General features: G+C 39.4%; 8 protein-coding genes across 19 annotated transcripts; 3 read left to right on the top strand and 5 right to left on the bottom strand.

Moving 5' to 3' along the window:
* The first annotated feature begins 8,906 nt into the window (after nucleotides 1-8,906).
* On the top strand, nucleotides 8,907-13,607 carry LOC124416128 (DNA repair and recombination protein RAD54-like). 2 transcript variants are annotated; one of them, XM_046897019.1, is made up of 11 exons: nucleotides 8,907-9,018; nucleotides 9,704-9,886; nucleotides 10,040-10,230; nucleotides 10,572-10,774; nucleotides 10,855-11,038; nucleotides 11,247-11,505; nucleotides 11,708-11,969; nucleotides 12,125-12,290; nucleotides 12,383-12,788; nucleotides 12,879-13,042; nucleotides 13,215-13,607. In XM_046897019.1, exons 1-11 carry the CDS (start codon nucleotides 9,016-9,018, stop codon nucleotides 13,414-13,416), a joined length of 2,223 nt encoding a protein of 740 aa, XP_046752975.1. In that variant the 5' UTR covers nucleotides 8,907-9,015; the 3' UTR covers nucleotides 13,417-13,607. The 2 variants fall into 2 exon arrangements, with proteins under 2 accessions (XP_046752975.1, XP_046752976.1); XM_046897020.1 differs by having other exon boundaries at nucleotides 8,935-8,969.
* Nucleotides 13,608-14,980: 1,373 nt separating this feature from the next.
* On the top strand, nucleotides 14,981-19,041 carry LOC124412509 (chromatin assembly factor 1 p55 subunit). The gene is made up of 5 exons (XM_046892430.1): nucleotides 14,981-15,111; nucleotides 16,178-16,676; nucleotides 16,754-17,011; nucleotides 17,363-17,690; nucleotides 17,922-19,041. Exons 1-5 carry the CDS (start codon nucleotides 15,093-15,095, stop codon nucleotides 18,099-18,101), a joined length of 1,284 nt encoding a protein of 427 aa, XP_046748386.1. The 5' UTR covers nucleotides 14,981-15,092; the 3' UTR covers nucleotides 18,102-19,041.
* On the bottom strand, nucleotides 18,560-28,977 carry LOC124412455 (slowpoke-binding protein). 11 transcript variants are annotated; one of them, XM_046892400.1, is made up of 10 exons: nucleotides 28,770-28,977; nucleotides 24,714-25,078; nucleotides 22,005-22,177; nucleotides 21,635-21,900; nucleotides 20,837-21,131; nucleotides 20,629-20,720; nucleotides 20,344-20,469; nucleotides 20,056-20,129; nucleotides 19,723-19,773; nucleotides 19,529-19,660 (listed from the first exon to the last, which is right to left on the bottom strand). In XM_046892400.1, coding segments are annotated over exons 1-10 (1,446 nt in total). In that variant the 5' UTR covers nucleotides 28,773-28,977; the 3' UTR covers nucleotides 19,529-19,659. The 11 variants fall into 11 exon arrangements, with proteins under 11 accessions (XP_046748288.1, XP_046748297.1, XP_046748313.1 ...); XM_046892383.1 differs by having other exon boundaries at nucleotides 19,723-19,776; XM_046892418.1 differs by having other exon boundaries at nucleotides 20,350-20,469; nucleotides 28,770-28,976.
* A 413-nt stretch (nucleotides 28,978-29,390) lies between these two features.
* Nucleotides 29,391-31,855, bottom strand: LOC124413985 (non-structural maintenance of chromosomes element 3 homolog). Its single transcript, XM_046894821.1, has 6 exons — nucleotides 31,717-31,855; nucleotides 30,824-31,200; nucleotides 30,562-30,730; nucleotides 30,338-30,432; nucleotides 29,952-30,083; nucleotides 29,391-29,653 (listed from the first exon to the last, which is right to left on the bottom strand). Exons 2-6 carry the CDS (start codon nucleotides 31,196-31,198, stop codon nucleotides 29,558-29,560), a joined length of 867 nt encoding a protein of 288 aa, XP_046750777.1. The 5' UTR covers nucleotides 31,199-31,200; nucleotides 31,717-31,855; the 3' UTR covers nucleotides 29,391-29,557.
* Nucleotides 31,856-32,189: 334 nt separating this feature from the next.
* Nucleotides 32,190-33,900, top strand: LOC124413990 (peroxiredoxin 1-like). Its single transcript, XM_046894834.1, has 3 exons — nucleotides 32,190-32,476; nucleotides 32,757-32,965; nucleotides 33,172-33,900. Exons 1-3 carry the CDS (start codon nucleotides 32,432-32,434, stop codon nucleotides 33,626-33,628), a joined length of 711 nt encoding a protein of 236 aa, XP_046750790.1. The 5' UTR covers nucleotides 32,190-32,431; the 3' UTR covers nucleotides 33,629-33,900.
* Nucleotides 33,901-51,741: 17,841 nt separating this feature from the next.
* LOC124416070 (homeobox protein Hmx-like) lies at nucleotides 51,742-66,046 on the bottom strand. The gene is made up of 3 exons (XM_046896911.1): nucleotides 64,788-66,046; nucleotides 54,990-55,297; nucleotides 51,742-53,218 (listed from the first exon to the last, which is right to left on the bottom strand). Exons 1-3 carry the CDS (start codon nucleotides 65,279-65,281, stop codon nucleotides 52,497-52,499), a joined length of 1,524 nt encoding a protein of 507 aa, XP_046752867.1. The 5' UTR covers nucleotides 65,282-66,046; the 3' UTR covers nucleotides 51,742-52,496.
* On the bottom strand, nucleotides 62,844-63,726 carry LOC124416071. The gene is made up of 2 exons (XM_046896912.1): nucleotides 63,065-63,726; nucleotides 62,844-62,987 (listed from the first exon to the last, which is right to left on the bottom strand). Exons 1-2 carry the CDS (start codon nucleotides 63,249-63,251, stop codon nucleotides 62,857-62,859), a joined length of 318 nt encoding a protein of 105 aa, XP_046752868.1. The 5' UTR covers nucleotides 63,252-63,726; the 3' UTR covers nucleotides 62,844-62,856.
* A 29,116-nt stretch (nucleotides 66,047-95,162) lies between the features above and the next one.
* LOC124412672 lies at nucleotides 95,163-102,640 on the bottom strand. The gene is made up of 2 exons (XM_046892744.1): nucleotides 101,493-102,640; nucleotides 95,163-95,959 (listed from the first exon to the last, which is right to left on the bottom strand). Exons 1-2 carry the CDS (start codon nucleotides 102,448-102,450, stop codon nucleotides 95,334-95,336), a joined length of 1,584 nt encoding a protein of 527 aa, XP_046748700.1. The 5' UTR covers nucleotides 102,451-102,640; the 3' UTR covers nucleotides 95,163-95,333.
* Between the last annotated feature and the right edge of the window lie 41,539 nt (nucleotides 102,641-144,179).

A 144,179-nucleotide genomic window follows, 5' to 3' on the forward strand; every position in this document is an offset into this window, starting at 1 on the left:
TGCTCTCCTGATACCAGGAGTAATTTTTCGCTGAAATTTCTCCGATTTGATCAATTCTTAGTCTATTTATCATATAAGCAAGCGATCGCGGGCCCTCTTAAGCAAGCAGGCACGCATCTACACTCACAGCATCGACATCATAAGCAGTCAATCAAGCAGTCTCTGTTTTTGGTCGACCTCCTCGGCTCAGCTGCTCTCCTGATACCAGGAGTAATTTTTCGCTAAAATTTCTCCGATTTGGTCTATTCTTAGTCAAAGTATTATATAAGCAAGAGATCGCGGGCTCTCTTAAGCAAGCAGGCATGCATGGAGACTCACAGCATCGACATCATAAGCAGTCAATCAAGCAGTCTCTGTCTTTAGTCGACCTCCTCGGCTCAGCTGCTCTCCTGATACCAGGAGTAATTTTTCGCTGAAATTTCTCCGATTTGATCAATTCTTCGTCTATTTATCATATAAGCAAGCGATCGCGGGCCCTCTTAAGCAAGCAGGCATGCATGGAGACTCACAGCATCGACATCATAAGCAGTCAATCAAGCAGTCTCTGTTTTTAGTCGACCTCCTCGGCTCAGCTGCTCTCCTGATACCAGGAGTAATTTTTCGCTAAAATTTCTCCGATTTGATCTATTCTTAGTCAAAGTATTATATAAGCAAGAGATCGCGGGCTCTCTTAAGCAAGCAGGCATGCATGGAGACTCACAGCATCGACATCATAAGCAGTCAATCAAGCAGTCTCTGTTTTTGGTCGACCTCCTCGGCTGAGATGCTCTCCTGATACCAGGAGTAATTTTTCGCTGGAATTTCTCCGATATGATCAATTCTTAGTCGATTTAGCATATAAGCAAGCGATCGCGGGCCCTCTTAAGCAAGCAGGCATGCATCTACACTCACAGCATCGACATCATAAGCAGTCAATCAAGCAGTCTCTGTTTTTGGTCGACCTCCTCGGCTCAGCTGCTCTCCTGATACCAGGAGTAATTTTTCGCTGAAATTTCTCCGATTTGGTCTATTCTTAGTCAAAGTATTATATAAGCAAGCGATCGCGGGCCCTCTTAAGCAAGCAGGCATGCATCTAGACTCACAGCATCGACATCATAAGCAGTCAATCAAGCAGTCTCTGTTTTTAGTCGACCTCCTCGGCTCAGCTGCTCTCCTGATACCAGGAGTAATTTTTCGCCAAAATTTCTCCGATTTGATCAATTCTTAGTCGATTTATCATATAAACAAGCGATCGCGGGCCCTCTTAAGCAAGCAGGCATGCATGGAGACTCACAGCATCGACATCATAAGCAGTCAATCAAGCAGTCTCTGTTTTTGGTCGACCTCCTCGGCTGAGATGCTCTCCTGATACCAGGAGTAATTTTTCGCTGAAATTTCTCCGATTTGATCAATTCTTAGTCGATTTAGCATATAAGCAAGCGATCGCGGGCCCTCTTAAGCAAGCAGGCATGCATCTAGACTCACAGCATCGACATCATAAGCAGTCAATCAAGCAGTCTCTGTTTTTGGTCGACCTCCTCGGCTGAGATGCTCTCCTGATACCAGGAGTAATTTTTCGCTGAAATTTCTCCGATTTGATCAATTCTTCGTCTATTTATCATATAAGCAAGCGATCGCGGGCCCTCTTAAGCAAGCAGGCACGCATCTACACTCACAGCATCGACATCATAAGCAGTCAATCAAGCAGTCTCTGTTTTTAGTCGACCTCCTCGGCTCAGCTGCTCTCCTGATACCAGGAGTAATTTTTCGCTAAAATTTCTCCGATTTGATCAATTCTTAGTCGATTTATCATATAAACAAGCGATCGCGGGCTCTCTTAAGCAAGCAGGCATGCATGGAGACTCACAGCATCGACATCATAAGCAGTCAATCAAGCAGTCTCTGTTTTTGGTCGACCTCCTCGGCTGAGATGCTCTCCTGATACCAGGAGTAATTTTTCGCTGAAATTTCTCCGATTTGATCAATTCTTAGTCGATTTAGCATATAAGCAAGCGATCGCGGGCCCTCTTAAGCAAGCAGGCATGCATCTAGACTCACAGCATCGACATCATAAGCAGTCAATCAAGCAGTCTCTGTTTTTAGTCGACCTCCTCGGCTCAGCTGCTCTCCTGATACCAGGAGTAATTTTTCGCTAAAATTTCTCCGATTTGATCTATTCTTAGTCAAAGTATTATATAAGCAAGAGATCGCGGGCTCTCTTAAGCAAGCAGGCATGCATGGAGACTCACAGCATCGACATCATAAGCAGTCAATCAAGCAGTCTCTGTTTTTAGTCGACCTCCTCGGCTGAGATGCTCTCCTGATACCAGGAGTAATTTTTCGCTGAAATTTCTCCGATTTGATCAATTCTTAGTCGATTTAGCATATAAGCAAGCGATCGCGGGCCCTCTTAAGCAAGCAGGCATGCATCTAGACTCACAGCATCGACATCATAAGCAGTCAATCAAGCAGTCTCTGTTTTTGGTCGACCTCCTCGGCTGAGATGCTCTCCTGATACCAGGAGTAATTTTTCGCTGAAATTTCTCCGATTTGATCAATTCTTCGTCTATTTATCATATAAGCAAGCGATCGCGGGCCCTCTTAAGCAAGCAGGCACGCATCTACACTCACAGCATCGACATCATAAGCAGTCAATCAAGCAGTCTCTGTTTTTAGTCGACCTCCTCGGCTCAGCTGCTCTCCTGATACCAGGAGTAATTTTTTGCTAAAATTTCTCCGATTTGATCTATTCTTAGTCAAAGTATTATATAAGCAAGAGATCGCGGGCTCTCTTAAGCAAGCAGGCATGCATGGAGACTCACAGCATCGACATCATAAGCAGTCAATCAAGCAGTCTCTGTTTTTGGTCGACCTCCTCGGCTGAGATGCTCTCCTGATACCAGGAGTAATTTTTCGCTGAAATTTCTCCGATTTGATCAATTCCTAGTCGATTTAGCATATAAGCAAGCGATCGCGGGCCCTCTTAAGCAAGCAGGCATGCATCTAGACTCACAGCATCGACATCATAAGCAGTCAATCAAGCAGTCTCTGTTTTTGGTCGACCTCCTCGGCTGAGATGCTCTCCTGATACCAGGAGTAATTTTTCGCTGAAATTTCTCCGATTTGATCAATTCTTAGTCTATTTATCATATAAGCAAGCGATCGCGGGCCCTCTTAAGCAAGCAGGCATGCATGGAGACTCACAGCATCGACATCATAAGCAGTCAATCAAGCAGTCTCTGTCTTTAGTCGACCTCCTCGGCTCAGCTGCTCTCCTGATACCAGGAGTAATTTTTCGCTAAAATTTCTCCGATTTGGTCTATTCTTAGTCAAAGTATTATATAAGCAAGCGATCGCGGGCCCTCTTAAGCAAGCAGGCATGCATCTAGACTCACAGCATCGACATCATAAGCAGTCAATCAAGCAGTCTCTGTTTTTAGTCGACCTCCTCGGCTCAGCTGCTCTCCTGATACCAGGAGTAATTTTTCGCCAAAATTTCTCCGATTTGATCAATTCTTAGTCGATTTATCATATAAGCAAGCGATCGCGGGCCCTCTTAAGCAAGCAGGCATGCATCTAAACTCACAGCATCGACATCATAAGCAGTCAATCAAGCAGTCTCTGTTTTTGGTCGACCTCCTCGGCTGAGATGCTCTCCTGATACCAGGAGTAATTTTTCGCTGAAATTTCTCCGATTTGATCAATTCTTAGTCTATTTATCATATAAGCAAGCGATCGCGGGCCCTCTTAAGCAAGCAGGCACGCATCTACACTCACAGCATCGACATCATAAGCAGTCAATCAAGCAGTCTCTGTTTTTGGTCGACCTCCTCGGCTCAGCTGCTCTCCTGATACCAGGAGTAATTTTTCGCTAAAATTTCTCCGATTTGGTCTATTCTTAGTCAAAGTATTATATAAGCAAGAGATCGCGGGCTCTCTTAAGCAAGCAGGCATGCATGGAGACTCACAGCATCGACATCATAAGCAGTCAATCAAGCAGTCTCTGTCTTTAGTCGACCTCCTCGGCTCAGCTGCTCTCCTGATACCAGGAGTAATTTTTCGCTAAAATTTCTCCGATTTGGTCTATTCTTAGTCAAAGTATTATATAAGCAAGCGATCGCGGGCCCTCTTAAGCAAGCAGGCATGCATCTAGACTCACAGCATCGACATCATAAGCAGTCAATCAAGCAGTCTCTGTTTTTAGTCGACCTCCTCGGCTCAGCTGCTCTCCTGATACCAGGAGTAATTTTTCGCCAAAATTTCTCCGATTTGATCAATTCTTAGTCGATTTATCATATAAGCAAGCGATCGCGGGCCCTCTTAAGCAAGCAGGCATGCATCTAGACTCACAGCATCGACATCATGAGCAGTCAATCAAGCAGTCTCTGTTTTTGGTCGACCTCCTCGGCTGAGATGCTCTCCTGATACCAGGAGTAATTTTTCGCTGAAATTTCTCCGATTTGATCAATTCTTAGTCGATTTAGCATATAAGCAAGCGATCGCGGGCCCTCTTAAGCAAGCAGGCATGCATCTAGACTCACAGCATCGACATCATAAGCAGTCAATCAAGCAGCCTCTGTTTTTGGTCGACCTCCTCGGCTGAGATGCTCTCCTGATACCAGGAGTAATTTTTCGCTGAAATTTCTCCGATTTGATCAATTCTTCGTCTATTTATCATATAAGCAAGCGATCGCGGGCCCTCTTAAGCAAGCAGGCACGCATCTACACTCACAGCATCGACATCATAAGCAGTCAATCAAGCAGTCTCTGTTTTTAGTCGACCTCCTCGGCTCAGCTGCTCTCCTGATACCAGGAGTAATTTTTCGCTAAAATTTCTCCGATTTGATCTATTCTTAGTCAAAGTATTATATAAGCAAGAGATCGCGGGCTCTCTTAAGCAAGCAGGCATGCATGGAGACTCACAGCATCGACATCATAAGCAGTCAATCAAGCAGTCTCTGTTTTTGGTCGACCTCCTCGGCTGAGATGCTCTCCTGATACCAGGAGTAATTTTTCGCTGAAATTTCTCCGATTTGATCAATTCTTAGTCGATTTAGCATATAAGCAAGCGATCGCGGGCCCTCTTAAGCAAGCAGGCATGCATCTAGACTCACAGCATCGACATCATAAGCAGTCAATCAAGCAGTCTCTGTTTTTGGTCGACCTCCTCGGCTGAGATGCTCTCCTGATACCAGGAGTAATTTTTCGCTGAAATTTCTCCGATTTGATCAATTCTTAGTCTATTTATCATATAAGCAAGCGATCGCGGGCCCTCTTAAGCAAGCAGGCACGCATCTACACTCACAGCATCGACATCATAAGCAGTCAATCAAGCAGTCTCTGTTTTTGGTCGACCTCCTCGGCTCAGCTGCTCTCCTGATACCAGGAGTAATTTTTCGCTAAAATTTCTCCGATTTGGTCTATTCTTAGTCAAAGTATTATATAAGCAAGAGATCGCGGGCTCTCTTAAGCAAGCAGGCATGCATGGAGACTCACAGCATCGACATCATAAGCAGTCAATCAAGCAGTCTCTGTCTTTAGTCGACCTCCTCGGCTCAGCTGCTCTCCTGATACCAGGAGTAATTTTTCGCCAAAATTTCTCCGATTTGATCAATTCTTAGTCGATTTATCATATAAGCAAGCGATCGCGGGCCCTCTTAAGCAAGCAGGCATGCATCTAGACTCACAGCATCGACATCATGAGCAGTCAATCAAGCAGTCTCTGTTTTTGGTCGACCTCCTCGGCTGAGATGCTCTCCTGATACCAGGAGTAATTTTTCGCTGAAATTTCTCCGATTTGATCAATTCTGAGTCGATTTATCATATAAGCAAGCGATCGCGGGCCCCTTTTGAGCAAGCAGGCATGCATCGAGACTCACGGCATCGACATCATAAGCAGTCAATCAAGCAGTCTCTGTTTTTGGTTGACCTCCTCGGCTGAGATGCTCTCCTGATACCAGGAGTAATTTTTCGCTGAAATTTCTCCGATTCGCTAATTCTAATGTAAGTTGCTGTAACATGTAAGCAAGCGATCACATGCTTTCTTAAACAAGCAGGCATGCATCAAAGCACACAGTATTAACGTCGCAAGCAGTTAATCAATCAGTCCCTGTTTTTGGAAGATCTCCTCGGCTCAGATATTCTCCTGATACCAGGAGTAATTTTTCGCTGGAATTTCTCCGATTTGCTTAATTTTACATGAAATCAGCATTCCGGCAGGCTCATTCAAATTCGACAAAATTTACACCTCAACTCCAGAGTCAGTCTTACCTTTTTTCAAATGAGAATAGTTTTATCTCAGAACTGATTTATATGATCCTTCCCGGAAGAATTGGACGTTGAGCAACCAGAAAAAGACATAAAAGAACACAAAGGACCGACAGGTGAGGAAATATGAAGAAAACAGACAGAAGTTCATTTTTACATTTATTTTAATTCAGGTTACATAAAAGAATACAGTGATACACATATCATATCATATGGAGGTGCAGTGCACCTATACGCACTGCGGTTTTCAATATAAACTCAGGAACCACAATGATAACCATTTCATATACTACTCTTTACATTCAGCTTAGCGTATTTTATTCTTAAACCGTATTGCCATCGTCAGCATTGTTATGAAATAATAAATTATATTTGCGTACATTTGCTTCATCCAATTTTACTACATTCGGTAATTTTGTATCATACTATACACTTTCATCTGAACGCTTGTACTAGGATAAGGACGTATTGAGTAAACTGAAACTTAAAATAAACAGAACCTAACGTTGTAGTGGCTGTTATTTTCCTGACGCATCTTTTTGACAACCTGTTCGGAATTCCGTGTTTTGCTGCAGTTCTTTCCAGCCCGTTGTTTGCTGCGAGTGAAAACTGAAGACGATCGGTTCCTCCGCAAAAAACGTCAGACTGGTGCATCAGAGAATTGGTTGCAGCATCTCTCGAATTCCTCGGAATATTCACCAAAAAACCAAAGGGGTTAGCTTCCTTTTCTTTGAGTAAAGAATCTTCTGTCTCCTAATCAGTTTGTACGACCCTTTCCAGAAGAATTGATACCCCTGAAACTCAAAACATACAGCAATGACAGGGTATAATCAACGGCAGAGAAATTAGTTAGCGAAGACAAACACCAGAAGAATAAGAATACGAAGTAACTAGTTTTTCGGCCGTAACTTTTGATTCATCGCTCGCAGCGTCTTCGGACTGCGCTCAATCGATTTCTGTCACAAAATTACGTTGCAATAGTGCCTGACGGAATTAATTGTAGCACTTTCCAGAATCGTCGAAATTTTTGCCAAAAATCCAAAGGGGTTAGCCTTAGTTTTTTCTCGATTCTCAAAGCCGAAAATTTTCTGTTTCGGAATCGATTAGTATGACCCTTTTTAGAGTAACTGGACCACCAGGAACTCAGAAAACACATGAAAAAGAGCGTAGGACCAACGGCAGAGAAATAACGGTGAAAATCTCCAGTTTTCCGGCTGTAACTTTTCAGGCTTTGAGCGCAGCGTATCGGGACTGCGCTCAATCGATTTGTCTCGCAAAATTACGTCGGAATAGTGCCCTAAAGAATTAATTGCAGCACTTTCCAGAATCACCGAAATTTTTGCCAAAAATCCAAAGGGGTTAGCCTTAGTTTTTTCTCGATTCTTCGATCATTCGACACAAGCGACTCCAAGCTTTCAAAAGACTTTTCTATCAAATTCCAAAGCCAACCGTCTGTACCTTTTGAGTTGACACGCTTCACACTCAACAATAATCAATATTCCAAAAAGATATATTCATATGATAAGCCTGATTATGGTTTGTAACAAAGTGATCTGCACGTTTAATTGTCACCCTACAGGATTGCTTTCCATAAAAGGCAAGCTATAAGTTCAATGCAATAGGCAATAATCCTTCATAAATACGTGCAAAGAAATTCTCGAGTCCTCTTCTTGCTATACTAAATCCGATTACCGTTTTCAGTACTTTTCTTATTGCAGATAGCTACAAACCACACATCTCTTTTTGAACGGCCCCCTTAACTGTTTCAGTTCAACCTGTCGGACACGTAACAATGTAGTCAATTCTCACTTCTTAAAATCAAATAAGTGTGCAACAGTGCAAGTAGGTGTAGACATACTCGTTTCAACTTACCGCTTCCAAATTTTGGGAAAAACTCAGAAAATAGGCTCAGCCCTCTACATATCATCGACGTGATTCTAATATAGAAAAAAGCGTTTTAGAATTTTCGGATTTTCTCAAAACTTGAGGCATTGAATTAACTCAATTCAGAATTTTAGAAGTGCTTAACGAATCAAAAAAAATTCTCCACAACAACACTCTTGAAACGATTAAAACTGAGAATGAAACAGTTCAAAAAAATTTCAAAAATTTATTGCAGCTCAAAGTTGACTGTCAAAAACGTTGAAAAAATAAGTTGAGCATCTTAGATATGCTAATACTGTCGCCTATAAAAGATTTGACATATTCAGATAAATATAAACTACACACCTTCATGTATCTGATTGACTTTTAGTTCTCCGTTCTATAATTTCGGCGTACATATTTCTTGCGCGAGATTTTCTCAACTTGTCAATTTTACAATGACGACGATATGTTACCAACATTTGCACGCAACCGTTGTTAGTTATGAAAAACCTCTTTCACCGGCGCAGTCAGTTACTCGGTTGATAATACGTGAAACTGCTAATACCCTTAACTAAAATTAAGTTGGATGTCCCTGTGCTTCAACAATCCTCCATCTCTTTTGCGCTGCGGACTTCGTGACTGGGTCTGCCTCTGTCCTAGGGAGTTTGTAGCGCTGATAGGTAATTTCGGAACGCACCTTATAGGTATATTTTCAGCCTGAAGTAAGAATGCGAGGTCTATGTCTCGCGTTGACATTCTTAGGCTTTTATTTGTTTATGTTCGCGCCAATCTGTAGAAATTCAACTATGAACACATGTTCAAATTGCAGTTGTCCTTATAATTGTTATTGTATTTTCGTAAGATACTTTACGATACACGTATGATAAAAAAAAAAAAAAAAAAATGGTGAGTGACAGTAATAGTTTTATAATAAGTTTTTCACACGGATAACGATTTTTCACTTCGTTAAACGTACGATAATTTGTTTTACAAAAATCTAACCTAAATTAATTTATTTCATGCAAATTTTCGGAAATCTACAAATAAAAGTCCTTTGAATGCAAATATTTGTCAATATGTTTACAACTTTGGTTACATATAGGCGACAAATTCAAGTGTATAAGGTCGAAGGTAACTTAATAAGACACAAGACTTGAAAAAATCTCACAAAATCTAGTCTGTTTTCAACTTCTCATGAAAGAAATGAAATTGGAAATCGAATGTTTTTTATACGTAAGGAAAAATTCATAGAATACTCATAAATATTTTCTATCAGCTCTGTAAATATTATTGTGGGTATGCTGATTCTCTTTAAAGAAGAATTAACAAAATTCAAATGTGATCAATTGAGTGCATAAAGTGGAAAGTTGTGAAAATCTTTTTACTGACTGAGGATGTCAACACCGAAATTCTTATCATTATTTGACATGACTTTGCTTATTTTGTATCTGTTACTCTAGAGAATTATAACAATCATGCAATTTATACTTGCCATTTTTTTTAACAAGTAATTAATGTCTTCTGTGATTCAATTATACTGTATCACTATGTTCAAAGATGTAGTGAATCAAATGTAGGATTTATATTAAAGATGAGATCCAGCGCTCCGAGCCAAAAAGGCAAACGACCTGGAGAGTTTTCTCCTGTTCAGCCGAGCTCGACTTTATTGCAAAGAGAGAAACGGGTGAAGACCGAGTTGAAAGAAATCAAAATCTCACGTAAGCCACTTGTACAACTGTCAATCGCTGCTACTCCAGAATCATTATCCGAACATGTAAGCTAAATTCATTTAAGTTTTGAAACGAAACATATTCTAATCTGTAAATTCTTCCTCTGTTAAAGTTACCTTGATCATAATTGTGATTGATACTTGGAATTTATAATATTTGTATTCAGAGTGAAGGACCAGATACATTTTTACTTGCAGGAGGAGAGAATACGAAAGTTATTGAACCGGCCATTTAAAATTCCAATTCCTGGGTATCAACTCTCTCATAGATCTCTTGGTATGCGTATGTTGGGACCTCGAACACCGCTTCATGATCCTGATGAGGCTAATGCATTAGTTGTTTACACACCACCTGAGTTATCTGAACACGACAAACTGAAAATAGACACGTATGCCATTTGTTTTGCTTTTCTACAGTCTCATTCGTTACATTCATTCAATAACTCAGGTACAGAAGTATCGTTCAATTGAAATTATATCTGGTTTTTAAAACTGAAATTACATTGCCATATCTTTGGTCAATCTAAGCAGATACTAGTTGATGTATTATATCAAGTCAGTGATTAGCGAGATGAGCAAGTCAACGTGTGAGTTCATTTTGAACATACTCCGTTTTATTTTTATATGGATTATTGTTACTGTAATACTCCATATACATACTTCTTGGAAATAACTACCATATTCAAGTTGAGTTAGTAAAACCTAATTAATTTTCTGTTTTGCCACACAGGAGCAAACAACTTGTTCATGTAGTAGTTGACCCAGCTCTGTGTAATATATTGCGACCCCATCAAAGAGAAGGTGTTAAATTTATGTATGAGTGCGTAACTGGAAAAAGGATCGAAAATGCTCATGGCTGTATAATGGCCGATGAAATGGGTCTTGGTAAGACTCTACAGTGTATAACATTGTTGTGGACTTTGCTGAAACAAGGTATGACAATATCAATGAAAAAATGACCACTCTGGTAAATGTGAGCAATGTGAACTGCTTAAATATGTATATTTTTAAAGGACCAGAAGCTAAACCACTTATTGAAAAAGCTGTAATAGTGGCACCTAGTTCTCTAGTAAAAAATTGGTATAATGAAATACATAAGTGGCTTGGCAAACGAGTGAATCCTTTGGCCATTGATGGTGGAAGTAAAACAGACATCGACAACAAATTAAAAGGATTTATGAAGACCTATGGACGTAGGTATGTTTATATAAACTTTTCACATTCAATTGAAAAACGATATCAGATTATTGAATGAAGTTCGTATTGTAATAGTTAGAAGTATTTTTGTCCATGACTTAATGCTAACACATTTTAATTTTCTGTTTGGTCAACTAACTACCCCGAAATTCAACAAATTTTTTGTTATAACATTCTGAAATAAAAATTTTCAACTCACTCTATACAGATGTGCAAACCCGATTTTGATAATCAGCTATGAAACGTTTCGTTTGCACGCTCACGTTTTACATCAGGATGACGTTGGTTTGGTATTGTGTGACGAAGGCCATCGTTTGAAAAACAGTGAAAATCAAACTTATCAGGCACTAATGGGTTTAAAAGCGAAAAGACGAGTATTACTCAGTGGAACACCCATCCAAAATGACCTCCTTGAGTACTTCTCACTGGTTCATTTTGTGAATCAAGGGCTTCTTGGAACTGCCCAGGTACACCGATACTTTTTTTCATCTTAAATGTTCTCCTGACTTGAAACACGTCAATTTTATTCTCAGTTGATAAATCCAAGAGCTAATTTGTTAAAACTTGACACAGGCACACTATACTATTGTATATAGAGTATAAATTGACGACCCAATAGACTTGGCGAAGAAAGTTATTCCTTTACTAATGCCATGAACTTTTATTCAGGAATTCCGTCGGAAATTTGAAATCCCGATCTTAAAAGGTCAAGATGCTGGAGCAACTGATTCTGAACGCCAAAGAGCGCAAGAATGTCTTCAAGAGTTGGTAACAGTAGTAAACAAATGCTTGATAAGACGTACAAGTGCGCTATTGTCAAAGTATTTGCCTGTGAAACACGAGATGGTCATTTGCGTTAAACTTAACAAATTGCAAACTCAGTTGTATCAAAATTTCATCAAGAGCGACAGTATCAGAAAATCTATGCAAGGCAAGTAGAAGATGTAAATCATTATATCTACTCTCAGCCACTTTTCTACGTTTTATGTTTCTTTAACTGTTCAGCAACCTGTTCTTTTCTAATTGCACGGAATAATATTCTTTATTTTTTCTGAGTCTCTTTACTATAAAAATTTTATTACTTAGGTGACGAATTTGGCACTGGCAAAAAAGGTAGTCTTTCAGCATTGTCTGCTATTACATTACTTAAAAAACTTTGTAATCATCCTGATTTGGTGTACGAAAAAATCCAGGAAAAGTCTGAAGGATTCGAAAATGCTGCACAACTTCTACCTCCAAACTATAGTTTAAAGTAAATACTATTATGTTTCGTCATAAGTTTGCTAATTATTACTTGAGGCTCTCTTGTATCCCTGTGCATTATAATTTATGTTTAACTTTCAGAGATGTCTTGCCAGAACTGTCTGGCAAATTGATGGTCTTGGATTGTTTACTGGCTTTGGTAAAGTCGACCACAACGGATAAGGTTGTGTTGGTATCAAACTATACACAAACTTTGGACTTATTCGAAAAGTTATGTCGAAAGCGCACATATCGCTATGTTAGGCTTGACGGATCGATGACTATAAAAAAGAGATCTAAAGTCGTAGACAGTTTCAATGATCCAAACAGTGGCGATTTTATATTCATGCTGAGTTCTAAGGCAGGTGGATGTGGGCTTAATTTGATTGGCGCAAACCGACTGGTTATGTTTGATCCTGACTGGAATCCTGCCAATGATGACCAAGCTATGGCCAGAGTTTGGAGAGACGGACAAAAAAAGCCTTGCTTCATTTATCGCTTGCTTTGTGTAAATAATCATGCATTTCACAGTGATGGAATATTTTGGACCTTTTTAGTCTTGATTATCTTCCATTAAATATGGTATTCGAATTTTCAGACTGGTACAATAGAAGAAAAGATATTCCAAAGGCAGGCCCACAAGAAAGCTTTAAGTTCAACTGTAGTTGACCAAGAAGATGATGTGGCGAGGCATTTTACTTTAAGTGATTTGCGTGATTTGTTCACCTTGGAAGAAAACACTATATCTGATACCCATTCAAAGTTCGTATAAAACTTTTACCATCAACAACATTATCATTGACCATGTTCGATTTGTTCTGAACATTGTGTACATTCTAGGCTTCTATGTACCACTTCTTATAATCCCAAAGTATAACTACGAACACGGTTTTCTCGAAATTATGAATCATATTCATTTTTATTGTCGATGTAGATTCAAGTGCAAGAGGTGCGTGAATGGAGTGGAGGTTCGTGGCCCACCCGAAGGAACAGATTGCAATTCCGATTTGTCAGATTGGAGACATGCCCATAACCCTCGTCATTTACCGGATCTGCCACTTCGACAATGCTGGGCTAGTGGCATATCCTTTGTATTCCATCATCGGTCACACGAACTTGTTAAGACCAAAGAGTGAAACGTATACAGAGTTAAGACGAGTACGAAAATAATTGCAATCAACTTTGTTGCTAGTTGCAACTAGTTGCTGTTGCATTCATTGTTAATAATATATCTGTGATTCCTTTCTCATATCTTTTCCATTAATCGATTTTGTACTGGTATAAAACACATGCCTCAAGGTGGTCACAAAAACACCATTTTGTTTTTCTATAACACTTTTTTTGTGTATAAATAGTTTTCACTTAGCGAAAGATAATAATAATAATTCGAAATTCGGTTTATAGAAACGTTTTTTTTTTCATTCTTTGATATTAAATATCAAAAATAACTGTGATGTATTATAATAGAAGTTTAGGATAATTCGGAGCCCAAGTGTAAACGTGTAAATGATTCAACGGAACGATTGTTATCAATATTTTTACAGTAACACTGTCATTCAGTGGTAGCAAAGATTAAGAATAGTATTAAACATTAAGCAAAAACTCATACTTTATAGCTTTCATAAAACGTCCCACAAATTATAAGTTATACAAACATTTTTTTTACTAAAAATGAATAGGGCCAAAGTTTTTATTGCTGTAATGGCCTCATTTTGACCTTATCACCCCAGATACTTTTGATGAAACCTCATGGCTTACAGTATTTTGATCAACAAAGATTATATGCAAACCGGTATTATATTATTCTTGATGATCTGCTTCTCATAAACAAAACTCAAGTAAGCAACAATTAAATTACAATATATATATATATATATATATATATATATATATATATATATATATATATATATATATATATATATATATATACGCACTTTATCGGGTAGTATTGCGCAGAATGAATACAAAAATCGGAAAAATGCTGCCGCCGTGTTTTGCTACCGAGTTTTCGACCAATAAGAATGCCAATAAAGTACAGAAGAGCTACATGGTGTATGTACACTGAATGTGAATTACTTATTTTGTTGATATCAGTCAATAACTAGGTAGCAAAATACTGCAACAGCGTTTTGCTGCCCATGAAAATCCAAATTTTGGCGGTAAAATAACATGTCGACAAGCGTTTTGTTGGCGATATTGGGTTTTCAATCTTCGTCTAAGGAGTGGGTTAGAAAAGGATAAAAAATTAATGTCGGTACGTCAGTTAACGATGCCGGTATTGCAGCAAACATACCGACTGGCTACACTAACTAAAGATAAATAAATATTGCTAGTCCTGGGTTATTTTCTCAATAATTTTCAGGAACTGTGCAGTTTTAATCCAATGTGTTATTACCTGAACTAGCGACGAAATGCTAGCTTGGCTGGGATGGTTACTGAAGACGTTGGCTGAAGTTGCTAAAGATAGCCAGTTCAATGGGGCATTTCAATGGGGCTAGCCAACAACTACATATAATGAGAAAAGATTTGGTACAGAAAAACTGCTTGATAAATTCTGATAGCGTATTTAAGTGATTTCGACTAGCCTAGGGTCACGACGACAAACGTACTCGTTTGCCGTTTTGTCTAACACTCACAAAATGCTTCTAATTCATAGCGAGTATATCATCTATGTTCTGAACTATGTATGGTTGGGGCCTTCTGACGGTTCCCGGTTTCGGAGCATTCGCGTCTTTTTGGCGGGCGCAGTGTTTGGAGGTAGCCTAAAACTAGCTGGTTGTACAGAATATCTACTTCAAATCAAACACAAATGGGAGACAAAGACGGAGGTGAGCATGCTGAACGATACTCTCAAGTCACTATCGAGCATTATTTCTTGCATCTCTACGCATTTAAGTAATTTAAAGTTGTTATTGACACAAGTACAAAATCCGTTGAGAGAGACTTGTATTGTTACTGGCTTACGCGCTTCACATTCCGAATCGCATTCACAGCTCGCTTATTAAATTCATTCTCATATTACGATCACCGTGGATTTGAAAGATTATAATTTCGTAGCTCTTGGACAGTCGAATTTCGACGCGGCCATCCAAACGTAAACGTTCTTTCAGAACGTACACAGCATCTGCTTTCGCACGAAGTCGAGCGCCACTTTCGAGTCCCTCTTTGGCTAATTATTTGCACATACCGGCATTTTTTAACTGCTATATAACCCTACCAGATATTATCCGAGTGGTCGTACAATTTTATTTCAACTTAGAACGAATTGGCAATAGCCAAAGAGCACTGAGTTCGAGCTATGATGAATTATGCTATTCGTGCATTTTCCATTGTTTGTTCCATTACAGTTGATTTTTTATTTGAGACTTCAGCTTTGATATTTTATATGACAATTGTCTAGATCTTCAAATAAAAAATATCAGTATAATTGCAAATGCTTTCCCTATTGTGTATGTTAACAATTTGCAATGCAAAATATTTTATAAAGTTTATTACTTGTCTTAGCGCGAGACACTTTTTTTTCAAGAAACCGCTATCGATGCGTGAAAACTTACCTGCAACGCTACTGGCCGCTAGTGGTGTGAGAAAGTTTTCTGGCACTAGTGTTTAAGAGACTTTGTTAAGTGCCTGTGAATGGTGTATAGAAGAGCACTTTTGGTACAGGTGTTATAAGCGTTGACTAATTTAATTTGACTAATTTAATAATTCTAAGACTTTGGACAGTCGCTCTGCACTTGGCGCTACCCATATTTTTTACATCAACATTTACATCATCAACAAAAAAAATGAATAATCTAAACATGTGGTATTCTTGCGAGTCATTCGCGTTAGTAAAAAAATCATTTCTTCATATCGATTATGCGATCATTTGAGAAATGAAGAAATATTTTTCAGAAACTTTCGACGATGCGGTTGAGGAGCGTGTCATCAATGAAGAGTACAAAATATGGAAGAAAAATACTCCCTTTCTGTACGATCTTGTAATGACTCATGCCTTGGAGTGGCCCTCCCTTACAGCTCAATGGTTGCCTGATGTTACAAGACCAGAAGGGAAAGATTACTCCGTGCACCGTCTTATTTTGGGTACTCATACTTCCGATGAACAAAACCATTTGTTAATTGCCAGCGTACAGTTGCCGAATGAGGATGCGCAGTTCGATGCCTCTCATTACGACAATGAAAAGGGAGAGTTTGGAGGGTTTGGATCTGTCAGTGGAAAGATTGAAATCGAGATAAAAATCAATCACGAAGGTGAGGTCAACAGGGCACGTTACATGCCACAAAATCCATGCGTTATTGCTACAAAAACTCCCTCCAGTGATGTACTAGTATTTGACTATACCAAGCATCCCAGCAAACCTGATCCAAACGGTGAATGCCATCCAGATCTCAGGTAAAGAGTCTAAACAATAATTAAGTTCATTAACAAATTCCATGCATGATAATATGATATATATCATACTTTCACAGGTTGCGTGGACATCAAAAAGAAGGATACGGCTTGTCATGGAATCCCAATCTCAACGGCTACTTGTTGAGCGCATCCGACGATCATACTATATGCTTGTGGGACATCAATGCAACACCTAAAGAGCACAGAGTAATTGATGCCAAGACTATATTCACTGGTCACACAGCTGTCGTAGAAGATGTCGCCTGGCATTTGCTTCACGAGTCTTTGTTTGGATCAGTAGCCGACGACCAAAAACTTATGATTTGGGATACAAGGTATAATTCTGTGTTTCGAATCAAACTTTTCTCATGCTTTAATGCATGTAAAGGTTTTAAGCCATTTGATTATGCGTGCAAATTATTTTGTATTTTACTAGTATGGTCATTCAAGTGTGTACAGGTGTTCTATAAAGTTACCCAAAGTTATGTGTACCACTAATTTTTTTTTTTTAAAGAGTTACTGAGCCAATCTTTAATTTTATTTCTCATTATTTCCCATTAGAAAAATTTCACCAACACTGATCTAGTTCATAAAATTGCGACAGCAAGTAACCTTAATTTTTCTGTAAGATAAAAATGTATTGAATAGTCAAAGTTTTTCTAATGTGTTTTTATGCTTGCGGACAGATGTAATAACACGAGTAAACCGAGCCACACTGTGGATGCTCATACAGCAGAAGTAAACTGTCTGAGCTTCAACCCTTACTCAGAATTTATATTAGCCACAGGCAGTGCTGACAAGACGGTAGCTCTGTGGGATCTGAGAAATTTGAAGTTGAAGCTTCACTCATTCGAATCCCATAAAGACGAAATTTTCCAAGTACAATGGTCACCGCACAATGAAACAATCTTGGCTAGCAGTGGGACCGATAGACGCTTACATGTTTGGGACCTGAGTAAGATTGGAGAGGAACAGTCCACCGAAGATGCTGAAGATGGACCACCAGAATTACTGGTAATATACACTGAAGTCTACACTTTGAAGCCAACTTAGATTCGTTTCGTACTTGTTTTGTATATTCAGTATTATTTTAACACTGTTAAAAGGAATTTCATTTTTATTATTTTTATTTCCTTACCGTTTTTTGTGGTTGGAAAGAGTGAATAAAAGAAGTAAACACTTGGATTTATAAGAGGTAAATTTTTTTGATTACTATTGGAAAAATATGTAATATTTTTGTTTTAGTTCATTCACGGTGGACATACAGCCAAAATAAGTGACTTTTCCTGGAACCCCAATGAGCCGTGGGTGATTTGTTCTGTGTCGGAAGACAACATAATGCAAGTTTGGCAAATGGCTGAGAACATTTACAATGACGAAGAACCAGATACGCCTGCAAGTGAGCTTGAGGGTGGAGCGTCATAATTTGTTGCAAGTAATTTATTACTGATGGTTTTTACCTAATCTTCTTGTACCAAATAATAATGGTTCATCGTCATATTTCCCGTGTCAAGTTTTTTGCATAACGTCTTTATCATCTGTTTGAACGTTACTTACGAGGTTTCCAAAAAATCGCTTTGAGCTGAAAGAGCAGGGTATTTGTAGATATCCATGTTAAAGTCAGTTTATTCCACGTTTATCTTTACTTTTGTACAGCGTTCTTTTGATCACGCAAGTTGATCCCTTGGACACATGAAGCTGACCACAGTTAACAGTAACTTTTCTCGGGCATATACAGAAAATTTATTGGTATGTTATTAGTAAGATGAAAATATCTCTCGCTGAAGTTAACACATTTATGGTTAAATTGTTTTGATATACCTAAAAACCTCTTTGCAATAATGTAATACACATACCGAAATTGTTCATGTTTTCTTCTTCATCAGAGAGCAGAGAGTTGTGGTTTTAGTAGCATACTAAAATCTAGTTTTCGACAATTATGGATTAACAAGAATTTCTATGTGTGCCCACATATACGTAACGTCAAAAAACTTCTTGAAATTGTTGGTTATCGATAAATTCAAAAAAGTACAAAGATAGAATAATCACTTCATGCAATTTATGTGTTCAATGGGTCACCTATTACTTGATTATAAATATTATCACTGAGCGAATCGACATTATTACTTTTTCTACAAGTGAAAATATTCTTCTAAGACATTAAATAATGAATAAACATAGATAATTGTTGAAAACTTACAATCTATGTACCAGTGTCATATCATCTGTGTCAGAATCTAAATTGAACTGTTTTTTATACCAGATCTACTGTTTGTGTGTTTTCAAAGTTTTACAAGATATCCTGGCAACAAAAAGTGTGTAATAAGTTATGTTACTGTGTTGATTAAAAACTTTGATTACATGATTTATGATTATTGGTAGTTCATAATGATGTACGTAACCGTTGGCGGGAAGTTTAAATTTTAGATCTAGAAAATTTAAAATGAAATAATGACGTAATCATTTTGTGTTTCACTACCTATTCTAATATCGCGATTATATTATATTTGTATTATGTGTTTGATCTTACTCTCATCATAGTCTTTAGTACCTCAGAAATATCATCAGTTCAAAATTCGTTTCCAGGAAAATACTCGTACGAGTATTTTCTGAACATTAATTATTGTTTTCTTTACTAAAGCAATGAAGAGTTGATTGGAGTGTTGATGCATTTCCTGTTTATTTTTACGAGGTATACGTAGGTATACAGTATCGTATGAATGTCAAGCAAAAATATGCACTGGTTGTTTTCTCAAACGCAATAAAGAAAAGTTGCTTGATGCGAGAAAATTAAAATAAACACTGGTGAATAAAAAAAAAAAAAATTTATTAAACTAAATCGTTCCTGGTACGGATTTTAAATAGTTGTAGTCGAAAGCTCGTCGTATATCTCAGCAAGAAGAGAAGACTCTTCAATTTTTTCTCTATGTTCCGGTGCAGAACTGTCAAGCGATACGACGTCCTCACTATCAATACTCTCCAGTCTGTAGGGCAAATCAAATTGTACTGATAGTATTTGAGATTAGAATGTGAATAGTCACATTACCAGTAGAATCTTCTCGCGGCTGGCACATCGCCTGCGGAATGAGATCTGTGTCTGCTAGCATGCAAATGGAATTGGAATAATTCAAAAATCAATACTCAGCATCCAAAAATTGACTACAATTAAAAATCAATTCGTATTTATTCACACCACAATTAGTTTTTTCTGTTTTTCAATTGAAATATTCATTCACTTGAATTGAAGTGTTTAACTACGAATCTTGTATTTCTGCGCATCGTGATGTGAATAAGCGAAACTTAGGCAGGAAGTAACTACTAATTGTAAATCGCGATAATAATTGGTACAACGGTTACATTTTAAAAACAGGCAGGTTACCTCTTGTTGATATGTTTTCGCTTAATTCCATCTAGTAAGTTAACCACGGGTGGTGATAAAGTTGGACGGAACATCTGCAACAAATATAAATTGAGATCGTATTCCACTAGGTATATTCTAAGTAATTTTGCAAGTCTTTTCTACATTTCTAATTACTTCTTCTATAACCTGAATCTCGATCAATTTTTTAAGATCATAGGCAGAAAATTTACCAAATTGTGGTCCTACATCCATGTTACAGTTACAGATTTCTCTTTGTTTATAAATTATTTTAGAGCAAATTTTTACCGTTACCGGCGCACTTCGCATTTCGCGAAGATCAATATTGCGGAATAAATCGTGTAACAGCAGCTCCTCCACGCTGGGATAGCGAGCATCTGGCTGTTCGAATATAAGCTCTAAAATTTCAAGAATCTAAATGGATGAGAAATTAAGTTGATTAAAATATCACTATAAATAACTAACATGAATGGTGAATTGATTTATATTCTACCGTAGGAATTCGTTGCGAAGAGTTTTACCGCAATGTAGTCAATTATTTAGAGAATAATTAATATCGAGTAATCAACAAACCTGAGGGTACTTATTGATATCCGAGAGATGCGTTTCTGTCGGTTTAAATGAACACAATTCATAGCCTGCGCACATCTCGAACAATACATGGCCTGGAAATAAATGATGAAAATTTTATTCAGATGCCGTAAATTTTGAATCGGTATTATTTGAGATGGATTATTTCTGGTAGAGCGGAAAGATTCGATAAAATTGGCAGAGAACTTACCAAAACATATCGTATCGATAAAGTTTAAATGCGATGATCGGGAAGTGACAACGGGATAGATACGGCTTGTGAAACCGAGCAGAGTATTTTCTAAACCTGCTAAACGAGCGACTCCGTTTTGAACAATCACATTGCCAGAATGTAAGTGTGTCACCGTTGGGAAACCACGCTCTTTTAGAAATACCAGTGCTTCCAAAATTTGACGACCTAATCGCTGAACTTGTGGTAGCGGTAAACCCTTGCCACGAGTCACGTATTTTTGACTCCAATCTTCGTTCCAACAATTCCTTTCAATCTGAAGAAGAGTTTTTATTACTTTATATTCGTACAGTCTTTCAACATGCCCTATCCAAGTATTTAGAAAATCTATACTATTTTCAAACCTTTGAAACTAGTCCAGTATTAAGTTTTGGGAAATTAAGTTTTCCGTTAAATAAACATCAAAGCAAACGTCTAACAACAAGAACGTCAAATTTTTTGTACAGAGTCTTTGCAATAAAATGTTGACACGAAATTTCGTGATAAACACTTTTGAAATAAAAATAAGAATCATATGAAAGATGTTTAATAAACGGGTTATTTTCACCCATCGGACTGTTTTTTTTTTAATTGTGTTGAGCCATTACAATAATCGAGAGGTCCACACTTTTTCAGTAAAAAACAGTACCGCTTTTTTATTGAATATTCTGCCGTCATTGTTGACACAATATATTGTAGTTTTTTCTAACTTCATACAGTAACTCAAATTACAAGCTAAGGTCAATATATTCTTAGTAAATATAGTGATAAGAGCCGTACCCCATATATGAGGTCCTTCAAACTTCCTTGATTGATGGGTTGCACAAGAATCACATAATTCTGCCCCTTGAATTCTTTGAAGTCAAGATCAAGCATAGGGCAAATATATGGATGTTGCAATGCAAGAAATAAATGATTCAACGTCTCTCGTATGGACGAACAGATGTTTATAGGGCAGTTTCTGCTCAATGGTGCAAGCGTTAAGAGCCTGTCGGCTTTCAGCGTTGTATCCCTCACCGCAAACCAATGTTTGTCCACGCGAGATCCTGTCGATTTAATTTGAAAATAATACACATAGTATGTGACATTGCGTATAATTAGTGATGACTGCTGGAATTGTTTTCTGCAAGGGACTGCAGCTGCAACTTACCAACGTTGTTTAGTTGTTTGGTCAAACTGTACCGTGTAGATCCTTTAAGGTGAGATTGGCAAATTGTTAGTGCTTGAATCCTAGATCTTTTCTCCATCTCCATACATTCACCGACATCTTCACAAGCGGATGGTCCGTAGCAATCCAGAGCAGTGTATTGATGTCGGCCGTTTCTAAAACACGTAAACGAGATTCATTGAAAATTTATTTCAAACGCAAACATTCGAACTATGCCAAAATTAAAAAGTCTTTTCTCTGTGGAATCGAACATTTTTCCAGAAATGTAATTAGCGCAATTCCTGAAAGATAATCAAGGGTAAATGGACCCCATGGAATAGAAATGACTCTCAGAGCATGTAAGTATCGGACTGAGGCTTCATCTCGCATCATGGCTGTGTAGAAAGGCAAAACTTTTGTGTTATAACCCACATCAGAATTTATCCAGTTAAACATACTGGAGTTTCAGTCTATATCTATTTACTCGTCTGCTTGTTACATAGAATAATAATGTATGCAAATACAGTGCACAAAAATATACACATCATACCTTATATACGCAAGATTCGCAATCAAAAAGATTTATCTTACTGTTGGCTGATTATTGATTGCAGATCGAATTGAGTGTATTGCACTTGAGGTGTATGCGGAAGGTGTATATATGCTTATTGCGTAATTCGTACCTGATTTGACCTAAATAATTCATACGCATGTGTAAACCGCATACATTTCCCCTAATTAAATGATGATCAGTAGATCTGGAACGCCGAGTCCAACATCGGACCAGCCGCGAGAAGCAAGGATTACATTTCGTTGCCCGAAGATTATCGTCATTGTCATTGTTATTATGCCACAATTCCGGACGACTGCAAAGGTTTCATCCAATAAAAACAAATAAGAGTCATAATAATATTATTGCAATCTGGTTAACCATCGTATTCTTAACGAGCAAACGACATTCGACGGTAAATATTGCGCAAAATTTTCTGCATCTGCGTATTTTTACCAAACTGAAGACATATTCAAAGTAATGCCAGAAAATCATACTCGAATGTATTTTCATTGCTTACGGTCGGAACGCTGAATTCACTTCAAGAAACGGATTCTCAAAGCTGTGTAAAAATAATTATGCAAATTAAGAGAATATTGTAGAAGCCGCTGGCACGTCTCTTTGAAATTATTATTATCTCGAGCACCGTGGCGATAAAACGTGTCGTCGTTAGAATACAAAATATCTCAAAGACTTGAGCAGGGACGTACTCAATGCTCGCAAATAACATCTGTTTTTAGCAATTGAATGTGAATCCTCAACTCGGATTTATTATACCTTCGCGGTCGCCTGGTTCTAGGCCTAATTGCATTCATGTAAAAGAAAACTTTTTATTCGTTTCGTGCGTAAATTTGTTTAGCACGAATCCCTCGAGTTTAAATAACGACTCTGAACTCGTATAACTGCGCCTATAGATCAATACACGATTTAAAAATGATCGATGCGTAAATTCCCTGTTAAATTGGTATTTTTCTACATAATACGTCCAGCTTTCACGTTCACTTCACACCTACTGTGATACGGTATATACATGTACAGTTTATTCGCTATTCAGTTCAGCTTATTGCGGTTAGAGTTGGCAATACTCAAGCTGTAATTCGACGGGTATCAGCAGTTACGATTAACAATAACTCACAGATTAGCCTGTATTATACAATGCTCGTGAACTTTGCTCATTTCACCTTTCAGTGCCGATTTTGGTGATCAGTACACATAGAGATTGGATACAGCATTCGCATTGGAAGTATAATCGTTACATTTCTTTTATTACATACATTTTTAATTTAACGAAATGAATTTTTTCTACATGTTTATACGTGATATCGTTATCGAGTTATCTCATTTATATACTAGCATAAAATGAATCTAACACAATTATTTAATTATTTTAAACTCTTCAGTGTGTATTAAACTGATGAAAATTAGAATTACACGTATGCAATGAATGTTATTGAGCCACAAGGACTATATTACCGTTATGCAGTCTGTTGTTAATAATCATTACTTATCGCACAGTAGATATCTTACTACAGAATTTTAACCTGCTATTATATTTTTTGTGAAAATTGTTGTTCGCTTTTTTATTTCTCTAGTTCATTGAATAGATCGTTTTTAATCCAGAGTCCAAATTATTTGAATCCTGCCTCGAGCAATATTTTCCTTATAAATTATTGTGCCATCAAGTTGTCCCGTCGATTTTTTTTATTCAATACGATAAAGGTCGTGCTTCTCGCATCTTTTAAATATTTAGATACTGCAATGAAAATTCGTGAAGAAGGTCGTTGAATGAAGACGATATTTGTAGCATAACATTTCTCTGTCGCACATTAAAATGCTCGATTTCTCCAGCTCTCTTTCGTTTCTCTCAAGCTTACGGAATATATATACTTGAAACGGCCGTGATTTCCTTCCGAATGTATTACGCGGTTTTTCATCATCAAGTCACATTTCAATTCGACAACGCTCGTCTAATTGCTTAATATACAAGCTTATCACGTTTAGGTGTTATTACAGGAAGTTTTATCGGTCTCAAACTTCGCACCATTTTAATGAAAAACCCGAAACGTTAGATTTATATAGTCGATGAAAAATATATAAAAAATAAAAAAATAAACAATTCGATCAACAAGTGCGAATTAATGGATAGATAAAAAATAACTTACCTAATGTCGTTCTGTTCTCTGTTACGCGCTACTGTAACTCGGTTGAATAAAATCTTGGCAAGACTATCAATTTTGTTAGTCAGCTGGTAGCCCTTTTCTTCTTCACTTTCGTCGTCCTCGATGCTTGCGCTTCTTCCACGCCGATCGAGAATTCCTCTAGCAGAGAGCATCGCCTCAGTGTCCAACTCGATTGCACTTTGGGCACGTCGAGTTACCTGCCGTCGTTTACGCCGTGACTTTGGCCGTACTTGACAAAAACGATCGTGTCCGGTCATATCCGGTTCACGACGATTTTCGCCCTCTTCTCGCCGGTTCATATTTTGATATAAGTTGAACATTTTCACCCGGCGAATTTGGTCCCAAGTCTGTGAAAACACAGAAATATGTCTTTGTTAAGCATAGTAATGTAAAGCATAATGTCTTGTGCTCTCGACAAAATAACGATACTTGAATATCTGTGCTTAACTAAATTTGCTCAGCAGCAATTATATTCAATAGTATTATATAGAATAATAGAATCTCAGGCAACAACTAATTGTAAACCAAAAATCGTGTAAAGAACGACAATTAGTAGAAGTTATAGGCAGATAGAAATCTTTGGGCTTATGTAATTCTGTGATATTTAGAACGACTTCTAGTTTAATAAGTCATTTTCAAAGACATCAATTTTTCGACGTCAAATTTTCACCTGGACCATAAAAATGTCTGCAATAATAGAACAATATGCATCGACATGTAATTTCTTTATAAAGATGGTAATTAAAAACCGTACCAGACCACATAAGTTGTGACTATGACGATTTTTTCAGCCGTTGAGAGAAATATTTTTCTGCGTTGATGTAGGAAAATTAAATTTACAATCGTAAAAAATAGGTACTTAACGACAAAACAAACAACAATCTAAGCAATAAATAATGATGTTACTAAGAAGAGGTCATAATTACTATTTAAATACCGTGTTCATGCATATCAAAGCTGTTGAGAAGAACAAAATCAGCTGTTTATCAGAATTACGGATACTGTTCATTTTTTTCTGTATGCGCATACTTGTCAAAGCTATTATTCACAGCTATAAACTTAGACTACAATCATATCAAAATCGTCAAGCGATTTCCGAATGACATCTAAATATCACGAAGCTATACGTGAAGTTTCACATATATGTACCACAATTCAAAAGATCATTTTTTCACGATCTCTTATCAATTAACATAAGTTGATCTTTTTTGGCTTTAACCTTTGAAAAGCTAAGTTTTATTTTCAATTACCCTGCACTCTGGTGATTGAACAGTATGTCAAGAACTAAACAAAGAATTTTTATGGTATACCTCAAGATTTCATTTGTTATTTATATACAGTAATGACTTACATGAATATGAAGAAAGGTTACAAGTAAACTTGTTTAGTACGTTTTGGATTTCACCGAATAGCGCGTGGTGTGAAACAACTGTTTAGCTACTTATACAGAGTAAATTTATAAAATTGGAAAATTGAACGCAAGATTTGTCAAGCGAGTAGAAAAAGTATTAAGCATAGATGCAGATAAGAAAAATTTTACAGGCATAAAGAAAGTGGAGTTTCCCAATTCAGCAAGTCCGTACCTGATTTTATACTTGGAAAATACTTGATGCTACAAAAAAAAGTTCGTCGCGCTGGTTCAACACGTATTATTTACATGCAAGGGTGAGATAAAGTAAGAACATATCGATACATACTGACAAGAAAATGACTATAAAGTTGAAAAAATGATTCAAGCATTACGTATAAGTACACAATTCGGAAGAAAAGCGTACGTCCAAGCAACATCATACTTACTTGTTTACAAAAAATGGTAGAAATGATTGATGAAAAATTAAAAAATTCTACTTGTCAATGTAACGATTCGCGGCGAACGAAGGTGCAAGTTCGTGATTTATCTGCACTAGCGTTAACTTTCATCGCTGACGCGACTCGCGCCCTCGAGGACAAATCTTGGCGGGACAAGATGCTCGGAAGTAATGAGCGGAAGGCCGGGAGGGCGAGCCGGGCGGCAGCGGACTGCAAAGCTTGCAGAGCTTGCAGAGCGAGCGCGAGGGATGCACTGACTCTGACATAGATTCCCTTGGCGAGGGGCTCGCTGCCCCGGGGGTGGAGGGCAGAGCTGGGCGAGGCCGGGGGTGGAATGAGGGATGAAGGCGGCGTGTTACCAGCCGGTGGTTGCGGCCCGCAGCGCGGTATCCGGGACCAATCTGAATCAAACTGAAAGCTCAAAGCTGAACAAGTATATAAGGTACTTGGGTACAACTGCTGCAGCAGGCTCGTTAAACGCCAATTGCAAAGTGGAACAGTGAGCAACTGGCGGTACTGGACTAGCGACTAGCTGTCTCCTGGTCGGGATTAAGGGACTTTCCGAAGCCGTGTTAGGTCCTTTCTACCATATATGATCCCGCCTGAAAGTACGGTGACGATAGCGGCTTAAATACCCGAGGGGCTACAGACCTTTGACCTCACGCGGTTTAGAGACAAAGAAAATCGTTGGGTGGGGGTAAAAATATGGGTAGATCACTAGATAGAATTTTTAAAGTGAAAATTTAATTTCATAGAATTTGAAAATACAGAAAGTCGTGATATGGAAAAGTAGAAAAATAGCAAGGTCGGAGTATAGAATTGTTAGAATTCGTCTTGATAATATAGAACCGATGACAGATTCTGGATTCTGTCGTTCCACTTTTTAACCTTTCTATATTTTGTCCTTATGTACTTCTACTTTCTAGATTTTTAACTTTTTATACTTGGATTTCCTTTTTTTTCAATTCTTATCACACGTATGGGATAAGGTATTTTTGTACAAGATTGTTGATAAGCTGCGGAATGCGTGGCGGCAGTTTTCAGAAAATGTTGTGCGGAGATTTTTAAACTGTACCAAAATTACTTTGAAATATACATGAAGAACTTCGGTATATCGTCGCAGGTGATGATGATAATAACTTTAAAAGAAATTATGTTGCCACAAAGTACCGAATCGAAGAAGTTTTAGCATGTCGGAGGCTATTTATTCAGTTCAGTTTACGTCCATACTTGATTTTCGAATTTATAACATTCGTCAGTTTTTCTTAACGATTTTGATTGTTGGATTACTCTAACAATAAGCGGAGAAACCTACGTAAATTTATGTCACAAATCAGTTATTATCGACTTGCGTTGGTTGAAACTGCATCCCGATTAGCCGAAATAACATTCATGGTGTAATTTGAATTTCGAATAAGAAACGACAGTTTTCAAACTAAAATATGAGAATTTGAAATAAGAATTTCAGTTATTTTTATGGGATGAATTGCAGAATAAATCCACTGTAGGTTTCAAATCCAGGTATATAATACATTCGGGCTGCATTTGCTAAATCCACAGAATTTTTTTTTCCGTATCAAGTTTACATGCGGAAATCTAGCATTCCTTATTATTTCATTTCCATTTTGTTACTGTTGCGAGCTTACCCTTTAATTCAAGTACAGAAGTACGCATACAGGTATAATACGTATGTCTACGACTACTGCGAACAAATGTTATGTATGATTCATGGCACATGTATGTACAATGTACGTCGGTTGAAACCGGGGAATGGAGTCGACGCATTAATAATATAACTGGGGCATCCGCGTCGCCGTAGACTCCTCTCCTAGTTGTACCACTCCCGTACCTACGACCTCTGCGTGAACTTTGACCACATTTCTTTGTCCCGCGGCTAATCTCACCTGTCTGCAGGGATGCTTAATCCCACGGATTTTGCAAGTCACGTTGTCTTATTTTCCGAGATAGAAAAAGCGCAATGGATCTTACCAAAAAGGAAACATCAAATGGGGTGACGAGTATTTTGGATCTCTAACGATTGTTTCTTTCTTTCGTTTTTCGATCATTGTATGTAATTATTTCTACGGTGCTTAAAGAAATGAACAATTTTATGTACTAATATTTGATTATCAGGTATTTTTTTTTTTTACATAATATACCTTTATACGATTTGAAATTAAATTAGTACAGTTTTATCATAAATATGCATAAAAATTTCTAAATACATGCCATAAGAATTTCCTAATGAATTCCCGGATTCGTTTAATTTCCATACCATCCAACGGAAATTGGAATTTACGATGATCTTGATTTGATATTGATTTCTATCGCGGTAGCTGGGAATTTTCAATAATATCCTCACCAGTATCAAACTATTACGAAAGAGCAGCGTGTCAACATATTTCAGAACATTCGAATGTGATAAAACGTGGGTGGCGTTTTTGCTTGTTACTTAAGTCATGAATACGTACTGCTTCTGCGTCAAAAAATCTGTTGCGAAAAGTTAAATATAAAAATTATCAAGTTCTCTTTAAAACATAAATTTGGTCTCTATCTCAAGATGAATATTGTAAGGCACAAAGTATTCTATACGAGTATTAGAATTTTGTCTCTATTTTTTTTTTTTTTTTATTCTTACGTGTTAGAATCAGCTGCATGTATTCGTCTAAAAACTTTAAATATATTCTATTACCTGAGATTGAGTCCTGAAAGTGAAATGCTTTAGGTATTTTCAAAACATGCATTGGACCGATAATAATTTTCATCTATATTGAATCTTTTACTCAATACTTAAAATTGTGAATAGAATGATGCATGAAATTAATATTAGATGAAGTTTCAATAGAATTTTTATAAACAAAGTCCATAATACAAAAAATTTAGTACACTAATGTACGTAGTATAAGAGACAAAAATAATTAGACAGACACTGTTAAAACCTTTTGACGAAAATAGTAGTGCTTCCATATTTCTTAATTTTCGTAACAATTTGTTTAACTCTTTGCAATAGGTTCACCTTAGTTATCGTCTTCACTCTCTATGCTTCGGCGTTCGGACTCATTCAAGGCATTGCATTGTTTAGGCCAGGTCTTGATCGGGCGATCATTATACATCTAGAAATTGAAATTAAATATAAAATAATCTTAAGATTACTGAACGTAGTCTAATGTTAGAATGAAGTTTTCATGTTGCAACAAAGTGTCAATAAAGTAAAGCGAAAATTTAATTTTCTGACTTTTCCCTGAACATGTTCAATGTACTCAAGTCTAGTGCCTAAAGTCTAGTGTCAAAAAAGTGGAGGATTCCATGAATTTACCAGATCAAATTTAGCGAATGAAGCTTTAATGGACTTTTTACAAAAATTATAAATAAATCGTATATATTTGTAGTGTCTGGCATACATGAATTTACCTTTGAAACGAATTCCAACACATGGCGTTTCGAAACTTCTTCCTCAGCACGCACACCCCAATGAAACTCATATGCAGGTGGATCTGACGATCCTATTTTGGGCATTTCTAGATACTGTTGTTTTACAAAATCCTGAATAGAAATAATATTTACATCATATCAAAACCGACGGAAAATTGCTTAAAATACTATGATCTTTTGATAGAGATAATGGATACCATTACCGCTAATAAGTAACTAGATAAACGTTATTCAACAAGATTTTAATTAGATGAAACTTTACAAGGATATGCATATACATATCATGCACCTTTCAAATGAACTTTGGCATTTGTAGGAGAAGTCGAATAAAACTGTTTTTCATTATCTTTATTAATGATACTTACAACAGTGATTATTTTGTGTATATCACCAAACATCTGATTCTTATAACCGTCTCTCGGAATTATTGTTAATTTTCTTAAAAAGTCCCATAACAATTCTGAAACATCAATTACAGTACATACGCATATCATGTGAGATTATCAGACACAGATTGATCTATATTCGATTCGATCAAATTGCTCAATGAAAGTAAAGTTCACAAGCAAGTAAAAACAAAGGGACAAACCTTCCTTGCATATACCATCCAACATAAAAATATGAGTGAGAACCAAAATCAGTAAAATTCTTTGGGGTTTTTCGCTCTCCGGACAGGATAGATGCGGAGGATTCATAGTAATAGCATTTGTCAGAATGTATTTTCCAGTTTCAAATTCTACCAGGTTGAAACCAAAAACCTAGAAAAAAGAAAACAAATATAAAAAAATGTTCACCCAAACATATCTGAATTCTATATTCAATTACTTATTGAATTTTCTCTCCATTCTTACTTGAGTCAAAGTAGCTTTAACTATAGTCATAATCTTGCGATAATGTTTATTATATGTTCCAAAAACATTTTTAATCAATTGTGGTCTTTGTACGACATGCTTAGTTCTCTCAGCAGCTAATAAATATCTAATCACGCTTCCGACTAGCTGATTTTCTTCTTCAGGGGTCAGGCCTTTGCTTTGAGTTGCTTGAGACTGTGTCATGTATTCATCATCGTTCCACTGAGATTTCTGGCTGGCAGATGGAGAGTTTTTGGTATTTGTGTGACTGGCATGCGCGGCGTTTCTAGTAGATTGCTTAACTGGCGAGGTATTTCTAGTAGTACCCCGAGTGCTTTGTGTGCTACTGTGTGTAGCTTGCCTTCTTTGAGACATGGCTGAAAGGTATTCCCATTTTTATTAGACATTAGCTAAACTCAGAACGAACCAGATTTCTGCTTAGTATCGGCACTGTATATTTGTTTATAATGTTCAGCGAACAGCTGTGTTGTTTGAAAGTAACTGTATAGTATGCGTCAAAATACTTTGTGTGAAATATTAAATTTATGTACAAAATAAGAGATTGCGAAAAGTTGGGTGAATATTGACGCTTTATTTGGTCAAATTTTTTAGCTTATGTAGGCATAGTAAACTCTAACCCGATGGTTCGTAAATCAGACCACGGTTATGGGAAACTCTACATAAAATCCCCATTGAGAATCAAAGTTATAAAATTATTTACTGACTCACTATTTTATTCAATAAATTAAATGCAGCGTTATTCATACTGTAGCAGATCAGCGCTTCGATTCTAAGGTTATAAATTGTTTGGACTATTAACATCAACATTGAATTTCTCAAAAACACTAACAGTTTTGGACCATTGTTTTTAAAAAGAAAAATTCTTTACATACTCTCAACAATATGAAATCCTGAATGTAGATCAATTCCAAACGTAGAGGAATGATTTATTCTTTGAGTTTGTTTTCTATTTCAGGTTTGTTATAATGATGTTAGAAAACAAAACACTGATGCCTCTGCAGCGCTATCGTATGTAGCCCATAAGCAAATACTTAGTTCTTGAAGAGATACAGTTAAGTATTATACGTCGGTTCTTCGATTTGGGAAAAAAAACCGTCGGTAACATAGGGAACACTGCTTGGATGTCGATAATGCAGTGGCTGCCCTAGTTTTCTTCTTTACCTACAAACTAAAAATTATGCGTTAGCATTGTGATATCCGATTACCGTCCGTCCGGGAGGCACACCTCAACGATCGACCAGCCTCAAATCTCAGCGCGGCATGAAAATCTGAAATGCAACAAAACCGCAATCAAAGTTAAAAATCTGAAAAAGTATGAGAGATGTCGTGCTCTCCATACTGCCAAATTCATGACTAGTTTATAAGAAATTAAGTCATTTTTTACTATATAGATAAGCCGGCAGCCTAAGGAAGTAACACCGATCGTAATATGTGTATGAATTTGGTTACATAACCTCTTCGGTAACCGCTAACTCATCCCCACGGTCGTGCGATCAGTGAAATTAGTCAATCAGCTTATGCGTTACTTTTCAGTCTACAGTGCGGCAACGACGAAGTAGTTAATTTGGATCAAAGAACAATCTCACGATGTCTGGACTGATCAGAAATCTTTCACTTCAGGCTAAGCACTTGGTAAGAACCACCAAGGCTCAACTATTTATTGTACTATTATTAACAATTGTTTCAAATTTTTTTTCCACTTTCAAACGGTATTGGTACTGATTCGACATATTTCGAATTTTTCGTCATATTCCAGACAAATGCTGTGGATTTGTTCAAATTTATGAATTCACATAATATGAATACCTTCCTGTCACTGATAAATTTAAAATAAATAAGTTAGTTTAATGATTTTGCTTTCATGTGATCAATGATCAAAAGGTTTTGTTAAAACTAACTTTTCCTCTGGCAGGTAAAACAAGGACTCACACAATCCGCAGTAAACACAAGTATCCGTAACTTTACCGTTGGCGCCAGGCTGCTCAACGCATCAGGACCTCAGATCCAGAAGCCAGCCCCGTCATTTGCTGGTACCGCAGTAATCAATGGAGACTTCAAGGACATAAAACTAGAAGATTATCGAGGAAAATACGTCGTCTTATTTTTCTACCCATTGGACTTGTAAGTAGTTTATAATTTACGAGTAAATCGACATTATTGCTATAAATTAACAAAATGTGCCAAAAATTTCACCTATTAATATATTAATGACAACTAATTTTCATAATGCAAGTCTTTCTTGCATTACTTTTATCACACTGTGCAGTATTTGTATTTACATATTAAGAGAATATCTTTTATCTGCAAGTAGGACCGTAATTTTTCAGCACGTTTGTTTGCCCAACCGAAATAGTTGCGTTCAGCGACCGAATGAGTGAATTTGAATCGCTCAATACAGCAGTTATTGGAGTATCAACCGACTCTCACTTCAGTCATTTGGCCTGGATTAATACTCCTAGAAAGCAGGGGGGGCTGGGCGGACTTCGTTACCCTTTGCTGAGCGATTTCAGCAAGCAAATTTCAGCAAAATATAACGTTCTCATCGAAGATGCTGGGGTTGCCCTGCGAGGACTCTTCATCATCGACAAAGAAGGCATATTGCGTCAACTAAGTATAAATGATTTACCCGTTGGCAGAAGTGTTGATGAAACACTGCGGTTAATAAAAGCATTTCAGTTTGTTGAAAAACACGGAGAAGTTTGTCCTGCCAATTGGCAACCTGATTCGAAAACAATTAAGCCTAATCCTAAAGACAGCAAGCAGTACTTTGAATCCGTTAATTAATAAACTTTGTCATACTCACACAGACTATAGAACAGACTAATATGGCAAGAAACACTGTATAGTGGCTTCATCTGTTTTCTTCTTTGTCCATTTTCGCCTGAAGGACAGAGATTTTCTTTGTAAGTGTCGATCGTACGCTTTAGATAAATTACTGTGCATTACTATGCACTGATGCATTTACATACAACATGTTTTATGAGATATTGAGATTGTAAGAAGCATTATTTATGTATAAAAAATTAAATCAGAATTATGATAATCGATATAAAATGTAAGGAATACCCCCACATTTAAAAGAATTTCAAATTATTTTTTCATATCATTTGGTCTTTTAATGGCTGAGGTAATCTGACAATGAGTTCTGAAATTTCTTCTACATACTTATTTGTGCAACATGAATAAAGTATAACCATTATACAGCATTTCAATAGTTCTTTTTTCTCACCAATAGGTACATTTCCCTTTTCTTCTGTTTTCAAAGTTTAACGATGTTAGTTGGGCATATTTTTAATATCTGCCGAGGCTTCTGTTTACGTCAAGCTAATACTTTCGAAACAAAAACTACGAACACTTTGTAATCATGTGGATACCTGCCACAAAATGTTTCCTATCCTCAACATTCGCCTATTTTATGTTTAGCTTGTTAACAAGTAAGTTAGACGTCATCGACCGTTATTTGAATTTCATGCAAGTTTGTAGTTTTGTAATGCGCTTCATATCGGTTTCCGAATTAAAATAAAAAATATTAAGAATACTACACCAGATATTTAATGTTCTCACTTCCGGTTTTACTAACCTCCTTAATGAAGGGTTTAAGATGCCTGTCGAAAATCTATGTAGGAATTATTGTTCCCAATTGGGTCTCAACTCTTATTGGTTCGAATCGCGCTAATCGAATAGTTGTGTGTAAGAAACGACGAAGTTCAACAGAAATTTGCAAATTAAATAGATTCCGAATCCTGGAAGATACTGTTTGGAGATAATTTTGAAACGCCAGTAGTTCGAAGTTTTCACTTGCTATGCAAAAAATATAACTGGGTAATTTCACCATTTATCGACACGATTCTAAGCCAAAATCCAACAAGTTTCCGAGGTCTAGCTCATACGGTTTCGGAGAAATACGTTTATCAATTTTTGATCAGTAAACACATTAATTTTTAGATAAAATTTTTCATCATATCCTGATCAAAAAGTAAATATGGTCCAAGACATTTTCAAAGTAAAAAAAAGGATGAAATTTCCAATTAGATGATCCGTTTTCGGCTACATAACGAAGCATGAAATAACATGATTTTCTGCAAAAAGCAAACTTGTTCTTGATGCTCTCCAACTTTTATTTCAATTTAATCTTTTCATATGAAAGCTCGTCCTTTTCCAGAAGTTAGAAGGAGTGCTAAGAGGGTTTTAGGTGCTTAGAACGTGATCGCGCGGAAGCTGTAATTGATTTTATAAAGCATCAATTTTTTTTTATTCCCAGCGAAATATATTCATTTTATTCACGATTGTAGAAGTATACTATACTTTTGACACAATCGTGTATTTATTGACGTATCTGGTGCCACATTATGAAAAGTCTGAGTACCTTTCACCCCAGATGCTTTCGAGAATCTCGGCTCTAAAAATTTTTCGTATTTTTCACTGTCACTTTGAGTGCAATCTGGAGGTTGAAGGATCTGTTGTGTCCCTAACTGAACTCTTGGGGGTACGATTAAGCGGATAGTTAAACGCGGAAGTCTTCAGTCAGAGACACACTCGTGTGATCTTCTTAATCTAACAACTCTAATTGAAGAAATTAAATGAAATGTAAATAACTCCAAATTTCACACCGAGGTCAAGTGAACAGGGTTCGCGATTGAAACTTCGTGAAAATGTTTTTCTTTTAGATGCCAAACATTTTACTCCCACCTCAGACATAAAAGCTCTAGAGGTAATTTTGGCATACTCCGTTAAACCCTTTATCCAGATTCTAATTTCATTCTATATTTATAAATCATACTGTCTCATAATTATAATTGGAATAGGTAATATAAAATTAATAGAGCTTGTTTCAATAAATCCGCAGATCATCGATCCTCCAATTGAGACTTCAAACGATCGCAGCTCTTCATTAACCAACTGCAAATTGTTATCTACAACTCCAGGACCCCGAGCTTCATATTAGCAGAGATTTGAGTCGTTTAATTTCCCATTACGTCCGGAATCCCCGGGATGTCTGCAGGTCCATACAGAGTATACAGACCTACGTACGCATGCTTAGCTTAGGGGTTTCGCCGTGTTGGGACCACCTAGCGGGTTTGCGCGGGTGGAAGAAAAAGGGGCAGGGATGAGGGGAAGGATGCTGGGTGGGCGACCCGTTTGGTTCAATCAGGCGCAGGAGGGGCAAGGGGATGGGAATGGAGGGCGGGGAAGTATGGGTTGAATAGAGAGCAATCTCTCGCCGGTTGATTTGATTCTTTGTGGTGAATGGTGATGGGAGCGATAGAGGATTTAGTCACTGGAGTCCGGACTGGATTATCTGCACTCTTTCCACTTCGTAATTACATGTAACATGTCTATATGTTGTACGCTACCTGCCGGCTATATGCACGATTCTTTTAAATTAGGGAGACATTTTTTACTTTGCCGGAACAAGGTCTGAACATTAATTCTTAACGTACAAAAATTCCTCTCGAAATCCTCCACTCTAAGGCAAGTAAATTTTTCCTATTCATATAACATGTCAATCGGTTTCAGTTCACCACTTTCAATTGACAAAAGATGAAAGGCCTGATTTTGTTAATATCTGATTTCTGGTTGCTCCAATGGAAAAGAAAATCTTATCATATTGAAAGATAATTTGATTACCTACGGGATTATACCTATAACAAAGCGTAGTTACGATTATTTTGGGAAAATCTGCATAGAAAGGTAGATGAAGAGAATTTTTAATTCGGCAAAAATCAACGTTTAGACCTTGTTCCAGTGACAAAAAAGATTGTACTTATCTAAAACCGTCTAACATATATTTATTATCTAACCGTCACTTATTATCTTGATTGGACAGAACTTGATAAGTTGGGAAGAGATCAGAAGACGAAGAAAGTCGTAGAGATTAAAACGCTCAATATCAATTCAATATCTCCATCCAGATTTATTTGAATTGCAGTTTCGTCTTTTACTCGGTTGACGTTATGCAGCAGCTTCAACAGGACAACCGGTCCGTGAGCCGTCCTACGGATACGATAGATGAATGCACGGATGGATTGGATACACGTACATACGTATGTACTTCCGAGGATTTGGCATTTGCAGGACTTCATTTTTGATGCTTGGCATTTTTTGGCTTCGCAGCATTTGCTAGCCCATTTCTTCGCGTACGTCGTCATCGCGTATGCGTGTATGCAGGGTCGATTATTTTGCCGAGAGACACGCAGGGCGAGTAAGGTGGTCGTATCTCGCGATTTACTTCACGTAGGTAGAAGAGAATTTATTACTTATGAACATAAGTAATAATTTTATATTTCATCCATCGACTTCCGAAATGTATATCCCGAGCAGTATCCTCTTCCCTTCGAGCGAGATGAATGTCACACCAACTTCAAACTAACAAAGACAAATTTTCAAAATTTTTTACAGAAGGGACTACTTGCCCGTAAAGTACAACGAATGACTCTATCTTTTATACACCCAGCTACTTTCGTACCTTTTATATGGTCCGAAGGGCGGTGATGCTTAGATACATCTAGCTTTTTTTTACACCGATGCAAATTTACAGCCAACTCCGAACTGTTTATTCTTCATTCAAATTCCATTTGCTATTTATCCTGATAATGTTCTGGGCCGTTCCTGTGAATAGAAATCCCCTTTCTCAAATATTAAATGTGAACTTAAATTGTTTTTACCTGCGTTTCAGATAGTACTTTTCGTTAGTTATAGGTTTGATTACAGACATACAAAATTGCGTGAGGTAACTTTACGTAGTACCGAATCTTCACAGAGACAGCATAACCGTTAAACACGAAGTTAGCTTCACATTTCATAAATTAGCAATTTCAAAATTGTCCGTAGACTAAATAGATTGAGTTTTGTTTCACGGAGATTAAGATATGAAACCTAAATATAATTGTACATGATTTTTGTTGTTCCTAGTGTGAGATTCATACCACGTGGGATCGTCTCAGATTCTATGTAAGCGTGAAAAAAAGAAGGATATTAGCTCCAACCTTATTTCAAATTAGTTTGTAGAAGGTGCACTTTTAATGCTCTCGAGATTTACGTCGAACGGAATTTCGCCTTAAGCTACGTAATAAATTGCCCCACGTCGATACTCTCGCCAAGCTTACCAAGAGTATATAAGCTGTTTCCTGTACTCGAGTTTGAACTTATAGAGGTGGATACACCGGTGCTCCTGCAAATTGATCGATCGTAACTTAACATTGAAACTATTTCGCGTCTTCGCTGTCGAGAGTCAAAGCCTATATTTTGTGAAAGTTTCTTAATTCTGGCTGCATATTTTCCGTAGAAATGGACGTAAATTTGATTCTCGTAATATGCGAAGCGCGTAAAGTTATCAGTGTCGATTCTGTAACCACAAGATCAATACGACACGAGACTTTCCAGTCCTTGCCTGCAGGCATTGTCACCTAACTGTATACCAACGAATGTGTAGACATTTTGGGGCCGTACCTTAAACGCGAGATCCGTATAATAAACTTAAAAAACAAAGCCTATATAGGAATATATAGGTATACACATCGGAGAAAACGAGGGTAGTTGAAATGGGGTTGGCGGCTTGCTTGAGCTAAATAGAGAGGCGGTTTTCGTTCTCCGGTGGTAGTCTTGGTTTGATGGCCGGAGGATGAGGCGAGGACGGAAAAGCGACACCAGGGATAAACGGCTCATCTTATCCTTATATCCTTATCCTTGTAGCCCCCCTCGCGTCTCAGCTATTTCGAGTCTTATTCGACTTTTTACGTGGGGTCGCGGAGATGCGACTTTCTCAGCCGTTCTACATTCACCCGACCCCAAGATCCACGAAAGTAAAGTAGGAGTAGGTATCTACGGTTACTTCCTTCCAGATTCATCCAATCAGCTATAACAATTCGATCACCGCAACGGTGATACTTATAGCAAACTTCGACAAATCCTAACTATGCCAATAGCTATCTGACAGTACTATTCAGACGTATGAATAAATGTTTTCCTTTTTTTCACAGATCTTGAAAACCATTTCAAATTAGAACGAACGGATCCTTTTGTAATTTTCAAGCGCTGATATGATATGTAAACTTTCAAAACACTGTGCGAGGAGCTGGTAACGTACAACAAGCTCAACGAACCGTTTCAGCATATAGAATCGGTAGGTAGATATTATCATTTAAAATTGTTTTCCAGATTAAGGAAACAAAAAGTAAGAAATTAGTTCTCCACCTTCAATTATGACGTCTCAACCTACCCATTCTGAAAACCATATCAATCGAGAATTTTCCGTAAACACATTCTGTAGTAAAATCCAGTGCTCCATTGAAGTGACAACCTAATTATTGGCTAGGCGATAGCTGCTTAGACGATAAGGCTATTGACTGATCGAGCTCCCGTTTCCCCTCTCCCAGGGTTGGTGGCGCGTCGTCAACCGATTCTCGAGGTGGTTCATCCTATGCCGGGGTAGCAGGAAAGCAGCGAAAACGACGCGTATAATCTAGAAGGAGGGGCTGATGGGACGAGAGTGGGGATTCCCGAGGATGGGGAAAAGGGGGAAACGGGACGTACCAGAGCTTTGATTACTTGTTTTAATCTTCTGACTGCCGGGCGAGCATCTGTCCCTCAAAATCTGTAATTGCAGGCCACCCCTTCGCAGTCAATGCACCGGTAGTAGTGGTCTCTATTACTTTTCTATTTGTCAGTTTAGGCAACCTTGCTCAAGTTTAGACAAGCACTTCATTTATGTGGTCCGTGAGGGTATCAACACTTGTTGGCATGCACAATCAAAATGTGTTGAAATTTTATTACTTGATAATGTAACGCATTACATGTTACGAAATGATGAACGACGAGATGTTGCAGATATTCTTCTAAGTAAGATATTTGGTATGATAGGATAGATTGAGTGTGAATATTGTCATTTGTTGAGAGTTTACGTTCTTGGGAGGCTAACTTTAAAAATTGCAATATCAATTCAGATTTTCACTTTACATTATATATGTCAGGTAAACTTTATAGTTTACTGCCTTAACGTTCTGAAAATTCGTAAGTATTTATCGTGCAATAATAATTTCTTGGATTCAAATATACAACTTGACTTGACTAAAGATTAGGAAGTAAAATCTTTAACGGGTGCAAAAAATAATCTGGCTGCTGTTTACGCGCCTGGAATCTTGTTTCGCATGTATGATTATTTTCATAACTTGCTAAGCTATCCAGCTATATTTCAGTCTGCATAAAATAATCAAGGGTAGTTTGAAAAACTTGTCCTGTATCGTTTTCTCTCAATTAGTGCTAAAGTCCAAGCTCAATTCATCTGGATAAGATTCTTCATTGAGTTAAGAAATTGAATACATAACGATAAGACTGGTAGAAAAAAACTTCAGTTTGAAAAAACAGTTACAAAATATTTTCTGTTGCGAACGAGAATCGAATGTATAATTTAATCTCAATGATTCGCGCTCATTGGATATTCTATAGCTATTATACTGTCGTCATTTTTTGGGGGAATATTACCATTACACGGATGTGGCGTTGAAGACGTGATTGCATTACCAAATTTTATGGTTTTTGTATCAAAACGTATTCGAATGACTCCTTTAACCTTTCAGAGATATGAAAATTTTTTATAGCTTGCAGACATTGAATTTATGGATGAATTTTCAAGACAATTGCAAATTAGGTAAAAAATGAAAAGAGGTACAATGTCTGTACAGTAACCACAGCAAGAAACTCTTGATGAAGGTTTTACGCTACATACATTGGGATAAGTTTGTGGAGGGGGAAAATTTATTATCTTCCTTTGATCTGCGAGTCCTGCTGGTACCTATACACGTACGCGTTGTTAAGTGTACCCGATAGTTATTCGTCAGAGAAATTAGTGAGAGTGACTATCTATCCTATCGTGTTGTAGTACTTATCTATATTCCTTATGCGAGTATCCAGAGTATCCACGTGAACGTATACATACGAGGCGCACAAACACGTGAAAATTCGTATCTACAAGACGTGTGTATGTGTACAAGTATAAGCACACCGTGGAGCAGTAATCCTCTCCACCTTTCCGTAGGGGTGGTAAAACGCGAGTTCGAGTGGACAGAGGTCATTAGATTGATGAGAAGATTCGCGACACGCCATTGTGGGGCTGTAATTCTCAAACGCGGGAGGGCGACGAGGTCAGGGGTAAGAAGAAATGAACGTACCGGAGGGAAGAAGAGCGTTGAGCCGTCGTCATGCAATATGCATAATATGTTCATTTGCATCCCCGCGGCGCCCCGAAATGGTTAAATATGTTTGATTTAATGGGGACGCCACATTTGTGTTTAAAGATGACCCCACGGATCGTCGGTGAGTTGGGGAGGTTTAATTTTAAAAATCGTGCGGTAAAATGTAACGCGTGTATGTATAATATCGACGGCTACGTCGATATGCTATATTTTGTATGCTTTTTGAGACAGATAGTCATCTTTTATCTCTTTCATCGATCGTTTTGTATACGGTTACGGTTATTAATGACAACCCGGTGCCCTTAATTACATAGAATTTCGCTGAAATACTCAACCTCATTCATTAATTAAATTACATATAACATGGTAAGCGATTAATTTAATTTCCATTCCCTTCATTCAGGCTATTGTTGAAGGACGAAAAGGGTGAAATGGAAACGTTGATTTTACACCGTTTTATATTATACAATTTTATTTGTTTAGAAATTTCGGAGACTTTGTCATTTTAGTAGTAGCGGCCAGAACGAAAAAAATGACCATAATAGAGAGTGACTCAAAGAAAGGGATCATCCGAGGGAAGATGTGGCGAATTATGGAACGCGAACTAATGACGAACTAGTCCATGTTCGCTCGCTTCCGAAACTTATCTGATCTAATCGTGTGCGTTCGTCGTTATCACAAAGTTTCAGGTCTGCCCTCTCGTGTCGAGTACTAGAATTAAAAACTACTGGAATAGCGCTCGGCCTTAAAGGCTGTAGAGAGGAGTGGTGTACGGCAATTTGACGCACGGGGAAGATGGCACACAAGGTTAATATTTTGACTTCTGGCTCATTGGAACACACAAGGTTCGGTTACGGATCTGTGGCACACATCAATTATTATTATAACGTGCAAAAAATATAACTTTATTGCGCACTAGAATGATAGTACACCGCCAACAACATTGTATTACAAGTGCGAAAAGTAATCACACGATTTAGATATCGCCCATCCGCACGTGTGACACACACTATGCGAAGGACAGTTTGAATTGACAAGCGCACAGGTGCCATGGCACTTACAGCACGTAAAATCGAGGTTAGGTAATTTCAGCTCAATGAAAAAGTGCGTAAAATTGAGTTATTCGAAAGTGCAGATGTGCCAGTTAAGAAAGCCCTAGAGTGTAAAATACAGCATTCCAATTGCGCGCATGCGCCAACGTTGTTTTTCCTGACTGTTCGGACACTCCACAGGCTTTGAAAATCGAACATTTGAAACAGATGTCGTAAGATGCACTATTCCAATTGCCAAGGAGAACTCATTGCCAATGATATGTGTTTTATTCTATAAAAGTGTACATGTATTCATATTTTAACTGCGTAATTAGAGGTTTACGATTTTTGTTAAATTTATGGTTCACTAAACGTCAATTTGACGAAAAAGAAATTTGGTATATACACTATAATTATTTTTAACGATAAACATGAAAGCACCAGTGTGCCCTTTACTTATACTTAACGTGTATACCTATTGTATAATGTTTCCTCGTTTTATTTAGAAATTTTTGTCTATCGAAAAGAAATGCTAAACTTATTGTTCGATGACTGAGTACCGAATAATTAACAATAAAAGTTTGCCAAGTTTTTCCGAATCACTACGTGAACTATTTGAAATATGCTTAACCTAAACAATTCTCCTCACTTGCGCAACCTCCATAAGCCGCGGTCGACAGTTGAAATTTCAGGTGGTCAGCCTGAGTGAAATGACGATAAAGCTTGCGCATGCGCAATCTTCTAAATTACGGGTTTCTTCTCGCCGTTGTACGTAAAATTTATACGATGTAGTGATTGGCGGCGATAATGACTAAATGATTGCGCGGTTCACTTGTTTTGACTAGAAACGATTGACAGCGATTCGAAAACGTGGTCTCAGTGGACACAAGCGGCGTATGGCGACTTTCCTGAAGCAGCCACGATTTGAGGAGGGGGGACGTACAGCGAACAAACGAATGGGCGAACAGATGCAGGGGCGTCAGGGGAGTCCGCGAATTGTCTCTAGGGGTTATTTTCGGTCAATTATCATGCCAGGGATTGCGAGGGGAACCCCCCACAGCTTAGGCGGAGTGGGTTTAGAGCGGAGTTCATATGTCTATACGAGCAGGACGCGAGTCTATTAGGAGTCAGTCTGGTGCTTGGCCAAACGTCGCCTGGGTCACACCCTCCATCCCCATCTCGTACTTTTTCGTGGCTTACACAGGCATCAGCATCTACCCGTGTATCTATCAATCACGCTTACGAGTTACGACTCCCCATGGTCCTCCATGCCCGCAGCCTAGGATCGTCGCTCGCGCTTACTTACTTCCTTACCCTCTTCCTCTCGGCTATTTAATTCTCTCTCTCTGTCTCTTTCGGGGTTTTGCAGTCCATTTACTCCCCCCTGAATGCCGCCACAGTCAAGAGGGGTGTAACCCATTTTCGAGATTTCGTTTACTCTTCAGTTTGGACATAACGTATATGATGCTTGAAATAGGATTCTGCGGATATTCTTAATTTTTTTTTTTTTTTTTTTTCTTATTAATAATTAACCCTTTTAGTCACCCAATTCAGTTACCTGAAAATGCGAAAAAAATTCAGGACTTTGCATGGAATATAACAAAAATGATGAAAAGAAAAAAAGGGTGGCATTATAGTGGCTTCTGTAACTGAAAGGGTTGAGGAAATCAATGTTTCGTATGGTTCCCGATACGAAAGTCATTTCAAAAGTTTCGAAAGCTATTCAAAACCTGAAACTGTAATTCTCTCTTCAATTTGTTTTTAGCAATACCATGTGGCAACGCGGACAGGATTTTTAGTTTCTGTTACTACACATTGCAGTCTTTAACTAATTCCATTTTTTACTATAGCCGAGAAATGTAGTTCGACCTACAAAATAAATATTAGTTTTGTAGCTGCAGGTAACCAGAAAATCGAGTATTTGTTACTATTCTTTTTGATTATGATCAATGTTACTATATTTTCTTACAGTGTAACGAAAATTTAATGTTGGTGCACAATAAATTGATGTTAAGAACCTTACTTAACTGCAAAAAAGTACAGCTAACGAAGAAAACTAATTTTGCGTCGCAACTACCAGAAAATATAGTGTTTACAATCATAACCGTACAAAACAGTTACTCGCATCTTGTTTTCTTGTAATCCCACCAATATTTTTAAAAAAATGTTGTAATGATACCGATTTCATTACAAATTTTTGCCGAAACATATTTGCATCTGAATTCATGTCAAATAATCACAGTTGCCGTAAAAGGGGATGTGAATATCTCATTATCAGAACCGATGTAGAACCTTGTTTTCAGGTTCCTCACATTTGTACCCAAGTACCGATTAATTCGTATTTGACTTCGATAATTAATGATCAGAATTGATGATGTTACACTTTTAGGACAAACTCATGATAGTTTGATTTCATACTTGTTTAGGAACTTAAGTTATTAGTTTTATTGTGATTAGGTAGATCTCCGAAGACAAGCTGCAATCTTTCAGAACAAAATCTTTAAAATTCTGTGAAATATTTTACACTCTATGGTCATTTTCAACCGAAGAAAATCTATGCAATATGATCATTTTTAATTTCAATTCTTTGTTATTATACGTGTTCGCAAAAAGTTATAGTGCAGAAGGGAACGTTATGATAAAACTGAGAACATGGATGAAATAACAATAAGGCAGACTATTTTCTTAGTCGACATTGATTTAGCACAAAGCTTGAGCAGAAAAAATTCAGCGATTGATTTCAGATTAGATAACGTAATGTAAAGGGGTTTCCTCATTAGATTTATGTCGAAGCGATATGTGAAATTGTTTCTTACTATTTAGAGCATTACAAGGTTCATTAAAAAGCTGCCATACACTCTAGATATCAACTGACAGCAGCTAAAGAAATTCTATGGCCTCGATGTGTTCAAAGGAAAATAGGCTGCACCACATTCGAATTGGATTCGACTTTCTTCGGAAAAAAGTTAATCATATGTGGCCAATGAACGGTGATTTGTAAATTAGATTTTTAAATGATTTCACCAAGTCAGGGTAAAGTGTATATGTTTCGAGGAAACTGTAATGTTACGAACACATAAACGTACATCTTTCCATTGAAAGGGACAATAAATTGTATGCAGATGTCGAAAAGAGGGTGGATGGTTTTCTTTCATGCATTGTTTGCCGTTCACCGATATGAGCAGATTTTTATACGTAAATACGTGTCTGTACCAAAAAATAAATGTAAAAAAGAATCAGAATACGCGTCTCCATACCTTCGGTTAATCCTCTGACTTTCATTTTCCGTTTTAATATTCCTTTGTTGCGTGAATTATGGGGAACACTCAGTTGCGTCTTTGTCAATTCTACTTTTTCGCATGCTTGAACGTTACAAGTGAAGTCAAGGTATTCGAGAAATCAGACAAAAATCCACGACTCCAGACGCTTCAGCGATCTTCACCGTTCACCCTGCTTCTGTTCAAGTCAAAGTCAAAGCTTGCCAAATGACTGCGACAAAAAGCCGTTTTCATACGAAAATGAGAAATAAAATTACATCTGCCCGGCATCAAGTGATTGTTTATACTATGTAAAACCAAATTGTGGAAAATGTTTCAACCGACCCGACTTCGCAGCGAACGGTTTACAAGTTGTAATTTAGAATACAGGATAGCCGCCTAATTCAAGAGCACCTGCAACTTTTGTTGAGGAATAATTTGCGGCTTTTTAGCGAGACAGGATGGTTCGCGTTGCGATACCCAGAGGGTACGCGTATGTCGTATGTGTACATCCCACGTGGGCTAAATCAAATTCACAGGTATTGCTGTACAGTATATGGATTACTATGGAGTCGCAAATCCTTGCCATTCTCGCAGCCCCCAGGTGTGCACTGTGTTAATTAATCTGACAGCTATGAGCTAACTCGAACACCCTTTTTACCTCACGTCCACCACACCGTGTGCCGATATGTATCTGTATGATACGCGGTTACTCGAATGTGTACGTACGTCTGTGTAAGCGCCATACACGTGCATGTGGGGACGAATTCGCGCAAACAGAGCCCAGCACCTATTACGGATAATTCGCAACACCCAAACTCGTTCAATTAGAGAAAAAGCGAATCCAGCGAATGGGGAAGGGGCTCCTGTCCTCCAGTATAATTGATCGAGTGCTGTGATTTTTTTTCCGTTTTTACTCTTCTTTTTCCTCGGTTAGTTGAAAGTTACGTCCTCTGGACGGCTGTGCTAGATTCTTTTTCTCGCAGCAAGTAATGTGCGATGCTTGTGTATAGACGCAACGGCGCGGCGGCGAAGCGCGAGTGCCTGAATCCCTCTATTTATCACTCTGTGATGGCGCTCTGTATAAACTTGCGCATTTAGGGTATAGAATTACTCGTGTTTCTACGTAGCCTATGACCTGAAAAATTGATAGCATCAGTGTATCATTCGAGGATATTGAATTTAACGAGGCTGATTAGTAAGGATCGATTTCGAATTAACGTGGTCTATACTATACGGCTTAGATTTGGAATGAACAAAGTTTATAATAGCAAGAGTAATCTACTGTGGGAAACATTATGACATCCTATTCCTAAAATGAAGTATAGGAATTGACATGAAATAGGTATTTAGAATTTAGAAATTTTTCGTTACTATACCTTCGGAGTTATACATAATAAGACTCATTTTTTACATCTTACGAATTTTATCACGATCATTTTCCGCAAGGCACAATTACCTCAAGCATGAGATAAAATTCGCGAGGATTCAGAATTAACAAAATTTTAACATGAAAACCATGCAACGACCATTTGCCTTTCATCACGCGAATTAGCTCATAAACGGGGACTTTAGCTCCAGCCTCACCCTCGCCTTGATCTTCTTGAATCCTTAATAACATTTCTCTTGAAATTCACTTTCGTGTTGACTTAAGGTTTTCTATATACATATATACTGCACGTTGTATACCTAGGTATCTGACACATATATACCTACCATGTGCTATACTTTTGACTTTCCCCTCTTGGTTTTCAGTCATCCGATGAAAATGATTTCGCTTCCAAAGATTTTGCTAAATATTCAGACTTAGTCATCAGCAGAGGAGCCGATAGTGCAACTAAATTCAAATGCACACCTGCATTAATTATTGCAAAGTCTTCGGACTGGCTATCGGTGGTAATCGACGTGATCGTAGCCGAGAAGCCACAGTGCAGTGTATGGCAGGCATAAGCGGAGAGTGATGGCCGGATTAAAGTTGGTACTCACTCAATCGTCGGGTTGATATAGCTGCGGCGGGTGGTTGAATATATGGGGCATATGGGGGGTGCAAAATATACAAAAGAGCAAGCGAAAGGGAGCCTCTTTTTAATCTACCGATGATTCGCTACCCCATGGTTCCCTTTGTCAGAGAAATGCTCGATTCCTAGGCTCCACAGGCTGGGATGCATGGTTCTCGGTGCTTGCCGCTTTGGTCCCTGGTGCCTGGGTGCCTCCCTCATAGCCTGACGATCGTGCGGTATATACGCACTTCGAAATACGAGCGGATTTGCTGGGCGTGGCTCTGTCATCTGTGCATGATAGATTCAACGACGCTTTCCATTAAGGTAATTATTTAATTAAGAGGACCAACTTACAGGTAATAATCGGCACGATGTCGTTCGCCGATAACGACCCCGATAAATTAAGCAGTCCCAGCGTCATCTGCGGCGTCGAGACGCCTATTTTCACCCGCGTTCAAGTAGACCAATAGTCATTTTATATACCCAAACACAAGCGGCACCAGCTGGTGCAATTAACTTCGTATAATTTGATTAGGTATTTATTTTACCCAACGCAACGATTATACTCTCTTGTCGTATCTCAACCCCGTGCCGTTTTCTCTATTGCGTGTAAATATCCTATAATATACTATTTCACCGAAAACCCCTCGCTCGTCCGACTCTGCACTTTAATCGTGACTAAACCAAATGGTGTTTTTTACCTCCCATGGGCTCCCTGCAGACAAAATTGTTTCAACAAATTTCTAGCGTGTGGCGAGATCTTGTCTCGTACGTAGGTACTTATGCCTCGCATGCGGTTGGGGAGCACACTATGTATTGTCAGTGGAAGTGAGAAATTAGGGGTCTCTTGGTGTTCAAAAATTCTATGTTTACTAGTTTTCTATTTAACAAGTTCGGTCTCTTGTGGACTATTTTAAATATTGCTGATCCTTTATATTCATGAAATGCATACTCGACTGAAGTACCAAATCAATAGATCCTTTCTGCAGGATGAAAAATAATGTGCCTAAATTACTTAAGCGTTTAAACTGGATTAGAATAATCGTTTTTCCTGGCGATTGTATGGAAAATAAATCACTAAACATACCGTGTAATAAAATCGAAACGTGGAAAATCTTTGCGTTCAAAGGTTCACTGTTTTCATGCTTTTTCAACACTCACCTGATAGATACGATAAATTTTAATTTCACATAAGTTGATTCTGGATAGTTTCATGTTTATGGATCGATCGAGAAACTTCATAATTAACCCTGAATCAACGTTCGAATAAAGTAGATCATTTAGTTAAGGCATTTTTTTCAAAATATGATAAGCTCCAAGTTTTTAATAAAATACCCAAACTTTATCGATCGGTTTTTCACACTTCTTATATTAATTAAATATTATCAGAACGTGAAACGTATGTACACCAAGAAAAAAGAAGTTTCCATCTCTCAATGTCTACAGTATATATTACAGTTAATAATTTTTATAGTTATCATTCAGATTCGAAGAAGCAGTAAGATTTTTTTTCATTCAGTAACACTTTCGGTTTAGTTTATACTTGAGTATAAAAAAAGTGCGTGAAATAAGAAAATTAAAATAAGATCTGAATATTGATGTGTGCCTGAAGTTCCACTGGTCACTATGGTTATTAAGTACCGACGATAAAATTTTCGGAGGAGTGAAAAAACCTGATTATATATTCGAGGATAGGAAGTGGTGAGATTATATCCAAATATAGTATTGAACTATTCATACCTATGTTATTCAGATAATTTTCAATCAAGCTTGATCGATCGAAACTTCAATTAGGTATACCTGAAAATATTACGGAAATGGTCTACGGTACTCTGACCTGTTCCCATGCAGGCACTGAGATAGCCTGGAAGAAAAGTGATGCGTAGCACAGCACCTTGTAATTTCCTCCGGAAAATAGAGAACTAAGTTTTCCGCGCGGGCATCAGAAGAATATATGGTTTCTGGTTGCACCGTTCGTTGGGCGGTCGAATTGTTGGGGTCGTAAGGGTCGTCCCGTCTCAATGGTCCCGTACCATGAGTCGCCTCATAAACTTTAGACCCATCTACAATACAGGCAAGCATGTCCCTGCGAAGTCCGTTGAAGCTGTCGAGTTTCACAGCGGCTTCTCTGCACGTATGCATGTGTGTGTGTGTGTGTGTGTGTATTCATGTGGTCATACCAGCTCGTATCTAAAGACACGTATAAAAATGTCCACAGGCGTATAGACACAGTGATATGTATAGGTGTAGGTACGGCGAAGGTTGGTATGGTTGGTACCAAGGTAGGTATTTTTTCGATGGTGTATTATGGCAGGGTCTGTTATTATAATAATCGTAGCGAGGCATTACCTCGTTGGAGGCGCGTTAAATTACTGGATGCATTCACTGATTCGTACCTAAGGTTTTTCCCCGGGCGGGGTGTTAAGCAGAAAATAACATGGAGGCGGTGACTGCAATTCGACGCCGAGTGTCGCGGCACAATACACCGACAAACTTTCAATCTGTCGTCAATTCAATACCTGCCGCGCCCTTACAAATCGACTAAATCTTTTTAACGGGGCACTGCCCCCTCCCTTCACCCCCTCGGCGGGGCACGCGAATACATCCAGTCCACAAATGTATGGAGTAAATGTTTCGTGCGTGCGTTTCAACAATGCGCGTATCTGTGTACGTGTGTGTATTGTAACACGCGACAACGAAGAGGCTTTTCAGCTCTGCTACAGCGTAAGGCGAGAACTTGAAACTGGATGCTTCGGGCTTCGCCGTTTAAGCTGGGTTTAAAATTGGTTTCGATTTTTCATCGCTGTGCAGCCATTGCCTACCGACAATCATGTACAAAGTGTCTTGTAAAAGCTTCTTCAATGAGGGAATCTTTGTCTTGTGTAAAAATTTTCCTCAACTTGAATCGTTGAATTTTATAAAAATTGGAAATGTTAAACTGATCATGAATAACTAATAAATTCACTAATTATTGAAATCGTTTTTTCTTGCACTGTATTCGTCATATAAGACCAGCAAAGAATATGTTTAGATATGATTTTTAACTCGTCGGTTTGAATTCTACTCCGACGGGCCAGGTTTCAATCGCCGTAGATGACTTGACATAACATGTCATAGCTGTTGTTGGCCGTAATAGAAACTGTAGCACGGATTAGACTATGATAGTATCTTGTGTTTCTGCCTGTGTATAGGACCTTGAAAAAAAGCCAGCATTGATCAATGACGATGTTTCAAGGTAAAGAATATTTATGATTTCGAGTACCAACAGCTTCTGCAACCCGACTAGAGCACAAAAATAATTACCTTTTTTTGAATTCGTCACGTTTATTGGATGTGAGTAAACTAACGTTGAAATTCAATCCACTAGAGATCTGATCGGGAAATTCCTTTATACATATACACAAAATATTTTGTCACGTAAGCAGGTCTCTTTCAAACGCGGTGTAGATGACGAATGCTGATAGGCGTTAGCCATCAAGTTTACAGAAGACATCAAGCGTAAGATGGTTGTAGGTATTACACAGTCGCGGTTAGAGTACCTTCACAATGACACCCTTTGACAAGATCTTTTTTTAGTAGCAAAGGTATGAGCGAAATAATAAAACAGAAAAAAACAGAATGCAAGGGAGAACCGATCGATGATGAGTGAAGTAAAACAGGAGAACACCTGTTGTTCACCCGACTTGAGATGTCATCAGCGAAGTGGTTGCAGCCCATTCATACAACGTCACGTGGGACGTCGGTGATATACACCCACGTTTTTATACACCCAACAATAAACATCCAACACATTGAATCCCTGATGCCATTATTACGCCGGCATCACTTTACAGGATCTTGTATCTTGAATCCTAAATAATGATTTTGAACTTGTAGTCACATTGTGATTAGAAGTTATATTCTATCAAGGTTGTATCTCACGGATGCCGGATTTTCGTATAAATGTATTTTTGTATAAAAGATTAGGGAATGAGGCTGATTTTGAAAGTTTGAATATTCGGAAAGGGCAAATACTTTAGAACAGTGATTGTAAGTAGGATACTAGAAGAATGTCGAGAGTTTAATAAGTATATATTTATTCAATGACGGACTTGAACGATAAAAAACAGCCTGAAAGACGCGGTGGGAGAAGAAAGTGTATTTCTGGTTTCTGCAGCCACAGGGGACAACCTTTACGTGCTAAACCAGTCAGGTTCCCAAGGAATTTGACATTTGTGACTAAAACTTGGAGTATCTCAAAATGGGAGTGCAAAGTTGAGAAGTTGGTTTACACGGTGTCACGAATACCCAGATTTATACTCGGAGAAAATATGCGGTATACCATATATAAAGTATGAAAAAGAGCAGGCGATGGAGAGAAAAATATATGTATACATATACGTAGGAGAATAAAGCACTAGCAATAATACGCACATTCGTCGAGATCGAGCATCCAGGAAAAGGGCGGCGGAAAGATGTACTCCGCATACGATGTGGGAGATGAACCGCGAAGACGAATGGAATGGTGGAGTTCAGAGATCACACAGTTTACATAACGCACGCGTGTGTATGTGTGTCGAAAGTGTGATATGCAGAGGCTGAGAAGACAAGAGCAATACTTAAATGGAAGGTTGAGAGATCAGAGGGTCGAGTGAGATGATTGAAGTGCATCGCGTGTCCCGACTGCATCGCATTGTCACCAGGAGTCGAGTCCCACGTGGCCTCGAGTTCATAGCGAGCAGTTCCATTCCAGTCTAGATGTATGCAATTCACACCCGTATAGCATACGTATCTCACTTTAGTGCTCAGGTAGCAACGTGGGTGGATCACACCACAGATCCAGTATGTATACATATAAGGGTAAAGATGGAGAGTATCATCCGCTCTGGGCATCTTTGCTCATATGAATATATGCGGTAAGGAATAAAAAAAACCTCTGTTACATGTAGCATTTACAATGTAATATAGATATATTAGATTTTTTTTTATTCGTTAATAGTAATTTTTGTATGCGATAGACAATGAACGTTTTTGTGAGTAAATGATACCTACAGAGATGGGATTGTGTTTTCTTTTTCATTCCTGCTCGTTCGTTCGTTCGTTTTTCCGTTCTTTATTTTTCTCTCGCTTTCTCGGGACGGGGATAAGGAAAAGGATGCTTCATCGAAATATCTCTCCTTGCTATATTCAAGGTATTATTGCGTAGAGGGTTGCGGTGGCGGTGGTGGCGGATGAGGATTCGGCGGGGGCGGTGGTGGCGGTGGGGGTTGGGGGTGCACCTGGTGCGGCAGCAAAGCGTGCTGAACATGAGCAGGATGATGATGGTGGTGGTGATGGGCATAGAATATGGCCTGATTTTGGGGATGCGGTGGGTTGCAGGAAGCTGCCACAGAGTGGGAGAGGGATGGTTGTCCCGACGGATGTGCCGAGGACGACGAAGAAGCCACGGACGAGCTTGCGGAGGCTTCGTGATAGAGAATTGGCACGCGGACGAGCCTCTGTGCAGCGTGCGCCATGTTCGCAGCCTCGAGCTCAGCAGCCAGCTGTCTTTTCCACTTGTTTCTTCGATTTTGGAACCATATTTTCACCTGGGTTTCAGTTAAACGTAGAGACGCTGCTAGGCTGGCTCTTTCCGAGGACGATAGGTAGCGTTTCATGTCAAAGGTACTTTCCAGCTGAAAAACTTGCGACCGGGAGAAAACGGTCCGCGTCTTTTTCTTCCTCTTCATACTCCCGGAATCCCTCCCGTCGACACCGACCCCCATTTGACCACTACCTGACGAGTGTAACGTGGAATTAGCGTCACCGTCACCGTCGCCATCGCCGTCCCCGTCAACCGGATCGTCATGACCGTCGTCACCAGAGGATGGACTCCGTTCTCGAGCCATGGTCACTCCGTGCTCCTCCTCCTCGTCGTCTGTCAACCAATAAACCCGAGATAATGAAACAATGCGGCAAAGTTCAATATGCGAGATCAGTAAGTATTTTTCAAGTTGGGATCCTACTATACGTAAAGTGTCAAATCGGTATAAAATGTTACAAAAACATATAATCTTAAACTTTTGGGCGGTATTTTGGTTGAAACATATATTATTTTGCATAATTTACTGAAATTGTGGACACTTTTCTTTCATCATGTGCTAATATTTCGTTCAAATTAACTCGTCTGTGTAATTAATAAAGTATCGAGGCATGGCGTTGTAAAGCCCTCGGAATTTAACGATCCTGTCTCTTGGGGTCTCGTGGAAACTGTTGAATTGTAGGTACACATACAAAATTAGTTATTGGCGAGAGAAACGATTGACACTCCTAGAGAGTGTCATATTATTTGTTTCGGCCACGCGCAGTTTCAGTCAAATTATTAGCTCCTGACAGTTTATACGGGGTTTTGAATGTACACCGAAGATAACTACGCGTAATGACGATGTGATTTCTACACAATTTAGAACAGTTGCTGTTTATGTCGATGGAATCAAATTTTGTAAATCTTCTCAAACTCTTCTAGCGTTATATGTTTGAAAACAAGTTTGCGTAGGGTTACGTAGGGATGAATAACCACTTGCAATTTCATCAGATTCCAAAACCGAAAATTCGAAATAAGCCGTGCATAAATTTGAGGAATGGAGTATCTTTTTGTAAGGTCTTTGCGAAATCATTGACAGGTACACGGTATTTATTTTTTCAATAAGTGATTCCGTTTCACAAATGGTGTATATGATTGAAGTCAAATAAAAATTACGAACCGTAAAATTAATTTGAAGCATGTGAACTTGAACGGATGTATGTTAAGCTCGTTCACAATTCATATTATCGAAATATTCTCTCAAATACTTCTGATGCATAAAAATTGTTCGTTTTGTGGATATTTGACTAGATCTTCAGAGAGCAAAGTGAAGAAACGGAATCCAGCAGCCAAAATTTAATCGCAATGAGAAACTATCAGGTTAAAGTCTCTTCTAGAAAATGCAAAAAACTTTGGAGGATAAAGAAATGAATACAAATACAAGCCCAGAAGTTCGATACTACCCGGACTACGTGCCGAGTTGCATAGCTAACAACAAGCGAGTCTCGGAATCGATACGTAACACGTTTTATTGTAGACGTCTAAAGTTTCACACACAGGCGCAGGTAAAACCGCGAGTGGCGTAACGGCCAATTGTGACGCAAGTATGCTCGATGTCGCAGCAGCGCGGAGTCCGAGTCCCTTGAATAAAGTGGCATGGCCGATGAGAGCAAACAACAAGGCTCGGGGTAACTTGTTCTCAACTTAAGTAGACAACGGGCTACGGTATACACGCGGGTATATAGGTAAGCGATTGATAGCTAAGTCGATCGGCGCTGGCTTGTCACTGCGGAAGCCATGGAAGCCATAGCTTCGGTGGATGGTAGGGGTCATCCTCGAGTGCCCGGTTGCCTGATTGTCCCTTGCAGTTACCTTCGCCATCAACTTTCAACATGCCCGACGACTACCGTTACTTCAATTTCTTTTTAAACCCAGAAGTGGTTTGTCAACCCAACTGCAAATATTTATTCACTATCTTCCACCAGTCTGCAGGTTTGGGGCTGACGAAGTGCGATAAAAAAACTCCGCGTGCAGCTCTGAAATATCGGAGGTCGTTCCTCAGTGAGGAGTGGTGATGTCGGGGTGCGATAAATCTAATCGAGACTGCGTATTTCGAGGGGCTCACCTCTCTGCAAAAAGGTCGCCGAAGGACTTTGCCGATGGGAATTTCCATCGTTCGATGAGTGGTGGTTGAGGGCTTGCAGCGTGTGGCTTGGTCGCCAGTGAAAAGGCCAACCCCCGCTGGCGGGTAGCATTCTTTGAATGTTTTCAGCATCCGCGGCTTCCTGGCCACTACTAGTCACGTTTGTTCCCGTCGTGGTTAAACGTGGGTGATGCTGATGCTGATGGAGGTGTTGGAGCGGCGACGGGAAGAAAATACTCCCGATTCCAACGGGATAGCGGCCAGCTATCAACGAAGACATGATCCCCAGTCTGAAATGATAACGGTTTAATTATAGCATACCTTGACGCCAATTATTTCCACGATGCTTTCATTGCAGGCAACCAGTGCTGATCCGCATATTATATCACATATGCGTGGAGATACTCTTTTAAATTTCCTCACAGATGTAAGAACACGATTAAAATGGGGAAGTGTAGCCTTGCGTATCCTGATTTATTCCTTCTAATAGAGCGCGACGACGTCTGACGGGGCAGAAAAATTTACCTGATCTTTTAGACTGGTTTACATCGAGAGCAGAAATGCACAGGTATGATGAATTTCGGAAATACATGAAATATTGGATGCGAATCGTTAAGTGTATAGATTTTTTTTCTGTTGGTCCTAAATTACGTCATGGTATACTTGGAACGGACAGAACTACTTGAGTATCGTTGTCTCGATTATATAAGTGCTTCATGGTGTGAATTTCTCAATCCTAACCAAATAATTTTTGAATGCATCCGAACTACTGTTTGAAAACCTATCAACGAATTGCTAATTTGTTTAGAAAGTCCTTAGATTGGCATCACTTTGAGAATCATGACGGTAACCGGATCAGAGCGGCTTTGTTATTAGAAGAGATGGAGAAGATCAGACAAAAAAGAAACAACAATCAATGAGGAAACAATAGGAGGGAAAAAACGAAACACGATACTTCTTTTCCATCAGTTAACTCCAATACACTTTTTCAGGACATTCTACAGCCTTGTATTATTATCTTTTTAATTACCAGCTTTAAACTACTATTCAATGATAAAACTGTAATAAAATATCAAGCCATGCGATGCCCAAGTGTCATTATAAAAGAATTTTTTCAAGTTTAATCCAAGATCTCGATCGGTTTACCATGTGAACTACTCAACTATGGATAAAATTTTAAAACATTTATCAATGCAGTACGTATCCACCCTAAATGGCAGTGAAATGAATATGCAATCACAACGATAGATTGTAATATTTCGGGAGTCTAATGTGGTCGGCGTATGAAATATTCCTGGGTTTCTAGGGCCCTCACGATGGGTGAGAAAAAATTCTGAAAGCGACATGCTTAGCTTCTGCACGTCTATGGGTTCCAATTTAGGTGTCAGAAGCTACGCAGGCGAGAGCTGTCTTGTCTTCTTTGCGTTTCATTCCGAATTCAGAGTTGCCAACGGTCTGTAGCGGCGGCCATTTTGAGCGGTAGACGGCGTCTAATTTCACGCCTCAGGAATCCCGGAGTTATAACGAAAGACATCAAAGAGCAAACGATGCGGGGTGATGATTTCGACCGTTTTGCGCAGGTATGTATGTATATAAACATGGGGTGTACACCGTACAATTTGGAAACTTTTGTACGCCGAGTACAGAAGGGTAAGTAATTAATTTAATTATGTCCATTAGGGTAGCCGGGCCGTTTGCTCTGCGCGTATTAAATAAAGTTTCTTTAATCGTTAAAATGGCCCTCGCGTCCATGTTTCGGCAGCTTCGCTACGCGAAAACTCTCTCGGTTCTTTGAAACTCGGATTCTGGAGTGCGAGTCTCAAGAGGGAAATTGGAGACGCAGGTTTGGTCAGGCTCCTAATACTCCCTCTCTCAACCTCTTAGCCGAGTTTCGAATTCGAGGGGCGGCTTATGCCGTTGGTGGAGAAAAAGTTGGGATTAATACTTCCGTTTTTGCAGACTCCAACCCCCGCGGGGACGCTTCAAAGGCTGCAGTTTGAAAATTGAGTCGCAGGGAATGTCGGCGTTTGTTGGGGATATACATAAACCCAAAGTAGTGCACAAGCAGGTATAATAAACGCCTCCCTCGTACCTGCGATAATAATTACAAAGTTCTAGCGATTGCGAGCTCATCTAGCGAGGGTATAACACATTACAGCCGAAGGCACATCGATTGGCGTAAGTTCGCGGGTGCAGGTTTAATAACGCGTATTTTATCATTTGTAATTCTGAAATTCATTCGTGCAGACCCTGCGCACAAAGGGTCTCGGGAGAGTTGGCACCCCTGCAGGCAATTACCTCTTTGCACATTAGCAAAGCTGGCCCTGATAGCTCCCAAGGTGGGCGGGCCATTCACGATCGATATAAGGTAGCTAGCTGCACACATAGATATGTTACCACAAGCGTCCTCATAGCTTGCCTAGTTGTTAACGAATATTACATTCTTCCAGCTTCCTCTCCAAAGCCATTACGGGTGGCCGTTATATTTAATTATGACCCTCCTATTTGGACAACTTCAAGAAAAGGTTGGTCATATGGAAGAAATTGTTTAGAATTCGTGGTTTACAAGTTACAAGTCGATGCGAAATATTGCATTGCATGTTTATTCTTTCCATTGCTTTTGGGTTTGTTTGTACAAAATTGTGCATCATTTTTGTGAATTTTGGATTGAGATGAAACGTCTGGAGCTGATTTCTATATTGTCTAATTTAAGAGGGTTGAAATCTGTTTCGATGAGGGTTATACGCTATGCTACTATAGACAAATTAGTACAAGTCATTTACGATGTCTGTTTAATTAATATTAAGAGCATTGTTCAACTTTTGCATGTTTTGAATCTTCTAATTTTATCATTTTTTGTCGAGTGACAATAATTTTCTTATCTCAATATGCGATTATACTATTATCAAATTCTTTCAACTAATTCAAATTCACCAATTTTTAATTAGATCAGTACTTTCTAATTTTTTTGATGGCTTTAGTCTCAACAGTTAGTTCCAAACTCTTATCTGCATAAAATTAAAAAAAAAACAGACGATTCATCTGTGTAATATTGTTAATTAGCCATGGTTCAAATTGTTTAACATTCATCAGAATATCAAGAAATGGCATCTAGATTTGTTAAGTTTCAAACATCAACATTATTACAGGAAAATTTCAAGCTCCGATTCTATAATGATATAAAAAGTCTTCCAAGAAAAAATTCTAGAATGGAATCGAAGAAAACAGTTTGATTTGCGTATTGAAAGAATAAAATTGTGCCGCATTGATTAACGTTCTACATGCATATATACATGATAAACCTATGACCAAGACGTTAAAATTGCCATTTTTTTTGTCGAGTAAAAGTCTCAACTTACGAAATTAATAATGTTTCCAAAATCCTGCTTTATTTCTGGTTTTTATTTCACAGAGTTCCAATGTAAGAACAAGATTTTTCAATACTTTAATATAGAACTTGAATATGATTAGTTGTTAATGTTAAGATTAAAAACCTTTAGTTGTAACGAGTAAATACACGCCTACCGATTCATATAAATTAAAGGTAGTTCCATGGTCTTGATCGTCTATATATTGTTCCCAAATAAATGTTCAATTAATGTGTGAGAAATGTGAAAATTTAAATATGAAAACAGACTTTACGGTGTTGAATATTGAAATATGAAATAAAAAATGAGATGTTTTTTTTTCATATTTCTATGTAGTCACCCTAATGTCTCCGTTTACACATATAAAGATATTTGCCGAAAGTGGCAGGCGGTCGATCTAAGGTGACAATTGCTCAGAATTACTATCCTGCCTGGTAAGACGAAGATACTCAAACCAGGGCTTCGGAAGCCCTAAAACCTCCCCCGCCGACGGTGCTGCTCCATGTCCGCAGGTATACACGCACATATACGTATATATGTATATATATTTATATATATAGGAGCAGCTCGATTTCTCTCATAACGTCTGCACGCTCTCGGGATCGCGTTTGCGTTCGTTTCTTCAGCAGCGAGGACAAATACATACGGAAGTAAAAAACAGACACAGACGCGTAAAGGTATGAGTTCGAAAAGAAGAGGGATAGCGCCACAACGGTGAAAGAGGGAGGGAGTAAGGGCACGACACAACAAACAAATTAACAGCTTTATCCCGCTCCAAGCACTATATATAGGTGAGATTACGTACGATACATCTTGAACAAGCGGCTGACGACTAGCAGACGGCCGCAGATGCCCCGAAGAGATAAAAATGAAATCTGACGTTCACTGTTTGTAAGCATCGCTGCAACCCTCGCCCAGGTACAAACACCTATCATCTTTACCGCGCGCTGCAGTTGGTAACGTTCCTCTGCCCTTTTACAGCCCTAATTGTTTCCTTTAGATCCCAAAGTTTCCGCCTTGCTTCCCATGCATCCATCCCCGCAGCCTAGATCATGGTCCGCGCAGACACGCCGGTAAATCGGTAATGGTCACAAAAATCTTTTGCGTTTTTTCTTGATTTCTTGGGTCGGAATATACGTTCTCAAAGCGATGTTCACTTAACTTTCTTTTATACACGAAGGGTTTTTTGACATGTCAATTTTTTACGTCGAAAGCGGTTACAAAAATTTGTTTCATCGACAACTATATCGTTCTTGCGAACATGGCAATTTTTCATGTCCATTACTCGAATCCTTAAAGCCCTATAGATTAAAAATTTTTTTTTTTAACCAGCCCCTTTCGAGAACATTGCGAAAGTTATTAGAAAATTGAAATTTCGAATATGTTCCGACAAAAGCATCCGTTAAAAGAAACGTCACATGGCCATTTTTCATGCCAATTATACGAATGTAAGGTCTTGCAACAGCAGACGGACCGATTTTTGTTTAAAAACCAATTTTTTGGACACGAGAAATTGGAGAAACTGATTCTCGACCAAATTTCTCATAAGTCGCGTAGCTTTCAATGCTTGGAAAACTGCACACACTTCATTCTCACGACAGTACCTATGCGAAAAACATCGCTAGAATTTAGCGCACTAGTAAAAATATAGGCTGGCTCACAATAAATCGTTATAGTATCAAAAATTTTAGATCTTACAGAACTCGAAAACCTTAACCAGTACGACCTGATTAATGGAGACGAAATCTTTTGAAGGTAAATGTTTTCGTTAGTAGGTATTACTCGGTCTCTTCTTGGCCGCCCTAAATCCAGGCCCTTGGGCCTCACGCTAGGATCTAAAAGTGGTCAGGTACTTAGCGGTTGCAAGCTGCCTGAGGAACTGTGACGGAGGTACGTAGGCAGGTCGCTTGTGCCAACGTAAAACGCGCTCTCTTGACACCCCCTCGAGCGATTGTCGTGAGATGTTATTATGCAGCACCTCGGAGAGGTCTTAATTTGCGACAAGTAGCCCCAGCTCAGTTTAAGGAAACTCAACGGGGCTGCCGATCTTTGCTAACGAGGATGAGAAACCGGAGGACTTGAGAAGGGCCGGATGTATATACCTAACTTGAGTCTTAAAAGCCGAGATAATATAGACGGATTGCACAGCTTATCACGGCGGAGGTTTGATCAATAATAAATCAGATCGGGTACTTCCTTCCTGCAGGCAAAAGACGCGCCCCGAAGTGCAGGGAAGATATTCTCCGGGGATTCGCCGGCTTCTTACATCCCCGATATTCACGTTATATGCCTCTATACTCTCTAGGCTACTCTACCATCTGCATCTATTATGCAAGTACCACCAAATTGATTCCTCCTATCCATCCCGCGTCCCTTGGCCCACTGATGCCATGTATATCAACTGGTGAACGATACCTCCTTCGAGTTTCTCATCGCCATTAATGCATCTGCAGCTCTTCCTTAGAACGTCCATGAGGCGCATGTTTCTCCCGTGAACTGGGTTAAGTCGCGGTTCATCATGAGCGATAAACACCTAACGGCAAGTACCGAAGCTTTATGGTTTTACCCAAGTGTCTGAAAATAGTGGCTGTGATTAGTATCATTTATTATGCAATCTATACAGTTTGTTGCATTATATTGTATCTATAAATAATTTAAAAAAATAATATAATATTAAACTATTTGATATATCGTTTCTTTCTGCACGGTAATGCGGTACATACTCAAAAATCTTTTGATAATATAATAAGAAGGCTTTTTTTTATCACTTGAACGTGAAGAGATTAGAGTCGGATAACACGGCTTGGTCTAGAAATTCGTTTTACCAAAATCGTGTAGAAGCTTTGTCTCATCTTTTCCGAGGTATAAATGTGTATTCAATCGCTTTTTCAAATATTCGTGTACTTTCACATTTTATTTTCCGAGATTTGCAATATGCCGGATTTGGATAGAAACACATGTTTCTTGTAACATTTGTAAATACATAATTAAAAAAAACAGGAGACCCCCCTGAGAAAAATTAAACCAGTCAAGCATTACATGAAAATCCGGCAAATTATTAATCACTTATATTATACATACTGTACGATTTAAAAAATTATTTCTACAATTTTTGTCGTAATGTTTTAGACAGTTTAATAATCTTGAATAATAAAAGAAAATTGAATAAAGCGCCGAGAGATGCTAAATCCACAGGATAGTATTTTTTTTTATTTTAAGTTCCGTTTTTGACAGACCGTCATTTAGCGGAGGGACCGGAAAGTTAAAGAGGTTTTCCCCCATCGGCTCGTACATTTCGAATGGAAAGCCCCATGTGTATACGTCAGAAATGTACCAAAGAGGGAGCGAGTCGTCGCGAATATTACTTTGACGATTTCAGCTTTCTATTCAGTGCGCACCGCTAATTATGTATCTACGAACGCCGAGAAACAGATTGCAAGCGTATATGCAGTAGGTAGGTACGTGTAGAGTATTCCGTGCTTTAGCTAGTTGTATAAGAGCGTATAATCCGCATCGTGCAGGATGCGAGTATAGCTGGAGGATTTGAAGCGACGTTGATGAAGCTGGAAAAGACGAGCTAACAACAGCGAGAGAACAATTGCTTCACTTCGCTCTCGAGACACGTTAAACTCAATATACATATAGGTATGTCTACAGCATGATGCGATGTAACGTTGGGAATATTGCGATAATTAGTAGCGCCTCGGTTATAATGAGTTTCAAATTTCCCGCCACTCACAGTCTGCACGCATTCACATTGTCCCGTATGCGTGCCACGTGTACGCGAATTAAACGTCATGGTTTGCGTAGGTATACAGTCTGCAAATATTTCCGCATATAGCGGACCAGAGTGAAAAACACACATCGTTGCCAGAAGTAGATTGTCACAAATTTACGAGAGAGTGAATCAATTTAAACGTATTTTCGTTCCCAGTCTCAATATCACTGCAGGGATATTAAATCTAATGGTCAATTTTGTCGCTTCTAGTCACTTTTCATTGCGTAATCCATTTTCATGCAACGTTATCATTCTATTCATATGTTTTACGTAGCAGTCGTGCGTAGGTACTGCAGCAATTCACATTTCAATTCTTATTCCAAAGATTCGACAAAATTTTATTACATAATTAAGTATGGAAATTATACTCACATTTTCAAGTAATTAAAGAAGAGAACTATATTTATAAATTTTTAGTGTGCGCAATTCGATGCCAATGTGTTTGATGGACACGAGTAATTTGGGTGCAGCAAACTTCACGAAGAATTTATATTATTGCATGGTAATACATTGATGATGAGTAAAAAACTAGCTAATTTTCATGATCGTAATAGAAAGAATGTAAAACAAGTGTAGTTATTATCAGCCCATGTAATACGTGTTTCGGAAATTTCACGAACGTGTTCGAAAAGAATCGGTAAAGTTGATTCTTTTAATTTAACATCTGTCTGTCAAAGAGCGGGTGTGAAGCTTTTAGGTTCATTTATGTCAGCAGTGAATACTTAATCGCGTTGATAATATGCATGGAAATGTAATATTGTCCGATGTCAGATGTCTCGCCCTCGAGGTGCGTAGAGCTGGAGTGAGTTTGAGGCCTAATCAAATGGTAAACGGCTGGAAAACAAGCAATTGGAACCATTAGGGCTTTGCTTGGGGCTAGAGGGTGCAAATCTGATAAAATCATCTCGAACCCTCTCGACGCAGCGCTCTCGTCCGCGAACCCCTCTCACCCGAGGTTTGGTCTCCCCCTCTTCTAGTAGACCTATCTAATGCCACCCGATGTAAGTAATGCAATGCGAGGGAAGCCGGATTCGTTGTTATTAAATGAGACAGCCTAATAGACCCATTACCGTCCGCAGTAACTCCCCCTATTCGCATCGGAGTGTCGCGTTATACGTGTCATCCGCAAATACGTACGGACGCAGTACGCTTCTTGGTTATACCAACTATTATTCCAGGATGGTACTCGATATCCCTCCACCTCATCGATCATGCGAAGTCTCTGGGGCGGTTGGTTGGCCGGTGCTTTTATTTGTCACGGGTATTTCGTTCGGGCATTTGGCTAGTGCCAATACGGACCACTGGTACACAGAGTGGAGTCGATGGAGGCTGTATCTAGGTTGTGGCTTCTTTTGTCGTCTATTGGAAAAACGAAGCTCTATTCAGCCCGCGGGTAAAGGAACAGTGTAAGAATAAAATCATTTTGTCCGGTACATCGCACCGGTTAGTCACTAGTGGCTCTCTGGTGCGAAATAGTTCCGAATAGTTCAAAGACTGTTACAACTCCAACGATTATTGTAGAGTTATTTCAGCTATTTTGGTTTTGCACGACGTGATTTTTGTGTTGCAGATACCGAGCTGGCAGATAATAATACGGTCATTTCAATTAATGTACAGTATTTAAGCAGGTATAATGTTATGTGATATCAGATCGTGTTCAAGAACTCTGTAATTAAGGGAAAGTACCTAAAAATTTTGTTTCAAACGATTTCTCAGTTTAGTTCTTATTGCTTCATATTTATAATTGGCTTTGATAATCAAGCATGGAGTCCTTAGTGTAATTTTTTTCGTTCCTAGTCTGATGTGCTACTACCGTTAAAAATATGGTCTGGTTTTGGATGCAGGAATTTTTTATGGTTGCTAGTAATGGTACGTCCGGCACTGAAAATAGTATAACTTGTATGATTGATTGAATAAAACGATTAATGGATATCCGCTTCTTGAAACGTCGGCTGTATTCACGTCCAATTGGTTTCTAATTTCTTTCTAAGCTATCAATCCGCTAACTGCGACGATTCTTCAATTTAATCCGAATTGATTAGATCCTCATTGCATTATTAAGGCATTTTGCGCGAAACAAGCCATCAGTTCCTAACAGTGTAGAACTTCAATTTCTCAACTAGAAAACCAAGGTTGAATGAAATAAGATTTTCACCGAATTCATTATTGTTTGATTTAATATATAGTCAATATTCGTTCTTCTCGAATCATATGAAAATCCGTATCGACGGGGATAACGAAAACCGTGACATGATGAAATATAATTTTGCAGATCGTGCTCAACAGAGTGAAATACCGACATCTTAGAATAACAAGCTTCTATAAGTATAGGACTCAGAATCATTCAGTGGTACTCCATTGCGTTAAGGCTATATCGTAACAAAATTTGGAAGTGAATTTACATTTTTGCAATTGCATCTGTGAGTACAGGCTACTAAAGAAAACTTCATACAAGAAACTTATCTACTAATTCATATCTTGCCGGGTCAAAACTGTTTTGACAGCATTTTCGGCCAAAGAAATTCCTTGATTCTTTATGTCGAAAAATTCCTCAACAATTGTCCCGAGCCAATGGCTGTTATTACTACTCTATCACTCACAGAACAAACGAAGGAAGAAATGAGACGAACCTACCTAGAGAGCATTGCAAGATCCGTCGTTGCATGGCCCATCAAAGGGTTGCCTTCGGCAGACCCAAAGCTCGAGCTGTTCCCGTTGACGCCATGAGTCGAGCCGCCGGTGGTAAGACTTCCAAGCCTTGGCAAGCCAAGAAGCTGCGACGATTCGCTATGCGATGCCGAGGCGGTTTGCGGCAACGTCTGCGGAGACGTGCTAGCCTGGAGGACCTGACGAGGTGGCTGGTCCTTCGGGGTTGGAGAGGAGGCCGCGACGGCTATCGGAGACTCGGATCGTCCGAGGATGCTGGATATGCTGAATGAGGTGTATTGCGGGGTACAGGCAGGTCTCAGGGGGGCTTTGCCGCCGTTAATTGTACAAGAATTGCTTAAGCTACGGTTATTTTTGTCCTGAATAAGGAGTTCGGCCGGTGCCGAGCTACTCCGTGAACCCTCAAGCTCCAAGTCCTCCTCGGATACAACCGACACTTCTATTTCCGTCTCACCAGACATTTTATCACTCGTTTATCAGCCGAATTATGCTACAAACACGTGAAGACACCAACTCTATTGTACTAAAAAATTGTTATACGGTTTCCTCGTCAAACGCGGCGGCATTTTTACCTCTCGAATGGATTACGTCGTTTGACGAGTCGCTGTCATCCGATTCGAACACATTACACAGTAACTCACAACCCGAAAAGTCTTTGAATCAACCAAAGCTCCAGAATCATCTGGATGGCCGATCGTCACGCGTTTCTTGATGTCATTCAACACGAGAACTTGTTTACACATAGAAAAGGATCAGCATCACTCCTGAATAAAATGCCATCGCATTCGTAGATCGGCAGATTTGATTTAGTGCTGATTCACCGGTTCCTCGGCCTCTTCGCACTATGATTCAACAACGTGCAACGCATATGGACAAGGGGTCGAGTCATGTAGTCCAGTACTACAGCTTCGTGAGCGATCAAGTTTCGAGGGTGCGAACCATACCTGCGGTCAAAAGCGATCGAAGTGCTTCCTTCTCAGATTATCACCGACCAACCGACCCCAAGAATCCGTGGTCCGCAATATTCGACTCGCGATGAACACAGCGTGCTCTGAGAGCCTGTCTCCTCGCGGGTTCGGAATCGCTTTAAGTGACCGACGATAGATACTGTTTGAGACTACGGGCTCGGGAACTCGAGTATAACACACCGTGGTGAAAATCGCGCACAAACACAAACCCCTTAACGCAGCAGCAGTGTCCCAGTCGTGTTGTCGTCGTCTCGTGCTTCGGCGTCCCTCGTCGGGTGCTCATCCACGGGGCTGCTAAGCTCGGGTCGAGCGAGGAGGGTGCCGGGGGCGTGGCCATCCTTAGGGGATGGATTCGCCTCACCGCGATTCGACGCGAGGGCGATCGATGCTCCGCGTCGCGGCACCGGTTCGGGGGTAGCTTTGCGAGTCCGCCAATCACCGAAGGGAGGTTTCCTCCACGGCGCGGAGCCTCTCCTCGACTACGTGCAACGGTGTGCCGTGTGTTACTTATCCATTATAACACTCCAAGATCTTGATTCAAGCCTGTAGCGCGGCAGGCTTTTAACCAATTAGCCTTTATAGCCGCTGCCTGCACCCCCGCCGCCCCTCTCGCTCACCCAAAGTCCCGTAGTATATATCCACCCGCACCCAACCAACCATCCACCTAATCTACCTTGGGTATTTGGCTATACCGTCGCGTCGCCCGGCGCTCTGCAGGCTGCCTGTGTGTCCATGTACACCGCCACACGAACCTCGTCTCCCAGTGTCGACCTAATACCTACCCAGTCTTGGGCGGCGAACGCGTACCAGATGATATTGAGATATCTCTCTCTCTCTCTCTCGCTCTCTTCTCTACAATGGCTCTCGAGATCTACATCTCGGTCTAGGTGTTCCCGACAGTATCGTAAACCGCTGCTGGTTATACGGGGAATCCCCCCGCTGTTGTTCCAAAATTATTTGCCTCCCCGCGCACCTGGGACTCAATGCAGCCTAGAGTGGGCCGAATCCCGGGCTTGCCTGTAGTAGCGGAGATTGTTCTAAATACGATTGCTGCTAGTCCGTTTGCTGTGGCTCTACCCTCGCGATAACCTCGCGAGGTGGGTAGGTGGATATAACGTGGGCGTGCACCGAGTTGTCATCGATCTCTTGCCGACCTTTTTCCTCGTGGGCGAGGTAAATCAAAAACTTTAACGTATTACCTGCCCCTGCTTTGACGCTGCGGGATGAAACGTTCTGATATCTGACCGTCTACGAACTCACTGCTGAAGGATCGATGCTCGGGAACTTCGAAGCGAAGAGGAGACTGCGAAGTGAATTTTTTGCCATAGTTCAAAAGCGGGATTATTGCATTGTATTATTATATGGGAAAAATATAATTTCATATATCTCTTGTAATACGTTAAATTAATATTGTAAGATGGAACAGACGCGTAAGGTCTTTACGTTTTAACTGAAACGAATTATTATTTGCACTATTTCTTCCTAAGCTCCCGCTGCAACAAGACAGAGGCTTTCTATTAATTTTCGGATTTACGAAAGCCTGGTATATAATAAAAGGTGCCCTCTGAAGTAATCGTATGAGATTAATAACGTCTGCGTTGCATGAATTTTCTCGTTAAGCCTTATAATTCCAACCCATAAGGTAAATCTGGTTCACGCGTTACGAAACATTGCCCGGGCTTACACGAGTTTACGTTATTCATGCAGTTAAGGGGATGCTATAGTCAGTCCTTACCGACTGCGTTAAATGTATACTATTTTGGCTATTATTACAGTCTATGCATAGCAACATGAACTAGGACATAAGAAGCGTACTATACATGAAATCGTGAACAAAAACACACCAATCCATTTCGGTTTTATGCAAAAATGAAGAAATAGCATGAAAAATAAGAAATCGCGATCACGGTTTCGTATCTTTCATGTCACATCGTTATTTTTGCGCAAAATCAAAATGTATTTGTATATTTTCTTTTAAAATTGCATATACAATCCAGCTGTTATTCTATTTTTTTTTTTTGGTTTGTTATCCGTAGACTTGGATATTTAAAGATTTCTAAGGCCACGTTGAAATCGAGTATAGCATCCCGTTGATGCAACAGTTACTTTGAAAGAAAACGCAGGTTGGCGAGTATGAAACACTTTTGCCTTATCGAGTTAGTGTCGCCACTTTTACTAATTCAAACTTTAAGTACAGCCATAAATGCTGAAGATGAAAGCTCGGACATTTTACGATATAGAAAATATTTAGGTACAGTGACTGATAATTAATCGTTGGGTTAGTCACACTGAAAGCAATACTTAGCGGAGAAGACGGTTTAGTTTTTATCCACTTACTTCGACCCATTTGATATTTTTATATCTGGTTATAAAATCATAAGGCAGCTCGAGATTCTGAGTCGTGCAGAAGATTATTACGTATAGTAGCATTCCAAGTGAATAAGGATTTGTTGCAAACGGCATGTGTCTACGAATATAGGTATGTAGCTCGAGCAATACTTCACATTCGTACACTATAATATACCAAACAACGTGCGCATTGTGAAGTGGATAGAGTAACGTACGACAGTATTTTAAATTTTCATAATATTAAACAAAAAAAAAAAAAAATTGTTGGCAGTCAACAATAAAGCCAAAATTCGCATCGCTGAGCAATTTTTTTGAAAAATTCATCGACGACCGATGTTTTTATTGGTGTTTTGTTTTTTTTTATCTTTTCCTTTTTTTCTTTTTACACAGAGAATAAATAAAATGTGAAATATTGGTAAAAAGAAGATATAGCACGAGAGAAAGAGAGGGAATAGAAAAGGATGAAGAAATTAGAGAGAGAGAGAGAGAGAGGGGGGGGGAGAGTAAAATGTTAACCAAAGCTCCGCAGGCCGCTTCGCTCTCGCACTCGCCCGCTGATAAAGTATAGGGATATTGCCTTTGATCCCTCTCCATCGGCCAATACATTAAGCGCAATCACAATCGACGAAGCTAGGGCTCACTTTATTCAAAGACGTCACAGTTAGCTGGGAGTCTGTGATCAAACACGCGACTTTTGTCAGAGCAGTATAGGCATTTTACCCCGGAGTATAAGTATGAGAAGCCGTTACCATAGCTATAACGCATAATGTGTAGCAGCGCTTCTGCAAGAACTGCAAGGGTTGCAATGCAATGCAATGCAATGCAATGCGGGGTGTATCGTGTATGCTATCGGCGATGGATGCGGTGCCAACGTAGAAGGCGCACACCGAGTGCTTAACAAAGGAGCATCGCGCCCCGAGTACCGCGTATTTCGAACATATTTGTACCCTGCACAAAGCGCAGCCTCAGTGAACCGCCGCCGTTGCGTTGCAGTACCGAGGACTAAACTTTTTCCTATTATTTTCATCCCCGTATATAACGTTGAATTCCGGGGTTGGGTACCCTGTTTCTCGTTGTAGCAACGTCTATATCATACACTTGTAGTATATGTGGCGCATATTTATTTGCACCGCGGAAACGTATACCTTTGCATATACCGTTGTCGGTATAGTGTTCCTTCGTTATGATTATAATTCGCACAAGTACATATAATCGCGTTATCCCGGTACCTTTCGTTTCAAAACTATTCCAATTAAAATGTTTCAGAAATTCTCTCGTGCAGACGTTCATGTTTAATTACGATCCGTTGATAAACCCCTTATAGACACTTTCTCATTCTAGTCAAAATTGAGCAAAAAATACTTATTACTCTTCTCACCTAATCTGCGATTTTTCCCAAGTCTATACAGATCAATCAACCGACCGGATTTCGAGTTAGTTTATCCTTATGATCGATGTTAATTCAGGCTAGTATTTACAGTATTTTCAAGACGCATAACACTCTGCATATACCGAGATATTCTGTACGAAGGTAGTTCGGTACTCACCGCTAGGCTTGCGCTTTTCTCACAATAGAAACGCGGGGTCCTACAGAAATCACATGAACTGTAGCCGCAATAGTACATCAGTTTGTTTCGTTTTAAACTACTAGCGAACAGCTTGAGAGCACTAATTATTTAACAATAAGGCTGATTTTTTTTCAATTAATGAAAATCGTTGTATGATAAGAAAACGTTCTGAGAATCATTTGCCAACTAGACGACAAGTACGTTTTACTAAAATACTTCACTATTACTTAGTATTAGTAATTTTCACTATTCTAGTATAATATTACATTCTGTGTACATATACACTACTACAAATTTAGAAAAGAATATGCGGCTTGTAGATTTAAAGAGTGTAGGTGAAACACTGTTACAGGCCAATTTGTATTGGGGTCTTAGCTTCTGGTGAGCCAGAAGCGTTTTCTTTAAGAAAAACCAAACACGGTTTGGTCTTCTCAAGTTATTGTATTATACACAATAAACACGCTGTCATCGAGCGCTGTAACTAGGTGGTGGAAGAATCGAGGAAACCGCACCAATTCACAGAGTATATAGGCATACAGATTTGGGTCAATTTGTTCGGGCGCTTAAGAGATTTTGCAAATTCCGTACATAATAGCTACTCGTACACTCGACTGTTGGCTATACGACACCACTCGATACACAGCACGTATAGAAATATAGACCAAGATTTCATTCTTCCAAAAGTATACTTGGTGCTTCAGAAACATCAATCTGCACTGTCTTTTTAGAATTCGAATTAATTTTACATTTCAACGAAGCGGTATTAATGGGTAAAAATTGATGTAAAAAATAATCGTAATGCAATAGTAGACGAAATCCGTTTGCTCCAGATTGAACTCGAAAACGGTGATCATGAGCCTTAATATTCCAGTTTTACAATTCATTTTGCTTCGATCATACAATATCACTTCACTGGGTTACGAATTAAATATTCTGAAAACTAATTTGACGAACTATAGAGAACATGGCTCTGATTATTCTCTTGAAGCGCCTAATTGTACAGGCTCTGCACCAATACATAATAAGTAAAAACTTACATGTCCGAATTTGCAGCTACTTTTCCGCCGATTTTGCCACATAGTGCAAACTACATACACAACGAAAACATCGATACGTTGATGTACTTTACCAAGCGTGCAGTCGGTCGTCACCCTACACGATATAAGGACAAGTACGTATAGGTATATCGACTAGCCGGATCTCGTCAATGTATGGGTACATAATCGTCCATGTAAATACAGTGACACACACAAGTTTGTTGGATGATGTATAAGTGCGGTGGTATAGCAGAACGAAGAAGAGGATATACCTCTATTTTACTTTGTGTTCGGGGCGTAAGAGGATTATCTGCTCTCAAGAGAAGTAAGTGGTAGGTATGCTTCACTTTTCACAGGGGTTGCATTATTCCCTATTATACGATGTGATTAGTAAATGCAGGTAAGCTGCCGCGGGGGGTCTCTATTATGCTGACGGAGATGTGCACTCGTCCGCGAGCACACCCGACTCTTGGTGGCTTTTCTCATCTCTTTTCGCCCGCCGTCGCCGTTACCGCCACTCGCTTGATGCTTAGTTCACCTCTCATGCAGTTATACGAGCTGTCTAAGTTACCGGTATGGCATAGGGGCTCGGCGTAGGAATGATCCCTAGGTTAGCTATGGCTAACCATGAGTTGCAAGCTTTTGCTTGACGTGGAGTGTTTGCGAATAATGTCGACCAACTCTCAACGACGGAGAGTCTGATGGCGAACACGAATAGGTACGTCAAAGTCACCTGAAAGCGCTACCGAAATTTTGAAAAAAAAAAAACACTATTATATATCTTCAATAGAAAACAAAAACCAAATTTGGTTAGTAGTATTATATGAATTTCTTAATTGTGAAGTTACAAAAATAAACATTTGAAAAACTAAAAGAGTATTAAGAATAATTTCTGTCGAATTGTCTAAATTACCAATATTACTTACCTAAAATCAAGTCCTAAAAACACCAGATCTGGTGTCAAAAGTGATTAGTTCTTAGTTAAGTTGGTTATCGTAGCTCGGGGAAGCAGCTACTTACACAGAAGGTATTCAGGGAGTTTTTACGCTACAGATTCGATTCTCACACGTTTTGGGGTTACATCTTCGTTTCTTCTCGCTCGATTGTTGGCTCCCAATAATTGCTGTTCCAAATTTCTTTCACGGTTACTTCGGATTATGCGGTCGAAGATATCCAGCACATTGAATCATCCTTCGCCTCATCGGTTGGACGATTGAGACCTGCCCGATATACGTTTCCTCATACCGTTCATCCAATTAAAACCTTCCAGCCTGATAAACAACTCGTGTAGAACGTGTGGTTCGATACCATGCGACCGACCATCATCGTAGACCAAACGTTCGCGTCTTGTAGTAGTTCCTGTTGTTGTTGCCGCCGTCGCTTCTCTTCTGTTATTATAATTACTGCTATCGCTACCCCGCTGCGTAGGCCTCCTCCTCTCCTAGAGGCTGGTAGGTAACACGACACTTTGCTAATGCCCATTACCCGAGGCTCGTACGAATACCAGCCATGGTTTGGGGTGGCTGCTACCCTTTGCTGCTGCTGCTGCTGCGTTTGCATCGATACGGTAGATCTTATTGTTGTGCAACGCTCGAGCGCCCGACTGGCTCTCGATGGGATCACGTGTCGCGCTAATTTCTGAAGGACCCTTCACGCTCGGGGGGCACTTTTATAACAAGTATACTTAATACCGTCCGATCGTCGACGCGCACTTGTTTATTTCGTTGAACTTCTTCCATTGTTGTACGCTTTCTTTTTTCCGTCACACCCGGTATTACTCGGTGTTCCATTTCTTTAACTTATTTTTTTTTGTGTTTCTTTCCTGCGTAGCAAACTCGTTATCAAATATTAATCTTTATCGTACCTTACGCCGGAGTTCCTGCAACAATTAACAGTCGTAATTATTTTACCTCGACATTTTTCTCCGTAGGTATTTACAAATTACGGCCAATTGCCTTGGGGTAATCGTTCTAAATTCCTTTGTAAGAATTTCAAGATAAAAGAGTAGGTAAAAGATTTCAACACAGCCCTCACTTCATTCAAATTCGTAATTCGTAATTACGAAACTAAATTCGTGAACAACTATAATAAGGCTTTCACATTTCTTATACATCTTTTTGCTAGATCGCGGGAAAAGCGACTAATATCACTTCACGATCAGACTGATCGCCTTTCTCTAAGTGTATACGTACAATATGAATACTTCTGCACAATCCAGTCGCAAAGATAACCTCTTAAATTCATGATTTTTTTCTTAACTATGTGTATCGATCATTACAGTTATTTCAAAAATAATCCCTCTAATATTACCTAAAGATTTTATCACTTCTTTGTAGGGTGGACGTTTTGCGCCACGCTATTGTTTGCGCGGATTAGGTTGCGGGACGATGTGCATGATTGGGGAAACCGGTGGCCTCAGTGTTCTGCTGCATTCACGAGTGAATTAGTGACTAAATCGATACGGGATCACGTGCCACTGTAATATCCAACGAGATTTTCTGTTGCGATTCGGAATCGTAATTTGCCAAACTCGTAGTTGTTTATGAGAATAAAAAAAAAATCACATCAGTTATTGACAAACGTGCGATTCGAATCGATTATGCTTTTTTTGGTCTCCTTTTGTACGGATTGATACTCGAGCGATAAAATTATTGCGAGACAGATTTTAATCAAAGCAATTGAAGATCGCTATTATAATTACGAGGCTGAAAAGCTGAGGATGTATTGTATAAACAGTAATTGATATTTTTTGCATTACTTCTCGTACACTGGCTATGTTTCTCTTATATTCATTGGTTACTGTGATAGGCTGGCGTTGTATATGACTGTATTGGTAGACTCGCGCCGTACTTCAAATGGGTGATTTAAAAGATTGATATAATTTTGTGAATTTTTTAGCCTCTGGCGGAATGCTGTGAACGTAATTGCCGTTTTGTTGTCCCACTTTGTCGGGGAATTGTAAATACTTTCATCGGAATCCCCTTGTAATTTCTGAAATTGCAACCACGTATATTTCTTCTTTAATTTTAATTGGTAAATCCAAGTTCCTGATTGCATTTGTGCAATTGATGGTTGGTCAGATGCATGAATTAATTGGTATTATTAATGTATTTGCTTTCGTTGATATTTATAGTTGTTTTCTCAAATAAAATATCACCTTGAATATCTTAACTAATAACACAAACTCGACTTAACGGATTTACTTATCCCGGAAAGTACCCTTGTAGAAGAAATTACAATCTAATGTCTTTCCCTCCGAGCGTTCATCCGTGTCGTAGTATCCGGTTACGTGGCGTTTTCAAAATCGAGAAGAAAACTCCCAAGGCTTAGAGATAATTCGTGCATTGTTCAAGTTCTCTTCGGGATCGCATGATTTTCTATAGTGCGTGGAAGGATAAAGGAAAAAAACAGGAAGAAGTAACGGCGAACAAACGAAACAATCCAAACAAGTCAACAAGCGTAAAAGTACATCGAACGGAGACGACGATGGTTAGCGGTTCGTAAATTCATGCCCCAATAAATTCGACCATCCCTTAGGATCGACCGGGTCGGTAGTAATTAAAAAATCTTGCAAATGTTGCACGTACAAAAAAAGAACAAAATATCCACATCTCCCAACGATAAGTATTGTTTAATAATCTTTTCAGTTAACACAAGTTTCAGGTCAGACCCAACGTTTTTCAAAAAGTAAAGTTATGCGACGTATTTTCAGTTATTTTCAAATTTTGGTCAAAACGGGGACAAATTGTTAGCAGATAATAATTTGAAGTGAAAATTTGTGGAGCAATTAATTGCAACAGCTTCCTCGAAAAACTGTCGCTTGATTCGAAATGAGTGCCACACTGGACCATAAAATTTAGTGAGAATATAGTCAGATTGAGGCAAAAAATAGAAAACGATAAGAGATACCATTAAAAGTAACTTAGTAATCGAGATTGGAGTTGAATTTATGGTATTTTTTTATGAACTCCGAAAAATAATATAGCAAGTGTTTTTCTATTCCATGATTGCTTAATTTTTACATTTATTTGGAAATATCGAAAAGTCGAATTACAATTCCTCGATGGGTATTGAAGAGAAAAAAGAACACGGAAATGTCGAGAAGGAATATTGAAATCTAATAAAAAAATAATGCTTTTGTAACATTTATGAACATGCTTACAACCATGTAGGAATTTTATTAGTGAGAAATTACATCTTATGCAGATCTTAGTTTTTTTGACCATTCAGCGACCGACGATGTAATATACATGATTGATAGAATCACAGGAAATAAATAAGATTTTCGTTTTTTTTTTACGATTCTTTCGAGATATACGATATATTAAATAATTGTCAAGTATATGAAATATGGGCAAAACTTTTTGACAAATCGATTGCCGCTATTTATTTGTAGAATTATTTTCATATTGCGAAAAAATCGTAAATTTTGGAAAAAGAATCAATTTCTGAAACACGTCCGAAACATCTGAAAATCGTCTAAAAAATGTTTCTTTACTCAAATCAAGGCATTTTGAGTAAAAATTATCATTTTAAGGTGAACCGGATTATTTGAAACGATTGATCCTCTCGGTTCAGATACAGTATTTTAGAGAATTAGTGAAAATATTGAAATAGTATATCTCCTTTGGCTCATTTAGCCTAGTAATTGCCCCGAATACTCTGTACACATAACAACAAGCCCCAAGCATCATAGTTTAGCGGAACGATACGAGAGTCTCGTCTGTATCTTTGTGTAGGTTAATTATTACAAAAGACAGCTGCGAAGAACCTGCAACATATTCCGGTTTTTGTCAAAATCCTTTCTGCGTAGATTTCATGGGGTTGGGATCTAAGATTTCGATTTAGACTAAGTTCTTAATACTGCAGACTGAGGGGTCGGTGAATGGGCGAGACGTATTAAGGTGGATGACAAATTGCTAATCAGAAAATGTTGAAACGAGAGTCTAATAGAGAGGGAAAAGGCATCAAATAAACACACAGCGGGTTGGCCCGGCACCGCGTAGGAATAAGGTGGTGGTGGCGGTGATGGCGGTGAGTCGAGTTGGAAAGGCGGCGGTAGAGGCAAGGGCGAGATAGGGCTATTAGGGTTTCGGTGTAGGCGCCGCCCCGGCTATTAGAGGGTTGTTTCACCCCGGGTAACCATGGTTACGCCAGAGCTTCGCGAAGAGATGCCTTTAATAGGTATCTTCTGCGACGATGTGAGTATTCCGGCGGATATACGCAAGCACCTACCACACTCCGATATAGTATAGCTATATCACAGCGTTTACATCGTCACATGAAAACGCATACCCCCGTCCTACACCACTGCACATGCAGGCTACCAATATGTACCTCAAAACACATATAGGCTATTCCGACATGGGTGAGTGTATATTTTTTTTTTTTTACCCTCGGCTCGCCTTCTTTACGGCCAATAATCATCTCGCTCAATGATCCCATTCACTGTTCCGATATCTCAAACAGAGGTTTACGTATTATATTAGAAAAGAGAAGAAAAATAATCAAAAACATTCACGTTTTAGTCTGTAGTATACGTATCGAATTAACACTAGAGATTGTCGAGTAATAATAATAGAAATGGGGAGAATAAACAGTTAACGTTCTTTCACGAACAGAGTAAGGGTGGTAATCACACTCTGAGATGATGCATTATTAGTTTAAGTTAGGTAATCTTTAGTTAACTATATGTATTGTGAGTTATACATTGGTTTTTTTAATGCAATAAAGTAGCTCCATAAAGATACGAAAACATCTATTTGCGGTTTCCAATAACTGGAAGTTTTTTCCATATATGCATATAATATTCGGTTCAAGAAACAAACTCGTTTTCAATATTTTTACACTTTGATACGAAGAGGCTTTGCAACAACTGTAAATAAATCGGCTAACCTGACGTGTGGTTGAAGCTCATATATATCGCAAAAATGCACTGATGACTATCCATGCCTGAAAGCATTGAAAGCTAAAAAATTCTTCATTTGAATAATCAGACTCAAAAAACACATCTTACACTACCGTCGGCAGAGAAGCTTTGATACGCGATGCGACGTGTGAAATACTGGTATACAAAGGTAAGGCAGCCCAACCAGTGCAGAACCGTGCGATTATCAGAGCAGGAACAGCAGCATCAGCACATGTGCTCTCATGTACACAAGTAGGTACCTGGGCACCTATTTGTTCTCTGATTTTGAACTTTCGAGAGTCACACAAACAGTAGAGGAATTGCCCATATACACAAGACCAAAAGCTCCTAGTCAGAACACACGGAAGCATGTGCACTATGCGTATACACTGTACGTACGTCATTCGTAGAAACGGGTATGTATGTGGATAGCCTGTGATGGTACGCGGGGTAGGTGTGCACAATTGCTCACATATCGACGACCGTTGGTTACACGAGGGGACGTGAGGGTGTGCGCGCGCAGCATCCACGTCCTCGGAGGCACCCACATCGGTATGCATTCCAACCGCCAACGCCAGGAAAAACAAAAAGTTGCGACAGCCAGTCTAAATGCTAATAGCCTTGTCGGATGGGAGTTTGCGGGAGCTAGTCTGGATTCGCATGCATACCTATAAACCGCGGGTTTAATCCGGTATAATCAGGAAGACACGTATAGAACTGTCTCGTCGTGGATGGAATCGGTCGATATCTTCCCAGCGAAGCATCGACAAGCCGCATCCAGTCGTTCAGAATGAATAATCCCGCCAGGTACAACGCACCGAATCCGAACCAACCAACCAACCACGTATGATTCGACATTGTATCCGCCTCACTATAGCCTGGTCCTCGTCTAATTATTACAAATATAACAATCGGTTTGAAGAGCCTCCCTTTCACCACTGCCATCATGCACGCGCCGACTCTTCTTCTGCAGTGGTTTCAAGAGCCTCTTCTCGAGCTTTTGAGCTCTTCGTCTCTCAACGTCGAGGGACGAAAGACCCCAGGCGATAATTTGCCCGAGCTTGAGGCGGCCGATGCTCACAATTACGGTCAAGATAGCGAACCTGTAGGCTTTCTGCAGTGGACTGAAACGGGTCCGATGACGTTACCGAGGACATACGTGTGGGCCGCCGCTTTGGTCCCTGCAGAGATATTACGAGCCGTATGCCATCACCGGTACCGACCGTCCCGGGCTTCTCCCGGGCAACGTTGAGCCGGTGGACATGTCGCGTTGGGGTGGCAGGGTAATTCGAGGCAACCACCACGCACTGGTTGCGCTCCGGCGAGCGCACATGTCGTACTGGCGCCGCCTTGTCCTGGATGGATGGCACTAAGTATCTTGTTGTGTCGGTGCGCGGGAGGACATTAGGCGTGAGCCCCAATCTCCATTCACAGCCATCCCATTCATCACCGGCACAACAACGGCTCCTCTTCGCTCATAGTCACTAGAGAATAGTTCGCGACTTTGCTTGAATGCTGATACCTACTGGGTGGAATTGATGGAGGTTGATCGCAGTTTTCGAAATTGACCGGGAATCTTTGTCCAGATAATGTTTAATCGTTCGTCAAGGCACGTGTTATCGCCATCATTATAGTGTTTCTGGATATGTGTAAAATGATACATGAAATCTTTTACTAGATAAGTGATCAGTTTGTCGTGAAACAGTAATGAGATTAACAGACAGACACTTTTACGCAGCGAAAACGTTAATGAGTTTGCGGATATCAACCTTCGTAGATGAATATTCTCAGGGTGTACGCACGTTAGAAATATGTATAGTGTTCTCGCACTATACAACAGTTTGCAGGACAAAATAACAAGTTTCCTTTCAAGTTTCGATTACATTGAGTGAAATACTGCCTTTGAAAGGCGTTGTACAGAAAAATTCCATTTTTATTGGGTCTCGTTGAGCATGGTTTCCAACAGTTGCGACTTGAATTTTTATGACAAAGTAGAAATTTAAAATTTCAAATGCCACTTGGATCACGTGGACATTGATATGAAAATATCCTCTCTATATTTACGTTCGTTACATCGTTTTCAGTAGTCATGGACACTTGGCGCTACCGTTAGTGTGGTGGACACGATAGGATAGGGATACACTCGAGGTTCCGTTAGTCGTGTGATCTTTTTATACGTTTTCGTTTTAAGTTTGTTTTGTCAAGAAGATACTTGTCGAGAACTTCATTGTGATGGCTTGAAGTCTGAAAGTAATATATTCTGATTAGAGTCTTCACAAATATTGGGAGAAAATAGTTCGGCAGCAATAGCCAGAAAACTCGAAAGCTTATGTCATACTCAAAAATGCATATTAATAGAATTTGAGGTGATGAAAAAGTGCTGAAGACCCGAAGCCATGGTCTTTGCACAGTCGTGAGACGTTCGAGAAAATCGTAACGATCTCAAGGAGAATTTCGGATGGAATCAAGCGACCGGATGATCGCTTTACGGCACGCTGCAGTGAACGATTAAAGGATGTTCTTACCTACACCGGATTACGTACAAGGCTCTCTGCATTACATGGGCTTGACCTGCGGTGGTCAGCTGCAACAAGGCTGCTTTCGCAAGTCTGTACAGAGTACAGAAGTGCATTCCTAGTCAGAGTCTCACAAAGAAAACCTTTCAAATTTACCGATTTTCTCTTTGTGAATCTACGCGCGCACTCCGTACGTACTCAGTTTGCATTTTTTGAATGCACCCGATTTTAGTGCTCGAAATATCTTCTAAGCGTTCCTTATAATGGGATATTTTGATGATCTTCACGCGGTGAAACCCGCACGTCCGCCTCAATCGCGAGCAAAACGTGCACCGGTTCGTTCCCGTTCATTTTCTTTTGTATCTTGTTGAAATCAGTCGAGTGTCTCGTTTATGATATTTACGGTGACGGCTCTCAGTTTGTTACGACTATAGAGTTCAGGCCCGGCGGCTCTTATGCACTGTGGGAGGATTTGGCGAAAAATATTAGCCTTAAGCTCGAGGAGAAAACCGACCGACCGCCCCCCAGCCTTAAAGATACGAGCTGTTGGACACGCTGTAGCCTTCAGAACTGAATTAGAATGAATCGACCCCTCTTACTGCGGTCCCTTTCCTTATCATCTTTCTTCCGTCCTTTTTTCTCGGCTTATTTCCAACTTCAGCCCCTCTGTCCTTCTATCTTTCGAGATATAAAATTTCCACAATATTTTATCATCCCGGGTTTCCAGCTTTCCCGTCTCCGTCGCTGAGGGGGATGAGGGATAATCTTGGGGATTATTAGAAAAAAGAATGGTGTATACGCCAACATCTTGTTTGCATAATCTGTTTCTCGTCGCCGTGTCGCGTCGCGTCGGGGATGATATTGCTGCGAATCTTCCCCCTACCAGTTTTCAGTGATACATGGCAGGCACGGTCTATGGGGTCTCCAATTTTCAGGTCATTTAACGCACGCGGAGGTGCTTTGCTACACCCAACAAACCCAACTGTCAACATTTTTCTCGTGAAAAAAGTTAATGATTTTTTTACTCCTTCCTCCGAATCATATTCTGGGATTACAATTGTCATGGTCCGAAATAATTGTCGCAGATTACGGATGTTTATTCTGGATGTGTATTGTGTGTATACTCTGCTGTTATTCTGGCTTCATGCCACAAAATGGAGAGAAAATATTTTGACAGTCCCTGTCAGGGACGGTCTGATGTTGTATACATATAAGTTATGCGCTGAATAATGTTACGGAGGGAATGAATGTGCCATTGTCTGGTGCGAATACATAAATAAAATACTTTTGGTAAAGGTGCAGTGTACTTGTCGCCTCGTCGCTATCGAATTCAGTGTAATATATGTATACGTCCCGTATAAATGTATCGGAAAAAAATTTTCAATTTTGATATGGTATAGCACTTAATTAATGCAACAATGCAAATACAACAGACATTAAGGGATTTTTGTTACACAAGATAACATGAGTTATCTATATCGTGTATATTCAGAAGATCACGTTTAACGACAGTTGTTCAATGAAAAAGAGCTGCAGTGCTGATCCGATGTCTGGACTACCTACATTGAATTTTGTAACGGTAATTGCAGGACCTACTTTTGATTTTCCTGCAAGGTACGTCCTATCTGCCTATCCTATCTGCGATCTGTGACACGTGTCCCTTTTATCCAAAAACATTTATTCTTTGTAGTTCGAGTGTTCATTTTTTGCTCGTAAACCATTATTTGAACACCCTTTACACTTGCTTGTTGACGTCTTGCAGGAATCTAACTTGAAAGAAGTTGGTTTACAGGCTATTTTTAGCGGAGAAGTTTTTAAAGTCGGAGTCCTTATAGTTATCCTTAAATTGATCTCAAATTTTCTTTGTATGCTGAATTTTTTGCATGCTTTCGTGAGACAGAGATTCAATGTTTCTGTGGAACCAATTTCAATTTTTGTGCGGTTCTTACGTTCTGCGTCCTTAAAGTCGATAATTATCAGTTCAAAAAAAAATCGTTGAGACAGTAAATTTTACGCTTTTTAAGAGAAGTTATTAATCAATCTAACCCATGACAGCAATAGACGAACTTAAGTAAAGCTGTGTAGTAATAAGATGTTTGCTAATCTCTGATTATTCCAACTATTTGAAATTGCTGATTTCATTTATCGATTGCCAGATGCTGAAATCTGCATTTTATACTTCATTATAATATACATTAGATACTTCGCATCTTTAGCAATGTCCGAAATTTAGTAAACCATGATAAACAAAACATATTCTAATATTCAAAAGCCAGCTTCTTTAGTCATTCTAAACTTGCGTAATAATGAGTTTACCCTAATGTTTCGTTACGTTAACGTTACTAACTTCAGCTTCATTGGTGTCAACGTCTTTTCAATGACTTTTTTCGTAAACACGTTTCTTCGTGTAATTCAGTAGACTGAGACTATGATTTGAACTAATTGATGATCTAGAGAATTGTTAACAAATTCTGTGAAAATTTTTATAAGGTAGTATAAACATTGCAAAGACACTGTCCAAATATCAAGATTTAATTTTTACGAAGCTTATATTTTCAAGGTGCAAAAGTCTAAGAATACTCTGACTGTTTATTCTTACGTTGGAGGATTTTGATTGAGTCCCTTAATCATAATATAATTTTGATGCTAATTTGCTATTATCTCTATCTCAAACTTTACATTATGTTCGTCGATGATTTCGATACGTTTTTCAGTTTCAAATTTTGTATAGTAAGCACTGCAATTATAATCCCAACAGATTGGAACAGCATTTTTGTTTTATTATATTTATTGAAGTTTTTCAACAAAGAACCACCTTGTGCACATTATTGACGACACTCTCTACTAGTCGATTCGCTCGCAATTATTACATGAAAAATGTTTAACAGAAGAATTTCTATTGGCGGCAAAACTGCAGGTAGTTGGTTTTGGTACGACAGCTCCATCTGTTGAGCTCGTATAGGTTCGTTACTTTTTACGGGCTGAGGGTTGAAAAATCGATAAGCTACTTCGCTACCCTCTGTTAATTCGCTCACCCATTTTCTCCGTCAGTGTCGATTTTTAACTCTATCGATAACTTAGACGCGAGTGTTTTGTTTATCACATCAATTTATCATGGAGATTTCATTGTACACTTGGATTGTAAGGTTTTTGCAGATATCGTGAATACACCAGTTTTGAATTCGGTTCAATGGATAAAATAATTCTACATTTTTCTAATTCCACTTACTTATCTATTATTACTTTTACGTTATTGGGCTCTAGTCGTCACTTCGATTTCCTGGAGCAATTCAACAAGGTACATTTTAACTTCGAAATAATTGTCGATATTTTGAATTTCACGGTTATTCCCTGCACCAAATATCTATACAATTATGCGAATGTTCTAATTCCAATTGTTTTATCACCAGCGGATAACAATGACGCTTTGGATTAGCTGTCGACTAACTATCATTTCGACGTCAATTTCCTCTCCCGACAATATCGCAACCAAATTTTCATGTCGACCTCTTACTTCTCCAAATACCAGGCACCAATACTTGACCATTTGCCGATTCGTAAATCATCCACGCATAAAATTGGAATATCAATTGTTGATCTTTGGTCTACTATGCCCATGGCAATAGCTGGAATAATACTTACCAGCAGAGCATCGAGTGTCTTTTGTTTCTTTACCGACAGGATTTGATAACTGATCAAGCTCATCACTTGTCGGCAAAGTAGAAACCACTTCTACTCCATGCTGCTTATTTGGACGCAACATCTGAAGTAGCCTGCATTGCCAAACGTAGCTTCATAAGAGTGTCGGATATTATGCTTTCAATTTGTGCTTTTCAGTGTATGGGCAAAATACAAAAACCCTTGCCTACTATTGATGAAGATTTTATAAAATTATCGAGCTTGCTAATTACTTCAGAGAAAATAATTTCTAGCAATCATTCTCTGCGTACACTGCAAAAGAAACTCACTTGCAAGTCTATTCATCTGACGAAAGATTGCTCTCACTGATTGAATGTAAACTACTAGCATTACTCATTTTGTTTTACATATCCAAGAGAAATTATTTTTGTTTGTTTAATCAAATAAAAAGCACAGTATTCAGCTTGAACGCGTTCTCGCCATGAACGGTAATCGATGGTATCTATCGTGAGCTTCGTAAGAATTTTAAATATATCAAGAATTGACACTTCAACGCTTTGTTATAGTCGTTATAACTGATTATGAAACTGTAACTTCACTTTCAATAAAACTACCCTCATAATATTGTCGTGTGACTCACTTCCCTCATGTATGATAAGGATTATACCTGTGAATTCGAAAAGACCATGATCGGCACAATTGTAACCCGAATTGCTTCGATTTGTTCGCACATCTGTCGTAACAATATGTAACTGAACAAAGCGAAGATTATCAATTTTTATTGGAGACAACGAAGCCAATAGATTTGAAGAGTAATTCTGGAGTCAAAACTTAATGAACAATAACCGATCTTAATAAGTGTGAAATTGAGTTTAGTGAATGGGTATAGTGATATGGTTATATATAGTTATCACCATTGGTGTCCGTTGTCTAAATAAGCTAGATTTTATTTACCAGTTTTCTTGCTCAAGATGAAGTAAATGAAGAGTCTCACAAATAATCTTATTTCAGCAACTCGTTATTCTCGCGAAATCCTTTTCAAAGCGGTTCTACTCGCTGTTCGTCTTCAGCCCGTCTCCAATCCTGTTTTATAAAGGATTACGAACTAAGCTGAGCATCTTAAGAGTTCGCGACAAGCCGAATCTGTAGTTAAGAGACTAAAGAAGCAAAAGAGAAGAGATTTAGATGGAGTGACTCCGCCTTTGGTTCGAAATTCCACTAGACACGTATAAATACATAAAAACATCCATAAAACCAATTTAGTTATTTTCGTGCATCTAGAACCAGATAGTAATATATGCAAAGACCAAAGCGATTTCTGACAATAAAATTGATACCCTTTTCGATTCTTACCAATGACGATACTTCAAATTATAGTTTACATATTCACAAGTTTTGATCTACGAAATAATTCCAGTCATCAATGAACATCCCAGCAAGTGTAGGGGAGTGAATCGGATCTTGTAATGGATATTTGCAGGGTGTCGAAGTAACGACCTATCTCTTATTGAAGATTGGTTTGTTTATCCTACTTTACTCTTCCGTCGAGTTGCAATTGTGTGGCAGTGAATTGTTGTCAATGATCCCTGCAACGTGGGGATGAACGAGTGCCGATAGCGGATAGACGGAAGCCAACGAGGGGTGCAGAATAAAGGAATAAAGAGACGGAAATAGATTAGATAAAGAATAAAGAAGACAAAAAAGAGAAAAAAAAAAACGAGCGACGGGCAGGATATCGATAATTCCTCCAAAATAGGCAAGTTATTCACTTACGTCTTTAACGAATAAATGGCATTCCCCAACCAGCTTCCTTCTCTTGCCTTTTCAACTTTCCCCTGATTTTGTCTGCGGTCGAATTTCCCCGGATTTTGTAATGTTCAAATATTAATTGACTGTTCACCGAGGTAGGCAAGTTAATTCGTTAAAGTCGTAAAAGGATGATTACTTTGGGATTGATGTTGGAATCAAGCCGGGTTTCGCGGCTTCCCTTGGCTCGTTCACCCTGCACCCCTCGTAACCCTTTCGGTTCGAAAAGTGTAAAGCCGACGAGAATCCCTCGAAAATGGCGAGTTCAGCGCTCAGGCTGACGGTGAGACCGCGAAGACGGGAAAATCCTCACACCTCTCTCTCTCTGGCCCTTCTCTTCGCTCCCTCGTTCCCACTCACTCTCTGCGTAGCTGGTTCGTCGTTGTTCCCTTCATCTCAAAGCCGCAGCTCACCGCTCCTCTTCCTCTCCCTCTCCCTCTCCCTCTCCCTCTCCCTCACCTCTCTCCCAGAATTCGTAACTCTTAAGCGAGGTGTTTATAGTGTCTCCCCTGTTTTCCAACCCCCGTTTCTTCCTCCATTATGCTTGTGTATGTAAAAACGTGTCGTTTCATTCCAGCATGTGACATCAATTTTGAAAAATTTCAACGGAACCTTAAGCAGGTAGGCACAGCCTCCACCGCAGAGTCCATTTTCCGACACGTCTTGAATAAAAACTTTAAAACGGAGTTGAGGCTGCAGAGCGAAGAGCTTGCAGAGAGGGAAAAAGAGGGAGAGAAAATCGTGCGGGCGAGTGTGATAGTCGAGGCAATTAGCCGAACTCTATACGAAGGTCTAACGAATAGTCGCAAGCGTGTAATTAAGTGGTCTTACTTCCCGGAGAGTAATGCCCGTCGTTATTCCGTCGGAGAGGATAGAGCGAGGCTAGAGATGCTAGATCTGAGGGTGGAGGAGAGGCGACGTGAGGTGAGGTGCTGCGGAACCGCACCTACTTTGTCGACCCTTCGTTCTCACGAAACCTTGGATCAATCTTGGCCGAGTTTTTGGAAAAACGACGCGATTCACCCGCCGCCCTCCCTGCTAACTTCCTGTTTTTCAAGCCCCACTCGCTTCTCCAATGCGAATAAAAAATAAACCGATTTGAAGGTAACTGCGAGATGGGTTCGAGGTGAGACGGTATTACGGTCAGAAGTTTTGGCAGACAATATAGGGGAGGGTTGAGCAAAGTGGGCCCCTTACGAAAATGATGCTTAAAATCAGAATAAAATCTTTAGTTTTCATATGAAGAATTACAGCGAAAAAACTCTTGAAACATGGCCATTCACCTCAAATTGTTTTTTATGCATTTTTCTGGCCAAGAAAGAGATACACGTTTCACTGAAAAGTGTAATATCACCATTTTTGATTTGAGAATATAGTTTCAAATTTAGGCACACGCAGTCTATAGGTATATTCAGAGGCTATATCTTCAGTATTTTTGTATTTTTTAGGTTTTTCGATGAAAATGTTATGTATGTCCTACCGAAATTTGAGCAAATTCTATTTAACAGTTTATTAATAATATGCCAAAATAAAACTCAGCTGGCTCGGTCGATAAAAAAAGATTACCATGAGCCCTTAACGATAGATTTGAGAAAGCTGACGATTAAACCGTTAAGCGCTACAGAGCTACGCTTTTATATACGTATTTTTTTAACCCTAATTAGCCACTTGCGATGAATATCATGCAACACATTTTACAAACTCCTCGTGAAGTCCTTTGGTACTTTCGCTTTGCCGATGTTTTACAATATTTAAAAAATCAATTTTGGTCAAGAAAACTGAGAGTTTTTTCTTCGATCCTTAAACAATATAAAGTATTACTTACAGTACTTGCAGTAGGGTAATTTAAGAAGAAAATCGATTTTTTCTAAAAAGATCTTAGCGATGTAACGTTACTAGCTGGGGTGATCTTTTACGTATGCAAATTGTAAATATAATTTATGGAGAGTTAAATAAATACAAGAAAATCAAATGATTCAATAAGTAAAGAATACGAATTATGCGACTACACATGGAGAGAATAGATTAATAATATAACAAGCGAAAGTTAAAGAATACTAGTCAAATAAGATAATTGTAAGCATATTTTAAATCGCCTCTCGCGCCAAGTAGACTGAAGAAAAAATTCTCCTATAACGAAGAGAAGCCTTTGGCTTGTGCGGTGAAAATATTATTACATATAAACGCGATAATTGACAATTTTATTTAGAATGTAGTTTTGATGAGCTTTCATTCAAGCTCTATATGAATGCAATCCGTTAGCGGAACTATACCAGTTGTAATATTTCCAACATCGTCGAAATCGTTGGTTCGATTAAGAATACGGTTGATGTATATAGATATAAAATCAGTGATAAAAGCGGTTGTGCATCTCGCTTTATTGGACCCGTAGTACAAACTAATTCCATGTTTAAAAATGACGTACAGGTCGCTCGACTTTGTTGAAATTTGAATTGTTCGGAAGTGTAAACGAGCCAAATAAAGCTCTAGCGTGTTAACGTTAAGCATTTTAATTGTGAGCATGCGCCAACGTTATTTTATCGCACTGCTTCGAAATAGGACATTTTATGAATGCGCTCCACAGGCTTTGAGAGTTGAACTTTCTAAGCGGTTGTTAGAAAAAAAGTCATTTCCACTAAAACATGCTGACTGTCACAGAAAAGCCATGTCTTCGACTTAAAAAAGGTTCATCACCCATGAAATATGTTTACCTACTTTTATTCACTCGGTTTGTTGGTTCATTTTCACCTGGTAGGATGGATATATTGGTCAGGATAGTTGCTGGGTACAATAATTATGCATAATATCTACCTACCGTGCTGACGAACTATAGAATGTGTTCAAAACCAAAGTTGAACGATAACACAATTTAGTGGAATTACGATGAAAGGAAACAGATGGTCAAGAAAGGTCGAACGGTTCTTGATGGCACGACCGTTTTCTTAAAAATCCCTTCTCTATCTGTTTTCGTGTCGAGTATTTTCAAAAAGGCCGACCGTAGGTAACCATCTTTCCACGCTCGTTGTCGGTGCAGTGAAATTGCCACATGTCCTAAGTGCATGTGAGGAGGCTATCCACGCCTCTCTTCAAATATCTTAATTCAGGCTGCTTTCTCCATCCCCTCCTCCTTATACCATTTTGTAGTTACATGACAATCATCCTTACATACTAAGAAGAGGAGAAGATTTTACCCCACTCGTCGTGGGGTATCGAATATTTTTAATATCGGATATAAATTGCCATCGAAATTCGAATTGTAAGATCACCTCCAAAATGTCTCCATGACATCGAGACCATAGTAAGAAAAATTTGAAGATCGTCTGTTTCTAGTTCTGGGTGTCAAAAAGACGTTCATCGGACATCTTATGGCTATCTTAAACATTAAACATAGGCCAGCTTATCGCAGATTTATTGTTAGCTCAGCACGTACGACTTCCGCAATACATATATGGTAGAGGCACTATTCGTGGCCACGAGACCATATCCTTAGCCACACTTGTAAAATGTTTAATTATAAGTTGATTCAAGTGTTATAAATCTGACCAATTATCGAATTGTTCAGCAGAACATGGTATATATACCTTACAGATAACATTAAACGTAACATTTTACACTTCAATTATTTAAAACCCAATGTTAACAATTATAAAAGCTGATCAAACAGTTTGGTGTCATTAATGACGACGTCCTCGTTCATATAATATAATTATACTACGTGCACCACAAATGGATCAACCGATACGGCCGCATCCCATACTAAATTGGCTAAAAGCGATGCATCCATCCTACTTGCATATACACGGTGTATGCATTACAATTTGATCTACATTCACAAGAAGTTACACACAACTAGTCGTGCGTCTATACTTTACATAGACTTCCAAGTGTTTAACACCATTCTACACGTAAGGGTGTGTAAAACTGCCCTGCGACACCTGAGACTCCCAAGTGTAAGAGGTGTAGGTATGTAAAGCTTATACCGTTATGATATCCAGCCAACACCGGATCATCGACGAAGTCGGTGAGCAGCCGCGGTGGAGTCGAGAAGAGGCGGCGGTGTTGGCGGAGGTGCAGGTGACGGTGCCTGCAGGGGTGGGGATAGACTGTGAATAATGCAAGACTGGGTAATGGCGCTATCTCTGCGCATCTTTTATTAAACGACCTGAACTCGCTCGCTCTCCTATAGGTGGCGGACGAGTCACGGGGTCGCGAGTGTGTGCGCCCTGACGGACCGGAGGGCTCTTCCCCCTCGCCCCCTCGCCCCATACCAACCCCGCCAACCAAACATGAACGACGCACACCGGGATGCTACCCGAACCCGGTGAAATCAATGCCACTGTTTGCACTGTGGAGGTCGAACGGTATTATATACCTCCTCCTCCTCCCCCCCTCCTCCACCACCTGTGCCACCGACCCGCCCCCGTTTTCTCCGCTACGGCTCCCGCCGCCTTGGCTATCCCTCTATTTATATCCTTCTCGCAGCGTGCTATTTGCTCCTGTGCTCTTCTTCCTCTTCTTCTTCCGCTCCGTCCCCCGAAGCTAGCCAGCCTTTTTTCTATCTGCCGAGAGACAAACGGAGACCGAGTCGAGTCTGGCCAAGTCCTAGGCGGAAGGAACAAAGAGGAGAAGGAGGAGGAGGAGGGTGAGGACGGGGCACCTACGCCTGTGCCGTAGCGGGAAAAGATAGCGGCGCGCTGCCGCGCACCCTCGATCAATCAATTCCGTACCCCGGCCGCCCCGGCCTGCAGGTCCCAAGTCTACGCACAGGACCTTTTGTTCATTTCCATTCGGGCCGAGGTATTAGGGGTCGATTTAACTCCGAGGCGAGGGAAGGGGGTTAAGGAACTGCTTTATTCGGGCCCGAGTGTAAGCCAAAGTGCAGCCGCCCTCCGAAACGGGGCAAAGCCCACCCCGATATCCACTCGGCGTGACAACTATTACACGCTCAAGTGCCGAATCGGCACCCACCGAGTGAAGTCTGCATCTGCATCGAATCCCTGGGCGTCGCGACGCGCGACGTACTCTTTACGACGCTAATTCTTAATCTTCTTATCGCCAGCGCCGTATATATACTTACGCCTACGTAAGGTAGCTTCCTCACGCCGATTGGATCCTCCGAGTTTATTCTAGATTGCCAATCGATCGGTCGATATCAATGAGAATCAGAACCTGGGCTAAGGGGACAGTTTATAATATCATAATCATCGTACTATTATACTATCTATTTTAGTATGAGTAACTATGACGTATTCGTTTCCGTATATCTTGTAACGTTGGCTTCAGTCGGCCATTTTCAAAAAGCGGAGCACAAAAAGTTCGGATTATACTAATGTCGTCTGGTATACCTGGCTGCTCCAATGTAAAACACAAATCTGTAATCATTTTTAGAAATAATTGAATTATCTGCATAATCATATCCACGGAAGACCATAATGACGATAATTTTGAAAATTCTGAGGAAAAATTGGAATGAAATTTTTTTACTTTACATGTTATTTCCAAATTTAAGTGGTAAAAAGTCACATGTTGTGGGGAATCTTATTGGAGTTGAGCTAAAACTCCTACTCGGTGGAAAGATTTTTCCTAATAATCCATGAACCACGTAGCTAGTTTTTTTTTTTTTTATAATTGATACATTCCAATTAATATTTCATAATGTTGTCCTCTTATTAACGATTTGTGTGCGTTCGGATGGCTTCGAATAATAAATTGTTTACAAAATGTACTTATTAAATCATTTTTTAATGTATAAAATTTTCTTTCTCAAACCAAGCGGGTTTCTCGGCGGTGGGTGGGGGGTGTGGATCGTGTCCAAGATGGAGTTGAGGACAGCCCCATACTTCCACGTAGGGAGCATATGTATTGTAATTACAATTGGTTACTTATCATAGTTTGATTATTACGAAATAGGAACACCGTAATATTATACCTATAGCTTCAACGCTGTACAACGTCTTCGATGCTTCTTAAATTCTTTTTTGTGGTGACACTGATACACATTACAAAGCCAACAAAGACTTAACGAACCCATCCGATTGATTAGGCACGGATCATGAATTCATGAATTCATGCATTCGACTGTTTGCGTGTCGAGTTTAGTACAAACCAGTCGCATCATTTTCCAACGGTATCTGTCAGCTAACCGACAAAGGTATAAAATAAAATGGCATTGTTTCAAATATCTTACAGTATAAGTTTCTAACAGCGTACAACACACTGTATAGTCGTATTGCGATGCAGGATGCAAGGGAGGAAAACTGATGTCGGGAGAATCGGGGTAAAACAGTCATCAATGCTTCCGTTATTGGAAAAATAATTTTGTCCAAATTGAGTTTCGCAGTACATATTTCAATTTTTCCTTCACCTCTGATGGTATGGTAAATCATTATGCTTCAGTGTCAGCGAAAATCGTCCGGTTCTTCCTTGTTTTAATACTATAATAATTATGTTTTATAAAAAACTGAGGTCTGATTTTCCTCTACGCATTTCTTGTTTAAATAATATCAAAATCTTGTAGGTAAAATATCATCTTTAAGCAAGATAAGATATTTTTTTATCTCGCTGTCCATTTTCCCCCCATTTCCTCTACATGTATACCTTTTCTTTGGCAGTGCCAGTAGCGGGTATACCTCCGTATATACCTAATGGGAATCTAAAGGAACGGAAGAGATAAGACTACGCCACTGCGGGGGTTATTTCACGCTCGACTCGGCTCTCTCGCACCCCTGCCCCCCACCCCCGGCAAATCTACCCTAAGAATTAATTCGAGAGGATCGGCCGGCGGCTGGCCGCCCGTGTCAATCCGCCCCTCGCTCTGTCCCATCCACCCACCGCTTACGGTCCTCGTGGGGTCGGATTTGGCCCCCGCTGCGATAACGCAATCGCGACAGATTATACATTTTCCTGCTTCTCTTCTCGCCGTTGGTTCGTGCGAAGGTGCGGTTAATAATAGACACCTATCTGCTTTCCATATTCCGCAAATTTGATACTTCGGCCGAGGAATGGGTATGGGTTTCATGTATAACGACAACGTGCGGCTGTCTGCCTATCTGTATGGGTGTAAAATCCGTATGTATAACGTGGCAGGGGGTGCAAGAAGAGATGAAGAAAAATAATGATAAAAATGATTGCTGATCGTGCCGCAGGGATATTAGTTCGGTAACATGACCAAAATTGAACGGTGTCAAATGCGACACTGTCACGTGACTCTAATTGGATGAATTACTAAACTCCCTACGCTACCCATGTAGTTGGGACTACCGGTTTTACAACGTTGCTAATTAAACGTGTGATTATAGAGAAAGGGGCCTCAGTTTCTCCAACTACAATGAAATATTGAAAATTTTTATCGACGACCCACTTTGCCATATTTTTCGCCAAAGCCGGAAAGACTATACCGTAGAACAAAGAGAGAGATGAAATGAATGAAAAATGAATTACTTTGCATTCCTCCCACAATAATGTCATTCATTTTAGAGAATCTTGATATTTTGGGTACGATTATTGATTTAATTCATTAAATATTCATTTTTCGAAAACTGGCTTTAGGAGGTTTTATTTTATGAAGCCTATGGAGAGTGCGCGAGGTTTGCTATTTCCGAACAGTGCGGTAAAACAACGTTAGCGCATGCGGACAATTTAAAAGCTACATTTTACACACCGGTCGTCATTTGGCACATGCGCATTATCGAATAAGTTCACTTTACTATGCACTGTCAGTGTCATCTTGGTCACTTTTCAATGAAAATTTCTTTTCCACTCACCCTTGCGGGTCACGTTGCAAATTGCGAATTTCACACTGACTTGAAACCGCCAACTTTCCGCACTTGTAACGTATTATACTATCTTGCCACCTAGAAAGAAATTTCTTTTCTTAAATAAATGGCTTCGATTGCACGTACAGCTATACTTCGTTGAATTATGTCTTGCATTTTCTTGGACATACTAGTTTCTTCCCTTTTAGAAATAACTTTTATACCTGAGAACACCCTTCCGAAGTCGAACGGACAAACGGTGTAAACTAGGTAGAAAACGAGTCCAATAAGTGAGAAAAAAAACTGATGGGATGAAGAAACCAATACGATGCCCCGCAGTACAATTGAACAAAAGTCAACTGACAATGAAAGAGGTCAATGAGAACCGTCAAAGAACGAACCGACACAGAGAATACCGCCGGTGAGTAAAGTCGAGTCAAATAGAAACATGCGGTAACGGTCACAATTTTGCTTTCCAATTTGATACTTATTTTGTCGCGTATAATGCCAACGCACGACAAGTAAAATAATTCATCATTCCATTTTTCCTTTACACACGTTTCAAGTTCAGTCCTATCCTCACGAATAAAATTTGCGTTTTACAAGGTTATTACGATACAAAACATTTTCGCGGTTGATAAAATGATCCTTTTGAGCATAGAATTCCTTTCATGAATCGTGATTTGACAAAATTAAGAAGTGTAACGAGACACTAGAATCTCTATCCTGTCATTGAGTAGTGTTTCAATGGTTGATCACTGGAGCTAAGGATATCCCTTTCCTTTGTGCATAGCGCGCGATGCTTAGCGTTGATCGACGATAAAAAAATCCAAGCTCAGCGGTAAATTGATCGAGGTGCCCTTCCGTATACGAAGTTTCGTTTAACAGGAAACAAAAGGTTTTATAATCGGTTGCTGTACCTCCCGCCCAGACTAGATGAAGACCATCAAAGGCTCCGATTCGTCTTTATCGGGGTACCGCTCGACTAGTCTACCTAACAATCCGTAACGTTGCGTAACATTGCCTCGGTATAAGATCCTAGTTGCGACTATATATGTGAAGGCGGTTAAAATCAGTAGTAATTCGTTAAATCCTGTACTAAATCGTAGAGAAAGGTTACCGAGAACAACGAACCAGCACCGAGGGCAAGAAATAAGAAATGCTTCTAATTTAGGTAGCCACATCAAGGGACTCAAAGCGATTTTCCGTCAATTTGGCGTGGCTAGCTGGGCCACTAAGAAGAGGGCCCGACGGCGGCCCCTGTCTTTTGGAAACGGAGCGTACCAAGGCTCCGTGACCACTTCACAAAGCGGGGAATGTTCGTTACCAACCGCGCATCTAATGACTCACTATATATACGTTCTCGACAGCCGTGAATGTTGCAGGTTATTTCTGGGCCGGTGCTTCCGTCGCAGCGACGACGACGACTAGTCACTGTGCCAACCAGTCGCCGCCGCACCTGGGTGTCGTCTTTACATGCGAAACAACGGTGTCTTCATTCGTATTTGCACATCCGTATTTGAATACTGCAGACCTCGGACATTCGCGAATTAATATTCCGGAGAAATGACTCTCACGTCGAGTATGAGAATATATTTTTTGAGAAACTTTAAGCACCTATTTTCGACCAAAATCTGTTAGAAGCGTCTGAAACAGCGGCTGCTGATTTCTATAATTTTGGATACTTTTCCGTGCAACGGTTTTCAGGATTCATCATCCCACAGTTTTCCTGAAGAATGTTTCTTTACTTATATTTTCTATTCGATTGATCACTCCATATTTGCTTGTGCAATTTTTTTTTGTTTTTCTTGCAAATTATATACGACATCAAACTTTGAAGTAAAATGCTTAGACTCTTGATGCCGGAAATACGTAATTTGTACTAGTGAATGATTACTTCTGCATTAAATTTCTACGAGTTTGCAGAATAAACTGTTATTTCAGTCCTAAGTTCACGATTTTGCGCACCTGTAATCTTTATATTTCTTCCGTTACCGCGTACAAAAAAAAAAAAAAAACAGAAATAAAAAAAAACAATTTTGGCTACTACAGAGCATAAGAGTATAAGCTCAGGAATTTGAATGACAGTTTCTTGTTTGCTTATCACAAGAACATTGTCGAAAACCAATGTCTTGTATGGGAATTTGATTCAATCGTCAGTATGAGATTGTATTATGTACGATATTCGGAAGAATAATTATAGTTATGACTTGACTAACTGCTGTGAATGCATAAGTATCGTGAATTTGAAGATAATTATTCAAAAGTGTAGGTTTCATGAGAAAAATTTTTACTATTGCACTCGTCGAAATCCCCTTCTAACAACAACAACAATAATAATAATAATATTTATATAATAATATTAATAAATGTAAAATTCACAAGTTCCTTCATCGTTCGTTAATATCAATTATACACTTTGAATAAAATAATTGATGGTGATCAATACCGCGCTTTGAGTTTATACACGATAGATTATAATGCCTATCTACAATATACACGGCATGAAGGGGGTTTCCTGACAAATTTCCATTCGTACTTGGGTACATAAACATATCATACGTGTGTATACGTGTAAGTATGTTATATATACAAGCGTGATTTGCCGTTTATTTTACAGACGGTCGATTCTTAACGATTAGTCTTACCGCGTACCGCTCAAAATATCCTATGATAATAATAATAATAATAATAATAATAATAATCTATCCTAATAAATTTTGACACGCTTTGTTCATGTACACGTTTCTTGTTTGTTTGTTTGTTTGCTTTTTTTTTTTTTTTGTTTGTTTTATATATATCACTGTCTCACCTTACATAAGTAATTTTATCCACGGTCATGCTGCTAATTCTATAATATTTATATATGTATAATATTTATATATTCATAACGAATCTCTGACACGTTGTATTATGTTACATTCGTAGGGGGTTTGTTCAGAGGGAGGCTCGCGCCTTCTCGCAGTTGCTACGCGTGAGGGTGCGTGTGGGAATGTGAATGCGACAAAGTGGTCGGCGTCGGGGATGGAAGATGGTGACCGAAGAAGGTTGGTCCCGTGGGTGGATACGGCGTTGGATGGTGATAGTAACCCGGGGGTGGAGGATGATGGGGGTGAGAGTGTGTCGCGAATAGAAAAGTCGGAGCGTACGGGGAACTGTGAGGATGAGGATGCGGCGGTGTCGTGGGTACAGTGGGACTGTTAACGTCGAGCCCCGGGTTCTGCTTCTTCCACTTAGTGCGCCGGTTCTGGAACCATATTTTGACCTGCGTTTCGGTCAACGAGAGGGACAGCGCGAGGTTCAATCGCTCGCAGACCGAGAGGTACCTCGTCGTCTTGAACTTGTTCTCCAAAGCGACCAGCTGCTCGTAGGTGAAGGCTGTTCTAGCCCTCCGCGGCTTGCCACCCCCGGAGCCACCCTGGCTCTGCGACGAGGAGGATGACTTCTTCTTGCAGCCGGGGTTACTCGACTCGCCACCGGAAGCTTCCTGCATCTCGACGTCCTCGTCCTCGTCGTCATCGAGCTCTTCGGTCTCCGCGTTTCCCTCGTCCTCCTGACCGCTACCGCAGGCAAATTCACCCCTCGAGTCTCCATCTGTAAATTGTAAACGGCAATTCGATTTTGTAAACAGAGTTAAGAGGGAAATAGATGCTCCTGGGACTTTGCATGCTGCAGGAGAGGCGAAGAATCGCGGATGTGAGATTCCGCGCCATGTGAACGAGCGTTTTGTCCGATTGAATAAAGACCTCGGCGAGATCGCGTATATAGCCAAGTGCAAACACCCGAAACAGCCGCAGGCTCTATACTGGAAGCGGATAGTTATTCAAATGCCACGTTCAAACATATACCTATACGCGGGGGAAGAAAGTCGTACTACGTACGAATCGTTCGCCGTGTCGCCGTCGGTGGTGGCGGGTCAATGAGAGATACGAGATTGGAGATTCAATCAGTGCGCAGATGTCCCTGGGACGGATATTCCCTGGCCGCCTCTCCACGCGCTCGGCAACCCCGGGGAAAGGAAGGAGGGTCTTTATCCGAATTGGCATGGTCGACGAGGTCCGCCGCTCCGCGACAGTGACGGGGACGGGGGGATCGGCGATGAGGAGGATGGGGACGCGGAGGTGGAGTAAGAGGAAGGGGAGGGGGAGGAGGAGAAAGGGCTTCACCGAGTAATGGGATTTGTATCTCGTTATCGCGCAATCATTCTTGCTTGGGCCCGAGCTACGGCTCCGTAATAGTCATAATGGTCTCTCTATGCTCGCCTATGTACGGTACGCTGTGGGTCGCGTCCCCCGCAAAGTGGCCCGCCGGAAGATTCACCTCAATCGAGAGAAACTTAAGGGATTTATAAACGTAAGTGATACATGTAGGGTCGATAATTTTATGGAAGTACAAGAGCTGCCAGAGTCATTACCGTCGTTCTGCTCTTCTAGACTGGCCCAAATTTTACCTAAATCTTCTTACGACCACCTATAGTTTTAATTCTTGTCCAAATGAAATAAAATTCATTTTATTATATAGGTATCTTTTTGTCGCGGTAGAAGATCATTTCGATCCAAGGCAATTACTTTTTTTATATCCCATGCAGAATCTGATCTACGAAAGTATTAGTCAGGGTTGATTCATTCACCGTTAGGCACATTTTAAATTCCATGCGCGAAGATTGACTTCGCTCAGCATTGCAAGTTTGATTCTTATAGAAAAGATCGCGATCGATTTACTACGGATTTATTGTGAGTAAGCTTGTATGAATTCGATTTTAAAAAATTCAGGAGTGTCTTACAGATTGATTGGCATGGCAGAAAAAAATTGAATTGTACGACACGAAACTCTTCTTCCATGCAACTATAGAACACGTTTAACTGTTCAGTTGTTCGCGAATATCGGTGTGTATACTTGCATACCCCAAGTTATAGAGTAGGGACTTGAATATAAATCCATGCAAAATTTTATGGAAGAATCACGAGCACTGGTTAATACGTGCCGCGAAAATAATTAAGCATCTACAATATTAACATCAACTATTCAAGATTACTCGTTTTCATTTCCTGATAAAAAACAATAAGTAATATTTGATTTTCAGTCTGTAAAATCAATCTTCAGGACACTTTTTTCCATCAAACCTTAACAATGTTTTAGGGATAATCGATTTTACGTTAAATACGTCGGTAATTATTAGAAGATTTTCTAACTGTTGAATCCACTGCTGTATAGAAATAGTATATTTTGTTACAAGTGCAGAGGGTGGTCGATTTTCGATGAGTGTGAAGTTTGCAGTCACACAAGTCAGATATGGCTAATCCGCACGCGTGGCACACGCTGTTTTTATCCACGCCTATAAAGGGAAGTTTGATTGAAGTCGAAGCACCGAAGATGCCATTGACAGCGAGTAAAATTGGGGCTGGGAAACTTACGTTCAATGACACAGTGTGTAAAAATGAGTTATTCGAAAGTGCTAATGCACTAAAGGAAGCCCTAGTGCGTAAAATAAAGCATTTGAATAATGCGCATGTGCCAACGTTGTTTTACCACACTTTTCACCAGCTCCGCGGACTTCGAAAAGCGAACTTTCTGAACAGAGGTTGGAAAAAATGAATGTAACGTCAGGCGTGATAACGTTATGAAATTTCTCATTCAGATGTACACATGGAAGAAAAAGGTGTAATGAAAAATGCACACGAATCAAGTAGTGAGAAGACAGAAAATGCAGGAGCATTTCAGCTAATGCTTGAAAAAAGTTCTATCCAGCAGTAGGAGTGAATTATAACAATCGACCGGGTCACCGTGAACCCACCACAAGAGTATAGTCGCTGGAAAATTTTAACCGTTCTCTAGTTTAAACGATCTGTTGCAATTAATGGTATATATTATTCATACTGATTACTGTAAACAGCGTTCGTTTGTCCAGTAAGCGTTATGTATTGTATATGTATATATATCGTTGGTTTGATTAACTAAAATTGGTATTCACGCTGTAGGTGCATTGACAAAAACCACGAATTATTATGTTTCCCTGAAGATTGATTATACACACGTGTGAACTTGTCGTAACTCATACTTTTGTGCAATAATTGTTGTTGTGGAAATTCACTTAACAGTTCAGGACTATTTTCTAGTGAAGGTTTTGCTAGAGATTATTATTTCGAGTTCATGTAGTTTTGAAACAATTTTTTGAATCTGACGTGAACTACGGAATAAAAATATGTGTCCGTCACAGAAAAAATTGAAATCAATTCACGAAATGTAAGTTCTAATGTAGTATCTTCCAACGTCGTAGTATCATTACGGTACATTGAAGTAAAACTCTTCACAATTACCGCTAAAAATCATATCTCTATATATGTATTGCTAAAACGATGCTTCACAAAACTGCCTATGTGCTACACTTTGGTTAATATTTAAAGGAATATCATTACTTCCGTTTCAGCAATCTTAATTAGCGCTATTCTTTCGATGAGTTGAGGTTTTTTATGTGACTAAGGTGACCGAACACGAGTTTCAGCTCAGTGTTAAATTCGCTTCCTAAATCTAAATCACCGTGGTATTTAACGGGTGTGTAAAAGACTGGTTACAAAATTCCTTAAGTAGGTAGTGTTGTCAACTATTATTTCAACCTTTCCGCAGATACGGGTGAACCGTTGACAATAATTGACGTTATGAGAGAAGTAGGTATGGGTGAGTAAATATACGTAGCCCGGCGAGGGTGTATGTAGATTGTAGGTATATCAGCACGCCAGTAGCAGCGTCGACGGTGTAAAGAGCGTATAATTAATTAACTGGTTTAGAATTTGAAATCCATAAAGATCCCATCGTTCGTCGACGCAGAATGGGGGAAGCCTGGGATGCCGATGGCCCGGAGGCCGAGGGGTGGAGAGAGAGAGAGAGAGAGAGAGAGAGAGAAAAGCGACGCCGAGGGTGAGAGAGTCATTGTGATGCAGAGGAGCCAATTTTCTGCGCGGCTTGACGCGATACGATGCGATTATCATAACAACTAACAATATTATTCCAGCGTTGGCAGGATTGCTTTTGCTTCTCTGGACTTGATTTACTTTTAATACGTAGTATGCGGTATACTATACGGGGTGATCCTGCGCGTGGCAAGATGGATGAGCCTGCAGGATTGAAGCGTCATAGTTCAGCTCGAGAGACTAATACTTTGCACAAGGTGTCTTGCAGAACACGTCTAATCAATTCGATAGTGAATTTCCAACAACCGATTGCATCCTACGACGTGAATCGATATACACGAAGAAGCGAATAGCGTGAGAGTGATAGTGAAAAGAGACAATGAGAAAGTGCGGATAGCTCCTTCCGGTACGCAGAAGGACAGAGATGTTGCCTTGTGGGACGATACGCTACTGTGCTAATGCTGCTCTTCTCTCCGGGGGACGAACGCGTGGTTAACACAGATTAGCGAAACGATTCGTCAGGCGCTGACAGGTCATCCCGCATCGGATGGTGGTCGACTACTGTTTATTTTCCAATCCTTCATCCTTCCGGATTTATTTGTTCTCGACACGCCGTGATACCACCCCAAAGCGCGGTGGTGATGTCCATGCTTTATATAGCATTGGGCTGCTATACGTGGATTCTCATATCACCGTGATTTCAGGGACAGGTAACCACCACCCTGAGAACGCGATTGGATTTCCATAGCGTAGGTACACGGCGATCCATCGGTTGCTTCGTAAGCTCATCAGACATTTTAAATCAACCCTAATTTTTCAAATTATTTCGTAAAGTTTTCAGTGTACCTACTCCGATGCTATTATTAGAAGGATATTTTCAGCGTTACTTTACATTTCTTTGGTTTAGTAGTATACAAGTCATTCTAATCAGAGTTTAATCCTGATCAGTGTAGACAGCGATATCAAAGTGATCTCAACAGTTTCTGATAGATCACTCAATGTCATGTCAACACGAATTTTACGTCAAATGTTACAATAAATCGTAGTACATCGTGAACTGAAAGTTTACACGGATAACCATTAACACTACGCAAGTTGGTTCTGTACCATCCATGTAGTGGAATGCTCTTGGTGATTCGCATTGTTCTCTGATCTGAATCCACATCCTTAACCCAGCTTCGTCCTATCCTCAAGCAATATATAGGGTCCGCTTAACAGGTGGTCTACATTGTGCGTATACCGTACCTATGAAACGAATGAACCATGGCTGACGACGGAATCAACCCCTTATTCCAAACATATCGCTCGGTGGTGGTAACTGGATGTAACGATCATTCTGCAGCGAGGGGGCCGCCCTCATGATACGCGAACAAATTGGTTCGGTAATTAAAACCAGACCGCGATAGTCGTTCTTCGGACCGCGGTTGTCGGCCGCTAATTTGAAAATCCAACATTTGACCCAAAATTTTTGCAGTAAGAAATGGCTTCGATATTGCTTAAAAACGTGCAGCAACGGGGAAATTATTGAGACTTATTAAAAATTAAGACCTTTTTTAATTACATTTATATAGATAGATTGGCTAGTTGTGAGTATCAGTTGTACTCAAAAGCAAACCAATGAATGCAGGTTGTATCGGGACTTTTTACTGCAGTAAGAAAATCTAAAAGAATCAATTGAGTAGATAGATCAACATTGCCTTATCAAGACGCATCACAACTATGCGTATATATGCGAAGAGAAACAAACATATTAGAAATGTTAAGTATGTAAATAATTTATTTACTTACTGACTACTGTTTCTGTTGATCTTACTATGTAAGATTATAGCTATCCCGAAATATTAGGTTAAGTAAATTTTCCGGTTAGGATGTTATTATTTCTCTCAGTGATATTTCAGGAGTTAAACATCAGATATTGTGTGACTAATAATATTGATAGTGCAGTCGCACTGATGTCAGAATACGTTTCTTAGTATAATCTGTATTTATGTTGAAGAAGCAATGTTATCGACATCATAATATGACTTATACAACCACACGAAGTTAGCAAACGTTCAACAAAGTTATCCGTACTACGATAGTCACACGTTATAACACCGAGGGTGCAGAAGTTGTCTATTATAAACTCAACTCGACAGCGTGGAGCCTATGGATCGAGGATTTCACAAGGACCCAATCTCCTAATAAACAAAACTTTTATACATTGGCAAAAGGTATACCTTCATGAATGCTGCTGCCTCTTCGATGGGTGCGATGACCAAGATGCTGAATAAGTCTACCTCCAGTAAATTTGTTCGGATCTAGAATATTTTCTACCGAAAAAGCGAGGCCTCTTTTGTGCTGCTGTACAGTATTCGTTGTAGTGCTAGTCGGGGTCGTGGTAGCGGAAGGCGTCGGCGTCGTCGTCGTCGAAGAAGCGCCGGTGTAGGTGAGGAATCGGGAGTTGTGGTTGCCAGCGGTGCCCTGGTGCAGACACGACAGTGCATGGAGATGAATGGAGGAATCAGGGGTGCCTCTGTTTGCAAATGGGTTGCAGCCGATGGTCGCCGGATGGAATTCCGGGTCCCTCGAAGAATGGGTGAGGTCGACGGGGCTCGGACTGCTGCGATCCGGAGAATGGCAAACGTCGACCTCGACCTCCTCGTCGTCGTCCTCAGGCTCCTCAGCGTCCTCCGCGTAGTCCTCGTCCATCTCAACGCGCTCGACGCGTTCCACGACGTCGGTGTCCTCCGCCTCTTGGCGAATCTCCATCTCCGTCGCGTCCTCAGAATTAGCGTCAAGTTCCGGGACCTCGCGTCGACTGCTGCGCTCCGTCGCGACGTCGACGAGCCCGTTTCGACCGACGGCTGACGTGTCGTAGAGAAATTGGTTGTTGGCGTGAACCTGGAGGACAACGGGATGCGGATTTCTCTGCTCGGGAGACCCCTTGTCCCTGTGGAGTGAGGTACAGGGTGCGGTTATCAGGAACGTCGACCCGGAGGGATGCGGCCTGTGGACTCGTTTCTCCGTCTGCATCAGATCCGCGGTATGAGAATCGCCGAAGGTTACAGAGTGCTCCGCACTTTCCGCTCCGGCTGATTCCGACGTCTCAGAATTAGCCTCCGGCGTCTCGGGGTCCGGAGATGATCCGCAAGCCACTGCAGGGTTAGTTGTCTCGTTATCCTGCTCACGAAGCATCGGTCGAACTTTGTTCAGAATTTTCTTACCGGTCCCTCTAGCGGTGCCTTCGCATATCAACCCAGGATTATTGCACCAAAAGATCACGACGTAAACCAAGGGGCACTGAGGTTACGATATATAAAATTTTCAGCGGGGCACGCGGCCGCTCAATACGTTCACACTGTACACAGAATACATCACTGGACACACCGCAAAGGCGGATTGTTGCAACTAATAATAAATAAATCACTGTTTATCACACGAGGATCTCGATTCCATGAATGATGAGCGTAAAGACCGCATTTCGTCAGGCACTTAACCGGTCTCGCCGAGTCATCAAGACTCGAATCTAGTTTGATACAAGAAGAGTAACGCGTCAGTCCATGCCGTTGGTAAGAATAAGTAGAGCTCGGTTTCGCGTCGAGCAACACACCGTAGATTGCCGTCCAGTCAAAGCCTCTCTTGGTGGCGTGGCTGTGGCCTAGTGTGGTGTGGTTAAATGGGATCTATATAGCGTATTATTAGGTCCGGAAAGTGGCCGTCGAGCATGTAGCGCTGGACACGCCCCCTAATGGGCGGGATTTTCGAAGACCCGCCCAGAAATTTAGTGGGCGACGAATCAACGACGATGGAACAGGACTTTCACCCCCGCCGATTTGGAGCACGCGAGAAGACTTGACTCCGACGTTCGTCGTGGTGCCGGGGGTAGATAATGCCACATAGCGTCTATGTGGGAGTCCTCTACATAATGTGGTGGAGTTGTGTCGCCAGGTAAAGTGGTTTGTCTTTGATTTAGCCGCCGCTGCGGTGTCTCCAACGTATCTCGGCGAGATGTGGTACACACGAGTGATCATCTACGTAGAACACGTTTACGCCTTCCTGGATTATTACATATAAATACTCATGCGCAAGGATGATTATTTCATAAGACGACTTGTATGTGTGTGTATGTACTTGCAAAGTGGGCGGTGCCCCAGGTGGAAGGGAGGAGCGAGCTATAGACGCTCAGAGATACTGCATAAGCGAGGATATACCGGTGGAGACCCTTAACTCTGCAGCTCGATGTGGTAGTGTTTACTCGACCTTTTAGGTAATTGCCATCCCGTACCGTACAGTAATAGCGGCTTGTGGCTCGAGGTGATAAGTAAGACTTCTTATTCTTGGGTTATAAAATCGTGGAAAATGTGATAACGCGTAAAAATGAAGCTGGAGAATTTTAAACACTGGGTCTTTCTTCAAGTTATTCGCACGGAGAAAACATATTTTCTGCCAATAGGTTGATTTAAGAATAAATAAAGATGTATGAATTCGCTATACCTACTCGATTATTTCGTTAGTTTTGACACGTACAAACCCATATTCAAGTTATGTTCGCAGGAAGTTGAAGCAGGCATAGGAAAGTATTAAGTAGTACTATGACAAGGTTCCAACAGTGAAACTATCTGTAACTATAGTTGCCTTACCATTCTTTTTTTTTCTGAGTTTCTCATTCCTACTCTTAATTTACAAAAATACTCGTGATCATATACTCGAAACTGCACAATCTTGCCACTGCACTTCATCAGTTAAAATTAAAACGATACAATCCACCCTGAAGTTTGAACGAAACAACCCTCGTGTTTTCTAGCTCTAACTTTACTTACCGTGCATAAATCGTCAAGCTTTTCAGAATAATATCATTTTATTCGAATATCTATATGTATAGCACCATTTCGACTTTTGTCAATACATTTTGGTTACACGGGTGAAAATTAACCACAAGACTATTTCCAAGAGAACTCTGAATCACCGAAGAAATCGTCCCTATTATACCAACCGAAACGCTTTTCATTCCAAATGCGTACAGCGCCTTTGATAAGGGGGTAGGAATAAGCCAGATATTGCGGGAGTTGTTATAAAGTTCGAGTAATTAGCAATTTAGCAGGTGCGAACCGCGGGCGACAAAGCGAGACATAGTCAGCGGGAATAGGTATAAACAACTGATGTACTACACATTGAAGACTCTGCGAAACTTCACGTTATATCAGGATATACATACACGCACACACATACACGCGCATATATATGTATATATAATAAAGCATACGCTTATTATGTCGAGCTGGTTGTTTCCTCCGTGGTTTGGAAAGCACGTCTACATAGGTAGGTATACGTAGAGCAACTCCGTACGTTGGTCCCTGGCGAAATGGATCCGCGCGGTGCTTAACCGACACGGTTGGATCGCAGAATCCGCAGGTTCGATAGAAAGGTTCCTGAGCAAATGGAGCGTGCTGGGCACGCTTGGGATATTTCCAAGGCTTGCATCGCGTTTGCCTGCCTAAGCACATCACACAAACGCACACACGCGTGACCGCTCCGTCCGCATATTTATAGGTATATATATTTCTAGGGGTAGGTGTACTACCGCACACGTGTGCAAGTGCAAGGGGTGCGGTGTCTGATCTATGCTATCACGTAGGTATACAAAGCTATATACCGGTGTAAGGTAATGTCGTGCAAAGTGTTGCGCATTGATTCGCTGCGGCAATTAGCGTGGCGCAGGCCAACGCAACGCGCAACGTGACGCGGTGCAACATGTCGTGAAGAGACGGGGAATCGGGGAATCGGGGAACCAGGGTGCCTGCAGGAGTCGCCAAGCCGACCAAGAGCCGTGACCGATCCGCGCCCTCCTCGCCCGAGTGCCCACCACCCCTGCGCTCGGTAGAAGGTCTGCAGGGGTCTACAATAAGGGATAGAAGATATTTGTCACAAAAGTTGCGTTTGTCAGCCGGTGAGTTGGTCACCCCAAATTTTCACGGTTCCGCTGGTGCGCACGCCTATATATCGTAATAATTGGCCAATTAAAATTTACATAGAGTTTATTATTGCGTGCGCAAGGTTCTGGAGTGTGGGACGTTGTACCTAACTATATACCTACACTTTAACGTATTACATGAACTGAATTCGCATATATCGATCTTACACGCGTACCTACATCTTTTCCTACGCATATGTGTAATATTGACGTCAGGTGCAATACACGCCTGCAATCGAGGTGACGTCGGTGACGAGCTGTGTCGACGAGATTTGTACTGCAGTTGGTAGTTTTAATTAGTTTCTTAAAATTCTAGACCTTGGCAGGAGTAGCAAATATCCGGATAGCTGATCGGACGCCAAATGTTCAAGTCGTGCTGCGCAAGTATATAGCCAAACCGTTTTCACGCGTGATTAAACAAACGGCGATCTCTTCACGGTGCGTTTAGGGTGCCCTTCCAAGCCAGAAAATATTAGAGCGTTACTTCTACACTTCGGAACTACTTAGTTCTGTAATTTACGGCTTTAGTTTCCTCATACAGGTCCACGTTGTTACATAACTTAACTTCGTCGTTTAATTTTTTCTTTTTTATATTCCAATTTCCGCTGTCGTTAACGAGAACTTCCTACAAAGAATTGCAATACATAGGTTAAAAAAAAAGCTTTCCTCAAAGTTGAAAATGAATTTCAAATATTCGATATATAATTCACGAAGAATTTTCAGAGATCGGTACTCCGCGATAGCGTTCATGCAATTAAATGGTCTTGTACGATAATCCGTGAATATCGGAGAGGAAACGTAGATTGATTGTTTTTCACCGAAACATGCGACCCCACGGATGATAGAATTTATTCGTGCGGAGGGTAATCCCTCCGATCATTTGAGACACCGAGTGTTGTAGAGGCTACACCTCGGCCCTGCGAATCGCGTACGTATTATACACATTCGTATCGACAAACGATTGCAGTGCATGTAGAAGCGAGTCAGGACACCCTGCGGGACGAGAGAAAAAAGGAAGGGAGAGTCGGGCATGTGCGCGAGGACTGAATCGTCCCCCAAGGATACGATTACGTCTAACGATGGATCTATAATGTCGTATTAGGAGCCGAGTCCTGCTACTGCAACGAAAGGAGACGGAGAAGAGGATCCGACAGTGCAGGCGAGAGTACCCTGATATCTATCGCTCGTTCGCCTTATTATTGCCACGATAGGACATGGTGTCACCGTGACCTCCCCCGACCCCTGGTCCAGATCCCCGAGGGATCTACTAACTCCGTACAATGCAGTGATCGGCACCAACTGTCACACCGTATCCTTGCACCATGAACTAGCACGCGAATATCGCTACTGACACTTGTATATATAAATGTATATATATATGTATTATATAGCCATGGTGCAGTCTCCTGGATTCGCGGGTGCTTTATGGTGCGGCAAATTAAAAGATTCCCTACTACTTTGCTTCTGGAGATCCCTAACTGCGATCGGGTCGACGGAAAAGTGAGAGCACTGTGTCATTCGTGTACGTTGTCTCATGGCGGGTGTTATACTGACGCATTAATACGCCGCCGAATCACCATTTGTCATTCGTTACAGCTGAGTAGAAGGGTATCATATCTGTGCAACGATCAGTATCTCGACACTCACTCGATCCGGGTGAGAATTTTCGTTGTCTGCAGTTTCTTGACTTCCCACAATTTCACCTCGTGGAAAAGTTTCAATTTTGAGATTCGTGATTGATCTAACAACTTATAAATTGTATATATATATATAATAACTGGTAAACCAAATCATTGGCTGCACAATTAACATGTATCTATCTGGCTTGATTTACAGGATTTTCCTGAATCGATTCGGAAAATCCTTGCAGGGTATTTTATACCTGCCAAGCATTAGAAGGTTCTTAAGAATCTTTCCTGAAGCGGTAAAATATTTTTCACAAGAACTTAAATTTTTCATAAATAACCGAGTGTCAAAATTTTGTTCAAAATTTGTTCTGTTATGATAACGACAACAAAGACTTTGTTTCAGATAGTTCCCAAGGGATACTTATTTATATATATATATATATATTATATGATTATACGTATAATCATGAAAAACCATAGGAATTTTATTCTCGAGGATGGCTGCCAGTAACTAAGACTCTTGCAACCTTATTCCACAATTCTTCGAATTTCCTAGTAATTACTATACTAGTTAAAAATTGAAGCGTATAGGAAAATGAGATTGGATAGCAGCCTAAAAGTTGAACAGAGGCATATTGACGGAAGCTGATTTAGGCTGCGTCGCGGCGTGTATAAGAGGGAATGAATATTAGTCTGTCAGTCACTCATCTGTTCTTGCAGTGCCTTTTTCACAGTGTCAAGTGACAAACAGGCGGCGTACCGGCAAGAGAGACAGAGAAAGAGAAAGAGAAAGAGAAAGAGAAAGAGAAAGAGAAAGAGAGGCACGTAGAACGATAAAGAGAGTGAGAGGGAGAGGCGTGCCCGTCAGGGGTGGATATAATTTGTCAGGAAATCACCCAATTAGCCTCCCAGTTATGCGGCCCAACAGATTTAACCAATTAGTTAAGCTATGCGAGCCCTAATACATTCCTAGCCCGAGCAAGCGGAGAGAAGCCGAGCGACGCGTCGCGTCGCGCTACTAATATTAGGCCCTCGCGGCGGCGGCTTGTGTGTGTTTTTGCGTGCGCAGGGGTGCTTATATGCATATAACCGTAGAGGAGAAAACGAGGCGCGAAGGAAGAACCAAACGACGCGCGATTACGCACCGGATAATATTGCGTGTAGAGCTTGTAGGCCGGTGAATAAGCATTAAAACTTCATCCAAGGGTAATCGGATCGTGCTACATGAAATGGTGATAATAATATGGCAATCAACCCCCGAGATCATTATAAAAAAAACGGGTTAAACCGTTTTATTCGAAACATAATAACTTTATCAAAAAACATGCGAAACAAAAGTTTTTGGAGACAAAAAATAGTGAGAGTGTTAGAAAGAATTTTCATTCGTCTTTTTCTCTCTTATTTTTTAAGTTACGAAGATGAACGTAGGTTATATTTTCAGGTTTTTTAATTTTTTTCTTTGTCTCCAGAAACTTTTTTTTAGATATTATTTCATAAAGTTATTGTGTTCCGAATAAAACAGGCTTAATCCTTTTCTTAAAATGATGTCTAGGGTTGATTGCAAAATTATTATCACCATGCGATTCAGCGTCATGGGATAATCTATGATATATCAAGTTTCCGGATTCATATCTAAAAAGTACTTCCCCTTTCGATTTTCTTCTTCGCTTATTGCGTTTACGCGATACGAAATATGATGGTACATGCCCCATACGTAACTGAACTCTAGCGTAGGTATGAGGTATGTACCTACGCCCATACGTCGTGATGATACCTATACATCAAAGGTGGGTATGACTTCGTAAATCTATGTATACCTAGTCATTTATGAGTATATCTAGGTATATGAAAGAGAAGCAATTTCTCTCTTTAATGAGGTGTCACCCCATCCATATCACTGCCTCTTCTATCTACTCTGGGCGGTGGTGGAGTCGCTGTTTGTGCTGGTTGATCTGATTGGTCCGTGGCCTGGTTGGCTTACAACGTAATTTTGATTCTGACTATACACGTAAGCGATATTCGTAAAACGCATTTAAAAGTTTCCGAATTGACAAATTCTGAATAAAATAGAAATTTGGTCATATTGAAATAATTGTAATTCGTCATCCAAAATTGAAGATAATTGTTTGGGAATGAAAAAATGTACATAATTTCGATAGATAAATAAATCCAGTCTTAAAAAAATGTTATTTAATCTTTGAGATCAAAGTTTCGTGGATACAGGATATCCTGGACGGCGATGAACTAGTTTCATAGCAAAACAAAATAATGAACGTGATCCTTTGTTACAAAAATTTCATCATTGAAAATTTGTTGCATGTTTGGATAGGTCGACCTAATTGCGAACACGAAATTTATGAAATATTATTCAAATAGTATTCTGTAGCAGAAAAAGAAAAAATATAACGTCCTTAATCACATGCACTAAATTCAATTCCGAGTTTCGTTAGCAAGAAAATATTATATTTATGAATATTTTTCATAGTCCAGATGACATATTTTTCAAGTTTTTCAATCCAGCCATAAATCGTCAAGTTGAGTTTTTTTTTTTTCTTATACCTATACGTTCATGCGTTCTACCGTATATATGGGTATATAAAGAAGCGACAGTATAATTAGCTGTAGATCTTGGAGGGATATACCTATAGAAAAAGTTAATCGCTCGAGCGGAGGAATGTCTATTTTTAAATATGTATAGTGACTCGAATGACAAATGAGTGCGTTAAAATTAGAAATTGAAGAGTAGTTAATGCGACGCACTTAGTTCACGTTTAAATTTTGTAAAACGACCGACTAAAACTTGCTCACTGGAATATGAAAACTGAAATCGCATTATTTACCTAATAGATCGCCCTGATTTATCAATTCCGTTGTTTACTTATGTTTTCACTGGTTATTGTAATTCCAGAATCTAATCACTTCTGATGTTTACAACCGAAAAAGATTTTCATTTTGGTGTAAGAATGTTTCGTATTCCAATTTCATTGAACCTACAAAATGTATGGCGGTTTCTACAAATTACTCATTTTCATTTAATACTTTCAATTTCACAGACCGAGATGAAGAGAGAACGAGTAACAATAAGTAAAAAATTCATAATCAGTTGTTAATTCTATCGCGTTTCATAAACGATAAAAGAATTTTATATCGTACAAACATTTGTAATGTAAAAAATGATAGCTAGATTATAAACATTCATTTCATAATCTTATGAAATCACAAGTGTTTTTTAACATTTTTCGCTAAATAAATGCAATTAACGTCAACGGTTTTATAACTTACAGCCCTATGCGTAAAGATATAGTACCTATAAATGCCATATGAAATGGAAACGACGAAAAAAGCGCTGAATCAAACTCATGTTAATGTAAAAATTGCGCAATCGTGAATATCAGTATATATTTGAGATACTCGAAGTTCTTCTGTAATCGTTTTAATATCAAATATTTTTTGATTGATGAACCTGCGTAGTTTGTGGTTTGCAGCTGTGTCTCTGAGTTAAAAAAAAAACTTAACAATTATTAAGTATCGTTCAGACGACGCGCCAAATTTAAACACAATATTTCAACCGTCCCTTCAGCGAGCGCTGCTCCATCTCGAATGATGTATTGAAAAATAAATCAGATCATTCTGACTGCACTTACTCTTCAATTTTAATTCACGAGCACGAAGTTGAATCCTGAACGGAAAAGAAAACTGACGACTTTATTCTAACGAAGAATTCAAATTCCACCAGAGTTTTCAAAAGCAAGGTTTGGCCTTATTTGCGGTTCTTCTAAGGCCTGGTCAGCCCCATTTGACCTGCGAAGTTCATATCGAGTGCCCATCCTTCCCGCGAGTACGCCAAAAGTCGCAAAGATTGCCGTGAATAAGAAGATCTTTCTTACTTCATGCATAGGTAACAATGAAAAAGGACTGTTACAAATTTCAGACAATAGAATCCTGTGAATACTGCAATAAAATTGTATTTATTCAAAAGGACTAGCCAAGAATATTCTCTACTCTAGTATATTATAACTGTCTCAAGACACCTTTGTGTAACGTGAACGTACACTAATTAGTATAATTCTTTGTATTTGAAATAAACAAATAAATTACTACCACTAAAAAATTCTACTTTATGCATCGTTCTACAGATCAGTGAAGTAACCCACAGTAAATTCCCCTAGAAAAAAAGATTGGCAAAATCCCAAGGGGCCATGGCCAGCGTCATTGGCACTGTGCGGACCTCCGGAACATGACGAAAGCATACAACCGAGTCGCGGCGGCGGCGGCAATAAAATAATGCTGCAGTCGGATACTCGGTAGACGATTAAACAACGGGTGAAAATTTAAAACTGAGCACCACCATGCTTACACCCGTTTTCACGTCGCACCACCCAATCGTACAGTTCCGACGCAGCCAGCGTATGAAAGCACGGCGCGGAAACGCACCTCGGCACTCACGACTCGCCAACTCGGGCTTCCGTTTCACCCAACCACAGAGCGACGAGCCGCGTCTCTTCGACTCGCTCTGTGTGCTCTTGCATACCTACTTGTGGTGGGCGAGGGGAAGAAGCGAGAAAGAGCGAAGGAAGCAAGAGGAAGCGCTTTACATAGGCATCGTAGGTATATATCGGGCATTCTGTCCAAGCGAGAATTTCTACTTCTGGTTACGATGCGGACCTTAACTATTTTCACTTTTTACCACGAACGGTGGATCAAATTCTGAATTTAAGATACTTAAATTACTGAAGTAATTAGGAATTAATCGAGGTAAATGAAATGATGAAAAAAAAAAAAACTACTGCAAAGCACTAGCTTGTTGAAGAAATTACGCAACTTGTGTTGGAAAATCCTGAAAATCGTTGCAACTTTGGCAATAAATGCCCAAATGGTTTCAATTTACTGAAACTTTTATTAGTTCATATATTAACATGTGCTTCCACTTATTTCAAGTTTACCAAGTACTTAGCCAGTGTTTTACATGATTTCGAGTGATGTGTTCTATTTTTCTGTGATTCTATTCAATCCGGAAACCATTGAACATCGCCTAGAACGCTCGGAAATCATTAACATCGAACATCAATAAAAATTGTTTGGCCTGATAAGAATCAATGAAGATCACACGAAACGGTAGAAATTAATCATAATTACTCCTGATAAACTGAAATCCTTAATTTCATTTCAAGAGAGCAACAATCAACAATAGTAGGGTGGAAGCAGTATAATTGATGAAACGCAGTATCTATTATACAATTAGAAATATCTCGGTTTCACTGGCATATTATTTTACATTTTACGCCGCCACAGAATAATTTGGTCGCACGCTTGAACTTTATCAGCGATTCGTTTCTAATTACAAGATTTTACACGTGGAGTTTTAACATCATTTTTCTCAATTGCTTGAAAATAAAGGCTTATTAAAAACTACAGGAATAAACTTTCATTGTGCTTAACAGCTGCGAGAAAAGCCTCTCTGCCAATATTCTGTTATCACTTTTCCGTTTATGAAAGTAGATTTATATACCGATGAAAAATTAAATTAAAAAAATCACTGTGATTTGCTTAATATGCATGTTATCGGGTTCGAGTTTTGAACGCATCAAAGAACGCAATATAGAATCAAACTTACGGACAGAATCTAACGAGATGTTTTTTTTGAAATGATCCGTTGATCAGGTGTCGATCATCGAACAAATTAATGACGTTTAAAGTCATCCTACATATATGCGTCTGAAAAACTACAGTTACTTACAACGTATTTCCGAGTTTAAGAATTTAATCTCAGATAAATAAAGAAACGTTCACTAAAATTCGTAAAAAAAATCTCTTCGTCCACTATTAAAACTTACGCAAAATATTTCGAGTGTCCCTGTCAGGCATCTCGCCGCAAAGTTTACCGCACAAATATATGGAAACTGCAAGTAGACGAAGCGATGTTGGTATTGGCAGGGAACGGGCCATACAAGCGTGGTTCTCGGGCGCCGGCTCACCGCGGGGAACATCTGATATGTACGTAACGGTGGTGGTTGGGGGTTGGATGCTGTGGGGGTAGTTGGTCGGGTGGTTCGTTCGCTGAATGCGGTTTAATATTAATGGGAGCTGATGATAAGCAGCGCAAACAAGCGTCAAGTCTCCGGGGAGAGATCTGCCTTCTGTTCCCGGCGTGCACCGCGCCGAGCTTTGTACATACAGTGGGAGATGCTTGGAACACGCACACGTTAAGCCACGTTTTCCTGGCCGTAACCGCGACTTCGTTTCGCGTACCAGCCTACATCTATAAACATAATTTCGGATGGAACTGAGCTTGGGTCAATTTCTTAACGAGAATAAGGAAGTCATAATTCAAGCCAAGCATGGCAGACTCGATAAAACTCACGATTTTCTACCTACCTATATAATTTTACCTGATCATAATATCTTTTGCCTTGCTTGAAATCACTTACAGAGAAAACAAGGGGCTTTAGGCTAACCCTGAGTTAGACCTCAAACTTCTCGTTTCCTCATTGCAGGTTCCAAGTTCACGGAACAAGAAAATATTAATATCCAATTCGACTTTCGGATTACAAATTCAGATTTGTGTTTGACGATTCAAAAGCCTTTGAATGCCATATTATATGAAAATATTACGATTGTTTTTTTATTTTGAACCACTATAATGGATCCACTGTCATAAATTTTGGAATTCTGACCTTGAATTCGTTATCGGTGACACAAAAAACCTCGGACTCTTAATTTTCATCAAAATCTGAATAATTTAAAATTTTTTTCATCATATTGCATTCGCCATTTTGGATTTCAAAATCTGACTTCAGATTCGTGATTAGTGACCCAAAAAACCTTACGGTACCAATTTTTATTCAAATCCGTTCATCCATTCTCAAGATATAATTTTCATTTGACTCTTTTGAATTTTGTTATTTAAATAATAATTGAAAAAGTAACTGACCAATCAAAGCCAAAATCTAATCAGTTTTAAGTTTGGAAAAACTACGTCGATTGAGATCAAAATTATTGAAATCCAGTCACTCGTTTTAAAGATATCGCGCGTCGAACAAAAAAATTTATCACATACATACATACATGCACACAGACGTCCATTCGAAAGTCGTCAGAGGTGATTCTCTAGATCTTGAACTATTTTCATGGTAAATATACTAAACTCTAACAATACATATGAAACTATAATTTCATTCAAATCAATGCTGTATGGCATAAAACTAGTAGGTCAAGAGAATCGCGATGTTATCCCTGACTTGATCTAATCACGATCAGTTTTGCCCTATCCGAAACTACACCCGGAGAAAAATACACAAGTTGCTTGAGAGAAAATCCAAATTTTATAGTTTGGATGTCTGTTCTTATACATACGAATTGTGCTAAGCCCTAATTAATACTATTTGCAAAATATTATCGATAAAAATAGTGATATCAACCATAAAATGTAAACATCCCTTTTCCTTTCAGCGTGAATAATTTTCGACTAATCATGCAAGCGGTTGCTTTCTAGTCATTTTTCGTTGTAAGATAACCACAGCCGTCTCACTCCAGACGGATATAAACACGACTGCGTATCTCACGTGTCTACGTAGTCCGCGGAATAGCGACGACAGCGCAGCGCGCGGGACGCTTTCGAAACTAATACAGATGGCGCTGTGGAGCCATTGCAGCCGTCAAGTTCTTCGGTCCACGGGGACCGCGAACCGTAGGCTATGGCGTTCGGGGTGTATCACGAGCGATGATATGGTGTTGGAAGGGGGGTACATACGTAGGCCGCGGCGCGCGTGTTTACTCAGCAAATTAGAAAACGATCGAGGTACATACATACATACATACATACATACATATATATATGCATACATGCGTTACACACACGGTCGAGCCGAGCGTCGAGGGGCGAGTATCCCGTGTCGATTCCTCCCCTGCGTCCAGGACTCGTTCCCGTTCTACCGCCCCCGGTCGGCTCGGTTCCCGCGATCGAATTGACGTTGCTAAGTCGCGGGTGGGTGAGAGGCGCCGAAGTTTGGGGGAAGAAATTATAGACGATCGTCGACAAGCTTCGAACAATTTGAACAAGAAAATATTTCTGTGCGTGTGTATTGTGTAGATATACCTATACATGATGGTATTATGTACAGTGTGTACATTTAGGTATATAGATTCGTCCATATAGCGCTGTTTTGGTTCGTACATAGCCTTGGGTTGTATGAGCGTTCACCCTCCTCTTGTTATGTTATACTTAAGTAATTCGTTCATTAATTTAACTGACTAACGAGCGGCTCTTTTCAAACCCCCCTCCTCTATACGGCTTGCTCATTTTTCTTGACGGTATCATTTATAAACTGATGGTGTAGGTGAAAGTAATTTCATATTGATTACATACACTAACTACATCCGGAAAAAAGAGATGAATAAAATTAACAAGAAAAGACAAATACATAGCGCATAATTGTTACGCAGAGCCGCCCAAGTACGCGAAACACTAATTGGCGGGGGCTTTATCGAGTCTATTGATGACTTACTTCACTGACTTGAAATGTGTAATTAGCAGTCTGCCTCGCGTGGTTAGTAGTTAAGAAATCGATTGACGGCTTTCCTCTGTTTCTTTTTTTGAAATTCGTACATTAAGCAGGATTGTTTTTTATATTGAAGAAGGAGTTAAAATTAGTATAAAGTATAATATTCCTCTTCAAGTCAATGTAATTAAATTCCATTCATTACAAGTTTATATTCAAATATTACGCAACGCTAATTTTAGCCATTTTTGCCCCCCTCCCCCTAACGATTTGAGCGTTACTTAATATTTTACCGGGGCGTTTGCAACGAAAAAACTTTACTAGAGAAATATTTTTTACTGCCTGAAAGTAACTTTTTTTATTTCGCAACCGGCTGCTAGGTAACAGATGTCCTCGCCAATGAGCTTATTTCAAAGGAAAAGTATGTAACAAAGGCAACAACTAATTCGCATGTACCTTTTTGTAAAGCATATTGTTCGAGCTCTGGTGATATTCCAGTTATCGCACATTCGTAATAAAGGGCTCGTGGTCTTTTCATCGTTACATCGAGTTCATTTTCCAAACTTTATTGAAGCACCGCGCAATGCCGTGTTTGTCTATCTACAAATTGACAGTCACCCACTACAATATTTTTTCAATAATCCCGCAAAACTCTTGACATATAATTCAATTTTTCAAATCACAGTAAATATTCGAAAGGGTGTCATCCAATGGAATTTCATTTATCAGATTTTAAGTAACTCTATTTGTAACTACATATTTCGTATTGTGATTTAGAAAAATTGTAATGCGTTGATATCGAACGCGTTATATCGAAAAACTCTTTCTTAAGCACTGTATTAATTTTCGTTATTCAAGTCTATTACAAAATTTCATAAAATGATTTGCAAATACTGTAATAATGTAAGAGTCTAATATTCTTGTATATGAGTAATTTCAGGAAAAGATATAAACTCTGGATTTTCACAGTCGCTATGCAACTTCTTGTAACTCTTAACTCAATTATTCCTAATTTTGTATATTTCATTGTAAGTACGGATAAGCAATAAAGCAAACATTGAAACCAAAAGTCTCTCCACGTACAAACACCGACTAACTATATATATATATTCCTGAGAGACGCAGAAATGGTAAAAATTCTCAAGACATATACCAACGACAGTGCCCATAAAAAATCAGGACTCTTTTTTTATTTTATTTTTGTTTTTCATATACGTTCCCGCACTTCTGCGTCACCGTCGTAATTTCTTTATTTATTAAAATTACCATGCGAGTTTATATCATGCATGTTAGCGAACGAACGAACGAACGTGCATGGCGCAGGCAAAAGACGAAGGGTGGAGAGCCGGCGGGCGAAGCTCATATCGTATTAATAGGCAATCTGGGCAGCCGAGGGGTGTCATAAACTCGAACCCCTAATACTCGGCTAAACTACCTCGGTTAAATAATAGAACTCCTCTCTACTATTCGCTAACTCCTCCTATCTCGTCGCTCCTTCGTTGTCCTTTTGCCGTCGCTCGCTCCTCGTTTTCAACACTCTGCCGATGCAGGCAGGGCGCGATGCCTCGATAATACTTAAATTACCGCGGCTCTTTATTACCCGACAATATCCATCCCTGCCCCGTAATTGCTTTGCAGACACGTTCCTACCACTCCTGTAAAGTTCAGCAAATTTTCAACCCGTTTATATCGGTCCACCTCATTGTCAGCCTTATCCACTACCCAGAGTGTATAATAATAATTCAAATCCGATGCCCGATAAAAAAGCTCGGTTAATCCGATTTTTTATACGTTTCAGTATATCGACGTGAATGAAATGAAATTTTCGAAAAACGTACGCCAAAGGAAGCAAATAAATTTCGGAGACTATATTAACTGGAGGTTTTGGTAAAATATATATATATATTTTTTTTTTGATACCAGGGAATATCGTCCTAGATCCTTACGTTTTTCGTAAATTATTAACATCTAATTCACGAAAATGCGACGAAACTTTTCGATGTCATCAAGTAAAAAATTGAGTCGCTACATTTTCAGCTATTGACGATGAACTAAAAAATAGAATTCTACCTACAAGACATCATTTTAGATTCTTCACTTTTGCCTAAATTTCAGATTTTAGGATCATAAAATTGAGATGAGTTTGAAGCCAAACTTCGTTGGTTATGGTTAAATACAAAATGTTCATACCAGCAACAGCTGTGATTTTTCCAAAAATGAATTCAATATGAGAAGAAAAATGAAGACAATGAGAAAAAAGTGTTCAAGCATCAGACTCGAAATAGGCCTTTTTAAGCCTGACATGCATATCAGTATGATCATATAATATTTATTGCGCTTATTTAAAAAATTTGTTAAAGAAAATAGTCAACTTAAAATGACACACTTGTGATCGATAATTCTGTAAAGAGCTTGAGCTCGGGGATATAATGTGAACGTTCAATTTAATCGACTCAACGAGTTTCCGGTTCAACGCATTATACAAGGACTGGAAATCTTCACCCGCAATAGCCATGATATTTTAATCATCACGCTTGAGTTGCAGTCAAAGGATATTATATGCCGCTGTAGGTCATATGTACATAGTACATAATATACGTGGGAATACGCTTGCCACATGCTACGCAAAGACTGAAGTTTAATTCGAGTCAAGTTTCGAGTGAAAGCGAAGCCTAATACACCCTGAATTGGACAAACAGCGCACACTTGGCGCGGTTTTTCTGACCACTTCTCAAACAGGGAACGCTCAATCAGGACGGCCCGGATCCAACGCGCTGAGTATATACCTATGTATAGCAGACAGGATCAGAACGCGAAGAAAATACTACTCAATCCCCACGTCGAATAGGGTCAGGGTATCGGAGTGAGATTTTTCCGCTACACGTGTTCAGGATGGCCAGTCGAGTCCTCGTGCCGCGAGTAGCTACAGTGATCACAAGTGGACATTTAGGCAACCGGAGATTACCACCGAGGGGAAATTGATTAGCCAATAGCCAATAGCCAATATAGACGGCGGCCAATCTCGTTTCATCGACCGAAGTTCTGTACCTAATGATTGTTGGTTTTTCCTCGGGTTTTAGAGAATTAACATATAGTTTGTAAATACATCTGGTATCCAGATCTCCGAGAGAAAATTTATATCGTGGAGTGTTCAAACGGTAGCATCAGTACATTTTGATATTTGCAGCTGAAATTTTCTGAACAAATACGTGTCACGATGATGTAAATCAATCGGGGAAAAACGTTTTAACAAATATTATACGCGGTCATTTCTGTGACCAATCCACAATTACATCCTAACTTTTATAGTGAAATACGGAAATTTTAACAAGACCATCCGGAATCTGAGCATGTCAGAATTTTTTTTCACCATAACTGCGATCGACATTTATTTTCCCAATGCATAAAACAATTATGTCGATTAACTAACACAATTGGTTATATATGTTTGCTATTTCTTTACGTACGCACCACGAAAATCCAGGGAAAATACAGAATTTGTAATGATGAGAGTAATCAGTAGTAATCAAGCAACTATTCAAAACGGAAATGTTGGAAGCAAACGGAATTGACATGGAATGAAAATAATTTCGTAGCATAAAAAACGCATTTATTTATGCATTTAGTCTGCTGCGCTATTAAAATAAATACAAACCAATTAACAAGCGCGTTCAGATGAGTTGAACGGTGTATACGGTTGTTTCTAAATCACAGCCCCGTTAAGTTTTAAGCAAATGAATTAGGTGCTGGATTGCATGCAGTGTTACAATGTTGAAAAAATAGTTTTGCTGACGGGTATGTAGGTCCTCATTTTGAGGTTATATAAAGGTACCATAACCGAAGAGTCTCGGTGCAAATTGTACGGCTGCTTGAGGAAGTACTAAATTTCTCCGCCAGACTACCAACTAAAATTATACGCTTTTACTAGTCTATTTTGTCCACTACTTCGCCTCTTTGCTCGAACTCAGCTCATCACATCTGTGCTTTCAAGCTCCGGTTAAATACATAAGTTTTTATAGAAGAACCTGAGATCTCGTGTTTTTCCTTTTTGTCTTGATTTATTTCCCCCCTCGCTGCAACCAATTTTTATATTTCCTCTGAGAAAGGAATTTCCATTACGAAAAATTTCTATTTTTATTCAGTATTTCGTAGAATTTATCAGAAATCATAATGAATTTTTCGAAACGAAGATAGTTTTAAAATGTGTAAGTATATCTATTGAAATAATCTGATAAATGTCTAGTGTTAGTTTATTATTATCGTTTCCCCGACTTCAGATACCTATACTTGATGGACAAAGTGTCACTACTGCCTTCTTCTGTAGAGTGAGAGATCGGTTCGTGGCCATAAATCCGAGCTACTTGGCTGTTTGTGTACCATACAGGAACTCCGAGTGGATAATCTTGTTTCAGGCTGATTGGCTGATGAGCTGTTGGTGCCGTTAACTTATCAGCGATTTAGTTTTCTAACATTCTAAATGAGACACTCATACGTTGGCAGGTAACACTGTTAATTATATGGTAAACACCGATTTGATGCAATCGCATGCTGATTACATTAACGAGTGACAAACGAACTGCATGGACACTTGAGATTCGAACACGCTGTCGTGTTGAATGAGTTATACGATAGTGATACATGAATGTAGAAAAAAAAAGTTTGCCAACCGCTAAGCATATCATTTTCCATCACATTGACGCATCGTCGTTGCCAATGGATTTGACAATTGGAGAGAAATCGACAATTTAATCCAAAAAATGATCAGTCAGTTATGCGGAGGACTTGATTTATTTCACGTGCTACCTGAGAGCAGAAGCACAATCCAGGGACGAAAGGTAGCTAAAGAATTCAATTAATGATACAATGAACAGCTACAGGCACAATTCTATTGGAAATCAGAGCTCAGAGGCTTTAGTTAGTAGCCCTAGACAAGTGTGTGAAGCTATTCTATGGCTGCAAGTAATTCGTGCCAGTAAGAAATTAGAGGCCACTCAATTTTAGTCGAGAAAACCTAACGGCGCCCTTTTTCATCGACCCGCTTAGTGTTGTCTTAGGATTTCGGCAGTCCCCAATAATTATCTGGCAGCCCATCCCGCTTGTTTATTTGTTCAAAACTACCGGGAGCTGAGACGAGAAGAAAATCACGTGTCCTGGAGTAGCCGCGTATAAGGCTAAGTATAGATATATTTGCAGATGCGGTACGTCAGTCAGACCTTTGTATCGCAACTGTATACCAACTACTCGCTGCATGGGTGTAAACGTGAATCTATATGGTATATTATAACCATAGTGCATAGCATTAAAGCAGCGGAGAGAAAGAGTTGGAAGGAAGGAAGGAAGGAAGGAAGGAAGGATGGAGTATGTAGCGAAGCTAGAAATTGGAAGAGACGTGAACGTAACGGAAAGGGAAGGAATGGAACGAGACGAGACGAGACGAAAGTAGTCGTGTCGTGTAAGCGAGAGTTGGAAGGAAATCATAAAGTGCTCGACACCTCGACTCTCCTGGACAAACAAGCGCTGTCGCGCACATCGCCGAAAAGACTAGGCCTGGTCCTCCCAGACGAAGAGGAAGCCCAAGACGAAGAGGTATACAGAACAAGAAGAAGAGGATGAAGGAGACGTCCATTAATCCCGGAGCGCGGGAGCAGCGCAGCGCAGCGGCAGCCACCTAAATAATAATTCTCACTTAACTAACTTAGCTAACTAACTAGTTCGGCTAATAATACAAACGACTCGAGAGACGGAGGCGGGGGTAGAGGTTGGACTCCGTCGTTTGAGCGATGAGGATCGGTGGCGGTTGCGACGGGGGTTGAAAGGGTGGCTCCAAGGGGTCCGAGGGGGGACACGTGAAATGGAATGAGAGCGGTTTCGGAGGAACGAGCGCGTCCGACGAGGCCTGAAGTCAATTTGTCGGGGAATGCGCTCGCTGCAACACGTGCGCGCCACTCTCCTATATACCAGTTCTCTTAATTTTCACTCTCTTATTCTCTTATTCCAGAGACCTGCAATTCGATCGGGAAGTCCCCCTGCCCTTCTACTGCTCTGCCTTTTTCCTCGATATCCGCAATCCTTTCGTCCTCTGTTTCGTTAATTCGTTTTGTAATGCATTCGATGAGATCGTTTGAAGTGACTATATTAGCCGATCAGTCGACTGCATCGACTGATTTAGTATTCCTCGAGTTGACAGTTCTAGTTTCAACATGATTAATGTTGCACAGCTTCATAAATATTCAACAATTTATGCTTGGATTAAAATTTCGTAACGTGATCCGAATATTGCGTTCATTTCAAAGTCAAAGAATTCAAATTTTCAAATATCAACATTAGGTTCGAAGACTAATTGCAGTGATTGTATACGTAATTCGATCTAGAATCTCAAAGTTCGTTCAAGTTGAACACGTCTTCAAAGAAAGTCCTGCCAAAATTGGATAATCCTTTTGGTCAATGTATACGTATGCTACATGGTAACACACAGCGTGTAGTGTTGAATGTACTGACCAAATAAGTAATTGCATTTTGCATTGCAATTAGTAGCCCCTCGACGATTCAATACTTCGGTCATTATGGAAAGCAAGCGTTATAGTAGAATAAAGTTTTCGAAGAGAGAAAATATTTATTTCTACAGCATCCAGTGTCTAATCCAGTTAAAAAACGATTACTCCAGTGTACATAACAATCCAAAAACTATGTTAATTATTTTTTCGCACGTCTCTTTTCCGACCAAGTACGTTGATCAGAGAACCTAGGTTTCAAACGATAGATTTCTGACCAGACGATACCGATTAAATATACCATGTCGTCAACTGTCGGCGGATGACTTCAACGAGAGCGTTAATTACATTCGCCGGTGTTACAATACAAACGAACATATATATATATATATACACAGCCAGGGGAGTTGTGTTAGAAAATCCCAACGGATGATGGTAATTCGACAAGATCGAATCACTTATAAATGAGAATCCCGAGAGGGTATTAAATCTCCGCATCTAATGTTTACCAACAGGGGATGATCTTTCCACGGTAGTACACCATCCACGCGTGTCAGTAGAAGCACTCGCACATGTACCTAACAAGCACGCGTGTATTATACATGTATCTGCAGGGGTGAGGGTCCTCCGTCGTATCTGTGCTCAGTAAAAGGGTGGTCATGTCATATATACATCAAGTATGCATTTGTGTGGGACTCAAGGAGGTGCAGTTGTGTTGAGGAGGAACGTCTCTGCGCTTCTACGGACACGTGAATATGAGCTCATGTACAGACATGACGTGTACATGTGTACTATGTATATACGGGATGGCATTAGTAGGTATTAGGTGTTGGCCTGGGAACAAGTGCACATGCTATGATCCCATCCCTTCGAGTTCAGATAATTCTTTAAGTGCTTCCTACCCCTCCTCGCCTCTGACACCCCTGACACCCCCGACATCCTCCCGACCAACCGCCAACCTCCTCGACCCCTGACCCATCCACCCACAAGAAACTCCTCAGCCCCCCTCGAAAATCGCTCGACAATTTCAGTTGTCCACTGGCCACCGAGCTTCGCCAACATTTTCATGAATTTAAAAATTATGGTTATTCCCTCGAGATTGGGTTCCAAACTCTATCCTTGCATTAGTTCGTGAATTGTTACGTTTACGACGCGGGATCGACGGTCAACCGCAGTCTATAACTACGTATTATGAGACGGTCAAATCTTATTTGTAATATCAATTGTTTTGTGTAGCTATACATAATCCTAAAGGTATTCATTCTCTTGATTCATAGCACTATGGGTTATTAAAAACAACCAACGAATTGTACTAGGACTGGTGGGAAATTTGAAAAATCGTGTAAATATGGCAGAACATTTCAACGTTCCGTTAGAATTCTAAGTTTTCCAGTTTGATGTTTGTCATGTTTCCAGCACTTGGGTCTGCTTTTGTCATATTGTAAGTATATATGTAAAAACTGTGGCATTAAATTCATTCGTATTAGATTTTGAAACGTCCGACATGTGTCCAAATTTTTCTTATACATTCCGTGAGATTTCTATGAAAATTGCCACAAAACTAAAATTCCTCAAGATTCCTAAGTTCATCAGGTTTTCCCTGTCGCTAGAAACCCTGCATACGTAAGAAAAGTTGTCAAAAATTTATTTGATCAGCCATCTTGTACCGAATGATGGTCTTCAGAGATCGCCGAAAACGAGGAGATTAAAAAAAAGCAAATCATTGAAATAGATACCCAATTCATTGATGAATTCTTACCATCTGCAGTTTACATATATCAAAGCTGTATCTAGAATTAGGAGTATCTATTCTATATCAATGAACATGTCCTGCACGTTGTACGCGTACCTATGATCGCAATGCTTTGAAGATCTTAAGGCTAGCAACGCTGTCTACTTTGTGAATCACAGACGTGTGATGTTCCTATGTAGCGAATATACAGAGTAGCACATATATCTATGTACGTCTACATCCACACGGGAATGTTTGAAGCGAAGCTCCGAGTGCTTTGCATATTTCAGAGTCGCATATACAGTCGAGACTTGGACTTGGAGGTAGGGGGTAGGAAAAGGAGGATGAAACCGCCATCGACATCTGTCTACGATTACGAAGTCTATTAAGTATCTTGGTCGAAAACGAAATTGGGGCGGAACAAGTAACGCCCGGTATATAGCAATAACGTTCTTCGCCCTTTCGAGCGCGGCGAGAGACATCTATCGGCCAATTTGTTTGCGCTGGAGGGAAGCTGGGGAAACATATACCTTCTCTATGCGTCGTACTTCACGCCTCTGTCTTCTGCAGACTGCAACGTACGACCCTGTTTCCCCGGAGGGCCACCCACAGCCTTGCCAGCATCTGGAGGAAATTAGCTGCTAGCTACTAAACCATTCCAAAACTACTAAGTGAGGAAAAAAGAACTTTCCTCTTTCTCTTTGATCGCCCGTGGCCTTATTCGTCGCCCTCGGACCCTATCAGCTATACATCACCCGCCTCGTATTATATATGTATATATTACAGCCTCAGTTTACTCCCGTGTTTGAAATTTCTACCAACTGCTGAGAGTGAAAAGAATTTTATGCATTTCGTGAATTCTTGGTATATCGGAAATTAAATTTTAATCTTATCAAACACACGGTATATTGCAAACCCACGATAATGTGGAATATTGTCGAAGTTGAAGTATTTCTTTATACAATTAAATTGCGATATTTCTATAAGGAAGTTTTATCTTCCATTGGCCGAAACGAGCTCCTTCAATGCACATATTTTCGAGTAATATCATCTCGGTGAAACTGCAGGCAGAACAAAAAAGAAGGGGGGCCAGAAATAGGAAAAAGTTTTGGAAAATGACCAAAGTTTTCAGAGCATTTTCATTCCTAAATGTTCAGTCACTTATCTGCAAAGATTGCAAGACTTTCAAACTCCTATCTTCGTTACCTGCAACTTTTTATTTCTCTTCTCATTCCGTGATTCGATTAGAAGAAATTTTTTTTAAACGAACAGGAATGCTGGTTCTATGATTACATGAAAATTGCAACAAGAATAATGTTAACGTAACTACAGTAACAAATAAGCCTGCGTTAATTAGTGACTGTATCTTGGAGAGCGTGGAATGTTATTACCATCGCAATTACGAGCACATCGCTACACACCACTTGACTATAACGTACATATATGTAACGCTTTAGATGGAACGCTCGCGGTATCGCACGGGGACGCATTAATCATTCTCCACGCCCACTAAATTGTACACCTCTGGGTAGCCACGTAATTACAAGTAATTCGGAGGACACAGCGACCTTAATTGCGACGCCACCGTGACCCAAAACACGAAATAATAAGATAGTCGCTGCACGCGATTTATATCACTGCGTAGCTAAATTTCCATACTCGACTTGATTCATTTCACTATTCATTGAATAATCATATTTTTATTCGTGCATTACTTCTGGATTCAAATTGTTTAAGGATGTCATCTACCAGAACAAAACGTACTGCTTAAATTTTCGGATTTTATTTGTTTAGAAAAATAGTTTTTATGCGATATTTCATTCTACATGAATTCATTGTCGTTCTCATAATGAAAAGGAAGACCAACAGCCTGTTGAAAATCTTTCTCCGCCTTTGTGTATATGTAAAGCGATTAGCTGACAAACGATCAAGACGCCATATTGTTTCCGCTACACCTATACTTTGGGATTCGCATGCTTACAGAATTTCGAATCAAATTAAAAATTATAAATCTGGAGTTCACCTCCTGAGAGAAAATCGCTGATTGGAATGAATTTGACTCGTTTTTTTTTTTTTATAGCCGGCTGAGGATATTCGAAATACAGAAAATAATCTTTCCAAGTTCCCTCTTTCCCCGAAACTCGGTATTTACACAATCTGTTTGACTGCTTATATATTTCGGGTTTCACTCGCCAGCGGCCGGGATCCTAACTCATTCAACCGGGAATCCGTCCTTCCGTCAATGCGTTAATCAGCGCGCCGAGCGGCGCGTCAACGATAACCATTCACGAAATGAGATTTTAATTTTAACTTTTTACATTAAAACCTTGCCTGTTGAGTACCCTCGCCGGGCGAGACTCGCTCGTGGTACTAAAACGAGGTGTTTAACGCCAACTCGTGACCTCCGCTTCTGCATTATTATTATCATTATTATTATTGCTAGCGGTGACGTATTTTTTTTTCAAATTATATCATTGATATATTATGCTCACTATTTTTCCCATTTTTTGATTATTATTATTGTCGTTGTCATTGTCATTATCATTGTCATTATTGCTAATTACCTTAAGTGCGCAAGATACGATGTGATCGGTAGCGAATCGCGTTGTACATATGAGTAATAGCAAGTTATACCGAGTCGATGTAAACATATTTCATGAATATCGGGCATTTTAAAAATTTTTAAATCACATTTCGTTTTTACCGATTATAGAAAAAGTTTTGCAAATCCACTAGGTTTTAACATGTGAGTTATACAAAAGCGTTGGAACTTCTCTAGATATAGAATAAAGAGTGATTTTTTTTTCGAACCCTTGTTATATATAGTTGAAGAGGATCTAATTACAACATTCTTCTCAGTCTTTCTGGACTTCTGATTCTCATTCGATGGCTATATTTCGTTTCTCACTTTTAAAGAGATTGAAGATTTTGGAAATTCTGTATTGAAGATTAAATTATGTTCTGCTTTGTTAACGAAGAGGATTACATTCGGAAAATATATTGACGCGGTGTTCGTTCAGCGATATCGATTTGAAAAAATTCGTTGCGACGAGGATTGAATAACCCGCAATCTGTACCTACTCCACCTTTTTTTTACGCACGTATAGTTTCAGTCAATTACGGAAGACTGGCGATGACTGGCGATTTTCCAATCAGCATAAATTTTCCGGAGACAAGTTCGGAAGAAAGAAAATTAAATAAAATAAAGAATGATCTACATACACGCATATTCTTCAGGTTCCGGATACTCCGATACTTTAGAAACAAAAATGAACATATATCGGTGGGCACACACTGGTTTTTTACATTTGCATCTCTTAATTGAAACGTGAAACAATATGGGCATAGAATCGATTTACTCGCGCAATCGTAACCTATAGATGATGAAAAGCTGTGCGCTGAAGAAAGTAACACTATAATCATTATAGGAAATTTGGCTCTCTACAAAAAAGTACGGATACAAAGTTTTCGTAACTCTGACCGGTTAAGAGATATTCGCCTATAAAAATTCAGTCATCTTTAGCATCTTTTAATCGTTTAGAGTTAGGAAAATTCTATCTCAGTATTTCTTTACTAAGCATGAAACTTCCGATAAGAATTTATATTTAGATACTTACATGTCGAGTCAAAAAAGATTAAAACACATTCCGATTTTCTTCACGCGTCATTTAAATAGAAAATTGAAAGATTAAAATTAGCACTTCTAAATATCAATATATGAAGAGCTGATATTTTATACGCTCTATCGAAACTCCGATGCCCGTTTGAATAAGAAATTTTATTTTTTTGGAACACCCTAAATCTTACAGCGTATAATCATAAAATATGTCAAACAAAATTGTGAGGTTTCGGCGAAAAAACCTGCCCTCAAACGGCGCGTGGAATGCCTTATAAGCATCCATATACTCAACGATGAACCCAAAGGTGAGTCTGGATGGGATGATGTTAAGGCAAGAATGCCTGCACACCTGGTTAAGCTGATATAGAGGGGTGTGAGCTACGTGTAGGTGTAGGTGTAGGTGTAGGTGTAGGTACGTGGCTAATGGGGTGCGGGGCACCTATCGCCTGGCGCATGACGACCGAAACGGGGCAGTTAGCAAGGGTAACCGGTGTGTAAGTACGCGTATCATACACAAGGCTGCACAATGCGTGGGTGGGCACACATGCGGAACACACGGGGAATGTAAGTCGTCACCACACCGAGAGAGGACTCTATGGGATGCTAGGCGAGATAACAATTAGATGTAGCTATGGCAACCCGGTTGCACCTTTTTACCTATTGGCTGTGAACGAGGACTGCCTGGCTGTATGTGTAATATGCGCATGCACCTGTTCTTGATGCCATTGCAGTTCACGATGCCTTGAAAGTAAGCTTCGGCAATAGGTATGTGTTATATATGGGCTATTCCTGTAGGCTATCTCGACATGGCTGTAATACTTATTGTTTTCAATTTTAGTGTCAACAAATTGATTTTTCAACACGTTGTAGAGCGTTAGAAAAACTGTCTTCTGGCGATATATTTGATTTTTCAAAAAATTGAGTGTTATAATCAATTTTTTATGAACATAAGACAAGAAGATGGTCTGCGTGCATTTAGTTCGTGAAATAAGAGCAAAGAATTTTGAAAAACTAAGCCCAATAAGACGCGAATTTCTTTTCTTCTTTTCAATTGATTTTCTCGTATCTTGCAAACTAAATGTACACTCATCTTCGTTCTGGGCTTAAAATTTTTATTATTTCATGACGAATTGAGTGTGTAAATTGTATCATAATCGACTATGGCTTACAGTGATTTCACTAATAGAAATTAAAAATTTTCCAAACAGTGTTTCTTTTTGTAACGACCTGTAAACTGTAACTGAGAAAAGAATAAAATTACAAGTGATGATGATTGTGCCGAGGTCAAGATGGGCTGGAACACATTATGCCACAATCTCGATCTTCGATTCCATGGGGGACCAAGATGATTTTAAAAAGTGATCTTCGAACTTCGGTTTCTTGATGAAGAATTAGTTCGAAATCTTTATAAAGAATTGAAGATGTCTAATGATACTAAAGTCTTCGTTTCATCACACTTTAGCCAAATAATATTGCTCATAAATTAATAATCGGAATATTCTCTAATGAATATGTTTTGCAATTCTGTCCACTAATTCTGCTGATGCATTTTGTACGCCGAGATTTTTCCACGTCGTGTTTTTGATTGTACGAAATTTCGGAAGAACGATGATAAATATTAATAACCTGTAGCTGTTAAAAGAAAAGAAACAATTGTTTTAAGGAGATACATCATCAAAGCTCCAAACTTATTCAGTTTACGTGAAATTTTTACTGTCGATAAAGTTTCACAAACTAAGTATTCTCCTGTCTATTTGGATCGATAGTAGTCAAAATAAGTATTAACTTTACAATAGTATTAATTCATTATAAGGAACATATCGAATATTTCATATCGATTTCAACATCCGCAGGAAAACACTTGTTTTCTGAAACTTCACTAATGATTGAAATCTCCCATCTATCGATAAAGTTTGAAACCTGACACGGAATGACCCATACAAGTGAGAGTTCGTGTATAAAACATAAAATAGGGGAAGGTCTACCTCTGTTTCTCGATCGTATAGATGTAGATATATGTGTATTCCGCATCGTTGGTATTCGAGCACCTCCTACAGAGCTCAGGCATCGCATAATCGGCAAAATACATCCGATCCATATCCTCGCCACAAATTTACAGCACAATAGCCCGCGCACTGCATAGCCATAGAGACGAGGGAGCATATCGCGCGTAGCGTCCCGTCGGTACGGCCCTGCGAGGGTGGTTTGTAATATTATGATAACCTCCCCGCCATCATCCTCTCGCTCTCTCTCTCTCTCTCTTTCTCTCACCGCGGTGCGCCCCGCATTCCTCCCTCTTTCCGCGGCCATGTTGCCTGGAAATATGATTATTGTTATTATTTCGCACCCTCCACTCTATTCTCTTCTCCGTTCTCCGCTCCTCTTTTGCGCGGCTACCGAGGGCGCAGGGGTGACGCGAGTACCTCCTCCTCCCCCTCCTCCTCCTTCTCCACCTCCTCCTCTTCGTTCTGCCCGCCGCCCGTCGCCAACCTCTTGTTATATACCCGGATTCTGCACCCGGAGAGTGATGCTTATAAAGTTGTAATTAATGCTCGGTAATTATATGTGTATACATATTTCAACGACGATTTCTCAGTCGCGTCGCGTCGCGTCGACTCGTGCTGATATAAACTCGTGCAACGCTGGCTGATCGCCATTGTAACGTTCGATTAACGGCATCAAGGAGGAGATGAGCGTTGTTTTTCTATGTTTTTGTAGCTCAAACTTGGGTGAACAAAATGGAGGTACAACTTTATTTTATTCTTTTTTGAAACCATTTTACAACGTAAAACTAATTTATACCTTTACGATTAATTATCGATATGATAGCTGCCGGAAGAAAAATTTTTTACTCTTGACCTTAGTTATTGAAGCAGCAGAAGTATTTTTTATACGAAGTTTTTGAGACGGTGCAGCTTCATTGTACAAGAAATGTTTCAATTTAATTTAAATTGTCTGAAGAAATTTATAGATCCCCAAAAATAATACTAATGTATATAAGAGAGTGATAGTATTCTGGCGAGGATTAAGTAAATTCGATATATGAAGTCATGAGCATTCTATCGAATGTAAGACCAGTTTAATTTAAGATTGTTAAAGGAACGAAAATATCTGTGATTGAATAATAATCGTCTTTATAAATAATCCATATTTATAGATAATCTAGTCATTGAAAGTAATGCTGCGCACGGATCATACCAATTGTGATTTTTCACCTTACATAACAAAAGAATAATTTGATGAATGCCATGAGCTTGAAGAATGAATAAAGTTTTTTTAGATCGAGTCACTAACGAATAAGCTGATGAGTACGAACTTGCAGAATAAAATTGCATGTATGGAGTCGAGAGGTGAAATTTGGAACAAAATTATTTTTATTACTATCACGTATACGCCAGGATCACCATTTTTGATTTTGTACGCATATTCGGAAATCCGAATATTTTCCATCATATGTCGGCACTGCAGCACAGTTTACACGTATTTTTAATTTTTTTTTGTACATACAGTTATTCAACAGAATTTACCAATAACTATTGTCTCTAGCGTAAACCGAGAGAGAGCGAGGGAGATCAGAAAATGAGCAAGTAGATAGAAACGGTTTTGCTATTTCGTTGTTATTCAAAAATATCTTCTTCTTGTTGAAGATTAGAAATCATTTGAGACAATTACACAGTCCTGCGAAATATAACTTTTAATTTCCCCTTCAAATAATAATACTTATTATTTAGGTATTTAGGTATCTTGAATTAAAATATAGCGCTAGTTTTTTTGACAGCACATCGAGATTTACTTTTATGCAAGATATGAATATTTACAGATTTTTGATCAAATTTTATGCAAACCTAAAATATAATGAGCATAAAACTGAATGTTTAGTTATGAAGGGATCAGGATAACTGTTAAACAAGACTTTTAAGAGACTAGATAAATCAAAAAGATTTATGACACCTTTTTCTCCTTTCTTCAAAAATTCTGTTCAATCTTTTTCCGTTTTACTTACGTAACTCTAAAATTTTTTTAAATTACCATGAACAACAACTAGTGACGGTAAATGATGAATATAAAAATATCAACACTACCATTAATATACATGTAATTAACAAAGAAATTGGAAGTTAACTCTAGTAGTGCTAAAAGAACGGAAAAAATCTCAGAAAATTGACGTGATAGAATTTCTTAAATATTTTTTTCATAAATTCATACCTTATACCTACAAAAATTACTACTCAGTTTTGTCAGGAGAAAATCACCGCTGGCTTGTGTTATCAATTTATTGAAGTCAAATCACGAGCTCAGTGTTTCCTGATTATCTATAATCTACAACTATGAAGCCACTTTTTGTCAAAAGATTCAGGTATAAACCTCCGTCATGTATTTTTATGAATGAACTTTTCCTTTCTCAAACATTACACAGAAGCCATAGCTGTTGCGTATAATAATTTCCACCAAAGAAAGAAAACAAAATAAAAGCTTCCCAAACGAATGATTTCCATAATTATCGTCGAGGCAAGAAAAAAAAAAAACCAAAAAACCGTACCTCTTAGGTATAAGGTGTACAAAGTATCGAATCGAAAGCGACAAGCTGCGGAAGAATGGAGAGTAAAAAAAAAAATCTCTCTCCTCAATGACACAGTACCTCTACTCGTTCTCTCGAGAATTCCTCTTGTATAAGCTTCGGAGGGCGAAAAGGAGCGAAGAGGCGGGTATGGGAGCAGGGCGACTGGCGTCTTACCCGGTAATAAATAGGCAACACGAGCGCTTATAAGGGGTAGGTAATCTCGAGCTTTCGAGCAGGGAGGTGAAGAGCAAATGGGAGGGGTGGGGGGTGAGTCCGCGAGTCGCGGGCTGAGGTATAAGGTATAAGGTATAAGGTATAAGGTGGGTAAGATGGCGGACAATTTGCCGCTCGACTACCCTTGCCCGCACCACCCTTCCCTCCCCGCTCAACCTTGTCAAGTGGGCCCAAACGCTACGTGCAGGATCCTTAAGTGTGCGAACGCTATCGGTGTGAGTGTGGAATGGCAATAGACGATCCTCCCGGCGTTTGGTTGTGTTGGTAGGGTTGTGGCGAACGTGCATGGACTCTACACCGTTGCACCAGTGATACCAGCTACTTTAACAGGGGCATTTAAACGCGCCGGAGCCGCACTCTGAATTCAGACCTCTGTTAGCATTCCGGCCGCCATCTTCTCACTTAATAAAATAATTACCCTGAGTCAATTAAGCCTCGCTGTTCCGCCGTTCCCGCTCCTCGACGCTCGACCTGGCTTTTACGGTAAGTTGCGTGAGGCGCCCCGGGCGTCTGATCCCTCCTCTTTGCAAGTTACCCCCCCCCCCCTCCCCCCCCCCCCTCCAAATATCATTGGGAAACGCAATATTGCACGTTATATAATTCATCGGTTATTCCTAAGTGAGTCCGTGTCGAGGTTTCCCTCTGCCGAAGTTTAAATAATCCTCACGATGATTAGAACCACTAAGAGGATACCTTGCGACTAATTTATCTCATTATAGTTCACCTTCAATTTCAAATAAACAGATTATATCAAGAAGGTATCGAACATTGTCATCCAAAATGTATTTCATCGTGAATGATAAAATTGCAAAGGAACCATTCAATTGTTCAAAGAAGTAACCGGTTTACTTCGCTAGTTTTATAAGTTTCAACTGAAACGAATCAATTAAAATTGATTTGTAGAAATGGGGAGTATTCGAATCGACGAAATGCAGTTACATAAATAATTAATTTCCTCTAGTCAGTTTACCTACTTTGAAATATTGCATCATTGCAAGATGCACTTACTCAATTGCACTTACTCGCCGTTTCAATTGAGATTTGTACTACGTTCGGTGTAACACCAGCAAAAGGTGTAATGATAAAGTGAAACAATTAACCGATGTAGAAAACATGCAATGAATACCAAACACTCAGAGGTATTATATTTATAAATCATCCGTGGATTATTATCCATTATATTGTTGGTGAAAAATGAAGGAAAGGGTTACGGTTACTATTCACTCTGTATCGACGATGTTATTTAACAAGTGAGTTGTATAATGTATCGTTAAAAATTCAGTAACAAACGTATCCAACGAGATCAAGAATTTACGATAGTCAAATACCACAAAAAGATTTTTGAATCTTCAGGGTGAACTTTTCAATGTTGTCATTTTTCTAAAATCTAATGTTTCAAACGCGTACTAAAAACATGAAATTGATCTTGGGCTTTTGCCGAGTTACTTTTTGAAGTAAACAGTACCTACGAAAACTCCCTAACAATGTGTATTTCACAATAATACTTCACACATGGGGACAGCTTATCGGCAGATCCTGTTGCAACATTGTGCTAATTATGTTAGCATAGTCTTTCAAATCTTAACTTACCAAGCGCAAGCAAAATATATCATAAAAAATGGCGAATGACATCTTTTGAGGTTTACTTGTTGGATGTGAAATCATGGTATACATTCCACTCTATTACATGGATTATAAATTTCATACATTTACGTGTAATTAGCTGCGAATCGGTTGGTTCACTTTGTCTCAGACAGTCTCTAAAATGTTTTAAAATATCGCGAGAGGCGTGGTACTGAGCTTGGCAGAATTTATGTTTTATGATTGCAGGTGTAGAAAGAATTTTTCAAAACTATTATTCTAGAAAGCATTTCAACAAGAATTATTTGAATCATTTGTTTTATGCGTCATGCCAAGTTGGCTGTGGTTACATATCATAGTGAGCTGGGCATAGCTATGAACTGTATTGATTTTGTAACATTTCGGTTTTCTCTGCTCTCGAGTGCAAATTTTGCAGTAATAAATTTACCTCAAGAATTTCCCGTTGACAGTTTTAAGTACGATATCATTTGAGAATGAGGTATTCTAAAGAAATGAAAACCAACAAAATTGACGCAGAATGATATAGATGGGTTTGTATTAATTCGATAAATGCATCTTCGGAATTAATCTAGCGGTGACGCATATATAGTACTTGGCAATTAAAACCAATCAATTAATCTTTCATTCTATCCTGGATTGAATGACGCTAAAAATATCAGTGCACAGAAGACCTGTCGCGATGTTCTGTGTTAATAATCTCTGGATGTCCTTAACAGCTGACATCGTCTTTTTAATTGTTGAAAACTAATGATTTCAAATGCTTTCGCTCCTTTTTATTGTGATTTGATATGTGTTATACATAAATTCTACTTATATGCACGTCGTAAAACGAATAGGACTTTATGAAATTTCAAGTAGAAAACTGTTAGTGAATATAACAGCGAATAGTAGTTGAAAAAAAAAAGAAACATCGTTCTGGAATTTATACTAGACCAACAGGCTAAATTCCAATTTTAAATCTGTAACTTTTTTGACGATACTTATGAGATGTCTCATGTGAGAAATAATGAAGAGTAGTAACGGCGGTTGTCAACGGATAATTTATGTTCAGTGATAAATCGTTCACTGTGACGTTGGTGATAGTTGCGTTGGTCCGGAGATTCTGACCATAGTTGATGGATTGGGCGCCTGGCGAGTTATTGGTTTGAAGTCGGCAGAAAATTCCGCTTGGTAGGTGTGAAAAAAAAAACTGGGTATTTATTTCACTGAGGGCAATCCGCTTTGAGAAATCCCGGTATCTCAAAGATGGATGTGTTGTGTTAGGAGAGAATTTCATTTTTGTTTTTCAGATACATAAAGTGTGCAAAATAAATCATGCTGAGATATGGAGGTTGGTAAACTTGTCACGCATGCAACAATTTTTCAAAATTTTCTTTACATATTATTTGAGTAGTGAAAAACACTTCAAAAGCTTACCACTACATGATAAGACGGAATGAGTTCTCCTGATTGTCTTATCATCTGCGCATTTGTTCGTGGGGCAAAATAAGTAAATCATTCGATCACTGCTGTTCAAAATCGTAGAAATAGGTAAACCTTGGCCGATAATAGACGATGTTCGCTTCGCGGCGTTTTTGTCGGTCTTTTACCGTTGTCTGATGCAAGTGATCAAAGAAGATGAAGCGTTATGCTATCATGTCAGTTAACTGCTGGACCATCGAAAGTATACTGACAGCTGATTCTGTAGCTTTCTGGAAGTATTTCGAGTTTAAGAATGAGACGGTGAATATACGCTTATCGACAAGCACTACAAATTATATGGTACACATTACCGACAAACGCTTAGTACTCGTGGTGCTCTGAACCAGCGAGAAATATCACTAGGAACGGCTCCTGCCGATAAAGAAGCTATCGGATCGTTCACACGACGTCTACGCCACGGCTTTGTGTAGCCCCAGTTACAGTCACCCGTCGAGTACGAGTTCGGAAAAGTTGCTCAAGGCGACTGACTCTTCAGTCAACGGCCACTGTATTGATCTTGACAAAATAAATGGAAAATACATAAGGAAATAATGTTTTCACTGGAAAAATAATTGATTGCAAAATTTTCATTGATTATTGTCGTACAAGTGCTTCTGCATACACGATAAAAAAACCAATCACAATATTTTTACAAATTGATATTAATAACACTTGAGCTAATATTGGCAAAAGAAGTTACGTGTGGAAATACTTGGAAAGCATAGAAAATACAAACTAGAGTGATTTCGATGTAACTTTTGTTACCAGATCCACGTGAATTGAACGCCGGCCTGCGAACACCGCGCTTTCTCTCAGAACCAAAGAGTATGAAGTCAACGCGCAGAAGGCACGATCAATTCGAACTTTAAAACTCAGTTGTTAGTGACAAGAGCGATTAGGAAGCTGAAGGCTCAAGATGGACTTTTTCCTATATCGTTCACGAAATCGTCGAGCAAACGGGGCGGTCGATCGATTCGCATTATCAGAGTGGCGACATTTTCGCTCAAATATAATTCCTTGACTTTTCCCTGACTTTTACCGTCAAAACATTCAAGAATTCCCTGACATTTTCCGACAAAACTTAGGTAATGTTGGGCAGTTTTTACGATTAAAAGCTCTAGAATTTATGCACTTTGAATAAGTAAGTTTGGATCTGAAAAACACATTGTATTGCCTTCGTTTCACACGAAGAATTAGAAATTGAACGATCCCATTTCCGAAAGTTAACTCAACTGAATTTAAGAAGCATGGCTGAAGTTTGAAAACGATTTTTTGAAAACAGCACGTTTTTCTTCTCTATGCCCAATCATATCTCCCTGACGTTTTCCTGACTTTTCCCGATGAAGTGAATTCCCGGTTTTCCCGGTCCGACGCCACCCTGACTCGATCACTGGATCACTCGATCTCTGGACCACTCGACCACTGGGTCACTGGATCACTCGGATACGGGGTTACTATCACTGGATCACACGATCTCTGCGCCACTGGGACCCTCGATACGTTCGATCCCTCGATCAGTCCGCAAGGGAACGTCAGTAGTTTCCGGCCCACATCAACAATCTTCATTGTTTTTCTACTAGTTATCCGTGTATCGTATAATAGTGATAAACGCCTTCCAACGCACCCCCACGACGGAGGGGTTACAGGAGGGTTACAATTGCAGCAAAAAAATGATAAAAAAAAATGTACAGTCGCTCACGCGAAACTTATTGTACGCATTAATTGAAACATAAAAAGCCTAGAAAGTATCGTCTGCCGCCTAAATTCCACGACAAAACTCGTCGTCCACCCACATAAGTACGTGCGACAAAATATTTGAAAAGCTCATACTTGCAAGGATGAAATTGATTGCAATGCTTCATTTTATAGTAAGAAACTCAAGAATAATAGTCAACCACCGAAACTATACATCGAAAGTAGTCTTCCAAGTCCATAAAGCATAGTTATACTAGATCCCCTACCACGAAAATCGAGAGTTAGATATATTAATGAAATTCTATAAAATGCTTCAAATTAAAACAACAATGCTTTAGTATGACATTGATATTCAATATCGGAATTATTGATTTCACCACCGTCTTCTTCGTCTGATTGATCTTGGTCTTGTTCTGTACTTGTTTTTTACTTGTAAATATGTGAATATAATAATTTGTTAATGCCTAGATAATTTTTATGTAACTTTTTAAGTTTTTTTCTTGATTTACAATACCTAGACTTTCTGCTGAATTAATTGTTATGTCATCGATGGATTTAATTGAACAAGTTTATTATCTGATTCATCCCAACCATAGTCAGTGGGATAAAATTCCTTCGGTTGCGGGAGACAAGCATGCGTCCAAAGATTTTGTAAATTTTGATTTAAACAAAATTTTCTCCCGCTGCCTGTGGTTGGGAAAAGTCAGATAATAAATTTGTTTCTCAATTGAATCCATCGATGACATAGTAATAAAGTCAGAAAAAAATCTAGGTATTATGAATAAAACATAAAAAATTATATACATAATATTACATAAATAATTATTTAATCATTACTACATTTTTATATTTATATACATTTATATATTTACAGGTGAAGAAATAAATACAGAACAAGACAAAGGGGACAATGCTGAAATCAATAATTCTGATATTGAAGATTTCAATGTAATAATGGATGAATGTTCATAGAATTACCTTTGTCAAACAAGATGGGCACACGTTATACAGCATGCACATTTTAAATATAGAATTCTTCGAAGTGAAAATCAATAAGTAATTTTTTTACCTCAACTCACGACAATTCAATAAAAGAATAGACTGAAATTTTGGGAAAAGACGCTGTAATATCACCTCGGCTTCCAGATTTCCGAATATTAGTCTGGATTTTCTCGGAATTAATCCTCAATGTCATTGTAAAAGATTGTTTTTCTTATCGTAAATCATTTTATAGAATTTCATCGATATATTTGAATCTCGATTTTAACGGTAGAAGATTTAGTACAACTATCCACTAAAGTATGAATTAATATACTGAACAAATATGCAACATAGAAAAAAGAAAGAAAAAAACTTCAATGTAGTCATTCAACTATTTCGAACAACAGCGATCGTCTTTCTGGCAGGACTTAACGATGCAGCTTCATCGGCTTCGAAGACGACCTTCGTTGAATCTTAGGGCGGTTCAAATAGGGCGTTATTTAAGATTTCACTCTTCACTAAAGAATAGTTCACGTAGAAGGGCTGGGCTGAGGAAAATTAGGTGTGCAAATGAAAAATTCCATTAGTATCGTCAGATCAAATGTCGAAGAATAATTGACACGTATTTTTTCTTTTTTTGATTTAACGTTCCGTAACAAAGATATAGCAGTTTGAAATTGACACGTGACGTCACAATGTTACTAGATATAGATATACTACAATGTAATGAGTGTATAACATTATGACGTCACGCGGAATTCTACTTGCTATAACTTTGTTAATAAGCATTGAATTGAAAAAAGAAAAATTACGTCTCAATCATTTTTCGACATTTTATCCGACGATAAGAATGGAATTTTTCGAAATTTTTTATTTGTACACCTAATTTCTTACTACCGCCTGAACGACATTGAAATTTCGAAAAAACGCTATCTTAGGGAATTTCAAAATTGAGATGTGCTTTGATACTTCAGCGGCTATGGTTAATTTGTATGACGAAACAAAAGTTATTGTAAGACCTGTCATGCATGTGATTTTTTATAGTGCCGAAAAATCGGCATCGAAGTTCATTGCAATGTTTAAAAGTTAAAAATATTCTTCATCTAAGAATTTCAAGATAGATGTTTCAGTACTCAAAAAAATCGGACGCCTCTCGGGACTCGTAAAAACTTCTGTTTCGTCACACAAAACATATCCACCGAAGGATTCAAGGAATATCTCAATTTTGAAGTTCACGAAAACAGGCTTTTTTCGAAATTCCATTGTCGTTGAGACGAAACTAAAAAAAAAATTTTCATCCCAGCTATTTAGTGTTATCTATTTTTTAGTAAAATAGTGCAAGAATCTCGGGGAAAACCGAAAACCAAAAGAAAGGACCTTTCTCGAACCACCCTGTGAAATGTATTCTGTAGATGGAAGACTTTTATTTTTGTGTTTCTCACTATAAGAAATAGCATTCTAATCAATTTTATCCCCGCAGGCATGATTTAAAAAAAAAATTTTTCGCGCTTACTTATGTCGGCAGAAATAGAGTTTCGTCGTGGAATTTGGGCAGAAGACGGTATTTTCTAGGCTTCTTATATTTCAATTAATCCCTTCGATGAGTTTCGCGTATGCGGCTATACATTATTCAGTCAATTTCCTACTGTAAATTGTAGCCCTCCTGCAACCCCCTGTCGTGGGGGTGCGTTTTTAAGGCGCGTATATTACTGTTTTGTGATACACGGATAACTAGTACAAAAAAATGAAGCCTACGGAAATGGTGTAATGAAATACGTCGTTACCTCCCGGACTAAATCACTCGACCCATCGACCTCTCGAACTCTCGGTCACATGATCCCTGGATCACTCGATCTCCCGATCACTGGATCACTCGAGCACTCGATCACTCGATCACTGGACCACTCAATCACTCGATCAAGCGCAGGATGGCGTCAATTTTACTCAAAGAAAATTCCCTGACTCTTCCCGTCAAAAATTACAGAATTCCCTGATGTTTCCCCACAAATGTTAGGCAATGTTGGGCAGTTTTTATGACCAATAGTTCCAGAAGTTGTGCAACTTGAATATATAAATTTGAATCTAAAAAACACATAGTATTGCGTTTCGCAAGAATAATTAGAAATCGAACGCGATACCATTTCCGAAAGTCAGCTCAACTGAATTTACGAAGCATAGCTAAAGATTGAAAAAGATTTGTAAAAACTGTCCGTATTACTTTAGGATCCATAATAATTCCCCGACTTTTCCCGATAAACGAAACTCCCCGCCAATCCCCGGTTTTCCCGGTCTGTCGCCACCCTGATTACGAATCGTCGCGCAAATGACGCGTCTGATTCCCGTGATTAATCTACGCGCAAAAAGGCGCGGCCGATTAATCCGTGAAAAAATCTTAAATGTCTAGGACTTGTCGCAAAATTCTGTAGAAAACCAATTCGCATCTGCGTCTTTTTGAATCCGACACATTGCGATGCGAATTGTTGTTCCGAGATGCGAGTCAAGTCCGGGAGGGAGGTTGGAGGGCATGCATTATTGTGTGGCGTGACGGTCGGCGGTCCTCTTCGACGCGAAGTCTTCGAGCTCAGCATCTCTCCCCATCTAGCGTACCACGGAACGCGATAGATGGTCCGGAGATGCGTTTTGCCCAGTCAGACGATCACAGAGATCAATTGAGTGAAGTAAGTATAGATATCTAATGACTAAATAATTGAATTCAATGAGGATCGAAAAATGGTAGCAAAGTGACAAGAAATGGGAAATTGAACCTCGTTCAAATTTGAAAGTTTACTAATAAATAGTTCGGAAACTTTTATATTCGGTCTTTCGCGTGTTTCTGGATGAAAATCACTGTGATCATTTGACGCTGTGGATTACAAAAATTAATAACATCGCGGTGCATCGCGACCTTCCTACCCTCGCCTGATTCCCAACGGAACCACCCAACGGAAATGATTAAAAGAAATTCACACGCACATCCACATCAAACCCCGCGACGGATCCCACAACGACCACCTACCTACCCGATTACCTATATTCGCTCTGAACGATTCTCCATTTTTTCCAACACACATCATTCGTCCTCATTTACGCCGTGGTCACCGTGACTTACTTTTTCATTACCTGTGGGGAGCGAAACGTTTTTGTACCATAGTCAGCGAGAGTATTATTTTAGACGCCATCTTCTCACTTAATAAAATAATTACCCTGAGTCAGTTAAGCCTCGCTGTTCCGCCCGTTCCCGCTCCTCGACGCTCGACCTGGCTTTTACGGTAAGTTGCGTGAAGCGCCCCGGGCGTCTGATCCCACCTCTTTGCAAGTTACCCCCCCCCCCCCTCCCCCCCCCTCCAAATATCATTGGGAAACGCAATATTGCACGTTATATAATTCATCGGTTATTCCTAAGTGAGTCCGTGTCGAGGTTTCCCTCTGCCGAAGTTTAAATAATCCTCACGATGATTAGAACCACTAAGAGGATACCTTGCGACTAATTTATCTCATTATAGTTCACCTTCAATTTCAAATAAACAGATTATATCAAGAAGGTATCGAACATTGTCATCCAAAATGTATTTCATCGTGAATGATAAAATTGCAAAGGAACCATTCAATTGTTCAAAGAAGTAACCGGTTTACTTCGCTAGTTTTATAAGTTTCAACTGAAACGAATCAATTAAAATTGATTTGTAGAAATGGGGAGTATTCGAATCGACGAAATGCAGTTACATAAATAATTAATTTCCTCTAGTCAGTTTACCTACTTTGAAATATTGCATCATTGCAAGATGCACTTACTCAATTGCACTTACTCGCCGTTTCAATTGAGATTTGTACTACGTTCGGTGTAACACCAGCAAAAGGTGTAATGATAAAGTGAAACAATTAACCGATGTAGAAAACATGCAATGAATACCAAACACTCAGAGGTATTATATTTATAAATCATCCGTGGATTATTATCCATTATATTGTTGGTGAAAAATGAAGGAAAGGGTTACGGTTACTATTCACTCTGTATCGACGATGTTATTTAACAAGTGAGTTGTATAATGTATCGTTAAAAATTCAGTAACAAACGTATCCAACGAGATCAAGAATTTACGATAGTCAAATACCACAAAAAGATTTTTGAATCTTCAGGGTGAACTTTTCAATGTTGTCATTTTTCTAAAATCTAATGTTTCAAACGCGTACTAAAAACATGAAATTGATCTTGGGCTTTTGCCGAGTTACTTTTTGAAGTAAACAGTACCTACGAAAACTCCCTAACAATGTGTATTTCACAATAATACTTCACACATGGGGACAGCTTATCGGCAGATCCTGTTGCAACATTGTGCTAATTATGTTAGCATAGTCTTTCAAATCTTAACTTACCAAGCGCAAGCAAAATATATCATAAAAAATGGCGAATGACATCTTTTGAGGTTTACTTGTTGGATGTGAAATCATGGTATACATTCCACTCTATTACATGGATTATAAATTTCATACATTTACGTGTAATTAGCTGCGAATCGGTTGGTTCACTTTGTCTCAGACAGTCTCTAAAATGTTTTAAAATATCGCGAGAGGCGTGGTACTGAGCTTGGCAGAATTTATGTTTTATGATTGCAGGTGTAGAAAGAATTTTTCAAAACTATTATTCTAGAAAGCATTTCAACAAGAATTATTTGAATCATTTGTTTTATGCGTCATGCCAAGTTGGCTGTGGTTACATATCATAGTGAGCTGGGCATAGCTATGAACTGTATTGATTTTGTAACATTTCGGTTTTCTCTGCTCTCGAGTGCAAATTTTGCAGTAATAAATTTACCTCAAGAATTTCCCGTTGACAGTTTTAAGTACGATATCATTTGAGAATGAGGTATTCTAAAGAAATGAAAACCAACAAAATTGACGCAGAATGATATAGATGGGTTTGTATTAATTCGATAAATGCATCTTCGGAATTAATCTAGCGGTGACGCATATATAGTACTTGGCAATTAAAACCAATCAATTAATCTTTCATTCTATCCTGGATTGAATGACGCTAAAAATATCAGTGCACAGAAGACCTGTCGCGATGTTCTGTGTTAATAATCTCTGGATGTCCTTAACAGCTGACATCGTCTTTTTAATTGTTGAAAACTAATGATTTCAAATGCTTTCGCTCCTTTTTATTGTGATTTGATATGTGTTATACATAAATTCTACTTATATGCACGTCGTAAAACGAATAGGACTTTATGAAATTTCAAGTAGAAAACTGGTAGTGAATATAACAGCGAATAGTAGTTGAAAAAAAAAAGAAACATCGTTCTGGAATTTATACTAGACCAACAGGCTAAATTCCAATTTTAAATCTGTAACTTTTTTGACGATACTTATGAGATGTCTCATGTGAGAAATAATGAAGAGTAGTAACGGCGGTTGTCAACGGATAATTTATGTTCAGTGATAAATCGTTCACTGTGACGTTGGTGATAGTTGCGTTGGTCCGGAGATTCTGACCATAGTTGATGGATTGGGCGCCTGGCGAGTTATTGGTTTGAAGTCGGCAGAAAATTCCGCTTGGTAGGTGTGAAAAAAAAAACTGGGTATTTATTTCACTGAGGGCAATCCGCTTTGAGAAATCCCGGTATCTCAAAGATGGATGTGTTGTGTTAGGAGAGAATTTCATTTTTGTTTTTCAGATACATAAAGTGTGCAAAATAAATCATGCTGAGATATGGAGGTTGGTAAACTTGTCACGCATGCAACAATTTTTCAAAATTTTCTTTACATATTATTTGAGTAGTGAAAAACACTTCAAAAGCTTACCACTACATGATAAGACGGAATGAGTTCTCCTGATTGTCTTATCATCTGCGCATTTGTTCGTGGGGCAAAATAAGTAAATCATTCGATCACTGCTGTTCAAAATCGTAGAAATAGGTAAACCTTGGCCGATAATAGACGATGTTCGCTTCGCGGCGTTTTTGTCGGTCTTTTACCGTTGTCTGATGCAAGTGATCAAAGAAGATGAAGCGTTATGCTATCATGTCAGTTAACTGCTGGACCATCGAAAGTATACTGACAGCTGATTCTGTAGCTTTCTGGAAGTATTTCGAGTTTAAGAATGAGACGGTGAATATACGCTTATCGACAAGCACTACAAATTATATGGTACACATTACCGACAAACGCTTAGTACTCGTGGTGCTCTGAACCAGCGAGAAATATCACTAGGAACGGCTCCTGCCGATAAAGAAGCTATCGGATCGTTCACACGACGTCTACGCCACGGCTTTGTGTAGCCCCAGTTACAGTCACCCGTCGAGTACGAGTTCGGAAAAGTTGCTCAAGGCGACTGACTCTTCAGTCAACGGCCACTGTATTGATCTTGACAAAATAAATGGAAAATACATAAGGAAATAATGTTTTCACTGGAAAAATAATTGATTGCAAAATTTTCATTGATTATTGTCGT

This window comes from Diprion similis, chromosome 2 (genome assembly GCF_021155765.1).
Source record: "Diprion similis isolate iyDipSimi1 chromosome 2, iyDipSimi1.1, whole genome shotgun sequence".
NCBI lineage: Eukaryota > Metazoa > Arthropoda > Insecta > Hymenoptera > Diprionidae > Diprion > Diprion similis.

Coding starts and splice junctions, on each gene's coding strand:
- LOC124416128 (XM_046897019.1), top strand. Junction 11,039..11,246: donor ATGAAGACCTATGGACGTAG/GTATGTTTATAT, acceptor CACTCTATACAG/ATGTGCAAACCCGATTTTGA. Junction 11,506..11,707: donor GGCTTCTTGGAACTGCCCAG/GTACACCGATAC, acceptor ACTTTTATTCAG/GAATTCCGTCGGAAATTTGA.
- LOC124412509 (XM_046892430.1), top strand. Junction 16,677..16,753: donor GAATGCCATCCAGATCTCAG/GTAAAGAGTCTA, acceptor ATACTTTCACAG/GTTGCGTGGACATCAAAAAG. Junction 17,691..17,921: donor ATGGACCACCAGAATTACTG/GTAATATACACT, acceptor TTTTTGTTTTAG/TTCATTCACGGTGGACATAC.
- LOC124412455 (XM_046892332.1), bottom strand. Junction 20,470..20,628: donor ATATCAATAAGTACCCTCAG/GTTTGTTGATTA, acceptor TCATCCATTTAG/ATTCTTGAAATTTTAGAGCT. Junction 19,661..20,055: donor CGAAAACATATCAACAAGAG/GTAACCTGCCTG, acceptor TTTGCCCTACAG/ACTGGAGAGTATTGATAGTG.
- LOC124413985 (XM_046894821.1), bottom strand. CDS start 31,198: ATGTCTCAAAGAAGGCAAGCTACACACAGTAGCACACAAAGCACTCGG. Junction 30,731..30,823: donor TTAAAGCTACTTTGACTCAA/GTAAGAATGGAG, acceptor TCTTTTTTCTAG/GTTTTTGGTTTCAACCTGGT. Junction 30,433..30,561: donor GGATGGTATATGCAAGGAAG/GTTTGTCCCTTT, acceptor TTGATGTTTCAG/AATTGTTATGGGACTTTTTA.
- LOC124413990 (XM_046894834.1), top strand. CDS start 32,432: ATGTCTGGACTGATCAGAAATCTTTCACTTCAGGCTAAGCACTTG. Junction 32,477..32,756: donor CACTTCAGGCTAAGCACTTG/GTAAGAACCACC, acceptor TTCCTCTGGCAG/GTAAAACAAGGACTCACACA. Junction 32,966..33,171: donor TTTTTCTACCCATTGGACTT/GTAAGTAGTTTA, acceptor GTAATTTTTCAG/CACGTTTGTTTGCCCAACCG.
- LOC124416071 (XM_046896912.1), bottom strand. CDS start 63,251: ATGCGAATAGGGGGAGTTACTGCGGACGGTAATGGGTCTATTAGGCTG. Junction 62,988..63,064: donor GAGAGCGCTGCGTCGAGAGG/GTTCGAGATGAT, acceptor CTTGTTTTCCAG/CCGTTTACCATTTGATTAGG.
- LOC124416070 (XM_046896911.1), bottom strand. CDS start 65,281: ATGTCTGGTGAGACGGAAATAGAAGTGTCGGTTGTATCCGAGGAGGAC. Junction 55,298..64,787: donor GATCTTGCAATGCTCTCTAG/GTAGGTTCGTCT, acceptor TTATCATTTCAG/ACTGGGGATCATGTCTTCGT. Junction 53,219..54,989: donor GGCGACCTTTTTGCAGAGAG/GTGAGCCCCTCG, acceptor ATTGGTTGACAG/ACGACGAGGAGGAGGAGCAC.
- LOC124412672 (XM_046892744.1), bottom strand. CDS start 102,450: ATGCTTCGTGAGCAGGATAACGAGACAACTAACCCTGCAGTGGCTTGC. Junction 95,960..101,492: donor AGGCAGCAGCATTCATGAAG/GTATACCTTTTG, acceptor TACAATTTACAG/ATGGAGACTCGAGGGGTGAA.